The sequence below is a fragment of the Neovison vison genome, chromosome 2, assembly GCF_020171115.1.
Source record: "Neovison vison isolate M4711 chromosome 2, ASM_NN_V1, whole genome shotgun sequence".
NCBI classification, from domain to species: Eukaryota; Metazoa; Chordata; class Mammalia; order Carnivora; family Mustelidae; genus Neogale; species Neogale vison.
In genome coordinates this window covers 184,662,878-184,792,138 of record NC_058092.1, presented here as the reverse complement: position 1 = coordinate 184,792,138, position 129,261 = coordinate 184,662,878, and the positions used below count along the sequence as shown (strand labels likewise).

General features: G+C 52.1%; 2 protein-coding genes across 7 annotated transcripts; one reads left to right on the top strand and one right to left on the bottom strand.

Moving 5' to 3' along the window:
* The first annotated feature begins 18,629 nt into the window (after nucleotides 1-18,629).
* Nucleotides 18,630-23,253, top strand: PRF1 (perforin 1). The gene is made up of 3 exons (XM_044236570.1): nucleotides 18,630-18,664; nucleotides 20,166-20,742; nucleotides 21,849-23,253. Exons 2-3 carry the CDS (start codon nucleotides 20,204-20,206, stop codon nucleotides 22,975-22,977), a joined length of 1,668 nt encoding a protein of 555 aa, XP_044092505.1. The 5' UTR covers nucleotides 18,630-18,664; nucleotides 20,166-20,203; the 3' UTR covers nucleotides 22,978-23,253.
* Nucleotides 23,254-40,670: 17,417 nt separating this feature from the next.
* On the bottom strand, nucleotides 40,671-118,673 carry PALD1 (phosphatase domain containing paladin 1). 6 transcript variants are annotated; one of them, XM_044239693.1, is made up of 20 exons: nucleotides 118,545-118,673; nucleotides 75,161-75,374; nucleotides 72,506-72,608; nucleotides 71,125-71,304; nucleotides 69,865-70,029; nucleotides 68,839-68,999; nucleotides 68,535-68,610; nucleotides 67,654-67,805; nucleotides 67,202-67,301; nucleotides 66,911-67,015; nucleotides 64,504-64,599; nucleotides 63,937-64,065; nucleotides 63,328-63,444; nucleotides 63,076-63,231; nucleotides 62,585-62,767; nucleotides 61,354-61,494; nucleotides 61,040-61,111; nucleotides 58,764-58,904; nucleotides 44,525-44,680; nucleotides 40,671-42,382 (listed from the first exon to the last, which is right to left on the bottom strand). In XM_044239693.1, exons 2-20 carry the CDS (start codon nucleotides 75,343-75,345, stop codon nucleotides 42,230-42,232), a joined length of 2,571 nt encoding a protein of 856 aa, XP_044095628.1. In that variant the 5' UTR covers nucleotides 75,346-75,374; nucleotides 118,545-118,673; the 3' UTR covers nucleotides 40,671-42,229. The 6 variants fall into 6 exon arrangements, with proteins under 6 accessions (XP_044095628.1, XP_044095630.1, XP_044095629.1 ...); XM_044239695.1 differs by lacking the exon at nucleotides 118,545-118,673 and adding an exon at nucleotides 112,506-112,602; XM_044239694.1 differs by lacking the exon at nucleotides 118,545-118,673 and adding an exon at nucleotides 112,100-112,127.
* Nucleotides 118,674-129,261: the final 10,588 nt, after the last annotated feature.

Genomic DNA, 129,261 nt, shown 5'->3' with positions numbered 1-129,261 from the left:
AAGGGTAATATATGTATACTGAAAAGTGCACGAAGAGCACAGGCTCAAGAAATATGAGAAATATATACCCCTGGGGCGCCTGGGTGGCTCAGTGGGTTAAGCCTCTGCCTTTGGCTCAGGTCATGATCTCAGTGTTCTGGGATCAAGTCCTACATAGGGCTCTCTGCTCAGTAGGGAGCATGCTTCTCCCCCTCACCACCTCGCTTGCCTCTCTGCCTACTTGTGATCTCTGTCTGTCAAATAAATAAATAAAATCTTTTTAAAAAGAGAGAGAAATATATACCCTTGCCTCATGTAAGTACTTCCCACACCAAGCAATAAAGCACCGTGAGCTCCCTAGATGACTCTCCCCCGTAGTTTTCCCCTCCTTAACCCTTCACAAAATCACCACCATTCTGACCTCTGCCACGGGAGATTAGTTTTCCCTATTTTAAACTTGATATACATAGTATCGTATAGTTCATATTCTGTTGTGTCTGGTTTCCTTCACTCAACATTTTACACGCACGAGTCCCCCATCAGTGTTTCCTGTATTGGTCGTTGGCTCCATTTTGTTGCTGTGTAGAATTCCACATACTACCGTTCATTCAGCCATCCTATTATTAGCAGACACTGGAGTGGTTTCCATCTGGACTGTTAGAAATAGCATTGCTATGACCATTCTTGTACGCAGCTTTGGTTGGACGAGCAATCGTTTCTGTGGGGTATGTTCCCAGGATCAGGATTACCTCACCATAGGATATATGTATGTTAATCTTTAAAAGATACTTCTAAATAGTCATCTAAATGGTTTGACCATGGGTCATCTGCCTTTCTCTTATGGATTTGTAGAAGCTTATTTATATTCTGAATTTTAATCCTTTGTTGGACCTGTCTATTAAAAATGGTTTCTTCCGGGGCGCCTGGGTGGCTCAGTTGGTTAAGCAACTGCCTTCAGCTCAGGTCATATCCTGGAGTCCTGGGATCGAGTCCCGCATCAGGCTCCCTGCTTGGTGGGGAGTCTGCTTCTCCCTCTGACCCTCCATCTTCTCATGCTCGCGCGTGCTCTCTCTCTCTCTCTCAAATAAATAAAATCTTTTTTTTAAAAAAAAGGTTTCTTCTGTGGCACTTGGGTGGCTCAGTTGGTTGAGTGTCTGACTCTTGATTTCAGCTCAGGTCTTGATCTCAGGGTTGTGAATTCAAGCCCCATGTTGGACTCCATGCTGGGCTTGGAGCCTACTTAAAAAATAAAAAAATAAAATTAAAAAAAAAAAAAAGGATTTCTCCTGCTTTGCTGTCTCTTGCTCTTTACTCTCTTCATATCTCTTCATGAACAGAAATTCTTCATTTTCATAAACTCTAATTTATCCATTTTTCCTTTAGTAAACCTTTTTAAATCCTATTTAATAAATCTTTCCCTCACCAAGGTCTTACAGATAATATCTTATGTTGTCTTTTTGAAGCTTTACTACTTTTTTCATTTAATTCTACCTATATCTAGAATTTATTTTTACATGAGGTACAGTAAGATTCAACATGTATGTCTTTCCTACATGGGTATTCAAATTTCATATATCATTTATTGAGAAAAACGTTCTTTCACTGTATTTCAGTGACACATTTCTCAGAAACTGGTGATCATATATGTGTGTCTGTTTCTGGACCCTATTCTATCCATTGGTCTATTTTTCTGTATGTCTGACAACACCTTATTGACTCCATTACTATAGCTTTACAGTAAGACTTTATATTTGGTGGTAAAAGTTTTCCATTCCAGCTTTGTTCTTCCTCTATATATTGTTGACTATCCTTGGCCTTTTGCATTTCCATATAGATTTTAGAATTGGCCCATAAATTTCCATATTAAAACAGGATTTTGGAGAATTTCATTTTATCTATAGATCAAACTGGGAAGCAATGACTCCTCTACAACCTTGACTCTTCTAATTCATGAACATGGTATATCCCTCCATTACATTATTTACCTCAGTACCATTTCTGAAGATTTTTGTACTTCATTAAACTTTTTCCTAGGAATTTGATGTACTATGATGTTATGTTAAATTGAATCATTTTTTAAAAATTTATTTTAGGGGCGCCTGGGTGGTTCAGTGGGTTAAGCCGCTGCCTTCGGCTCGGGTAGTGATCTCGGGGTCCTGGGATCGAGTCCCGCGTCGGGCTCTCTGCTCAGCAGGGAGCCTGCTTCCTCCTCTCTCTCTCTGCCTGCCTCTCTGCCTACTTGTGATCTCTCTCTGTCAAATAAATAAAATCTTTTAAAAAATTTATTTTATAATCATTGCAGGTATGCTGACTTGGAGTCCAGGGACATTGCTAATTTATTGTTAATCCAATATTTTATGATTAGATTCTTTTCAATATTCAATGTACTCAATACATCATTTTCATAAAGTGATAATTTTTTCTTTCTTTCCAACTATATGCCTTTATTTCCTTTTCTTGCTTACTGTACAACCTCCAATATAATGCTGAACAAAACTGGTGAAAGGAAACACACTTGTCTTGTTCCCATTTTCCAAGGAAAAGCTTTTACTATGTCACCATTAAGTATGATGATAAGTGTATATCTCATCTATTTTTAGATTATTAAGTTTTTATTATGAATGGGTATTAAATTGCAAGAAGTGCTTTTCATATACCTAAAATGGGTCTATTATCCAGAACATATAAACAACTTTTACAACCCAACAATAAGAAAAATAACTTACTTTTTAAAGAGGCAAAGTACTTAAATAGACATTTTTCCAAAGAAAGTATACACAATGACCAATAAGCACATGAAAAGATGTTCAACATCATTAGACCTTAGGAAAATGCAAATCAAAACCACAATGAGAGGCTATTTCACATGCACTAGGATGGTATAACCAAAATGACAAATGACTACAAATGTTGACTAGGTTGTAGAGAAATTGGAACATTCATATAGTGTTGGTGAGAATGTAAAATGGTGCAACTACTTTGGAAAATGGTTGGGCAATTCCTCAAAAAATTAAACCTGGAGTTACCATATGACCCAGCAATTCCACACCCACAAGGAGTGAAAATGTAGATCCACACAAAATTCTTGTATAGGAATGCTGATAGCTCCATTGTTCATAGTAGTCAAAAAGTAGAAACAATTGATCAACTGATAATTAAATGAACAAAACGTGGTATAACTATACAGTGGAATATTATTTAGACATAAAAAGATTATAGTACTAATAAGTGTTACTATATGGACAAACATTGAAAACCTGTGCTAATTAAATGTCCCAGGACACACGAGAATACATATACTTGTCATATGATTCCATTTGCATGAAATTTCCAGAATAGGCAAACCCATAGAGAGGGAAAGTGGATCAGTTGTTGCCAGGGACTGGCACAGGGAAGGGAGGAGAGAATGGGGAGTGACTGTTAATGGATATGAAGTTTCTTTTTAGGGTAATGAAAATGTTCTGACACAAGATAGCGGTGAAGAGACTACTAAATTTTACACTTTAAAAAAGTGACTTTTATGGTTTGTATATCTTAATTTAAAAAAAAAATCAAAAACAGACTTACAGCTGTTACGTAGAGTTAAATTGATTTATAATCCAAATTATTCTTTATATTCTCTCAGGAAGGCATAACATTGGATAGCATAACTTTTTGACCTGTAATAAAACAGTTGATCTCTATATAAAGACAGTATTTTATACAACAACAACAATAAGAGGAAAAACATTTTTTTCTAGGTTTGGGATTATTCAGACATTTTATTTCTTTCCATGTCAATTTTGGTAAGCTATTACTTTAAGGAAATGTATTGATTTTATTTATATTGTCAAATTTATTGGTATACAATTATTCATAATAACTTATGATTGTTTTAATGTATGTAGGCTCTGTACCGATAGCACTTTTTCATTCCTGATGTCATCGACTTGTGCCTTTTCCCTTTCTTTGTCTATATTAGTCTTGCTAAGGGTTCATAAATTTTATTTATCATTTTAAAAACCAAGCTATGAACTATTGGTTTTCTTACTGTGTATTTTCTTTCAGTTTCATTAATTTCTTCTCTTCATTATTTCCTTCCCACACTGTTTGGATTTAATCTGTTGTCCTTTTTAACACCTGGAAATGGTTATTTTGATTATTGATAGTAAATATTTCTCTCCTTTTTTGATGTATGCATTTATGGCTATAAATGTTCCTCTAAGCATGATGTTAACTGCATCCCATTTATTTTGGTATGTCCTATTATTATTATCATCCAGTTGAAAGTATTTTTCAATTTATTCCTTGACTTGGGGTTACTTTAAAAGAATTTAAATCCCAAACATTTGGGAATTTTGTTTTTTCTTCATAGAATTGATTCTAGCTTAATCCACTGAGTCATGGAATACTGATTATAAAATTTCAACCTTTTGAAATTGAATTCATTTTCTAGACTTATTTTATGGCCCATTATATGGCCAATTTAGAGAAATACTTAATGTGCACTGGAAAAGAAGATATATTTCTTTAGCACATGGATGCAATGCTCTATACACCTCAATAGGTCATGCTTAGCAATCGTGTTGTTCAAATCTTCTATATTAATACCGATTTTATTGTCTACTTACTTCATCAGTCACAGAGAAATGGAGGGTAAAGTTTTTCACTATTACTCTGTCCCACTTCTTCAGTTTTCTTCTTTAGGTTTTACATGGAGTTTGGATCTTCTCTGTCTTCCATATCTATCACTTTCTCCCATATCTTTTCTTTTTCACTTCCCAGTTTATTTTTATTGCTTTTTAATTTTCCTCCTTTCCATCTACTTCTCTTATGATATTATTTGTGTTATTTTTTCACTCTTGTATTTACTCTAATTTTTTTTCATTTCTGAAATGGTTTTCTTTTTAGAAAAGAGAGATTGTCTTTCTTAATTATATGTGATCTCTTTTCAAGTCTTCTTTTTGTTCAATCACCTCATTTATGAATTTTTATAATCCTGAGTTAAGCTTTGATTTCATAGCTTCCATCATTTAAAAAATTCTTTTAGCTCATTTTGAAATATTAAATTAAAAATTTCATTTGTTTTGTGAGCAAGTCTTTCTAGGGGCCATCATGATCTGATGGCCTGTTATTATGCTCATTCATCTCTTTTCTTATAAGAACTCTGAATGGAGCTGGGTTCCTTTTCTGCAATCCTGTTATGTTACTCATGTTTAAGTGAGATAAGCTTCCTTGTACTCTTAAGTGGGGAGAATGGGAGAGGATTTCTTGGCCAAGATTCATGACTCTAGGGCTCCATCTTCTGTTGTACTGAAAAATGTTTTTGATAGGGGCTTCAGAGGAGCTTGAGAACTGTTTCCTTCTTTACTTTCCCCTACTGTGTGTGTGTGTTTGTGTGTGTGTGTGTGTGTGTGTGTGTGTGTATGTATGCATTGTACATGCAGATGTTCACAGAAACTGGGGTCTCCTACTCTATCTGGATCTTCTCCCTACTTGGCTCTGCCCTGTCTTGTTTACTTCCAGCCATTTCCCCTCAGTGTAGGGCTTTGTTGTAGAAGAGATATTTGGCTGATGAGTTTCAACATTTCATAGGGGGCATGGCATGTGCTCTTGGGAGGACTAATTTACATCATGATTGTAAAGCACTCCCCAGGGTGCCTGGCAGATGGTATTAAACATAGGATATTTATAATAGTTACAATTATTAATGCCTACCCCCTTGCACCAAACATACTAGTCCTACCCCTAAACACACCTACTCCTAAACACTCTCTCTTTCTTGCTTCCATGCCTCTGCTCTTGCTATTCCTTTCCCTGAAAAACTTCTGCACAATCCCAGTCACCTGTCAATCCTTCCAGAGCATCCTATTCTGGTTATAGGTGTGGGTTATCTGGACCCTGCCCCCACTCTGGACCACAGCAGCTCCTCATTTCTAAGCCACACATCCCAAACCTCGTCTAAGATTTTATGCCAATGCCCTAACATACATTTAGATTTTTCATTCGATGCCACATATAATACCTCTTAATTGCCACAGCAAAACCCTGATTATAGGCCTAATTGGGTAGATAAATTATTGGCCTTTTTTTACATATATGGACACAGGGGTTGAAAGAGATTAGATACTTATCCCAAGGTTGATTGTTTGTTGTGCTAAAGCAAATGTTTTGACCAGACTTTCTGATGCCCAAGATGATAAGATGATCACAGTGTTACAACTTTATGGATTATAGTCTCCATTAAGGATGGAGTCCTGGCTTATATGCCTTTGTAAATAATCAGTTCCCAGACGCACCTGGCACACAGTAGGTGCTCAGCAAAGACTTCATTGTTGACCACAGTAGGTGAATGAGCATTGTATATTGTGCTACGTAAATGCACAGGGCTGTGGGGTTTTAGGAAGAAACTTTTCTAGCTGAAAGGCAGATGGAAAAGTCTCAGACACTGCTCAATTTCTTCCAAAAAGTCATTAGTCAGACTCTTACTCAGAATTTTTTTTTCCTTTTTTCCATTCAGGTTTGAACTCAGTGAGATGTTTATGTTTTCACAAACCCTTGGCCACTAATAACTCATCACAAAACTCCCAGACATGGCCAGGCACAGCCCTGAGAACATTCACGAAAGTCACACCAGCTTTCTGAGCTCTATTATCTGAGGCCACCACTCTCACAGAGAAATCCCAGACCAACTGTTCTTTAATAGAAATATCAGAAAATTGAATGCTCGCTGATGAGTTAGAAACCCAATTTTTCCAGACATTGGAATTTCACTTGGATGTGGATTTACTAGGCTGCTATATGTGAGCTGGGCTCCTTAGAAAGCACTGGCCTTGAGCCAGAAAACCAGGGTTTGGTCCCTGCTCTGCCCCTTGTTAGCTATGTAATGTTGGGCAAGTACCCCTTCTTGTGGGTTCTCTGTTGTTGTTGTTGTTTTTTCATTTAAAAAATAATCAGGGGTGTGTGTCAGGGGTAACAACATTCTGCTCATATCACAACATTGTTGGGCATAGACAAAACAATGCATGTGGAGGTCTTTGTAAGCTAAAAAGTCTGTGCCATACAAAGTCACGAGGGTAAGCCATAGGAGGCCATTGGAAAGGCTGCGCTGGTAATTTTCAGCAGCCATGATGGGACCGTTGAAGCTGATGGGTGAGCCAAGAAGGCAGCCTGGTAAAAGGGAAGAATGGAGCAGAGAAAGAAAAGGAGAGGAAGGCAATGTCATCGGAAAGAGAAATGCAGAATGGACAAGAGGAGGGAGGAGCCTGATGTCTGTCCCAGAATGTGGGCACTGGGAGATTTCCACAGTAGACTCCCCTTATAGCAACCTTGTTATTTTAATTGATTTTTAAAAAGCAAGAGATTTGACTCCTACTACTCATTTCCATGACATGTACGTTAGTAATCTAGAGTCTTGTTCAATTAGTCAATAGAGATTAATGTGGTGAGATACACTGCAAACCAAGAGTATAACCAATGCCCTCTTAGTGCCACTTAAGTAGGGTCAATCTCACATAAAAATACTGTCGGGATGCCTGGGTGGCACAGTCAGTTAAGCGACCAACCTTTGTTTTCGACTCTGGTATTGCTCTCAGAACTGTGAGATGGAGCCCAGCATGGGGCTCCACATTCAGTGGGGAATCTGCTTGAGATTCTCTTCCTATGCCCTTCTCCCCATCTAAATGAAAATAAAATAAAATAAAATTGCTCATGCATTCTCTTTCATTCCCTCTCTCAAATAAAAATAAATTTTTTTTTTTTTAATGTCAGCATGTAACCACCACGTGGATCATAGCCATCATCCACCATGGGTTAAAGACTTCTTTGTTAAAACAGGAAGAAATTTCCCCTTCATCTAATGGTGTGTGAATTTACTGGTAGTTGCTATACTTACCAGTGTTCTGAATCTTTTGGAATGAAATAGAATAGAATAGTTTGTCTAGCACATAGTAGGTGATTAATAAACATTTATTTCATTCAAGATTATTGAATGAAATATTTATTGAATAAACAATATTTTGTGAGATCAAATATTAGAGAATAATTCTTCCTAATATCTACCCTGCTGCAAAAGCACCTAGAAAGGCTGAGTTAAGTATGACACATATCCAAAAGCACAGATGAAATTGGAAATAAGTAAGAACTATCCCAAGGAGTCAAAAACTGAAGAAATAAGAACTAGAGGGAAAAGCAGGCCGACCAGCCGAGGATATCCAGAGGCACACGCCAACCCAGAGAAACCAGATCCCGGGTTATAATGACCACAGAAGGAGAAGGCAATAATGTCTTGGGGAAGGGGGAGGGCATGGGAGCTGAGATCACCCCACATAAAACTTAAATAAATTCTCCATGAGCTAATAATGTCAGTGAAAGCATAGACTAGGAAAAAAAAGATTTATTTACTAGGAAAAGGAATCAAGAAAGACATTTATTTGTGTCCATCGCAAATCTGAGTAGAAGGACAGAGACTCTCTTAAAATCTAATAACCACAGACCTCCCTTCCCTACATTTGTGGCTCAAATTTACACTGCTGGTCTAGGACAAACTATGCTACGCCAACAAATAAACATAAATAGGTGGGTGGGGAAAGCTGGGAGGTGTCTCAAAAAGAAAGTCCAAACCTGCTTTAGAAGAATATTCTTAGCCCAGTCTTTGCAGGATTCCCACAGATAAAGAGCAGCCACACGGGAGCACGAAGCCCAGACTCCAGGCAAAACACCCAGGGATACAAGCCACTAGGAAAGCGGAGTCCTCTGATACAACAAAATTAAAATCAGACACACCAAAGTCTTTGGATATTGACATGCCTAGATGTAAAATTTTCGGTAAGTGTGTTTGAATGTTTTAAAACTTTTTAAAGAGTCTAATCATGACATATAATCACAGAATTGAGAACAGAATGAAAACAGAGTCACCAATGTGGAACTGAGTGAAACAGAGATCTTATGAATAAAAAATACATCACTGTAAGTCAAAATTAACTGAAGAAGAATCTAGAAGACCACACATTCTGTAAGTAAGATGGAGGGAAAACCAACTCACTCGTGAACTGCATAGAGTGAAAACTGAATGCCAGCCCCATGGAGAGTGTTTGTTTTGTGTGTGTGTATGGACAGAGACACTCTTCGATATGCATGTATATTTACACTATATATGTAAATGTATAAAGTATGTATAGATACACATGTGCATATGTGTATATATATGTAAATTGTGTGTGTGAGAGAGAGAGAATATATATTTTTATGTAGGCTCCGCAACCAGCATGCAGCTCAACATGGGGCTGGAACTCATGACCCTGAGATCAAGACCTGAGCTGAGATCAAGAGTCAGATGCTTAACCAACTGAGCCACCCAAGTGCCCCTGTGTGTGTGAACTTTTATATGCCTTATGCACAACAAAATTGAATACCCATAATGTCCTGATCCAGCAAATGCCTTATGTATGAGTTATTCAACTGCAACATTGTTTTTAAGAGCAAAAGACTATAAATAACTCAAAGGGAGGTCAGTGGGAGACTGGTCAAATACATTATGTTTCTTCTGTGAAAGAAACACTAGAAACTGATGAATCACACACCTGTACCCCCTGAAAAAAATAACACAATATTTGTTAATAAAAAAAAAAAAAGAAAGAATTACTACGCAACCACCTAAAAAAATAAGAGAATGAGGAAACTCCCTAATTTTGATAAGGAAAGATCTCCAAGGTATACCATATTAAAACAAAATAAAGCACAAAGCAAGATGTAGAACATACTTCCTTTTATATAAGGAAGGGAGAAAATAAAATATTTTTACTAGTATTTCCTTATATTTTTATGGGGGAAATAACTCTGAGAAGACACCAAAGAAACTAAAAAAGAAAAAGAAAAAAAGTGGCACCTGTGGAGGTTGGTTGGAAGAGGGCAGGAGGGAGGTTATTATTATTATTTTTTTAAGATTCTATTTATTTATTTGACAGAGAGAAAGATCACAAGTAGGCAGAGAGACAGGCGGGGTGGGGGGGCAGGGAAGCAGGCTCCCTCCTGAGCAGAGCGCCCAAGGCAGGGCTTAATCCCAGGACCCTGAGATCATGACCTGAGCCGAAAGCAGAAGCTTAAGCCACCCAGGCACCCCAGGAAGGAAGTTATTTACTAAATATGTTTTTACATTGTTTGGATGTTTGCATCTTATTAGATGCATGAGCTCATCTAAAAACTCCATGGATGGGACGCCTGGGAGGCTCAGTTGGTTGGACGACTGCCTTCGGCTCAGGTCATGATCCTGGAGTCCCGGGATCGAGTCCCGCATCAGGCTCCCAGCTCCACGGGGAGTCTGCTTCTCCCTCTGACCTTCTCCTCGCTCATGCTCTCTCTCACTGTCTCTCTCTCAAATAAATAAATAAAATCTTTTAAAAAGTAATAATAAACAATAAAAAATAAAAACTCCATGGATGGATTAAATCACAGATTCAACACAGAGAAAACAAGCATTAAGGAACTGGAACAAAGAAGTGGAGAAAAACCAAAGAGCACACCACAGAGACACACAAAAAGTAGGAAGCAAGAAAAAGAGTGTAACAGACCAGGAGGAGAGGATGAGGGGGTCTTGTTGCATTCCTGCTGGGCGGACCACAGGGCAAAACTAGAGAGAGCCAGGGCAACGGGATATGCATCTAGAAAGATACTTCCCAGAATGAGGAAAGATGTGAGTCCTCAGATTCAGGAAGAACAAACCCTGAAGAGGATAAATTAAGAAGAAAGTCATACCTAGATCTATACTGTGTAGTAAGCTTTCAAAAAATAAAAAATGAGAAGATCTTAGAAACGGTCCTTCCTCTGCCTCCCCCCCATAGACGAATTCTCTACACAGAATAACAGGTAAACAACAGCCACAATGAAAGCCAGGAACAGCGAAATGACCTCAAAATGCCGAGAGGTGTCAACCATCAGGGACTTCAAAGTGTCAACTTGCTAAAATTATGATTCAAAACCAATAAAGACGTTTCAAGCAAACAGAAACTGAGAGCGGGTGCTGCCAGAGGCACTTCTAGTGCTTAGCACTTTAAAAGGGAAAAAAAAAAAAAAAATCCCAGGAAGCTCGGAGATGAAAGACTAAGGAGCAAAGAAATTGACAAATGTGTGAATAAATATAAGCAAATGTTGACGGCATCCAGGGATGGCACCCGTGACTAAGTCCATACAGGAAAAGGAAGAGCGAACCAAAAGTCCCAGATGACAATACCCCTGAGGATGAGAAAGGGTGATTTTAGTGGAGGGCATTCTAAGGTCACAAAATCCCTAGAAGGGAGAACGACGAGAAAACTTCGACCTTGCTACAAACGCATGGTAGCATTTTCATGGGCAACCACTGAAGAATCAGAAAGGCTCTGAGAGTCAACCGACACAGAGAAAAGAATGTGACTTTTTTTTTTTTTAAAGATTTTATTTATTTATTTGACAGACGGAAATCACAAGTAGGCAGAGAGGCAGGCAGAGAGAGAGGGGGAAGCAGACTCCCCACTGAGCAGAAAGCCCGATGTGGGACTCGATCCCAGGACCCCGAGACCATGACCCAAGCCGAAGGCAGAGGCTTCAACCCACTGAGCCACCCAGGTTTGGTCAATCTAAAAGAAGTCAGGAGAAGGGGCGCCTGGGTGGCTCAGTTGGTTCAATGTCTGCCTTCAGCTCAGGTCATTATCCCAGAGTCCTGGGATCAAGCCCCACATGGGTCCCCCCGTTCAGCAGGGAGCCTGCTTCGCCCTCTCCCTCTGCCACTCCCCCCTGCTTTTGCGTGCTCTCTCTCAATACATAGATAAAATCTTAGAAGAAAAAGGCAGGAAAAGAGGGGAGAAAGCATGGAAAGCAGGAAACTGATCATACACATCCCAGTAGAAATAAACTCTCACAGAACAGTAAATGTAAATGGACCTAATTCGGGGATACACTGTCAGCTACCCAGACTGGGAGACATCACAAAACTCAATGCACTATGTTTAACAGAGACCCACCTGTAACATAAAAACAAAGGGAATTTAAAAGGAAGATCTCCCGTGAGGACTAATCAAAAGAAGGTTGGCAGACTGACAATGGTCTAGATGGTAAACCTCACATTATGTGTATTTTACCACAATCAAAAATAATTATATTAAAAAAGAAAATTGGAATAGCTCTATTAATATCAGACCAAATTGATCTTTGTGGGGTTAATAACAGACTAAATAGATCTTTGTGGGGTTAATATCAGACTAAACTGATCTTTGTGGGGAGAAGCATCCTTTGGGAAGATTTAAAGAATTTAATTCACCAGGAAGACAAAGTGATGCTAAACTTGTTTAATAAAATAGCCTTAAACATACAAAGCCAAAGTTGACAGAATTCTCATTGCAGGAGAAAATCTATAGGTCTTGAACAATCTGTCTTCCCAGTGTGAGACTTTAACATGATTTCCTTAGTAGTTAATACATCTCGAGACTATAGGTTTGAACACAGTACCTTGCATCAAAAAAAAAAAAAAATCAGCCAACAAGTATTCTTCTCCCATACACAGGAACATTTATGAAATCATTTAGTAAACCACAGAGAAAATTTCAACTAGCATCGAAGAATGGCTTTCATCCAGACATGTCCTGCTACAGTGTGACTATATTAGAAATCACTAGTCAAGTGATGGTATTTAAAACCCCATTTTCTTGAAAATGTAGAAAGTATCCTTTTAAATAATTCACAGGTTAAAGAAAAAATCATCAGGACATTTGGAAAGTGTTAAGAAACCAGGGTGTAATAAAGAAAGACTCCCTACCAAAATGATAGAGAGGCAGTTTAAAAGATATTTAGGGCAATGTAGAGCCTTAAGTGTTTACGTTAAAGAGGAAGGGAGGGACACCTGGGTGCCTCGGTTGGTTAATCAGCTGCCTTCAGCTCAGGTCATGATTCCAGCATCCTGGGATCGAGTCCCACATCAGGCTCCTTGCTCGGCAGGGAGCCTGCTTCTCCCTCCTGCCTCTGCCTGTGCTCGCTCGTGCATGCGCTCTCTCTCTCTCTCTCTTTGACAAATAAATAAATAAAATCTTTAAAAAAAAAAAAAAGGAAGGGAAATGAAAACTAACGAGCTAAGCACTTAATTTAACAACTTAGTAAGGGGCACCTGGGTGTTCCTTGGCTTCCGTTCAGGTCATGATCTCATGATCTTGGGATCGAGCCCTGTGTGGGCCTCCATGCTCAACATGGAGTCTGCGTTAGACTTTCTCTCCCCCTGCCCCTTCCCCTGCTCACGCTCTCTCTAAAATAGATAAATAAAATCTTTTATTAAAAAGTTAGTAGAGGGGCGCCTGGGTGGCTCAGTGGGTTAAGCCGCTGCCTTCGGCTCGGGTCGTGATCTCAGGGTCCTGGGATCGAGTCCGGCATCGGGCTCCTTGCTCGGCGGGGAGCCTGCTTCCTTCTCTCTGCCTGCCTCTCCATCTACTTGTGATTTCTCTCTGTCAAATAGATAAATAAAATCTTAAAAAAAAAAAGTTAGTAGAGGGGTGCCTGGGTGGCTCAGTGGGTTAAAGCCTCTGTCTTCGGCTTAGATCATGATCCCAAGGTTATGGGATCAAGCCCCACATAGGGCTCTCTGCTCAGCAGGGAAGTGCTTCCTCCTCTCTCTCTGCCTGCCTCTCTTCCTACTTGTGATCTGTCTGTCAAACAAATAAATAAAATCTTTTTAAAAATTTTAAAAATTAAAATAAATAAAAATAAAAATTTAGTAGAAGTAAAATAGGAGCCCAAAGAATATGGGAAAAGGGAAGGAAATGAAAAGGTAAGAATGAAATTGATCAAATAGGAAATAATGATTCAGTAGAAAGGATTAATAAAGCTAGGAACAGATTCTTTGAAAAAAAATTAAAAATAGAAAAATCTTTAGTGAGACTGATCTTTAAAAAAAAGAGAGAAATAATGATTAAAAACCTGTGATCAAAAAGAGGGCATTGCTAATGGATTCAGAAAGATATTTTTTTAAGAGCAGGAGAGAGATGGGGCGCCTGGGTGGCTCAGTGGGTTAAGCTGCTGCCTTCGGCTCAGGTCATGATCTCAGGGTCCTGGGATCGAGTCCCGCATCGGGCTCTCTGCTCAGCAGGGAGCCTGCTTCCTCCTCTCTCTCTCTCTGCCTGCCTCTCTGCCTACTTGTGATCTCCCTCTGTCAAATAAATAAACAAAATCTTTAAAAAAAAAAAAAGAGCAGGAGAGAGAGAAAGAGAGACTGCTATACATAACTTCATGGCGCAACAGTGAAATTTCAAACAGATTGGAAATTTTCCTAGAAAAATGTAACTTGCCAAAACTGATACCAGAAAAAAAGAAAAGCCAGAAAATCCGAATAGAGCCATCACTGCTGAAGATATAGGCTCAGTGTTAAAAATCTGAGTATAAAAACTGGGTGCCGGTGTCCCATAGAATGGAAAAAGCGGAAAGACTCCCTGGGTCTTCCTGCGAAGAACCCCAGAGGAAGAGGGAACCAAGAAAAATCACAGGATAAAAGGAATGCTACTGTCTTAGGTATTTTCAAAATAGACACAATTGCAATCTACAGGTCTGTTTTGTTTAAGCACCTCTCTGATTATGGTTCAGGTGTGTAGCACGTAGAGTAGGCAGAGTTTATGTAAGTAGATGAAATCAAGACCCAGAGTTTCCTCATGCGTACTGCGTGGAGTATCCTTGGAGCTTTTCTGTCAAGGGTAAATATGTAGTAACCTTAGGAATACAGACATCAAAACCATATCATGCTAAAGAATGAAGTTGGATGCCTTTTTGAACACAAAAATTAACTCTAGGTGGAGCATACCTAAATGTAAGAGATAGAACCAGGAGATAGTACAGGAGTAAATCTTCATGATCTTGGGTTAGGCAAAGACCTCTCAAGTATGACATTAAAATATATATAAGCAACAAAGTGACAAAAAATACTTTGGACTACATTAAAGTTTAAAACGTTTTGGGCTTCCAAGGACAACCTTAAGAAGTGAAAACATGGGCACCTGGGTGGCTCAGCTGGTTAAGCAACTGCCTTTAGCTCAGGTCATGATCCCAAGATTTTGGGATCAAGTCCCTCATCAGGCTCCCATCTCCACAGGGAGTCTGCCTCTCCCTCTGACCTTCCCCCTCTCATGCTCTCTCTCACTGTTTCTCTCTCAAATAAATAAATAAAAATCTTAAAAAAAAAAAAAAGGAAGTGAAACGATAACCCAGAATAGGAGAAAATGTTTGTAAGTCATCTATCTGAAAAGGGTCTCAAATCCAAAATATATAAAGAACTATTACAAATCAACAACAAAAAGACAAATAACCCAATTCAAAAATTGGCAAAGGACTTGAACTGACATTTCTCCAAGGAACATACACAAATGACCTATAAGCAAATGAGAAGAAGTTCATCATCCTTAGCCAGTGGGGAAATCCAAATCAAAACCACCCTGATATAACACTTCACATCCACGAGAATGGCTGTAATTAAAACATACAATATCAACAATGTGGAGAAGTTAGAACCCTCCTACACTGCTGGTGGGAAAGTAAAATGGTGCCACCTCATAGTAAAACAATTCCTGGAAAGTTAAATGTAGAGTTACCCTATGACCCAGCAATTCCACGACTAGATATATATCCAAGAGAAATGAAAACCCAGGTCCACACAAAAACTTGTACACAAATGTTCATAGCAGCATTACTCTTAACAGCCCCAAAGTGGAAACAACTCAATGGCCACAGTGAATGAATGAAAAAAATGTGGTGACTCCATACAAGGGACTTTGCTCCAGCCAGGAAAAGGAACAAAGGACTGGTACAGGGTACAACTTGGATAAACCTTGAAAATATGATGTTACATGAAATAAGCCAGCCACATAGGTCACCTCTTGCGTGACTCCATTGATACGAAATGTCCTCCACTTTCTGTCTTCCATCCATAGAGACGGAAAGTAGATCAGCGTCTAGTAAAAAGAATAGTGACCACTGATGGATATGGGCTTTCTTTTTCAGAGTGATGAACATGTTTGAAAATTGAACATGGTGGTGGGTACGCAACTCTGTGAATTTACTAAAAACCACTGAACTGTACAGTCTAATTTTTTTGAGAGAGAGAGAGTGAGCTAGAGAGATACTACAAGCAGGGGGAGAGGCCAAGGAAATAGCAGACTCCCGCTGAGCAGGGAGCCCAACGAGGGTCTCGATCCCAGGACCCTGGGATCCTGACCTGAGCCGAAGGCAGACGCTTAACTGACCGAGCCACCCAGGCGCCCCTGAATTGTATGCTTCCAATACGTGAATTATAGGTGAGTTCTATTTCAACAAAGTGACTACTCATAAACCATGTAGGGGGCATCTGGCAATTGAACACACTGTAAAAACTTACATCTCAGATGAAAAGGTGTGTTTAACTCTCTTCTGAAGTGCTAAATGTCACCTGGAGAGAACAGCTGTCACAGGCACAAGGGTCAAGAAAGGTCGTCCTGGACCTCGATGTCATCCTCGCTCTTTAATGGGTCACACCCCCACCCCCAGGATCCCTTGGACGGTAGAAACTTCACATGACACTTGGAAAGTGTTAAATGCACATTTCCTCAAGAATCCAAGGACTGGGGTGCCTGGGTGGCTCAGTGGGTTAAAGCCTCTGCCTTCGGCTCAGGTCATGATCCCAGGGTCCTGGGATCGAGCCCCACGTCAGGCTCTCTGCTAAAGCAGGGAGCCTGCTTCCCCCTCTCTCTCTGCCTGCCTCTCTGCCTACTTGTGACCTCTGTCTGTCAAATAAATAATAAATAAATCTTTAAAAAAAAAAAAAAAAGAATCCAAGGACTGTTAGAAGACCCAAAGTCCTCTGTTGGATGTTAGGAATGAGCAAACTAGCCTGGGAGTGGTTCAAACTCAGTAAGTTTCCCACAGGCTGAGTCTACAGCCTGTTCCCCCTCCCTCACCTGTCCCTTCCTCCAGAACTAAACTCACAGCCTCAGCCACCTGACCTCTTTTTTCCTTTTAGTTATTTACAGATGATTTTTATGTTTAACGGTGACAGCAGCAGTAACATGGGCATTCAACAGATACGTTTTGAATCAGACTAGATTCTAAATATGTTTTCTGTTCCTGAAGGGAACACGACGTGCCCTTTCCCTCTCCTTAAACGCAGAGACGTAATTTTATTCATGCGATGGTACCAACACTATTGGACATGTAGGGCCTTTTCCTCCCAGTTTAAACTGAATTTCATTTCAAAAAGCTGGTGTCGAGATGTATCGACCTATTTTAATCGGGTTCCCTTGTAAATCTTGTAAAAATGGAACAAATTTCTCTGAATTCCACTCCAGAAATACGAATGCACACAGAGCACTTACCTGGTTACAGTCTCTGGAAAGTTCCAAAGATCTTAATATACATCCTCATGCTACCATCCAATGACCCAACCCTTGTTTATGCCCATGTGACAAAACTAGGCACAGACATATAGAAGTGGGGGGCGGGGGGGCACCACGGGGAGGAGATTGCATCCAGCTTCCCAGAAGGCAGCCTAAGCCCCTGTTCCCGTAACAGCAAGGCCCTCACAGCGGGGGACACAGACTCAAGGGATGAGCCACCCCATGGTGTCACACGTGGTCTGGGGCCTGTGGCTATTTGTTCCCGTCACGTACACCAGTTGGAGTGTGAACTCTTGAAAACAGCCCCCCACTTACCCAGCTGTCCTCACCTCAAACCAGTGTGATTTTGGCCCCCAGAAGTCACCCCATGAGTCACTCAACCCATGGAAACCTCACCCCACCCTGACCTCAGGTAAGACAAAGGATGAAGACCCTAGGCCTCTGGTCCCACCCACATCTCTCTCCCACTTTGTCCACCCACCCACTCCGTGGCTGCGACCTCAGGCCAGGGTTGGGGAGGGGCTGGGGACCAGTGTGGCTGCTGGTTCTCCTCACAAAAGGGGGAACAGGTAAGTGTGTCCTGGGGTATGTCGTTTGGGGTCTAGAGTCTGGGCCGGGTTGGGAAGCAGGTGTGGATAGGGAGAGGGCCAGGAGGGTGATTTCTCCCCACTGCCTGGGGAGGGGGGAGAATGGTCAAGGGAGTTCACATGTGCTGAGAACTAGACACTGTTCTAAGCACTTCACACATAGTGACTCTCCCGTTCTTCACAACCTGTAGGGTCCAACTATTATTATTCCCCTTTTTAACTGAGGAAACTGAGGCCCAGAGAGGCTAAAGAAACTTGCCAGGTCACACATCCAGAGACCCTGTGGTGAGCTCCTATGCTGTGCCCCCTCTTAGGTCTCAAACACGTAACGCTGTAGATCAGAAGCAGGGGGATTCCCATTGCTGGCCCGCTCCTCAACCTCAGAGTCGAATCCCAAAGTCCCCAAGCCCCTGGGTGTGCTCCACACCAAGCCTCACCTGTCAGCCTGGGCCCCCGTGCCCCAGGCACCTCTGCTGGGGGATGAGACGCTGGCCCTCACAGCTTTGCTTCCTGGAGGGCTGTCAGAAGGCCCGGATGAGGAGGTGAGGACAGGATGGGTGCTGGTGGGAGGGGGAGAGCTGAGGGGACCCATGACCACAGCTGGAGGGGCGGGACAGGAAGCAGAAGTGATGTGAACGGTGGCCGGGGTGATGAGCTGTGTGGTGAGCCTGCTGGGGACTGACAGCATCATTTCAGGAGCGTCTCCTGTGGGGAGAGAATGTCTGTGTAGAGCGTCTGCGCACAGGACTCCAGGTAGGGAGGAAGGCGGGCGTCGGGGAGGCTGTGAGCCCCCAGGTGGGGACAGGAAGGCCTGGGAACAGGGCTGCTCCAGGGAAGCATCAGGGAAGAGCCTGATGGAACAGGAAGTGCTGTGACCTGTGAGAATGCTCTGTCACTGACTCACTGGGTGGCCTCATGCCCGCTCTGCGCCTCAACGTCCTCACAGCGAAAGAGGAAACCTTATAGGGCATCGTCCGTAAGGCCCCTTCAGATGCTGACAGGGAAAGCTTTAAGAAAACTGGAAGTGGGCTCCTTGGGAGCTCAGGGAGCCTAATGAGGCCCAGGATAGAGATGGAGCTCTGTGGTTTAATGTTATCAGCTGTGCTGGCCTCCCGAGTAGGAGGACCCATGGGCTTTTCTCCAGAGAGGCTGTGGCCGCTGGCAGATGCTGGAAGGGACAAGCTTCCAAGAAGTCCACTTTGGATAGGGGGAGAGTGTGGAGACTCCAGATTCTAAACAGGTCCCTGTTTTGAAGCCACCTCAAAATAGGAAAGAAATTTCTAGCCCATGGCTGCCCAACAGTAGGCAACAGGTAGCTCATGGCACTGCTGGAATTCTGCAGAGCATGGCAGAGGATGGCAGAGCAGGTGTGGGCATCGGGAAATCTGGAGAGGGGACCTAAAGCCCTTCCCACGCAGGGTGTAAGGGCAGAGGCAAGTGCGAAGCTTCGAGTTTGGAATGCGGGCTGTTCTCCCATGAGGCTCAGAGAGCGGGCCCAACGGGAAGGTGGACCATAAGGGCAGTATGTTATTTCTTTCCCAATTCTGTTAAGGGCTTCATGGGAGACAGGCAGACAGACACAGAATGAGAGAGGTGGGGTGGGGAAAGCCTGGCTTGTTCTGAGGCCCAAAATGATAATTCCCTAAAATCCAGGCTTCTCTAGAGTCCCAGACTCCTCCCCAAATTTGCTCTATGCTCACTCTGTCTCCTCTTCTGTATGCAGAGCCCCTTCCCCACCAGTAACAGCCATGGTCCTGGGTTCAAAGCCATCAGTCTGGATCCCCATTAGGCCTTAAATAATGAAATCTTAGGGGCACCTGGGTGGCTCAGTCATTAAGCATCTGCCTTCAGCTCAGGTCATGATCCCAAGGTCCTGGGATTGAGCCCTGCACGGGGCTCCTTGCTCAGCAGGAAGCCTGCTTCTCCCTCTCCCACTCCCCTTGCTTGTGTTCCCTCTCTCGCTGTTTTTCTCTCTGTCAAATAAATAAATAAAATCTTTTTTAAAATAAGTAAATAAGTAAAATAAGTAAAAACAAACAAACAAAAAAACAAATAGTGAAATCCTAGCAAGGGGCTCCTCCTGGCTGTGTGACCCTGGGCGAGTCACTTCCCATCCTTGAGCCCATTTGTACAGGTGGGGGGATGGGCCGGATTTGTAAAGGCCACTGCCGCTCTTTCAGAGACTGACGGCACATCTCATTGCCTCTCTATTCCGTATGCCACAATGGTTCATCCTCTGTACCTCTGCCCACAGCTTCCAGAGTCCAAATACCTCTGTACCTCCGCAGCTCCATGGGTGCCCACCTGTTCCTCCCGGGCCTCCTGCTGCTGCTGCTGCCCACGCCCACCCCAGCCCCCTGCCGCACAGGCACCCGCAATGAGTGCCGGCACAACCAAGAGTTCGTGCCTGGCGCAGCACTAGCGGGGGAGGGCGTGGATGTGACCAGCCTCCAGCGCTCGGGCTCCTTCCCTGTGGACGTGGAGAGCTACCTGCGGCCGGACGGCACCTGCACCCTCTGCCAGAACGCCCTGCAGGAGGGCGCCCTCCAGCGTCTGCCCCTGGCACTGACCCACTGGCGGGCCCAGGGCTCAGGCTGCCAGCGCCAAGTGGTCAGGGCCAAGGCCACCTCCACTGAAGGCGTGGCCAGGGAGGCCGCCAGCCACATCCGCAACGACTGGCAGGTGGGACTGGATGTGTCTCCCAAACCCAGCGCAGAGGTACATGTGACCATGGCCGGCTCGCACTCCAAGATGGCCAACTTCGCGGCCCAAAAAACCCACCAGGACCAGTTCAGCTTCAGCACTGACTTGGTGGAGTGTCGCTTCTACAGGTGAGCACCGCGGGTCGGAGTGGAGGAGCTCGGAAAAAGGGCTGGGAAACTTGGCGTGGTCAGGAGCGCTGAGATGGCAGGGCGGGGACTTGGAGGCTAAGTCCACCAGGAGGATACACAACACTGGTTCTCAGTCTGGGTGATACGGTGCCCTCAGGCCCCCTCCCCAGGACCCCTGAAAAGGAAGAGCCCCAGGAGAGAACAGGTGGAGGAGAAATGAGCAAGGCTGTGCTGAACCCCAACATGGTGCCCTGTCAGATCTACTGAGTGCCCAGCCCCCTGTCCTGTGGGCAGGAGACTTCCCATCACTGGGCCTCATTCACACATCCGGCCACGATCATGTCCGTCATGTAGCAGGCTCTGTGCTGGGAATTAGAGCTAAGGGCTAGACAGCAGCAGCCACACCCCTCTCCTCAGGGACCTGGGTCCCACACCCCAGAACACATGGTCTCCACCCAAGTCACCCACCTTGACATCCCCCACAGTGAGACAGGGTGCTTCCTGCCTGTGGCCAGAGCTGTCAGGAGCACAATCTAGGGGGCAGACAGACAAGGCCACGGGACTGGGTTCCAAAGCGAGACGGTCACTATCTATACCATATCATCACTTTTATAATTAGAAAATAAAAAGGAGGGGCCCCTGGGTGGCTCAGTCATTAAGTGTCTGCCTTCAGCTCAGGTCATGATCCCAGGGTCCTGGGATTGAGCCCTGCATCAGGGTCACTGCTAAGTAGAAAGCCTGCTTCTCCCTCTCCTATTCCCCCTGCTTGTGTTCCCTCTCTCACTGTGTCTCTCTCTGTGTCAAATAAATAAATAAAATCTTTAAAAGAAAGAGAGAGAGAGAGAGAGAGGAAGGAAGGAAGGAGGGAGGGAGGAAGAAAAGAAAATACTTTGCAAAGGAAAAGCAGAAATTCATCATGGTTAGTTCACCAAGAAGCAAGAGACAGAATGGGTTTCCCCAACAGGTCAGAGCTTTGGGCTTGGAGCCAGGCCACCTGGGTTCAAGTTCTCGATCACTTACATGTGACATTGGTCAACCCTGAGGGATGGGCTGAATGGGGAAAACCAACCACAGCTGGCCCACCTGATGTTTCTCTCCCCTTTCAGTTTTCACGTGGTCCACTCTCCCCCACTCCACCCCAACTTCCAGAAGGCCCTCAGCGACCTGCCCCCCGACTTCAACACCTCCACAGAGGCCGAGTATGTCAGGCTCATCTCCAACTACGGCACCCACTTCATCCGATCCATGGAGCTGGGCGGCCGGGTCTCCGCCCTCACTGCCCTGCGCACCTGTGAGCTGGCCCTGAACGGGCTCACGGCCAAGGAGGTAGAGGACTGCCTGAACGTCGAGGCCCAGGTCAGCATCAACAGCCAAGCCAGACTTTCCTCAAAATTCAAGGCGTGTGAGGAGAAGAAGAAGCAGCACAAGATGGAGACCTCCTTCCACCAGTCCTACCGGGAACGCTTTTCCCAGATTGTCGGCGGTCACCACACCGCGGTGGGCGACCTGCTGTTTGGGGACGGGGCCAGGCCGGAGCAGTTCTCCGCCTGGATGAACTCCCTGCTGGACAGGCCCGGCCTGGTGGACTACACCTTGGAGCCTCTGCACGTGCTGGTGGAGAGCCGGGACCCGCGGCGGGAGGCGCTGAGGCAGGCCGTGAGCAAGTACGTGATGGACAAGGCCCGGTGGAAGGACTGCGGCAGGCCCTGCCCCCCGGGGCAGCACAAGAGCCCCCACAACCCGTGCCAGTGTGTGTGCCACAGTTCAGCAGTCACCAACCAGGACTGCTGTCCCCGGCAGAGGGGCCTGGCCCACTTGGAGGTGATGAACTTCCAGGCGACGGGCCTGTGGGGAGACCACATCACAGCCACAGACGCCTACCTGAAGGTCTTCTTTGGAGACCAGGAGCTGAGAACCAGCACGGTGTGGAACAGCAACCACCCCAAGTGGGCGGTGCGGCTGGACTTCGGGGACGTGATCCTGTCCACGGGGGGGCCCCTGAGGGTGCAGGTGTGGGACGAAGACCATGGCTGGGATGACGACCTCCTCGGCACCTGTGACCAGAAAGCGCGGTCTGGCTCACACGAGGTGAACTGCAACCTGAACCACGGCCGCCTGAGCTTCTCCTACCACGCCAAGTGCTTGCCTCACCTGGAGGGGGCCACCTGCCTGCAGTACGCCCCGCACGGCCTTCTGGGGGCACCTCCGGGGAACCGGAGTGGGCCAGTGTGGTAAGCACGGTGGGCCTTGCTCAAGAGGACTAGGGAACCCGGAATGAATGCGGTTCTCACAGAGGCACCCAGGGCCTATCCTCATATCCCCATTAGACAGATGGAAAACTGAGGCTTACTTTTTTTTTCCCTTTTTCCAATGAAGTAGCTGAATTTATAGGCCAGCCCTGGGTCTGCTGTCCAAACTGCTGCAGCTCTCTGATACTCTTGAGCCCTGGAAACAAGCGGCTTTCCTTGCAGCCTTTACCAGCACGGGGACTTCTTCACCCTGTTGGGTCCAACCCTGCCTGTCCCAGCTGCTCTGCCGGCTCTCTCTTCTTTGTCCAGCTTTGCCCCTCAGCCAAATCAGGGACCATCTGGATCGGCCTCGTGGGTGCCCAGCCTGACAGAGGACTGATGTGTGAGCATGGTGACCGTCATGGTGGTGGTTGTGGCCAGGGAGAGGGCCGGGACCAAACGCCGCCCTAGAGACCGACATCTATATCAACAACCCTACCCAGTAGGACCTGCGGCTCACCCTGGAACGGGCCAGGAATCAACAAATTGGCTTTCTACTTTCGTTGGAAACGTGGGGACCCAAAATATTTTACTTCCCTTGTAACTCTTGATTCAAAACCCAGCAGCACCAACGCAGGAACCAAAGGCAACAGACTTTCAGCTCCCAGCCGTGTGGCCACAGGGAATGGTGAGGACTATGCGGAGCTGAAGGGCGCATGATTTACCTAGATGGGGGGGAGCGAGGGCTGCAGCTTTGCCTCTGCCAAGCATTCCCAGGCAGGAGGGCTGGCGGGGCTCGGAATTTCTGGAAGTAGCTAGAAACCCCAAATTAACTTCTCTAATTGTTGGCAAGGCAGTTCACTTTGTAAAAATAAACCTATGTACAAGTCAAAGAGAAGGTGTGCACAGGCCATAATTGATCCACAGCCATCTGGGAAGCTGTCATTTCAACAAAACCCGTGTGACGGGCTGAAGGGCTCTCCCCTGTCCCCCACAGTTGGAGGAAGGAAGGCAGTGGCTCCAACAAGGGGGTGTCTGAGGCTTCCTGGCTTTGGGTTCTGTGGTCAAATGAAATGGTCCTTGTTTCATATGTTTGGGACACAGGCCCACAGGGGCAGGCGGCAAGATCCAGGCAGCCTCCTCCAACTGGCAGGATTGGCACCGGGTTGCCAAGTCAGAGGGGCTCAGAATTGCTGGCCTGGATTCCTGACTCCCTTTGAAAGGCCCTGCAAATTAAGGCCTTGGAGGTTTGTGTGGACACATACTCTCAAAGCCCAGGAGTCATATTACTGACCCCAGATCCCCAAGGTGGGGGAGGGGCAGGGGGGACTGGCTGGCTCTAAAAGGCCAGTTGAAGCCAATGTTCTTACCCCTTTCCCTTCACAGCCACGCGCACAAACATGAGCACAAGAAAATTCTTGAAAGGTCACACTGGCTGCTGCACTAATTGAAAATAAACATGGGTGTGGGCCATACCCCTCTGGGAAAGCAGGCCTGGCTCAGGGGGCCACTCTGACCAAAGAGGGGAGCCTTGTTTAAGGGCCCACACGATCAGTGACCTCCAGCAACCGTCCTGTTCCCTGGGCCTTGGCTTTCCCAAAAGGATACTCTTCGTTTTTCTCCCTCCTCGGGACTGTTTGGAAGGGGGCCACAAGGCTTTCTAGAAGGTCAGTGCTCCATAAAAGGTACTGAAAGGTCATCTTGTTACCCCACCTGGTGCTCCACCTAGGGAAGCCGGGACCCAGAGGATGTAACTGTGGTTGCAGAAGTTTCTGGCAGAGTCAGGTCTCTGAGTCCTGAACACGTGCCGCTCTAAGCCCTGGAGCTGGAGAGACCAACAGGATGCTAGAGAAAAGGGCCCTTGGACGAAAAGGCATGGGATGGTCAAGGAGGAGGAGGAATGGGCCGAAGCTGCTGAGGGGCAGCTCGCCCTCAGCCCTAAGTCGTGAACCAGTGTGACATTTTCCCCTTCCACCCCACACAGACATTGGAAGGCTGTCAGCCGGAGGCCCCTTGTTTGCTCGGGGATCTCCCTCCTGGGCAAGATCGCCTCCAGTGGCCCTCCTCGGGTTCCACCCTCACCCTGCTCTGGCCTGGGAGGCTGACCTGTCTGCACCCCTCTGTCAGGGGGCAGGAGATGGGCAGGAGATGGGGGACAGTTTCAGAGATAGAGCATTGGCTCCCCTGTGGTCTCTCAGTGAGGTGGCCATGTCTAGCTGGGTCACCACTCCTCCCCAGGGGGCCTCGGCCTGTCTCTCACCCCTGCAACTGCCCCCTCTCTCACCCCTTCAGACCCGTGGACGGTAGCAGCTTCACTGTACTGATCCCGAGTTACTGCGTCCCCCCTGTGTTTCTCCATAGCCCCCCCACACCTTTGCACACAGGCCCTTTATAAACAACCCTTCCCAAAACTATTACAATTTGTATACGCCATTGGTTTCTGATATGGCCTGGATGTTTGTGTCCCCTCAAAATTCACAGGCTGGAATCGTAAGCCCCAAGGCGATCACCTCAGGAGGGGGTGCTATGGGAGGGCACGTGAGCTGGATTAGCGCCTCATGCTGGATTAGCGCCTCATGCAAGAGGCCCCAGACAGATCCCAGGCCCCTTCCACTGTAGGAGGATCCACGGGAAGGTGCGCTCTACAAACAGAAAACAGGCCCCTGAATCCACCGACAACTTGACCTGGGACTTCCTGCCTCCAAAACTGAGAGGAATGTATTTCTCCGGTGTATAAGCCACCCAGTCTGTGGTATTTTGTTATAACAGCCCCAAAGGAACGATGGGGTCCCATGACAACACCACCTGGGTCCCAGTGGAAAGCAGAACCATACACCCCCGTACCCCCCATCCCAGCAGCTGAAAATGCCCCGACTCTTGCTTCCCCGCCCTTCCCTGAGACTAGGAAAGGACATGTGCCGGGCTCTATCCATGGGAGGCACCTGTCCCCGGTATGGGGTCTGTTCCAGAGCAGAGGTGAATCCAAGTTTCAAGGGCAGGTGATCTATGTGAGAGGCAATCCCAGAAAGCCCATCAGGGGAGAGGACGAGTGAGACAGGGAAAGGACAGTGGCCCGCCATTCAGCAAGTCGCCACGGGGGGGGTCCCCAGAACCAGCAAAGAACACAGTACTGGTACCTCAGAGTGACCCCAGCTCAGCCTGGAGGGAGCTGGGTGCCAGTATGGCCCCTCCTACTGGTCCCTGGTTAGAGCTACGTTCTTTTTCGACTGATTTGATCCAGACTTGCCTTCTCTTTCTGGCAAATAAAAACCCTGGCTTGATGACACCATCCCACCATCTCCCTCCCGACGTCAACACTCTGTCCCCTTTCCCAACCATCCTCCCACCCCCATCTGTCCTTAGAAGCACTGCTCACTTATCCCCAGCAGCCGCCCCCCCTTTCCCAGGTGCACGGAGCACAGAATGACTGGGACCATTCACAGCTTCCATCCTTGAACAGATGGTTATAAGCACCTGCTGTACACCAGATGGTTATAAGCACCTGCTGTACACCAGATGGTTATAAGCACCTGTCCTCTGGCAGCCTCCCCCGGGAATAAGGTGGGGGGGGCGGGCATTCAGGATGGGGGAGTCTCGGCTGCATTGCCTTTCTCTCATCCACTGTCCTAGGTCCAGATACTCTATCCTCAGACCTGGGGCCGGCACTGCGCAGTTCCTTTTCACGCACCTTCATCTGCCTTCAAATACACTGAGCGATCCCTGGGGTGTGGCCCCGCTGTCCCAGAGGCTGCAGAGGGGGACCTGCTGGAGAACAGGCAGTGTGGAAGCAGGGAGAGCCCTCTGGGGAGCACAGAGGTCCTTGTAGCTTTTGGGGGGCTCTGCATGCTCTCCACAGTGCTCCTGATTCCCCTGCATCTGTCATCCAGCCCGGGCATTTCCGTACCCCAAATCTCCCCTTCTGCTCATAACCACAGCCTCCCTGGAACAGCAACATCTCCCAGACATGTCTTCCCATGGGCTCTTCTTGGATCCCTGGGCACCTGTCTGCTTCTCTGTGCTTCTCCAGCCCACCTTCCCTTGGCCCACTCCAAGCCGGCCTCCACATCACTGCCCGGGGGCCTGAGCTAGGCCTGCTCTGCCTGCCCCCACGGGAAGCCAGGAGAGCCAGGCCCTAGTGTCCATGCCCCACCCATCCCGGACCGCCTTCACCCAATGGCCGAAGGGAGGCAGGTGGCGCATAAACCCTCCAGGTCCCTCCCGTCAGGGGAATAACTCGGACAGACATATTCAACCCTGACACTCAGGGTTCCCCAGCAGGGTGAGGTTTGCATGCCCGTAGGTGTGACTTCCTTGACCACACGTGCTCTCTTGGCTGGCCTCCTTTCTGGTCTCATTCCCTCATGCCCCTACTGGTGTTTTCTGGAATCAACCCCCACGAAAACTACCTGCTTGTGAACCCCTGTCTCAAGCTTTACTTCTGGAGAAATCAGCTAAGACACACAACTGACTATGCCATTGCATAAAACTCTTTACTGGTTTCTTGTGGCTTCTGGGATAATGCTCAGACACCCTAATGTGACCCACGTGCTGACCTCGCACTCAGCTCTGCACCTCACCAAACCCTGCCTCACCGAGCTTACTGGCTCCTCTGCTGGTCACAGTCTCTCTTGCTCTTCCCGCACGTCGCCTCCTCTTTCTGCAACTTTTCTCCACCACTCTAAGTCCTCCTCAGCCTTCAGGCCTCAGTTTCTAAGACAGCTTCCTCCAGGAAGCTTTCCCTGGTTTCCCAGTCGAGCTCACAACCCACTGTCAGGCCAAGGGCCACTTCTATCTTAGTCAGAGTGGCAATAGTCCAGTCTCTGGCATAAGTTTGCTTCTTGAAAAATATTGGATGAGGGGCAGCAGGGTGGCTCAGTCAGTTGAGCACCTGCCTTCAGCTCGGGTCATGGTCCCAAGGTCCTGGAATCAAGTCCCATGTCATCCGGCTCCCTGGTCAATGGGGAGTTTGCTTCTCCCTCTGACCCTCCACCTGCTTGTGCTCTATTTCTCTGTCTCTCTCTTTCTCACAAATAAATAAATAAAATCTTGAAAGAAAGAAAGATAGATGCTGGATGAGTGATTAGAGGGGTAACGGATAAATGAATGAATGGAACCCACCAAACATTCTTTCCAGCCTGTTCTCCAACTCTCCCACAGGCAGGGTGCTCCTTACCTTGGGAGGTAGCTGTTCTGTCTGAGATGGACTCTCACCGCAAGCCATCAGGTGACACAGGAACCTGTCTTCTCAGAGCGTACAGCCCTACCAGCAGATCAGGGCCTCTGTATATCTAAATCTCTGATCCTGTCCACCACTGGGTTGGGCAGAAAGACCACCAGGCTGACTCCAGTGCCGGTCACAGCTGTCCCTCATACCTCCCTCTGGGAGAGTGCCACAGAGGGAGCGCACAGGGCTGGGTGGAGGGGCTGGCCCGGCCGCTGCCTCTCTATCACTGACAATAGAAATGGGAGCCTTTCGTGGATGGGGCGGGGACGGATGGTCCCGACCTCTCACTTATCAATGGCCCAGGCACGAATGAGGCAGTTCCAACTGGGGGACAGCTCTTCCTCTGGGCTCAACAGGTATCCACTTGGCCTAAGAAAGTTATGACCCCGGGAGGGCAGGCCCGCCCCCTTAACCTGCTCCGGGGATCCCTCCCCAAGCCACCAACCCTGCTGCCTGATGAGGCCTTTTCCAGCTAAGGCTTCCATAGCCCAAGCGCACACACACACACACACACACACACAGAGGCAGGACCAGACCGAGCAGCTGCCCAGTCTCATGCCGTGCAGGATGGGGTGGGGAATGGGTCTGGCGCCGCTGAGATTCTCACCAGGTGGTTAGGGTTAGTGTCACCCACAAAGAAGCGATCAACCCCTATCACAGACTAGACCCTTGAGAGCCACGGACTGCCAGCCAAGCCAGGCCACAAATGAATTGAGCCCAGCCACACATTTGCCCAGACTAGCCAGAGACATATCGTATGAACCTTGATTTTGAGCCAAGATCAAGTCTCAACCTTGGTGAGCTCTCCGTAGTTCACTGCAATCACACAACCCCCTCCCCTGCAGGATCCCATGGTTCCCAGCTACAAAACGGACTAGAACCCTGATTTCTGCCCCGCTCTCCAGCTGGGAGGGGCCGGGCCCTGGCCCTCGGTGAGCATGGCCAGATGGGCCCAACACCCCCAGTGCCTGGGGAGTGCCCCTTGAGCACCAGCACCTCCCCATGCTCGGAAGGAGCCCCACCAGGCTTGCCTTCCTCTTTCTAAAGGCCCAGACACACAGCCTGGCCGGCCAGACACTCAACGGCAGCTGCTAGTGTTTTGTGGGTTGTATCGGAATCTATGTGCCACGGAGCTCCCACTGCACATCTGGGCTCACAGTGAATCTGCACAACAGCTGGTTCCCAGCTTCCTCTTAAAAGGGCAGTGACGTCAGCTCACTGGCAGGACACCGGCTTTTCCCCCTGGGAAACCCAAACCATCCTGCCATGAGACTGACCTCTCCCCCAAGTCCGGGACACGTCTTTGCCCCCGCTGCCTTTTGTCCATATTTGCAGCAATCAGCCCCTCTAGGACAGAGGACCTTTGCCCAAGGCAGTGAGACAGTGGGGACATCGTGCCATCCACCCCTACCCCTCTCCTGCGGGAATGGGGGACTGGGTGTGATTTCACTCTGTGAAGCATTTTCCCAGCCGGAGGCATTGAGAGACTCGCTGCCTCTCCTTGCCTCCCCTTCCATTCTTTTCCCCCACCAACCACCAACGCCACAAATGAAATGCTAACAGACAACATTTCTGGGCCACTTACTGTAGTGTCCAAAGGACCAGACATGTGTTGGTGCATTTAATCTGCCAGCAACCCAGGTCGGGGATGGACTTAGCCCCATTTTAGAAATGACATCTCCCAGAAAGCTGAGGGCCCTCCCCCACTCCAATCCAGACCTTCTCCGCTCGTGTCCCTGTTTGACTCCTGAGGTGCCCAGAGCACAGTCTGCACTGTGGCCCCCTCCTAGTCTTCAGGACCATCTCCATGCCTCAAGGGGCTGAAGGGGACCCACTTTTGGAGGGGGTCCTCGCAGGGGAAGGAATCTATGCTGCCGCTGGCTCTTTAGAAAGGTCATAAAATACACGTAGCATAGTATTAACACTTTAACCATTTTAAGTGCATAGTTCTGTGGCTTTATTTTTTATAGAGATGTTATTTCTTTAGTTATTTGAGAGATAAACAGGAGAGAGAGAAAGGGCGCACGTACACACACACACACACACACACACACGAGCTGGGGGAGGGAGCAGAGGGAGAGGGAGAAGCATGCTCCCCGCTGAGCAGAGAGCCCAACTCAGGGCTCAATCCCAGGACCCTGGGATCATGACCTGAGCCCGAGGCAGAGACTTAACCCACTGAGCCACCCAGGTGCCCCAGTTCCGTGGCTTTAAATACATTCCCAGTGTCCATAAGCCTCACTTTTATGCTTAGAACTTTTCCAGTATCTCCAACAAAAACTCGGTGCCCAGGGAGCAGTAACTCCCCCTCTGTCCTCCCCCCTCCAGCCTCTGTAACCCCTACTCAATTTTCTGACTGTGAATTTGCCTGTTCTGGGTGCCTCCCGCAAATGGGATCGTACAGAGTTTGTCCTCTGTGCCTGGCTTCTCTCGCTAAGCACGGTGTTTCCCACATCCATCCACATGACGGTGCCTGTCGGGCACCTCCTGTAGCTCCTCTTGCAGCTGAACAATTTTCCATCCTATGTGCATCTCACTTTGTTTATCCGGCCATCTGTCCACAGACACTTGGGTCATTTCCGCTTTTTGACTGCTGTGAACAACGCTGCTATGACATTGGGGTGCAAGTATCTGTTTGAGTCCCTGTTTTCACTTCTTTTGATGTTTACCGAGCAGTGGAATTGCTGGGTCCTATGGTTGTCACACGGTTGCCAAACCGTCTCCACAGCGTGCCACTAGCTTCTCTGCCGTCGTCTTTGACCTTCCTTTGTTCAAACCAGGACTTGAGCAAAGAGCCAGCTCCGCTGTCCAGCCACGGAGAGACCATCCTCACCCTCGTGGCAGGACCATGGCCACACCAAGCTTTTCCAGGCCCAGTTCTGCCCACCACTCTGCCTTCGCCCGACAGAGCATGGGGCCCCACTGGGCAGGGGTAGAGGCAGAAAGCTGGGTGGGTGAGCACCCATTCCTTGGTGGCGAGATTCCCTGGCCTAGTGTGCCAAGTCACTCTGTCTCATCCTAACTGGTTTCATAGCCCCAAATATGCACCTGGCATATAGTAGTTACTCAATAAACACTGGGGAGTGGACACATGTTGACATGCATCTCTGCCCCAAAAGGACTACGAGCTGGGGATGGCTGAGACAGGAGCCCTGGAGTCCAGCTCCAGAGAAAGCAGGTAAGGAAGGCTGCGGCTGGGCTGGTTGGAGAGAAAGCCAAGCCTTCCTCCATCTTCACCTGCTGGGGCTTCCCCTGGTAGAGAAGCAGGCTCCCCACTGCCCCGTGATGGTGTGGGAAACTGATATACTTGGAGAAAGGGACCCCTCCAGAGCCAGCCAAGCTGCCCCTGGCCTTAGGCATAGGGGCACCAGGGGTGCAAACACCTAGTAAATGCCAGGGTGAGTCTGGGACTCTAGGGGTTTCTGTTTGTTTTCACCTTCATCCACCACGACTCAAGCGCCGGCGATGGGGCAGGCCCCTGTAAACATGCATTATTTAGTTTTGCTTTCCCAGGAGCTCCACTTCACAGATAAGGAAGCTGAGGCTAAGGAAGGTGTGGTAACTTGTCCACAATGTTGGGAAGGGTAAGATTTGAACCAAGGGCTGGGCTATCAGTGGTCCAGAGTACACACGTTCTGCACCGGCCCCCAGGCCTCCCCTCCCAGTCTGCCTTCCCTGGGTACAAGCCCCTTGGCTGCCGCAGACCCAGACCTGAGGCAGTACCCATCCCCCTAAATCTCTCCTTTCCTCCCATGGCGGGGATCCTCCCTTTCCCTCTGGCTCCCTCTGCTCTGGTCAGTTCTGCACTGCAAGGTTCTCTGAGACCCTGGACACGCCCTCTGCTCTCCTTGGCATTTGGAAGTGAGTCCCACAGGCTGCACAGCGCTCTCCGGGGGCTGGAACTAGGGGCACTCACTGAACCATACCCTCTGGACTGGAAGAGGTAGGGAAGCCTGGATTGGGAATTCTGGGAAGCTTGAAGGAAAAGCAGAAAACACGCATTTGCTGAGCGTCTGTGTGGGTGGGGCACAGTGCTGGTGCATGCGAACCCTCCTTCTCTCCCTCTCTAACCTCCTCAGCCAGTAGGCCAGGACCCCGCAGGCAGGACAAGAAGAGGGCTAGTTTGAGGCCTCGCAGACTGGCCCAGGAAGTCCACTCCCTTCCTTCCAGAAGGCCGCCCCCTCTCCCAGGGGAGACTGTAAAGGGAGCAGCCAGTCCTTACTGGAGGCAGCTCAGGGGAGGGCCCCGGGGACAGGGCTCCAGTCTGGCCAGAACTCCCCTTCCCACCTCCGACAGAGCAATGCTGGGCAGAGAAGTCGAAAAGCCTGTCTTTAACTGGAGCCAGCAGTCTAAACATAAACATCTGATCGTGATTTCAAAAACAAAACAAAAACAGGGTTTGCAGAACCGATTCACAGGGCAAATGAGATGGCAGAGAATTCTAAGATTTTGTTAAGAACCCAAAGTGCTTTCAAGTCCTTTGGAAACCATTGAAACTGGGCAAATGTGCTTATTAAGCAAACCATGCAAATTAGCTTATAAACTCTGAGCAACGACTTTTGACTTCGATCTGGTACCTGCAGGAGAAGCAGGAGCCGCAGGGACCCCAGCTCGGGCGCACACAGGAGCTCAGTCTTGGTTAGCATCCGTAGCCTATCTGAAAATAACACAAGGCCTTTCCTTGAAAAGGTTCAATGATACAGACAATCTGGTCGTTTCTTTCCTAATTACATCCCTCAACTATTTCTTTTCTTTTTTTATTCAGATTTTATTTATTTATTTGACAGAGAGAGAGAGAACACAAAAGAGGGAGTGGCAGAGGGAGAAGCAGGATTCCCGACAATCAGGGAACCCAATGCGGGACTCCATCCCAGGTCCCCAGGATCATGACCTGAGCCAAAGGCAGGCACTTAATGACTGAGCCACCCAGGCGTGCCCCCCCCCAACAACTATTTCTAAAAAACATTTGTTTGTTTATTGTCTTTGTTGTACCAACAAAACTGGACCAAAGGGCCTTTATCGGTAGTGAAGAACATCCCCAAGCCCTCCCAGACCAGATGTGTGTGGTGGGCTCTGTCTTTACTTGCTAAATAACTCAAGCAGCAGGCTTCTCCAGCAAGCACCCAGCACCTTCTGCATCCCCTGGCCAGACTGACAGCTCACACACACGCGTGCTTCTTCAGGAAAGGACCTCGTGGGGGAGCAGCGACAAACGTGGCAGGTACAGCAGCTTTGGAAAGGGGCCCTGCTCGTGGGTGGAGGCCCGTCCTGCTGCTGATTCCACAGACAGCTGGGGAGTCTAGTCCGAGCTCAAAGAGGGTATCTAGGGCAGGGGAGGGTCGTCTGCTCCATTTTAGAGATGCACAAATGGAGGCCGGGGCCATTGGAGCAATGTATCAGGTACATATTTGTGCCCAATAGTAACCATTGGCTCAGGACTCACTCATGGAGAGTCCCCCCACTTATGGAGACATAAGGACCCAGGTCCACAGCCCATGGCTCTCCTTTCCCCTCCCCACTCCTCCCAGAGACTCGCTCCCAAGGGGGCTTACTTTCCTCCTCAGCAAACCTTCCCTAGAAAAATCTGTGTCTCTCTCTTCTCAGATGACATGATACTTCCTATGGAAAACCCAAAAGACACCACCCCCAAATCACTAGAACTCATACAGCAATTCAGTAATGTGGCAAGATACAAAATCAATGCACAGAAACCAGTTGCTTTCTTATACACTAACAACGTAAATGCAGAAAGAGAAATTAGGGAATCCATTCCGCTTACAATAGCACCAAAATCCATAAGATACTTTGGAATAAATCTAACCAGAGGAACTGGTACTGTATTCAAGGAACCACAGAACATTCATGAAAGAAATTAAAGAAGACACAAAAAGATGGAAAAACATTCCATGCTCATGGATCGGAAGAATAAACGTTGTTAAAATGTCTATGTTGCCCAGAGCAAGCTATACTTTGAACGCCATCCTGATCAAAATACCAGTGGCATCTCTGGAGGGATGGTGCCTACCCAGGGGCTGGAAGAGGCTGTGCTGGTTGTTCACTGCTCCTCTCTCTCCCCACTCCCCATCTCTGGACCCTGGTCCCCCAGACCATGGTGCTGGGAACTTTTATGGTCAGAGGGAGGCACTGACAGATCAGCAGATGAGGAGAGAGAGCTTGGGTCACTCCCCTACCTCCACTAGCCCTGCTAGGACCCTGGTTGTTCCCCAACAACTCAGTTCCTGGCGATGGTCCCCAGTGTTCCCTGAAGACACGTGTAGGGGGCTCCGGAATGCTGTGCTGCCCTTGACCCTTCAGGTCTCTGGGGACCTGATCATTCACCCCTGTACTAGCTCCTGGGGATCTCACCAGTCCCAGCTGGTCACCCTAACTGCCACAGGGCCCCGCACACAGTATAAACTATTTGTATTTGAAAATTAAGATTGGGCGTCTGGGTGGCTCTGTCAATTGAGCGGTTGAGCATCTGCCTTCAGTTCAGGTCATGATCTCAGTGTCCTGGGATCGAGCCCCCAATCAGGCTCCTTGCTCAGTGGGGAGCCTGCTGCTCCCTCTTGAACTCCCGCCTCCAAATAAATTTTTTAAAAATCTTAAAAATTAAGATTAAAGATACGCTCTTATCTCCTTTTCCAACCCAAAGTCCTTAAAATACCATAAGAAGTGTACAGTTTTAAAATTCTATTCCAGTTCTGAAGTAAGAAGAGGTCAGAAACTGAGAGGGGTCCCTGAAAAACAGAAGACCGATAGGATGGGCCAGGCAGGGGGCACGGCAGCCCACACGCCACGCAGGTGAACGCCTCTGGGAGAGGAGGAACCCCCTGTAAGGAAGCTTCCGGCTCAGAGATGCCAAGCCAGGGAGGAGGATGAAGCCTGGGCCCCCATCGTGGCGTGGCTTGGAGCATTCTAATAGAGGCAGCTGGAGAGTCTGACTCTCCCTGGGCCCCCTAAGTGGACTGGGTCGAGTCAAGGTAGCAGTGGAGGGGGCCCTAGGTAGCAGCAGGGAGTGGGGCACTTCCGGCAGCAGCCTGGGCCAGATATACACCTGACACAAGGGGGCACCCCTACCAGCAGGGCAGCCACTGGCCCACGTGGGCATCAGCACAGCCCTTCCCTCCCCTGAGCTGCCGGCCCAGGCTGGGCTCAGTAGGCACAGATCTTACAAACAGGTCAGTCTGAAATCTCAAGACAAAGATGAGTGCACAACCAGGGCACCTAGGCGGCTCAGTGGCTAAGCAGTTGCTTTCTGCTCAGGTCACAATCCCAGGGTCCTGGGGTGGAGTCCTGCGTCGGGCTCCCTGCTCAGAAGGGAGCCTGCTTCTCCCTCTGCCTCTGCCTACTTGTGCTCTTCCTCTACCTCTCTGTCAAATAAATAAATAAATAAATAATCTTTTTTAAAAAAAGATGAGTGCACAACCAAAATTCACCAGCCACAGAGGAAAACCAACAACATGAAAGACAAGTACTCCGCTCACTAAAGAACTAACCAAAAGAGCTAACCAAACCAGCACTTAAATAAGAAGATCTTCTGAGAGATGAGGCTTATTCAACCCAGAAAAGAATAAACTGGAAATCTCATACATTTAAAATGTGCTCTTTCCCTCTCTCTCTCTCTCTCACTCTCAAATAAGTAAATAAAATACTTTTAAAGTAAATAAAATAAAATAAAATGGTTCTAAGACCAGGGAGACTGAGTGAAAGAATTGGCTGTATATCTAGCTACCTATCTAAGAATTAAACAGATTGTATGAAACATTTATGCCTGTTAACGTAAGAAAGGCAACGTGGTAGAAAAACCCATAGGGGAATAAATCCAAAGCGTCAATAAACACATGAAAAATGTTCCATCTCAGTAGTAATTAGAAAAGTCATATTAAGATAAAAATAAGACTACTTAATTTTTCCATATCAGATTGGCAAAAGTTTAAAAGACCGGGGACCTCAAATGTCAGAGTGGGAAGGGGAAAGCGTGTATTGTTATAAACCACTGGGGTTTCATTCAGCCCAGAAGATGGCATCACTTAGTTCAAAGAAAGAATGACAGTTACTTTGGGAGAGCGTAGACGTGCAGTCCCATAGGCTTTGTGCCTGGATGACGTGAGCAGACGGTAAGAAAATAAAGAATTCACTAAGAGGAGGTTTGAAGTCAAAGTTAAAAGGCTCAGGTCTTAGAAATCTGTCACTATGACTCATAGGAAACAAGCATTTCTTGTGGGTGTTGAGGGGAACCTCTTGAAAGCACGTAGGGGTTTGAACAGCATCAAGTCCGAGAACCACAAGACCTTGAGAGAGGGTTTTCAAAGAAATTCTGTCCCCCTCAACCCCTCCACCACCCAAGCATGAAGAGCTAGGGCACTCTTCCAGAAGGATTCCAATCCTTGAAAACGCCAAAGAGGATTCCAGTAGCAAAGAGAATCCCAACATTGTTGGCTCCAACACCTGCCTCTGAATTGAGTGAGGGCCTGGAATCCCATACTCTCCGGGCCTCAGTATCCCTGCCTGCAAAATGGGGGGAGCACTACTATCTTGTAGTATTGCTGGAGTGTTGAATGAGATGAGGATTATAAACAAAGCCAATTATTATGCCTGACAAAGTAAGTACTCTCCTACAGAACGTAACAAATGCAGCATGGGTCATTGATCTGAGAACCACTTGGATACAGTGTGGACTGAGGTCACAGAAGGATGGAAAGGATAGGCTCTAAGGGAACATGTCTGTCTGATGACATTTTCAAGCTAAATAACGCAGCATACATGGGAAAAGAAGCATTGCCATCTTTACAAACCAAGAAGGGAAAGACAAACACCCCAAAGATGTCAACAAAGGACACACAGATAATTCATAAGAGAAAATCCAGGGTCCTGGGATCAAGCCCCGCATTGGGCTCTCTGCTCAGCGGGGAGCCTGCTTCCCCCTCTCTCTCTGCCTGCCTCTCTGCCCGCTTGTGATCTCCGCCTGTCAAATAAATAAATAAAATCTTAAAAAAAAAAAAAAAGTAACAGGCAGTGCTGGCAAGGGGAAGAGTACACTTACTCTTCGGAAGGGCAAAAAGGACATTTCTGAAGCACACACTGGAGATGCGGCTCCGAAACCGCTGAAATGGGCATTCCCTTTATTTAGAAAATAATCAGAGGCTTGCACTGCCATATGCAAATTTGTGGGTACCAACTCCTTCTGTCCTCCTCTCTTCTCCATCCCTCTAGCTACAGGGAAGCCTGAGCAACGGTGTCCTGGTCCCCATGTGCAGGACCAGTGGCCCCTCCCTGAAGACAGGACGGCAGGGCAATGAAGAACAGATGAAGATGGAAACAGGAGGTCATGTTCCCTGAGCAGTGCCAGAGAAGGTTGACCTTCCCCGGGAAGCAGACAAAGCAGCTGCTCAGAGAGGCCAAGACAAGAGGGAGGGGGTGCTGTTCAGGTCCTCAGAGTGACGGACAGCAAGATGGGATTAGATGTATGAGAGGTTTACTTGGGGAACTCCCCCCAAGAAGGACGAAGGGGAGACCGCAGAAGGCTAGGAGGGTCTGACAGCTGGGGAAGGAGAGAGGGAAGGAAGGGTCCCCCCACAGCCAGGAGCTGTAGGGCCGAGCCCTGCGGAAGACCCAAGCTAGGCGGCCAGTTGGGAGAGACATTGCAATGGGCAGAAACTGCCCAGCTCTAGTGGACCCTGGAGCTTCCTGACCCAATGTTGCTCTCTCCTGGGCCACCCAGAGACAGGGAAATATTCTGGAAGCTGGGTTGTCTGCCCTAATCCAACCACAACAAACTTAAGAAACAGTCTCCAGTCGGCTCCACCAGAGCTCCCCCCCTGCTGGCTTCCTGCAGGACATGGCCAACTCTGCCCTTCCCTGGGCCCCACACCTGCTCTAACCAGAGAGAAGTCCGCAGGGCTTTCCTAAGAGAAGAGCTACATGAGGCACCGGGGTGTCCCTTCGTCCCCTCGATGGACTCCTCCAGGAGGGAAGAACACACAGACGGAGCTCTGCCTCCCAGACAGCTGGAGGCAACCCCTAGCCTCTGACTCCCTGCCATCACTCGCCTACTGGCTCAAACTTCCCTGACTTCCAGGTCACCCCCTCCTGCACTGTCCCTGTCACCACCTCTGGCGGACTCCTTTGCTCAGGGTCTTAGAATAACCAACTCATTCGAACAAAGATGATTCCTGCAGGAATTCCTGCGGAGTGTAAGACAAGGCACTAGGGCGCCCTACGTTCACTTTGATCTTTCCGGACAAAGCAAGTATTTTAACCTACTTTACCGTTGAGGAACTGGAGACTCTGGAGAGACAAGGTGAGTCACCCAAGATCTCAAAGGCCAGGATATGCATGCTGAAATCACTCTTGATGCCGGAGCGGAGACAGCTGTGTGTCTCTGCTATGCCACAGCCAGGGACAGCGCCAGTTGCCTTATTTAGCCACGGGCGGGGCAGGGGGGTGTTAAGCTAGGGGGATAAAGATACTGGTTGAATTTTCCTAACGAGCTGCTGCTCATGCCTTACTTATGGGAATGAAAGATAAACAGCCTTTCTCAAGGTAAAACCAAGTTAGAGACCTAACAAAGCTGAGTGCGGGGGAAGCTGGGATCCCCCAGGCTGGACACAGCAGGGGAGATCTATCAGGCAACATCTGGGTGGGTGCCATTTTTCCAGTTCATCATAGACTGGTTCTTGGGACGAGCAAAGAAGCCAAAGGCACTCTGGGGGTCCTCCTTCCACAGACTATGGCCAATTCTTGAGTCTGGTCAAGGCTGGGAGGGTAAGTAGGGTCAGAAATAACTCAGATCATTTGAGCCCTGGGGGTCCTAGGGGGAGGGGGCCTGACTCTGGGCCCAGCGTGTCTCTGGGGTCCATGCACCCAGGGTCCACGCCCTCAGTGTTTCCTTATTCTAGAAGCTCCATCAGAAGGGAGCAATGGAAGCCGGGGCCCCAGGCAGAACTCTGGACGTTGTACCTGACCTCACTGCTCCTGTCTACAGGCAGCCCCCGGCATCCCAGTCCTCGCCATCTCCAGTGCAAATGACTCGTTCACTCTCTTCCACAGGCTCTGGAAGGTGGGGTTGTCCCTGTCACAGCCCTGTGTGTGACTGTTGACTCACTGCCCATATCCCCTATACAGGCATCTTCACTTTCCACACCTACCCTTAGACACAGAAGCCAGCAAGTGCTCATTAGCACCCACGGGTGCATCCCGAAGGCAGGCAGGGTCCCAGCGAAGGCCCATCTGGTCTGTACACAGGGGCAAACTGGAGTGGCAGGACCCCCAGAAGGCCCAGGAGCCTGTGCAACAGAACTCAGGGTAAGGGCGTGGGAGCCAGGCACATGGAGGCAGCTGGCCTAGGTGCCAAGCCCTGGGGGGGGGGGGGTAGCAGGAGGGGAGTGTGGCAGCTCACCCAAGCGACCTCCTCCAGCTCCTCGACTGCAAGTAAACACAGACCCCGGGCCCTGTCCCCAGTGACACCTCCCAGCCTGGGCACTTGAGCGGGTCAGAGCTCCATGATGTCTGAAGTTCTGGAAGGTGCAGGGAAGCCCCCACAGTGATGACCACACATGGGATAAATGAGGGGACTACTCCTGAGCACCCCAAAAGGACTGATTCTGCCAAGTTGGCTAAAACTGACCGCATACTTACGATGCATCAGGGGCTGTTTGAAGGTTTCACGTGTCTTCACTTATTGAATAGTCTTTGGGTGTCTTGCCCGGGCTCCTGACATGGGAGCTGGTACCGTCCACGTAACGGCCCAATGCCCTCCCACAGGTGGGATGGCCCAGGGAGCCGGAGGGGACACACACACCACGACGATGCATGTCTCTGCATTCACATTCAGAAGGCAGAGGGAGCCTCTTGGACTCTGCCGTGCCAGGCAATAACCCCAGGAGACCTTCCCCCAAGGCTGGGCAGATCATCACCCTTAACCCATGGGGCTCTGGGTTCCATTCTGACCACCCCCAGCTGACCTCTGAAATACAACCCAGAAGGTTTCATTCCCCTAATGCTGGGAGAGCTGGGATCCGTGCCCTCTGCCTCACACTCCTTGCTGCCTCTTTACACGAAAATCTCTCAATGCCATTGTATCCAAGTATTTAGGGGCTGGAAGGGGCCAACCAAAGCCTACGGAAGTGAAAGGAGGGAGGAGAGGCTGAGGTACATCCTCCATCATAGCCCCTGAAATTCCATTTTGCTCCATGTCCAAACATAACAGTCCTTCACACTTAAGCATGAATTTGCTTATTTTACCATGTTCTTCAAGGAGGGGCTCAGCATGACAGCCCCAAGCAACCAGAGTGAAAGAGTCACACGTGAAGAAAGTGAAGGAGGGAGAGGGATGTCTGGACAAACCTACCTTCTCCGAGAGTCGGTGCTTTCAACTCATCTTGCCCCCCCCCCACTGTTACTCTGAAGGAGCCAGGACCACAGCTCGCATCCGTTCTAGAACATACTATGGACAGATCAGCAGGCAGGCACAATTCACATTTAGCCATTTTTAATGCTCAAAAGCTATGTACAAAAAAAAAAGTCACAAATGAGTCCTCACAACACCCCTGTGAGGTAGGTAGGCAAGTATAATTCTCCCATTTTACAAATGGGGAAACTGAGGCAGAGAGGCGAAGTGACCAGCCCGTGGTCCCAGCACAGCTGAAAGTCAGGGCCAACCGTGAGAACACAGAGGATCCCTCCCAGTTCAGCCTGATCTGTGACCCCTCATCTAGACCTTGTCTGCAAAGAAATGAAAACTTTTTAATACATGCAAAACTAAAAACAAAAAAAAACCACAAATCTGAAAAGGTAATGAACAGACATACAGTAGTTTTGCAAAAGATTTCAGCCAAGATGGCCAAGTATTTTCCACTACTAGGTGGATGTGAACAACTCTGGCCTCTCCTCCCAGGACCAGAGATGCCTCTGCTGTTTTTCTGCAGAAGTGCATGCGTTCAACCGGGGAGGGCTCCCAGGCTCCCACGAGCCAGGCCTAAGGGGCAGCCTCCACACCACCAGACCCGGGGCATCAGCAGACAGTGGTCCCCAGAGGAAGAGCTGCATGACTCATCTCCACAGGACCAACCGCTCCCCGCAGCCTTCCCACCGTGGGGACAGTGGCTCCCAAGGCCTCCTGCTTCCTAACCCTCGGTCCCTCTGCTCCCTCTAGAGGGAAATCTCGGGGGTCCTCAGCTGGGATGGCCTGGAACACCCTTCAGCCTACTCGCACGCTCCGCTGTTCACTCGGGGTCACCCACCCATCCTCGGGGCTCCTGCCGCAGCTGGAGGGGACTTGGGGCCATCTGGGCGGCCAGGGCAGGGAAGAAGTGAGAGGGACCCCCTGCTGGGAGCTTGGGCTTCCTCAGCACTGCCCACCCTGGTTCCCTGGAAAGCAGGGCTGGCCTCTTTAATAGGGCTGCAGCCACCTTCTAGAAGCTCCTGCCTCCTGAGAGGGTCTCTGCCCTTCCAGCTGGAGGACCTCCTCAGTCCCACCAGCCTCAGGGGATGGGGCGGGGAAGGAAGGAGAGGCAGAGCCTCTGCCAGACCCAGCAGGCCATGGGGTCGCACTCCTGAGGTCTCCAGGCTGGAGATGGGGCACAAGAGGCAAGGACACTGGGTGGGAAGCTGCCTTAAGGTGACAGGTCCACCAGAACCCTGTCCTCTCCCGGGGGACCAGGAGCCAAGCAAGGAGGGCAGCAAGAGAGGGAAACCAGCCCAGCACCCCAGGCTGTCGGGACCACTGTGGCGTGAGAGAGGAGGGCGCGCACGTGGCCGTGGCGAGGAGCTTTGCTCGGCTACTTGGGGACTGAGCTCCTCGGAAGCCGTCTGCAGTCTGCAAGGCGCACGCGCCTGCTGTTCACAAGCATTAACTGTGCACTACTTGTCCTATAAAAAGCTCTTTTTGAAAAAGGGTCCCAACCCTGCCCCAGTGTCTCTGGGAAGCTGGGGCACGGATTCCTCGAGAGCACTCCCCGTGGAGAGCACCTGGAGCACCCCCAGCCGGCATGAAGCCGTGAGGGGGGTGTGGACAGGGATGGGGGGGCACATCTTACAGGAAGTCCCCAGGGGTGGAGGGCTCGGGGCTGCGGCTCTGCTCCTGCCACCGGCAGCGAAGCCTGGAGAAGGGCTGGTCCCACCCGCTCTCGAGCTCGGGGAAGCCCAGCTGGTTGAGGATCTCGTAGACTCCCGCCTTCGATGCCACCTGGGGAAGACAGCAGAGCTGGGGGCAGTAGTCCCAAGAAGTTCGGGTCACCCCGCCCCCTCCCACGTCACCAAGCCCTCCCCACCCCCCCGCCCCTCCTCCTGCTGGGCTCCAGATCACACAGGTGAGGCTGGGGCCCAGCGCTGCCTTCCACCAGCTCAGGCCCTGGCCAAGCTTGCGTTTTGACTACCACGAACTTCGGCTTCCTCATCCTCTACCTCCCAGGATGATGCCGGTGGGGGTCCGGAAGCTCAGAAAGTACCCAGCAGATAGCAAGGCAGAGGTGAGCCGCGCAGGAAGCCAAGTATCCTGTGCCCATGCGGCCCTGATGTGCCCACTGAGACGCTCGGGGTCAAGGGCCCGGCTGCTCTGGGCATTACAGCCGGGCTCCCCACGGAGGGCTGGAGAAAGCAGTGTGGGCGCGGGAGCCAGCCGGAGCCCTGGGACTGTGTGTTCAGATGTGGACAAGTCAGGCCTACCCCAGGCCTCCCCTCAGGTGGGCAGGTGGGGGCCTTCCTGGACATGCTCCATGCAGGCCCACAGCCCAGAGGCCCAGGCAAACCATTAAATGACCAGCCCCCCAACCATCCTAGGAGATGGGGAGGATACAGGCTCCACTCGGACCAGAGTCCCCGAGGCAACCTTCACCCCGCCCTCCATGCATCCCCAGAAGGGAGGGATGAGGCTGGAGCCCCCATTCCCGGACTTTCTCCTTCCTTGACAGCCCCCAACACACAGCACCTAGGTTCAGCTGAGGAGGGGACCAAGCTCTTGCCCAGCCCCTGGTTCCCCCCATGTCCACTCCCCAAGCAGAACCCTAGCAGAATTGTCCGAAGTCCCCCACGACCCAGGGGTCCAAAGAGGAAGCCAAGTCCAGGCCTGCGCAAGAGGACAGCCCCAGTGTGGACTTGGGTCCCCTGACTCAACACTCATCCTCCCAAGGACCATCCTTAAGGCTGTCTTCGGCACAAGGCCCCAGCAGCTGCCAGGCCCGGCCATGGCCCCCCACCTCTATTCTCTGGCAGCTCCAATCCCAGCTGCACACCTGCCTAAGCTTCAGTGCTCTTCCTATGTCCACTCTGGCCGGGGTTGCCACCCATTCTCCTGCCCACCTGCCCCATGGAAGCTAAGTCCAATCTCCAGTCCAGATGAGAGCCATCAGGACAGGCTGGCAAGGCCGGGAGAGGCCAGTATCCCGGTGGAGAGACAATTACAGGCCACTGTGCCGGGCGGAGGATGGAGACCTCTCTCCGGACCTCGAGGTGCCAAGGCAGGAGCTCTACTCTGCTCCTAAAAGCAGCCAAGCCGAGGAAGAACTAGAGGATCCGGGAGGCCAAGCAGAGAGAGGGACGGTGGAGGTGCAATGAGAGGGTGGCGTCTCGGGCCAGACACTGTGGGCTCCGGAGCCAGCCAAGCGGCCCCGCCTGCTGACCATGAATGAGTACTTCCCCCATCTGTGATCAGTCTCCTCCCCTGGGCCACGGGAGAGCACAGCCACCACGAAAGGCAGACCTGACACAGGGCCTGGCACACAGCACCTGATCTAGTTCATGGAATGCCCACCACGGCATTCTCAAGTGGCAGGGACAGCAAGGAGACGATCCCACCTTTGTGCCAAGGACAGCTAGAGGGAAGGGCCCTCTAGAGTGGGCTGCACGTCTGTGGTGGGTCGAAGGAGCACCTCAGGCATGGCGGCAGGGACACCGTACCACGGGGACGCCGACTCTGTGTGCCTTGGGGTGCCCACTGATGCCCACACCGAGGAAGCCTCCAGAGCATCCCACTTAAGTCCCCTTTCCCAGATCAGGGCCGGAAGGGGGCCACCATGCCGTCCTGCCCTTCGCGGGGCACAGGGCAGGCATGAACAAGAGAGCAGGCACGAAGCACCCAGGTCACTTAGCTCTGGGATGCCGAAGCAGGGCAGGGCCAGGCACATTGCCCCGCGCTCTTCCCCGTGTCCCTCATCTCCCCCAACACTGATTCCCACCTCCGATGCCTCCCACGTCGTGGCCTCTGCCACAAGCAGAGACCGGCCTGGACGCCCAATGCTGATGATAGAGAAATGGTCCCGTATCATGGAAGCTTCCCGCGGAGCCGAATGAGAGCAGGGTGGGGGGGGGGCGGCGCAGGGTGGTCCCTCACCTGTCGCATCCAGGAGCCGAAGGGCCTCTGCCAGGAGTCGGGCTTCTCCAGGTGGAGGTAAGCATTGAAGAGCACCAGGTACACGTAACGTTCCAGAAACTGTAGGCTCTGCAGCTGCAGCCGCCCCGCCTCCGGCTCCGACTTGGCTGCTTTCGCCTGGAGGACAAGGGTAATGAGTGGGAGTCGCTGCAGGGCCCATCACCACACCCCATGCATGGACACACACACACACACACACACACACACACATATAGCTCCGGGACTAGACAGGAGGAAGGGACTCGGACAGCAAGGCCCAGGGCATGGCCCCGGCTCAGGTTCCAGGGCGGCCAAAGGAGAGCAAGGCTGAGCCATTAGGGCTCTGACCTTGGACGCAGCACGGCCTCCCCTCAGTCCCCGGGGCCTGAGCTTTATGGCCTCCCGTGGCTCCCAGGCTAATGCGTGTGTCTCTGCCTGGGAGGGAGGCCCCCGCCTTGGCCTCGGCCCCCACGGGTCCTTAATGGACTTCCTTGCCCGTTTCCCAAATGGCTCAGGATCAGGGGCAGAAGCGGGGTGAATCCAGTCCCCTGGCCCTGGCCCTACCCTCCCCAAGGCTGGAATAGATCGTAGAAAGGCCACCAGGGCTGGGGAGTAACGAAAGATAAGACGGCTGAGGGAAGAAAGAGGTGTGTGTGTTAGGTAGGGGGGCATCGGTGTTTTTAACAAGCCATCCCCAGCCCCCTATAAGACAGCATCAGGCGACATGCCAGGAGAGAGGGAACCGCCACATGACCAGGGAGAGAGCATGGGATGTGGCTGGGCGGTGCAGGCCGGCTGGGGTCGGGGTGGAGAGAGGAAGCAGCCCGTGGGGTGGTGCAGACGGTGCGCAGACAATACCCAGCCGGCGGGACCCAGAAGGCGCTGGCCTGGCTGGAATGAGGGTTTGAAGGGACAAGACAGGGAACTGGGCTGGCAGCCAACTGTGGAAGCCCGTGCTCTACTCTAGCCCAGCTCCGCACCCTGGCACGCGGACACCAGGGCCCCAGCTCAGACCCATCAGAGGAGAGCCTGCGAGACACGGGGTACAGGTCAGCGTCCTGAGAAGCTCTCGGGGGAACTCTGCAGATGGGATTGAGCCCCTTGGCTTTAGCTCAGGAGAGTCACTGAAGGTGTAGGGGCAGGAGTGACATCTGACCGGAAGACTCCCGGGAGGCTTGTGCTCAGGGGAAAGGGGACTTAAGTGGGGTGCTCTGGAGGCTTCCTCGGTGTGGGCATCAGTGGGCACCCCAAGGCACACAGAGTCGGCGTCCCCATGGTACGGTGTCCCTGCCGCCATGCCTGAGGCGCTTCCACCCACCACAGATGTGCAGCCCACCCTGGAGGGGGAGCCCAGAAGAGGGAATGCCACACCCCACTCCACACCCTCCAGGCCTCCATCCACCCACTCCAGCTCCCTGTGCTCCAGGAAGACTAGCCCGGGGGCTGTTCCCTCAGGTTCCAGGAGCCTCCTCAAGGAAACAGCAAGGAACTAGAAACCAGAGACCCAGGAGCCAGGAAGGGCCAACTCCCCACAGCAGGCCCGTTGCCAGAAGCCTTCCAGCGCAGACACAACTCAGCCCAGCTGCGGGAAGGCTTTGTGTGCGGGGGACCCTGCCCCAGACATGACGAGACCCACAGCCTCAAGGAGCTGGAGTGGGGCCGTCTGCAGGGCCTGTGGTCCCCCACCTCTCACTTCCGCCTCAGGTAACAGCTTCCCCCAGGGTGGAGCAAGGACATAATAAGAAGGAGCTCTGGGGCACTGGGGACAGGGAAGGGGTGGGAGGTGGGCAGTGGAGGGGGCCCTGGAGGGGAAAGGGGCCCACAGCCACTGCTCTGGCTCCCTGCAAGACACAGCTCTGGGCCCGGTCCTGCCATGTGAACTCTCAGCTCCCAGGTTTCTGGAGGTAGGACTGCTCAGATGTGCAAGGTAGCAGGAAGCATGCTTAAAACATGAGCAGCCACAGCAAGCCATGGAACAGGAGAGAGAGCAGCTACACGAGGAAGATGCGAGCATGGGTCCCGCCTGCAGCGACCCTCGGGGGCCGGCTGGGTGGCTGAGGACAGTCCCAGGGCAACCAGAGAAGCTGGGTCAGGGGACTGAGACAGGGAGGGGAGCCAGACCAGCGAGGGCATCAAGGAGGCGGTGGTATCTGAGGCGGGTTAGGAAAAGGGACAGGCAGAAAGGTGCCCTGAGAAGAGGAGGAAGGGGCCAGAGAATGAGGGGTGTCCAAGGCAGACTGACAGGGGAGGGGGCACAGAGAAAGAAGCAATGGGGGGGGGGAGACGAGAATAGGATGTGGAAGGCCAGCCAGGCCCTGATCCTACAGACAAAGGGGCCACGGAGGGCTTCTGGAGAGGGTGAGGGTGGAAATGGCCCCAGGGCTGCTGCCCGAGATGACCGCAGCAGGGTAGGGCAGGGTGCCTCTTGTTTTAAGGATCAACCCACCGGGTGCTCAAAAAAAAAAAAGGCAATTTTGTTTAGAAATTAGGTAGTGGACCCCCCCAAAAAAATTTACCTAGAGACAAAGTATGGCCAATCCTCCACCACCCCACTCTCCCTAAGGAGGGCCTTGCTGTCCGGCACGGGCCACTCACCGCCCCATCCTTCCTGCTGCCTTCCCCATCTCCATCCCTGCGGCTTATTGAAGGAGGGAAAATTACCCACAGCTCCACAGGACAGGACCCGTTTGAAACTACTTTCAATTAGTGCTAAGGAAACATCCCATGGGCATGAGAAGCCCACGGCTCCAGGGCTGACCCATGGGCACAGGCACCCAGACCTGTCCTCTCCAAGCCCTCAATCCCATGGGGACAGGGGCCAGCTGCTCCCAGATACCCCAGAGAGGGCCGCCTCTGAGCAAAACTCAGGGTGGAGAGGCTGGGTGACTCCTTCTGAGCCCTACCGGCAAGGTAGGGTAGAATTATTTCTAAATTCAGACCACAAGTAAAGGTGACACCTGACACCCCCCAGAAGGTTCCATGGGCACTTCCTGAGTGCAGTCATAGTCTGTGATTTGAGACAATGACCCATCTTCCTATCAAAGCCCGATTTCCTTAAAATTCCTTAAAACCCAATGTGGTACTGTCTGGGGACAAGGATAGGCCAACCTCCTCCTGTTGATAAAAATAGCAGAGCTGTTTTTAAATGGCCTGGCAGGCCAGGCTATCATTAGCTGAGGTGGCGCTGGATAAGGCTTCCGCATCCATTGGGACCGAGCCCTAAAATAGAACGAGCTTAGGAAAGGTGGCCAAGGGTGCTGGGCGTTTCAGCTCTCTCGGGCCTGCGGTCGGCCAGCATCCACATAGGCCCAGCGTCTACAGCCGTGGCTCTCTTGAAGCTCTTGCCCTTTGCTGGGCCACGTGGGCTGATCCCCCTCCCCAGGTGTGTCAAGGGTCTACAGCATGCCACGTGTCGGGCTGAGCCTGTCACACCCAGAACGGAGTGTTAGATCCTAAAACGTCTCCTAGAGGGACACCCATTTTGCAGATGAGGCTGGGCAAGGCTAAGAAAGCGCCCAAAGTCAGAGTTCCCAGCTGGGACACAAATTCCAAATGCCCAGCTCTCTGACCCCTCTGGGCCCTGTGGGCTTCAAGCTCAACCACGCCCCGCCTCACTCTTGCTTCTGTACCTTGACCCCCTGCCTTCCCTCTGCCTGGAAAGCCCTTCCCTTCCACCAGGCCTGGCCCTGCTCCGCTCAGCGCTCCAGGCCCAGGCTGAGACCCGGCTCTCCTGAAGCCTGCTCTGAGTGCTCCAGCGTTCTCGGTCTCCTCTGCTCCCCAAGGAATGATCAGTCTTGAAAACAATCCTGGGGACAGGCATCTGATTATAACGAGGTTTACAACTTGCGTCCTCCCTAACACCCCGAATATCAGTGTCAGGACACAGACCAGCCTCTGGGTGCACGCGGCAGGCACCCAGGCCAGCTTAGCCACTCTCATGTTTCCAGTGCCCCCCTGGAACCTAGAGTTCAGACAGGACACTGGGGACCCCACACGTGCACCTCCACCTCCGGGAATCCAGACTCCGGGCTGAATGGAGACTCCGAGTGCACCACCACGCTGAAGAGCTCTAGGTAGATATCAAACCAACTTCTCACACTCACAAAACATGTCCCAGGTGAACCTCCTGAGCTTTCCCAAAACCTGCTGGACAGTCTGCCCATCTTAACGTCCATTCTTCCCGCTGCTCAGGCCAAAACCTGGTCTTCCGTCCTAACTTCGCCCTTTCTCAGCCCTACAGCCAACCAGTCAGGGCATCTCATCAACTGCTTTGAACACTGCCAGCTGCTGCTCGCCTCTTTATCACCTCAGCCCAAGCCGGGTCACCTCAGTGACAGTCCCTGACTGGCCTTCCTGGTCCCCCTCACCCCACTCCTGCAGACTATTCCCAACACAGCCCCAGAGTAAGTGGGCTAGAACCTTACATTTGCTCCTCTGCTCAACCCGCTCCACAAGCCCCCACTGATGCTCAGAGTAGAAGCCAACATCTGTGTAATCGACTGTGCAATCCCAGACCAGGCCCCATTCTGCCTGCCCCCTGCCCCTGTAACCTCTGACCTCCTCTCCTGCTCCTCAAACATACCAGGAAGCCCCCACCTCAGGGCCTTTGCACCTGCCGTATCCCTCTGTCCAGATGTTGGCATGGATCTCCCTCACCCCCTCAGGTCTGTGTTCAAATGGCACATTTTCATCAAGCCCCTTCCTGAGCCAGACCCCATGTAAAACTGCAATCCCCTTAACCCCACAGACGCATCCCGACCGGACACAATGTGACGTTGACCTGTGTCTTGTTCCTCGTGTGTCTCCCTCCCTGAAGTGAGGGTTCCACACAGGCAGGAACTTCCCTGGGCTGTCCACGAGGCATCTCCAGACCTAGCACAGTGCCTGGCACTCAGGAGGCCTACCAGAAATGTTTGCCAAATACTTCGATCCCCCATTTTTATCAAGCCCGGCATCACAGACAGCCCGGGCTTACCTACATCAACCCTTCTGCTTTTCAGAAGGGGCGACCGAGGTCAAAGAGATGAGCTGACCTGCCAGATCGCATGGAGGGCTGGACGCAGCCCAGGCCATGGGAAAACCAGAGCCCAAGGAGAGAAACAAGAAGGGCAAGCGAGGCCAGGCTCAGGGCCTGAGTCAGTCCCAACCAGAAGACACCTTCGTTCCTGGGGTCCACCTGCTGCCCTTTCCCTGACCTACTCATAGCAATGAGCACAGATGGCCTGGTGGCCTCTGCTGTCCAGCTGAGCAGGCGGCAGGCAGCCCTTGAAGACGGCTAGTCTCTAAGGGGCGAGGTCCCAGAGCGCCGACCCGCCTATCCTTCTCAAAGCCCAGTGCTGCCCTCTCCCTGTCAGACACTGGCTCTCAAGCAATCAGTGCCGCCTCCTTCCAGAGGCTTTCTAGGAGTCCCTGCAAACTCCATCCTCTGGCCTGTCCCAGGGCCTCGAGCACAAGGATGCTTTCTACACCTCGTCCCCAGAAGAGAGAAAATGGCCCTTGGTCCATAGACAAGTAGCCAGTTTTCCAAACAAAACAAAACATTTTTTTTAAAGATTTAATTATTTACTTGAGAGAGAGCACGCGCATGAGCATGAGAGAGAGCACAAGCGGGGGAGAGACAGAGGGAGAAGCAGGCTCCCCACCGAGCAAGGAGTCTGATGTGGGGCTCGATCCCAGGACCCTGGGGTCATGACCTGAGCCAAAGGCAGATGCTTAATCAACTGAGCCAACCAGGTGCCCCCAAAGAACACATTTTATTCAGTACTTTCAAAGCAGGAAGGTACTAAACCTGGCAACACAGACTTCTCTGTGCACCCTTCATTCCCCAAACGTCATTTACTCCTAGGCCAGGCTCTGGGATGCGGTGCCAAGACAGCCCTCGGGAGCCCACTGCCCTGTACGTAAGCTAGTGAACTGGCCAGGTGTCCCAGCTCCCCCGCCCACGGCACCCTACACACCCCACTCTCACTTAACCTTGGAAACAAGCTGTGCTCACTGCCACTCTTATAGGCAGCTGGAGAAGCAACAGTGACCCCAGGTGACAGGTGGCAAAGGAAAGGCCCAGAGAGGCCAAAGCAATCCACCCAGGGCTATGCAAGGAGCTCCTAGCAGAGCCCTGGCCAGAACTCGGGGCTTCCCACACCGACTCGGCATTTTGGGCGGCTAGAGAAGAGCGCCCTCTCCTGGCAGACCAACAACGTGGACAAAGAACAAAATGGTACAAGGAAGGGTAGGAGTCAGTTTTCCTATTTAATCACACGGTGACTTATTCAGGCTTCGGCTCACTGGTCTGCTCACTGACCAGACATCTGTGGAGCCCTACTTGCCCCAGGCGGGGTCTGGGGGTCAAGCGGTCAGAGATGAGCCCTGGCCCAGCAGCAGAAGAGAGACGAGCAGCAGAAAGAGGCACCCCGGGGGGGATAACCAGAAGGCTAACAGGGGCAGCAGTGAGCACAAAGGCGGGTCTCCTTGGGGAGTGTATGGGCTGAGACGGAGACCTCTCCCGAAGCACAGAGAGCTCCAAGCCTCCAGGGGGACACCTAGGGCCAAGCTCAGGGCAGGTGGGCGGGGCATGGCTGCGGCAGGGTTAAAGCAGGAGGTCGCCCTGGAGGGAGAAGATCGTTCCGGCTCAGCCATACCATGGGAAGGAGGGGAAAGCAAGAGAGGAATCAGGTCTGAGAACACGTGCCCTACACACACGCACACGCACACGCACACACACACAAGCACACACCGTCCGAGCAGCCGCTCGTCCACCCGAGCAACTCTTCCTTCCATCATATTTTCTGTGACAGTTTACAGCATTCCAAAGCCGCTCTAATTGCACGACCCAGGCCCTGGAGACACATTACCTACTGGAATGAGGTCTTCAGGGAACGACTTTGGCCAAGCCAGAGTCGCGGAGAGACTGAGAGAAGACCCCACCTGGGATCTGTATTCTTCTGAAGATAACACCTTTTTGGGGGGGGGGCACCGAGCTAAATCTCTGACGTTTTGGCAACTCGGCACCAACCCAGGGCAGCGCATGTGGTAGGCCCTGGTGGCTTCCTCACTGGCCCCTTCCTTTTTCCACCACAAGACTGCCCCCTGGGTCATGGCTGTCATGGAGGAAAGGAACACAGGCTGAGGTGTTGGGAGACGGGTTCTGGTCCTGCTTCGAGCTGATCACGGTGTCGTTAGGCCTCAGTGTCCTCCTCGGGAAAATGGTCTAGTGAAACCTACCGTCACCTCCTCACCAGCCGCCCCAAGGACCAAGGGAGACAAAAGAGTAAGTTCTTAGAAAACTCAAAAAGCACTGTTCAAAGTTAGAGATTTATAGACGAAATCTCATTTCAAGACCAAAGGACATTTTATTCTTCTCTGTGTGGCTACTTTTATCTCAGTTCTTCTTCAAACTCCTTCTGAAGGGACAGAAGGGAGACACATCAGACTGTTCAAAACACAGTACACTAAGAATTAACGTCATCAGCCAAAGCTAAGGAAAAGGCCGCTGGCATTAATGATTCTAGCAGGACTTCCTCCAGGAGCCCTGACCTGAGTTTCTGTCACAAATATTTTTCCCTTTCTAGGCCCAGCAGGAAACAACTAATTCACCAGATGGTGTCCCCACTGTGGGCTGGGGCCCAGCCTTGTCACCTCTATCGCCACCTCACAGAGTGGCTTAGTTCAAAGAGCTTTCTCTTTCTTTTTTCTTTTTGAGGTGGTTTTTAAAATGCCCTGAGCATTCTGGCCCCCTCACACACATAAGGCAGATTAGGTCACTGCACTCTAGAGAGTGGAGGACACATCGCTGGGCTGCCTGGGATGAGCCTAGGCAGAGAGGGGGGCCAAGACTGCCATACAAGGGAAGGCCCGTCTCTGAGGAAAATGGGTGTGCAGCTGCAGTCCCATGCCTCCCTCTGTGTTTATGACCCAAGTCCGCGATGTGCTCTTGTCCTCTGGCTGCCTCGGGCCAAGAGCACGGATTATGGCTTCTAGTTCTGCTTCCCCCAACCCCGGAAGCAGCAGGGCTTGAGGTAGGAAGGAGCCGAAACTGTCCTCCAACTTGGGCGGCAGGGCAGAGAGGGCCCGACCTGGAAGTCCGGGCCTGGGGTCTCGCGCTCCTCCTGCCATCCACCAGCTATGGGTTCCTGGGCAAGCCCAGGGCCTCCCTTCCTCAAATGCACACATGGCCATGAGGTACAGCCTCCCCTTCCTCAGGCACAGATACAAGTGAGGATTGAGCCAGACCGTGGAAGTGAAAATGCTCAGTGAGCCTCGTGGGGGCACCTCCCACACTGTTTCTGAGTCGGGACAAGTGGAGGCTGGGTCCCCTGGCCTCCAGCCCTGGCCTCTGGCAACTCCCAGCCTCCCCTCAGGAGCCCCTCCATCTTCCTTCTCCCAGACCACCCCAGTCACCCAGACCCACATGACAGGCTCCAAATCCGAGTCTGGAAGAACAGAAACTCCCCGAACCCAACATCCTTCCCCTGGGCTTTAGAGAAGCACACCTTGCAAACCTACTTTAACACGAGCAAGTCCAGTGAAAAACCAAGCTCGAGGCCCTGCCTTCCTGCCTCTGCCACACCTCGGCAGGGAGTATCTTTCTGGAATGAATGAGTTAGCTAACGGAGGGGGAATGAGAGCACCAGCGTATCAGCATTTTGCAAACCCTCAGTGAAATAAAGAATCCAGGGGACGACCTCCAGCAGTTGCTCGGTCCCAAGAGACACCACGGGGCCTTCTGTACCGCTGTGGAAGCCCATGGCATCACCCGTGATTAGTTAGAGCTCGGGGTGCGACCAGCCAGGTCCAGACCGCAGCTATCTAGTAAGCAACCTGCTTCCCTCTGGGGTTACACTTCAGGGGAAGGAGAGGGAGAAGAGCAGCCCTGGGCTCCACGGGCCACATCAGCCACATGTGATCTGTGGTTCTGATCTGGATCCTGATCCAACCGCAGAAAGACTCTGGGAGACCACTGAGAAAATCTAAACACGGACCAGGTGCTGGGGCAGTTTGGAGTAACTTTTAGAGGCTTGAGGTCTGGGAGCGAGGCTCTTCGCCTCTCAGCCCCGCTCTGAGAGCGACGCCCATGGGGCCCTAGAAAACCGCTCTCTAGCTCATCTGTCAGCAGAGGGGACAAATGCTCTGTAACTTCTTTAGCGCTGAAACCTGAGGGTCTCTGTGGGGATTCTGAAGCTACAGGACATCACGGGACACTCTGGCCCTACAGGGATCCTCAGAGCCCTCCCATTTCAAACACTTGTTGTGTGTCAGCCCTGTACTGCTGGTCCCTTGTGTCCTTTTCACACACAGCCCTGCCAGGAAGCAGTATCGGTCCTGCCTGTCAGGTGGGGACACAGGCGGTCAGAGAGGATGAAGATGGCTATTGAAACCCAGGCTCCTCCAACTCCCACACCCACATTCCTTCTGCCCATCAGCCCAGAACAAGCCAGCCATTCCAGAGTCCACACATAGGCATGCACAGAGCAGGCCAGAGGCCCCTTCTAATCTTAAGGCAGCTGGGGCAGCTCAGGCCATCCTGATCTTAGCAGGACATACGCTCTGGGTCTAGCCAGGCCAGGTCAAGTGCAGGGTGACCTTGGAGGAAAGACAATCTGCCTTTTCTCTCTAAAGGATATAGGGGCCTGGTCACCAAAAGCTGTGATTCCTAAATCTGGGTCCATAACCAGTTGCAAGGGTCCACAGGAACTTAGAAACATAAATCTGTTCAAGGACTGTACTCTGAGATCATGTCTATTCTACTCCCAGATCATATCCATTCTACCTTTCTGGTATTAAAATACCCTTTTTTTTTTTTTTTTAAAGATTTTATTTATTTATTTGACAGAGAGAAATCACAAGTAGATGGAGAGGCAGGCAGAGAGAGAGGGAAGCAGGCTCCCTGCTGAGCAGAGAGCCCGATGCGGGACTCGATCCCAGGACCCTGAGATCATGACCTGAGCCGAAGGCAGCGGCTTAACCCACTGAGCCACCCAGACACCCCTAAAATACCCTTTTTTTAATGAAATGTCAACCATGTATATGGTAGTTAGGTTTTTAAATTGTTGCTTCTTTCTTTCCTTCCATCTCTCCTTTCCTTAAAACGGACACATTTAGCAAGGTTATATACTGGCAACCCTAGAAAGGTCCTTCCCTGTTTTAAACTGACCTCATGAATCCCAGCTACTGGGATTGAGGCTGCTTTTAGCTCTTTCTTTGTTCTAGGATCTCTAAGGTTAGTGTCCTTATAAGAACAGATATCAGACAGCCCCTTCCCTCTCTCTCTCTCCCATCCCACCATCTGTCCATATCCAGGCAGCCAGGAAAGGCCGTGGGAGGACACAGAGAGAAGGTCGCTGTGTACAAGTACGGTGAGAGTGCTCTCTGGAAACAAATCGGTCAGAACCTTCACCTTGGACTTTCCAGTCTCCGCAATGTGAGAAAATAAATTTCTGTTGTTTAAGCCATGTGGTTGTGGTATTTTATTGTGGCAGCCCGAACTGACTAATGCACGTATGATGACCTCTCCCTTCTTGAGGTTTCGGTCTCATCTGCAAAATTGAGACAGTCACATTCTGTGAGGCCAGCAGGACCCTAATGCCAAACCGAACAAAGACAAAAGAGACCAAGATCTCTTATGAATCTGACACAAAAATCCTCGACAAACCAAATCTAACAACATAAAAAGATACACACCATGACTGAGTAGGATTTATCCCAGAATGCAAGGTTGGTTTAACACCTAAAGTTCAATTAAAATAACACCATATCAATAGAATAAAGGGCAAAAACCATGATAATCATCTCAACAGATATGGAAAAGCATCTAACAATAGTCAACATCTCCTCATTAAAAGAAAAAAACAGATTCAATAAACTAAAAATGGAAGGGAACTCTCTCAAGCTGATAAAGAGGATCTATGAAAAAGTCAGTTAGGGCACCTGGGTGGCTCAGTGGGTTAAAGCCTCTGCCTTCGGCTCAGGTCATGATCCCAAGGTCCTGGGATCAAGCCCCACATAGGGCTCTCCACTCAGCAGGGAGCCTGCTTCCCTCTCTCTCTCTCTCTCTGCTTGTCTCTCTGCCTACTTGTGATCTCTTTCTGCCAAATAAATAAATAAAATCTTAAAAAAAAAAAAAAAGGAGGGACGCCTGGGTGGCTCAGTTGGTTAAGCCGCTGCCTTCGGCTCGGGTCATGATCCTGGGGTCCTAGGATTGAATCCCGCATCGGGCTCCTTGCTTGGCAGGGAGCCTGCTTCTCTCCCCGCCTCTGCCTGCCTCTCTGCCTGCTTGTGTGTACTTTCTCTCTCTGGCAAATAAATAATAAAAAAATCTTTAGGAGCCTGCTTCTCTCCCTGCCTCTGACTGTCTCTCTGCCTGCTTGTGTGTGCTCTCTCTCTCTCTCTCTGGCAAATAAATAATAAAAAAATCTTTAAAAAAAGAAAGAAAGAAAGAAAAAGCCAGTTAAAATCAGATTTAATGTGAAAGGCTGAAAGCTTTCCCCCTAAGATCAGGAAATAGAGGGGGGTGTCTCTGCTAGCTAACTTTGCTTAACATTCCACTGGAGGATCTAGCCAGATCAGTTAAGCCAGAAAATTAAATAAAAGGCACCCAAATTAGAAAGGAAGAAGCAAAACTATCTCTATTTGCATATGACACGATCTTTTAAATAGAAAATCCTAAAAAAATTCACTAAGTATGAAGACTAATGAATTAATTTAGCAAAGATGCAGGATAGAAGATCAATATACAAATGTCAATTGTATCTCTATATAGTAACCATGAACAAACTAAAAAATGAAATTGAGAAATTAACTCCATTTACAATAGCACAAAAGCAGTAAGTTACTTATGAATCAATTTAATATAAGAAGTGTAAAACTCACACTCTGGAACTATAAAATATCTTGTAAAAAAGCAAAGAAGTCCTATGTGAATGTAAAGACATTTCACGTTCATTTATCAAAAGAACTATTGTTAAGATGGCAATACTCCCCAGATTGATCTGCATTGAAATCCCTATCAAAATCTCAATTGGCTTTTTTTTTTTTGTTGCTCAGAAATTAGCAAGCTAATCCTAATTCCTATTCATATGGAAATACAAGGGACCCAGAATAGCCAAAATAGTTCTGAAAAAGAAGTTCTGAAAAAATAGTTCTGAAAAAGGCATACTGGGAGAATTCATTTCCTAATTTCAAAATTCACTACAATACTAGGGTAATCAAGACAGCATAGTACTGGCAGAGAACACACAAACAGATCAATGGAACAGGATTAAAAGTTCTATAAGCCCTCATATTTACAGTCAATGGATTTTTTTTTAGAGGTATCAAAATAATTCAGTGGGGGAAAGAACTGTCTTTTCAACAGATGTGCGAGGACAACTGGATATCTATATACAAAAGAATGAAGTTGGATCTCTACCTCACACCATATATAAAAATTAACTCAAGATGAATCAAAGACTAAATGTAAGAGCTACAACTACAAAACTCTTAGAAGAAAACTACTTACCTCTTAGAGGTGAATTCTCATGAGTTTAGATTAGGCATGACACCAAAAACAGAATGTGATATATACATACAATAGAATATTAGTCACAAAAAAGGAATGAAGTTATGATCCTGGTTAGAACACAGATGAAACTTGAACACATTGGGTTGAGTGAAAGAAACTGGTCATGAGGACCATATGGTGCGTGATTCCATTTTTATGAAACGTCCAGGATAGGCAAATCCATAGAGCAGAAAGCAGATTCACAGCTGCCTAGGGTTGGGAGAGGATGAAATGGGGCGATGAAAATGTTCTGTATCTGGCTGTGATGATGGCTACATAGCTCTTGGAATGTACTAAAAACCGGGGAATTGTACTTTAAATAATTGTTTTGTATGGTATGTGAATTCTATCTCCATAAAGCTGTCATTTAGAAGACAGCAAAAGGGTGAGACTTGGCTGCAGCAAATCCCCCAGAAGGGGCCCCCAACCAGGAGCATAGCCTCATCTAAGAGATTTACAGACCTATGGAATCAGAAACTCAGAACTCGAGCCCAGCCCAGAACGGGCCCCTCAAGTGATCTTGAAACTTACCGCAGCTGGGGACTCCCGCTTAGATGAGATGGTTCTCAACCTTGACTATGCATTACAATCACCGGAAATGTACAAAAAACACCCACATTCTGGCCCCCCAAGGAGACCTAGTAAGTTAGACTTTATGGATGGAACTCAGGCATGGGAATGTTTTAAAGCTCCCATGTGAAACAAGTGTGTTACCGGGGTGAAAAGGACCAGATAAGAGAATGAAGGCCTTCTGCTCTTCAGCCTCTTTGAGAATTTGACCCAGGCTCAGCTCACTAAGGCCACCTAGCGGCCATACTGGGGAATGACTCTACATCTTCCTTCTGTTAGACCCCCACCCCACCCCATCACCCCTGCACCAGGGAGCCCTGCGTGGGGCTCATGGATCCCTATCCTCCCACCGCTGAGGTCAACAGAAGCCTAGCCTCTGGAATGGGAATGGGTGAACATGGTTACCAGAAGGTAATGTCAAATCATCTGACTGAGCCAGGAGAGCTGTGTACGACAGAGCCCCACCGATAGCTAATGGAACAACACACTTTTTTCTAAATAGGCTGAAACTCTGGGCTTTTACAGAAAGTTTGTAAATTTATGGAAACATTTTCATTGCTATCGTTTAATGAGTCACCCAAACATAATTTTTAAAGGAGGAGGTCAATCTGGGAGCCACCCCAGCTCCCGGGTAGTGCAGACATACATAGGTCCTGAGCAGTCACGCAGCATCAGCCGTTAAAACACTAAACGGGTGCCCTGCCAGTCGTTATATGGCCACGTGCCAAGCCCTGGAGTGGCCCCATCTAGCTACCTGACTCCTGCCCGGGACCCTCAGTGCCCCCCATGACCCAGAACCTGAAGGGTTAACACCTGGCACCACAGGGGTCAGGATGGAGTGCTGGTTCTGACTGGCCACATCCCTGACCAGTTCCAGGGCTGCCACAGTTGTCACACGCTCTGATCATCCCTGACACACATACCTCACCAAGCACTCCCTGAATCAAGCCAGGGTGAGCCAGGGTCGGGCTATTTCCATTTCACAGGTCACTTCCAAAAGGTGAAGGAGTAACAGAACTGATGAAGGTCCCACGGGAGCCCTAGCTACCTCATGTCCAGTCAGCCCCAAGCTCGCTGCGCACTGGGGTGGGACACCTGGGTAGGGGCGAGGCTCACCTGGCGGTAGGTGCAGATGATGATTTCCCGCAAGTGATAGTGCATGGGCGTCATGGTCTCACTGACCGTGTCCAGGGCTGCATCTACCTCCTTCTTCACTCGGTGCCCGTCAGGCAGCAGCTGCACCACCTTCATCACCACCTGGGGCCAGGAGAGCACAGAGAAAACTAAGGGAGGGGGGAGGTAGGTGGGGCCTCCAGCCCCAGTAACAGGCTCACCCCACACAAAGGGCTCCCTCAAGGCCCACTCCACAAGTGGTGCTGAGAAAACTGGATATTCACATGCAGATTTTTTTACAGTTTTTTAAATATTTTTTATTTATTTATTTGACAGAGATCACAAGTAGGCAGAGAGGCAGGCAGAGAGAGGAAGGGAAGCAGGCTCCCTGCTGAGCAGAGAGCCCGATGTGGGGCTCAATCCTAGGACCCTGGTATCATGATCTGAGCCAAAGGCAGAGGTTTTAACCCACTGAGCCACCCAGGCGCCTCTCACTCTTAAGTTAAGAGTTAACTTAAGATGGATCAAAGACCTAAACCAGGGCTAAAACCATAGAACTGGCAGAAGAAAATACAGAGGAAAACTCCATGACATCGCATGTGGCAGTGACTTCTTGGACAGGCCATCAGACGTACAGGCAACCAAAGAAAGGACACCATCAACACCATAAAAAGGCAACTGACAGAATGAAAGGAAATATTTGCAAATCGTGTACCTACTGAGGGATTGATATCCAGAATATATTTAAAATTTCTGTAACTCGGCAACAAAACAAACCATATCAGAAATGGGCAAAGAACGTGAACAGACATTTCCTCACAGAAGACATGCAGGCAGTCAACGAGCATCTGGAAAGATGCTCAGCATCACTCGTCATCAGGGAAATACGACTCAAAACCACGAGGTATCACCTCACATCCACCAGGACAGCTACTATCAGAACAGAAGACAACAAGTGTTGGCAAAAACATGGAGAAACTCAACCTCTTGTGCTTTGCCGGTGGGAACGTAAAATGGTGCTACTGCCACAAACGACAATATGGCCGCCATTTAAAAATCAAGCAGGTTACTGTACAATCCAGCAATTCTACCTCTGAAACTGCAAACAGATATCCAGACAGGTATTTGGGCTCCCATGTTCATAGGAGCATGACTCACAGTCGCCAGAGGGTGACATTAATGCAAGTGTCCACCGTCAGATGAGTGGATAAACAAAACATGGTCCATACATACAAGGGAATACTACTCAGCCTTGAAAAGGAATGAAAGCGAAAAGACACTCAACCCGGAGGACATGATGCTAAATGACACAGACTTGACACAAAGGGACAAATACTGGGTGATATTACTTGTATGAGGCATGGGGAACAGTCAAATCCACAGAGACAAAAAGTAGAACAGTAGTCAGTAGCAGCTGCGGACTGTTTCATGGGTATGGTCGGTTTGCGATGAAGAGAAAGTTCTGGAGATGGATGGTGATAATGGTTGCACGACAAAGTGAATGTACTCAATGCCACAGAACTATACGCTTAAAGACACTTAAAATGGTCAACTATATGGTATGTACATTTTACCACAATGAAAAAATAAAAATCTAAGAACCAGCAAATCAGTGAGAAGGAAGAGGGGAGTTTCAGGAGACGGAAGAGCAGATGCAAAGGCCGAGAAGCTGAGGGAGTTTGGTAAGTTTGAGGGAGCACGCAAGGGCCAGGGTGACAGCAGGGACAGTAGGGGAGGGGAATGTTGTGTGGCCAAATGGCCACAGCACCAACAGCAGAGAGCCCCATGCAGGCTCTGAGCAACCCCCAAAAGATAGGGACCCGCTGCCTGCGTGCAGGGTGTCTGTGGTGATGACATGTGGCAGGTGCACAATACGGGGGTGACTAAATCAGAAATGTGAGCAGTTGTCCACCCAGTGCCCTGGACTGAAACAGGGGTGAGGTGGGACAGGCCACAGCCCGGCATCAAGGTTACCAGCCACAGCTGGGGCCCTGGCGCCTATGAGGCAGTCATCAGTGCCATCCGACAAAATGTGGCCAAGGCCTCCCCTAGGGCACACAACAGCCCAGTGGCAGGGCCAAGTGGCGCCCCCTCTTCTTCAAGAGCCCAAGCTGACCTGTGCTCTGGTTTTCTCATCTGTGAAATGGGAGCAGGGGAGCACGGAGATGATGACATGGGAGAAGGTGATGTAAGTAAGAGGAGCTCTGAAGATCCCCCAGAACTGTCAGCCCTCTCCCCTCACCCAGGGGTCCCCAGGGGGCCCTGTGGGGTGTGCTCACCTCAAACTCGCCCTTGGTGAACTTGGCATCAGGCACACTCACGAGCTCCTCCTCGCCCACCTCGGGGAAGCCCTGAGGGAGGACAGCTGCTGGGACAGGGAGCACGTCCATCCAAATGGCCACCTCCCCAACCTGAGGAACCCCTTGCCAGGGGTCTGCCGGTCCCAAAGCCCTCTGCCCAGGACTGATGGGACAGGCTCTGGGACCATGCCATGCACCATCCCTGTTCCCGACACGCTCCTGCCACAACCAGGGTCCCAGGGGCCAAGTAGCACTCTGCCCTGTGCAGGCAGGACAGGACAAGCCACACATACCTGGATGTGCCAGAAGGCGAGCACAGCCACCACCATGGCAGTCGTGGTCCGGCCCTCGCCACTGAGGCAGCTGAACACGAAGCCAGTGCCCGGGTCCTTCACAAGGGCAGCCCGTACAACTTCAAGCAGCCTGTCAAAATCCTGCGTGGGGAGACCAGGGTCCAAGTCAGGCAGCCAGTGCTGCAGGAAGCAGACTCCAGACGTGGCCCGCCCCTCCTAGTGGCAATCCCAAAGCAGCCGTGGTGGGACAGCCAGGTACAAAACGGCATGCTTATAAACAGCCACCCCTACCCCTTATCCCAGGTGTGTCATCCCCTCTTCCCCCAGGCACCCACCCATCCACCCCCCACCCCCGCACAGACACCCTCCACCAGGCAGGACACAAAAGATGTGTATGCCACACCCACGTGCTCATCCCCCAAGGATGCGCAGGGACCCCCAGCCCCGCTGCTTGCCTGAGAGGGACCCCACTCAGGTCCCAGCCTGAGGGCAGGGGTCCGACCTCAGCTGATCCCCGCAGCATGGGTCCACCAGGGGGCGACAAACAACAGGCAACCAGACCCACAGCGGCAGGACCTACCAGCCCCGGAGGCCGCCCCTTCCAGGCTGCGGTCAGCTGTCCCCACATGCACCCCGCACAGACACACCACCTGAACAACAGATGTATCACAGCGACCCGCATGCAGTAAGGGCTGGCCACACGCACCACAGACGTACCCACGGACCTTAAAACACACACTACACAAAGACACAATCCTACAGAGATCACACACACAGCACACAAACAACCTTGGACACACACAAGCACCCCACAACCCCACTACACACACACCACACCACACAGTTCCCCAGAGACACCTGCCACATACCCCCCGGGAAAGACAAGATGTCCGTCGGATTCTAGACCAACCCATCCACCACATACATGTACACGCTCCACAGGACACCCACACACACTCCAAACACGCTTCCCCCACAGACGCACATTCGCTACAGACAACGTGGGTACACTTCCCCCACACACACACCTGAGACACAGAATAAACACAGACATGCATACACACCCCCGGACTTGAACCTTGGAAAGGAGTGAGTGAGCCACTGGAGGCTCGTGGAACAAGCACTCAGTCCCTGGGGGGATCTGTGCCCACAGACACGGCCCAGGCCAGAGCAGGGGTGGGAGAGGGCCTGCTCTGACTCCCCAGGGGCCCAGCCCACATAGCCCCCTCACCTGCTCGCAGGGGGCGCAGAAGTCCGGCAGGGGGATGCGGTGGTAAGTGAGGCCAGGGTAGGCCCCTCGGTGCTGGGCGAAGACCTCCTGCAAGGTGCGGCATGTCTGGAACCTACGGGTCGCTGGACCCCCAGGGCCTGGGAGAGGCATACTCAGGTGGGCCTTCAGCTGGGACTCCAGGTTCTAGAGAAAGGTGGGACAAAGGTGCCACTGAGGCAGCTTCCAGGCCAGCCCCGAAGGCCAGAGCCTGCCATGGCCAGGACAGGTCCTGGCTTTCAGGTGGACTCCTGCCCCTTCCTGAGCCTCAGGGGTCAGAGCCAGGGAGATGACCAAAGTAGGAGTCCCAAATCAGCCACTCCCTGAGTCTGCTCCTCCTGCGGCCTCAGTTTCTCCATTTACAAGAGGAGCCTGGGACCTTCTGAAGATTCTCCAGGACCAATTTCCCAGAAGGCCTCCAAGGTGGGGGTGTGCAGAGGGCAGGAGGGCCTCACCTCAAGCTGGTCGGAGGCCATGGGGGGCCCAGGCCACCGCAGGCTGTGGGTGTGCCCGTCACACTCCAGCACGGCCTCCTCCCTCAGGTTGACCCACATGACATGCCGGAGCTTCCTCTTGGCATCGGTTAGGTAGGCCAGGATGCTCCCCAGGGCCTGGAGGGAGACCATCAGTGGTCCATCAGTGAAAGGGCTCAACCACTACCCCCCCCTTGACCCCATGAGTGGACCTGGGGCCCCTGGGGTGGTTACCTTGGCGCTGGGCTGTGCCGTGCCATAGATGGGCATGCGGGGTACACGGCGGAAGTTGGCCACATCCATCTCTCTGACGGTGCTGAGAGCATCTGGGGAGATGAGGTCGTCCGCCCCCTGTGGGGAGAGCAGCAAGCCTGGGACCCCCAGCAGATGACTGAGCTTCAGAGCCTGGCCCAAGGTGGGGCAGGCGAGGGCAGACACCAGCACTTTACAGTCCACGAAGCACATTAGCACACTGGGCGCTTCACCACCCCAGCAGGGAGAAAGGCGATAGTGCCCACCCTCCAGAGGAGAGTCGTAAGGCTCTACAATGAGAGGCTGGTGGCAAAGACATCCAAACCAGGCCTCCTGCCTCCTCGCCTGCAGCACGTGGGTTCGAGAATGATGAGAGGGAACAACACCAGTGGCCAAAGCTGCAAACGCTTCTTGGGGCCTGAGATCAACCCCACATCAATCACAGGAAGTCTGCCGCCCAAAGGCCATCGCCTCTTTGTCTCCTGGGAAGGAGGGCGATGTTTAATCCAAGCCATCAGGAATCAAGGGCCCACCAGCCCCGAGGACAGCCCGCACTCATTCCCACTGCCCCAGCCAGCCAGCCACACTCACCAGAGAGCCCTTAGTAATGAGGTCCCCAGGGGCCACAGGCCCTGCTGAGCTCAGGGTCACAGGCAGGCGGTACAGCTCGGGGTGGGCACATAGCCAGCGGCTGAAACTGAGGGCAAAGGCCAGCGGGTACTGCAGCCCGAGGCAGAGAGAGATGGGAGTTCAGGGGCACGAGGCCATCCCAAACTCTCCCAGCTGACCCTGCCGGGGGGAGGGAACAGAGCCCCAAGAGACATCCATCGTGGTCCAGGGCAGGGAGGAGGGGGTGCAAGAGGACCAGAAGATCCAAAGCAAGATCCTTCCAGGCCCCGATGCCCCGGCTAGGGGTACAGAGACTGGGGCCCAGGACAGAGAGAGGTGGGCCCTCCCTTTGCCTGACCTGCTCTGGGACCACCACTCTATCGGGGTCTCTCCGGGCCTCCCACACCCACCTTCCTCTGGGACCAATAAAGACGTCCCCATTCTCTTCCCCAGCTCCACAGGGGTCCTCAACAACCCCATGCCAGCTGCTGTGGGGGACGGGGCTGGAGGGACCCCAGGAGGAGGGGTGGTGCCCCTCCCGCTGCCCACCTGCTCATGGAGATAGTAGTTAAACAGGATCAGGTAGAAGTATCGCTCCAGGCTCTGCAGCGCCCTCTGCCGGACACCGTGCTGGCTGCAACTTTCCTAAGAGCAGGTGACCCAGAAGAGGGGCCAGGTGGTAAAAACAGGGCTCCCAGAGCCACCCTGTCCCCATCCTTCGAAGGGCAGGAGTTAAGCCTCAGAAATCCCCAGGATACAATCTACGCCTCCCTTTATAACACATTTCTGCTGGGCTGGAAATTCTTCCAAGCATCTAACCCTCTCCCGTTTGCTGCAATTAGTCTGTGGCCCAGGGGAAGCTCTTGGTGACTACCCCAGCTGTCAACACAGGGACCACCTCGCCCACCAGTTCTGTGCCCAGAGACAGGCTGGGACCGTCCCTTCCCCCAACACCATCTTTGCACCAAGCCATGAACATGCAGGGCCGTGCGCAATCATGTTGAGGAAGCAAGGATAGAAATACCCTTCTCTAAGCCAGAGGCCCTCCCTTAAGAACCCACTTGTGACCCACTCCACAAGAAAACAAAAAGACCCTCATAACAGTGCTCAAAGGGAGCCACAATTTTTTCCCTTATTTTACAGAGGTTCTGAGAAATGAGCTGACTTGCTCAATCATAACACTGATGGCAAGGAGAGTTGGATCCCCAAACAAAGTTCGTAACCACAGCCCAGCCTGGGCCGGTGGCAATGAGCCGTCAGAGAGAATCCCAAAGTCCCTCTCTCCACCTTCGGATCTCAGAGTTCACCGGCTGGGTCAGTACACCTTCTGGAGGGCAAGTGAGATTCAGAGAGGCCTGCAAGAAAGGTCATGGCCTTTGATTACACTGAACCCCATCTTTAGGAATCTAGGCCAGAGGTCGGCAAACAGCTACTTCGATGAAAGGCAGTAAATATTCTAGGGTCTCTGCTTTACCTGCCCATCTTGGCAGCATGAAAGAGCCACAGACAGTGTGGGACTGAATGGGCCAGTCCGTGTTCTAATAAAACTTATTCACGGGGCGCCTGGGTGGCTCAGTGAGTTAAGCCGCTGCCTTCGGCTCAGGTCATGATCTCAGAGTCCTGGGATCGAGTCCCGCATCGGGCTCTCTGCTCAGCAGGGAGCCTGCTTCCCCCTCTCTCTGCCTGCCTCTCTGCCTACTTGTGATTTCTCTCTGTCAAATAAATAAATAAAATCTTTTTAAAAAAAAAAAAAAAAACTTATTCACGAAAACGAGGTAGGTTGGATTTGGCCCCTAGGTCACCATTTGCTAACCTCTAATCTAGACAAAGGGGGAAAAAAATCCTAAATACACAACAGCTTCATTTTCATGAAGTTATCTTGTTGCAGAAGAATTTACACTGGTGAGGAACTGGAAATGACTCAACAGTCCAACCCAAGGGGCGTGGTTAGTAAACCAGGACAGTGACATCCCAGGGATGCGTGCTCTGCAACAGGCTCCCTTCCAAGGGCATCAGGGCTCTTCTCTCAGCCGATCCTGGCAACAACTTTATAGGGTGGTTATCATTCGTGGCTCCCTTTTTACAAGCGGGGAAACTGAGGCACAGGCCTACGTCCACACACCTGTAGATGGCAGAGTCAGGACCGGACCCCACATGGTCAGGCCAGAGGCCACGCTCTTAACCTAGCAGGCCAGGGATGGCTGAAGTCACACAGCCGGCAAGAACCACAATGATGAAAAGAGGGATGGCATGGGGGGCTGAGGAGAAGGTCTCCAAGCAGGCATAAATATGTCCAGGAGGCACCCGAACCAAGAATGTCACAAACAAAGCAATGGGGAGGAAAGTGGCCTGAAATGCTCCCAGCAGCTGTGCTGGCATGATGGGTGACTTTCTGCCTGCTCCAATTTCTCGATTTTCCATACCCAACTACCACTTTCGAAAGATATTTTTTTTAAGTGTCAAAGAAGAAAAAGTCTCCGCAGGCCTTAGATTCCTTCCGCATGCTGTGCACAAACACTGTCAAGACAATGGCCTCTCCCCAGAGGGAGGGACAGAGCTGCGGAGATAGCCCAGAGCCCATCGCTCTTCCAGAAGCAGCAGGCTGGACCGAACCCCAGCCTACCCAAGGAAACAGCAAGGGACTGACTAGCAGGGGGACCCGGGAGCAGTCTGGGAAGTCTCTGGCTCCAGAGGCCCCCGGCACCCCTGCCAGCGGCCCCTTCCTCCGTCCTGTTTATTCTGCAGCGAGGGGACCTGGCCAGGGAAAGTAAACTTCCCCTCTTCCTTGTCCGTCCTTCCTGCCGGCCCAGCAACTCCATCCGCCCTTCCTCGGAGCACCTCTCTTCTCTGGGAGAAGCAGCCACCAGGAAAGGTCCGTCTCAAAGAAGCCGGTTCACAGCTTTCACAAAATGAGGTCACGAGACTCGGGCAAAAGCAGGCCCTCTGCAGGCCTCACCTGGGCTGGGCTCTCAGGCCGGGTGCCTTCCAGCTTCCTCGGGTATCCCAAGACCACCTCCTTCAGGTCGTGCAGCTCGGCACAGGCGGCAATGGCTCTGTCCACCTGGGCCCGCGACCAGGGCAGGGAAGGTAGGTGGGCAGCAGGGCCGGAGAAAGACAGCGGAGATGGAAGGGGAGAGAAAGGGAAAGAATGGTTTTCCAAGAAGGGGGCAGTACAGGGGAGGAAGAGACCCCACCAGTGGAGAAGGGCCCACCCCTCCACGGCCACGGCCCCCAGCCCCCAGCTCACCTCGTCCACCATCTTCCTCCCCTGAGGCACCACATGGAGAAAGCTCTGGATCAGCTGAAGCTGCCCCAGGGGCAGCGGCTTGGCCTGCAGGGGAACAGCCCTGACGAGGAAGGGGTCAGTAGCAGAGGCGGTACCCCCAAAGTCTTCTACCCCCGCTCCCGCTCTTGATGCTTCCATTCACATGGCCGCTGAGGGGCCCTGGACTACAGGTTCCAAGTCTTCCTTCCCATTCAGGCTGGGGGAAGCAAGGGGTATTTTCCCCAGTGGAGAAACTGAGGCCCAGAAAGGTCAAACGACTTTTTCCACATTCCTCAGCAAGCCTGTGGCAACCCAGGAAATGATCCCCACGTGCCCCACCTCCAGCTTTGGCCCTGGGCTCCTGGTGTGGCCCCAGCACTCTGGCAGCCCTGCGCCCGCCTCTCCTCATCCCTGCGGCGCCCTGGGACACTCACTCTGGCCTCGAGGCAGCCCCACTGTGGTGAAACAGGACGAGGGACCCCAGGGTCATTCCCAGGTTGGTCCTGCCCACGCCTGTCTGACAGCTGAAGAGGAGAGCAGGAGGAGGCCCGTGGGCATCACGGAGCGGCAGCAGGCTGGGGGTTTCCTGGGAAAGACCACGACTGTCAGCAACAGCATGACCTGGAAACCCTCTGCCAGGACCAAGTCCGGGGAGATGGGGGTCATGACATCGGCCCATCTGTGCCCCGCAGTTTTTGGCAAGGGGTGCCTAGACAGGGGGGTCAGCCGCTTCTGGCAAACTTCTAAGCCTAATCTGTTCCACCTGCCCCAAGAAGTACAGCCCTGCCTCCTGCCCCGGCCCTTGGGGAGCTCAGCCAGCTGGGCCTGGAAGTAAGACTGCTCAGAGGTGACAGGCCTATATTTGACATCCCCATGAGATGCAAATTAAATAAGGTGGCCTCCTGCAGGGGCTGGGAAAGAAACAACACCAGTACTCAGGAAACACCAGCTCAAGAGGCCACAGACGAGAATCTCTGAGCCCCAATAACTTGATGTCCAGAGAAGTCAGGTGATTTGTCCAAGATCACACAGCCAAGTTAGCAACTGAGTCTGTCCAGCGTCCAGGCCTTCAGACTGTCAGTGCTGGGCTCTGTCATTAGAGAATGCACAAATATACATACTCACACACACACACCCACACACACATTCCACCTCCTACACAACACAGAAGGAAGCCTTCCTCTGAGGAAAGCCAGAGGCCACACTCGCCCTGAGCATCACAATGGAGACAGGGCCTAGACCCAGACCTGCTCTCCAGGCTCTAGTCCCTACTCTGTGCTCCCACCACCCCCTGCCCCCTCCTGCCCTGACTTACCCGGAGAACATTCACAAAGGCATCAAACTGGGCTTCCAGGGGGGCCCCTTGCTCTGGCAAGGGCAGGCGGTAGTACCTGCCAGGTGACGGGGAGAGACCCATCAGGCAGGCCACACAGCCCGGGCATCCCCCCACCCCTGCATTCCTATGGGAGAGATGGCTGTGGGGAGCTTGGCCCAGCCTGCAGACAGTGAAAGTGAGACCACAGCTGGGGAGCAGGGCCAGGGAGCTCCACTGCCCAGCACGCAGGCATCTGTGCGGCCCAAACCCTCTGCTGACATCGGGGAGGCCTGTCACTCGGTACCTGTAGGCAGGCTGCAGGAAGAGGGGCCGCTTGTACACCTCCTCGGTCACGTGCACATCGTCCTCACCCCGGATGGTCACAGCGTGGGGCTCCCCCAGCAGGTCCTCGATGTTGTGGTAAACATGGTAAGTGTTCTCGCTCAGCTGGGCGAAGTCATGGATCTGCGTGGCGGAGTGGGGGCCAGAGGGCCATGACGGACCTGCAGGCCCCTCCTGGCCTTCCTGGCCAAGCTCTAGAGTGAGGAGACCGCACAGAGGCCACGGATAGGCTGCTTTTCCTCCAGGGGGAACCAGGTGCTCTGCGCCCTAGGAGGCCTGATGGGACGGTGGTGGCCAGTGGCCCAAGGGCAGCAGCCTATGCACAAGATGACAGGGCCCACACTGGCGCCAGGGAGCAAGTGCCCTGCCCTGTCCTGTAGGCAGCAGGAATCAGCTAAGCCATCAGAATCAAGGACAGGGGAAGCTCAGTCAGCCTGGTGCCAGAGGAGATGAGGCCCCCAGAGGGAGATGGAAGACCATGGGTTCATGCCCATGGGAGCCTCTGGGGGCACTGTAGCCACTGACCCCAGGCACACACCTCCGCAGTGGGCCAACAACATCAGAACCCTTGACAGGCCTCCAGGTTGTGCAGGAGAACAGGGGCACCTCAGAGACCAGAAAGCCAGAGGCCCATCAAGAGAAGTGACTCACCTGGGCCTCACAGCTCCCAGAGGGCTGACCCTCCATGTTGGGGCTCCTAGTCTAATGCTCCTTCCACGCCACCAGGCCCCTGCTAAATACAGGTGTTGAGCCTGGAGGAGGTGTGCAGGGTAGGAAAGGGGCAGAAGCAAAGGGAGCCGGAAATAGGAAACGTCCCTCCTCAGGCTGCCATAAGCAGGCCCTACAGCCAGCGACTCGCCCAACCAGGGCCGAAGAGTGGATGAGCACGGGCCGGTGAGAGCAAAGTGGGGCTGGGAGGCAGGGTCCCAACACAGAGGCCTGCGGCCTGCCAGGGAGAGGGCCCTCCACCCACACCAGGGACCCTCACCTCTTTCCGGATGGCCAGCTCTAAGCTCTCTGCCTGGATCCCAGGTCCCAGGCCCTGGAGGTTCTCACGAAGATTCTGCTTATCTCGAGGTGTGTAGGGCACGAAGTCGTCATCGGCACGCAGGAACAGCACGGGCTCCTCCCGCACACAGAAGACCACGCACTCCTGCCAGGGGCCAAAGGAGGAAGAGAGTGTCACCGCTACCCAGCACGGGGGCGCCCGGCCTTCTGCCTCACCTCTGTGCCTTTGCACAGACCGGTCCCTCCTCTTTGAGCGCCTGTCACCCCCACCCTGGGCCTGCTCAGTCCCAGTGTCACCTGCTCCTGACTGTCCCTCTTCTCAGGGCCCACAGCCCTTTGCCTGAAGCTCCTGGTATGAATTCCTGCTTCATCCTCACATGATCAGTGAACACGTCTCCCTTCGTGGACTACAGGTTCCTTACAGGGAGAACCGTATCCTGATCATTTTCACTTCCCCACTCTTCGGAGCAGGAAAGGGCAGATAAATCAAGTGCCTGATGAACACTGCGGGGAGAAATGAATGCCCGCCACCACCGTTCAACCATTCCTTCACTGAGCACCTTGCACAGAGGAGAGAGAGGTGGGCAGACCCTTCCCTGGGGAACCGGACAGGATCCGCCCAGAGCTAACAGCCCACCCCACTCTGGTTCACTCGGGGACTCTCCGGCTAAACCCTGGTCACACCAGACACGGGCTGCCCACACGGAGCCTGAAATCACAGAGGACCCTCAGGTGCGCAAAACCCCGTCTCAGCATCAGGCTGGAAAGAGGAGTCATTTAGAATCCAGGTGGCTGGTTTGGGTCTCAGGACACCACTCCTAAGCTGCGGCACTCGTCCTCTCTGGGCCTCGGTGTCCTCCTCTGTGAAATGGGAGTAACTGCCCTACCTTCATAGAAGGACCTGTGTCCACTGTAGTCACCAAGCTGTGCCTCTCCTGTTATGACCTGGACCCTCTTATCACCCCATCACCTTTCTCATTCTCCAAGGTTCTCAACATGCAGTGTAGTGTATAAGGGCATTCCGACCTCAGGGCCCCCAGGTCCACACACGACAAGGCAATAAATACGGACCCAGAATTTCCCAACCATGCTGACCACAGTGATCACCATGGCATTCAAGGCCTGGTAGAGCCTGGTCTGGGTCCCTAGCCACCCTCCCCAACATGGGTCCAGGCCCCTCCCAGGAGCCCCTTTGCCAGATGTTGGGGGCAAGACTCTGTCCAGAAGCAGCCCCATTTACCTTGTGTCCATCCTTCTGGAGTTTCTGGAGGACCCGCCTGAATCCAGAGAGGCTGGGCTGTCCCATGCCAAACACGGTGAGCCCATTCCGTACTTGCCGGAAGTTGGGGGCCCCACAGCTCTGAGCAGTGCCCAGGACATCCATCTTCTCAGCAATATCCCGCACCAGGAAGTAGCGTCCCTGGCAGGGGAAGAGCCACAGGGGGTTACTCTGATGGCTCAGGGACATCTTCTATTGGTGGAGCTCTGTCCCAGGCCCCAGAGGACAGGGAGCAGAGAGAAGGGGCAGGGGACAGGGTCTTCTAGTTGTTTGCAGGTTTTTAGAAAAAACAAACAAATTATGTGACCATCTGTGATCCCAAGGAGGATGTCTTTTGGCATGGGAAAGGGAAAAACAACTCCTCCTGATGAGGAATCATAGAAAGTTTCATGGAGGCATTGGAGCCAGGCCTTAAGGAAAGAGAACACAGAGAGACACTCCAGGGGCAGGATTTGGCTTTAGGGTGGGGTCCGAAGCTCTCCAGGAAAAAGCAAATATCTCCCTTGGCCTGAGGAAGGACTTGGAGCAGGGGCTCAGGCAGGGAGTCACAGCCGGGGCCCCAGGAGTCAGCTAGAGGAAAAGTGCACTAGGCCCTTCCTGAGGTCCTGAAGCTCTGAGGACAGACGGGGCTCTCTCCCCCGCAGCTGGGAATGAATGGACGCAATGAGGACAAAGAAGATGAGAGCAAGAGGCACCGGGCGAGTTCATTCCTGGGCACAACGGAGCTTGGACATCATCTGGCCGTGCCCCTCCAACAGGATCCACACATTGACTGACAGATTAGAAACGGAACCAGCTCTTCCAGACACCGGGAAATCCCAGCTACTCTTTCAACAAATGCAGTTTAATCAGCATGATTACCCATTTGCTATTTACGGAGCACCTACACAGTGCCTGAGCACTGTTCCAGGGCCGGGAGCTATAGCAGGGAACAAGGGAAATGAAAGTCACTTGGGCATGTGGGGCTTTCCTGAGGATATGGGAAGGGAAAGACAGCTAAGCCAGAGAAGTTCTGGAATGTGGAGAATGGAATGGAGATCCCCCAGCTCGGGATCCCCACTGACTCTGTTCTCCCTCCTGCTCCGAAGGTAGGGTGTGTGCAGGCTGGGGCCAGGAAGGGAGCTGCCAGGAGAGACAAGCAGGGGTCTCCACAGGGTAAGGGGTGCGGCCCCAGGAAAGCAGGGGGTGAGAGGAAGTGGATGAGGACCCCAGAGGATAGGGTGAGGACATGAAGCAGAAAAGGGGTCAGTGGGGAAAGTAAGAGGAGGGACCCCATGAGGAAGGAGGACCAGAGGGGGTTGAGGGAGGCTCAAGGGGGAGGGAGGGACCAGGCTGCCCTCACCTGCACCAGGTAGTGCTCAGGGGTGGCGTCTGAGAGCCGGCCCAGCGTGTAATGGGACTTGAGTAGTTCGTCATGGATCTGGAACTCCTCCTTACAGTTGTACCTGTCAGGGCAGAATGGAGCCCAAGTCAGGAAACCTTTGGGATCAAGGTAGCCTCCACCCTCACCAGACCCCACAACAGGGCCAGCCTACCCACGCAGCTACCCACCTGTGCCAGAGACAGCCTGCTGTCCCCAGTATCCACCCTCCCCTTCTTCCTCAGCAACAGAACCCTGGAATTCTGACTGGGCCATTATTTGGCAGAGAACTACATTTCCCAGCCTCCTTTGGAGCTATAGGATGGTCATGTGATTAAGTTTTGACCAGTGGGGTATCGGGAGAAGTGGTAATGCAAACAACTTCTGGCCATTCCCTTAAAGGGAAGGTGGGTGCCTTCTACTTTCTCTTCAGAGGTGATGGTGAGAAGTGCTGATGATGGTGGGGAAACAAGAGAGAAGGGGCCTGGCTGATCCCAGAGTGGCCATTTCCAGCCTGGCATGCGTCCTGGACTCTCATGCAGAGAGAAGCTTCGGTCTTATTTAAGGCCTCCCATTCAAGGGTTGCTTGGGTCCCCCGGGACCCTTCCATCAGATTGTCTCTGAGAACAACCCCATGGCACAGTAAGGGGGCTCAGGACACAGGCTTTGGGGTTGCATGACCCGGGCATGAACCCCTCACTCAGCAACGTTGTGGTTTTGGAGTTACTCACTCTCTCTTTGGCTCCCTTTCCAGTAAGTCTCACCTTCTGGGGCCGCTGTGAGAACTCAAGTCACTGCTGAATGGAAGTGCTCAGCCAAGAGCCTTGGGCACAATAAGGGTTTATTAAAATAATCATTTTTACCAGTCACAGAGCTACCGCTACATGGGACCATTTCAAGCAAAACCCATGGGTATAAAACCAGATTTCTGCAGATACTAAACTGGCATGGATCTGTCTGCTCAAGACACAAGAAGCTTCCGTGCTGGTTGTAACAGTGAATAAGACACTGCTCCTCTTTACTAAAGAACTGCGTCCAGGAAAGGCAGGGCAGGGGACCGAGTGGGGCAGGGGAGCACTAAGCAAGGAGTCGAGAGACTTAGGGTCCCTCTCCCAGCTCAGCCTCCATCTCACCATGTGGTGGACAAATCCCTCTACCCCCAGAAGCTTGGTTTATGTATTTAGATCCAGTTTTCACACCTGATCTAAAACATATTAGATCAGGAGTCAGCAAACCTTTTATATCAAGAATTGGACAGTAAATAATTTCAACTTTAAGCCATAGTTTCTGTTGCAACTACAACTCTGCTATTCGAGTGTTAAGCGTCCACAGACAGTATGTAAATGATGGTGTTCCAATAAAACTGTATTTACAAAAACAGACACTAGGTGCCATTTGGCCCACAGGATACAGTTTGCCAGGCCCTGTGTTGGGTGATCTTTAAGGTCCCTTCGTCCTAAACATGCTATAATCCCGGGGTGCTGGGCTCATGCTGGATCCAGGAGGCACACACAGTCTCACTCTGGCAGGCCCAAGACTGTTCTGAGCCACACCACTTTGTTAAGTATTTTGCTCATCATCCCCATGTGATCGGATAAGGAAAAACAAGACCCCGAGAGGGAAAAGGATTTTTCCGAGGTCACAGAGCAAGGCCCAGGACATGTGTCTCCAACACGACCCTCAAGGGCCAAACCTCCATGTGTCATCTCTGGCAGAGAGACTACGTATCAAGTCTCTTGTCTGTACGTCTCTTCTCTTCCCCTTACTGCAAGCACAGTAGTGGATTGGGATCCTAATTTTCCTGTCAGGCCCCAAAGCCAGCAGGCCAATGTACTATTCCCACCCCTTAGGTCTCCTTACACAGAAAGTCCCACCTGCTAGGTCTCTGCCAAACTTCTATGTGTGGAACATAGTTCGTTCTTAGCTCACTATGTCCTATATCTTGCATGCTGGAGGGGCCCAGAGGCAGATGCGACTTCCCAATTCACCAGGAGACAGAGCCCATGCCTCTCTTGTCCTCCTGGCCCCTGGCTCCCAGCACCCACTCCTTCACTGACGCCACAGGGCAGAGAGGGTTGCAGAGCGTCCTTCTGGATCCTGTTCCTCTGGACGCATGTGGTGTATCCACATGTCTCAAAATATGGTACCAGAACCCCCTCTCGGCCTCCTCCAGGAAAACCCCTCAAGGACCTAATTAAGAGAAGTGACCAAGAGCTGCCAGCTTTTTGAGCCCACAGCTCTTTCACAACCTGGTATTAACCCCAGTTTCGAACCATAATTACTAGGTGTGAAAAATAAAAATCTTTACATTTTATTCATCTCCGTCTGTAAGCTCCCTTTGAAAATATTCGGCCAAAAATGATTTTCAAATACGTGTCCCCCCACCAGCCACTCCTCCTTCTCCATGCCTCCTGGCCCTGTGGCCATGGGCTAAGAGACCCACAACAGAGACCCATTCAGCCACTTGATTGCTGTGTTACTCCAGGCAAACTGCTTAACCTCTCTGGGCCTCAATATCTTCATCGGTGAAAGTGGTTTGTAGACTAAGTGCTCTATGCCACCACTCCTCTGGGCAGCTGTCCCCACCATGTCTTCCAGGGATACAGTCACAGAAACCCCCATCCCGCCGCCACTCACGTGATCACGACGGGGGCCACTTTGTTGGGGATGATGGACTTGGCCTTACTGTTGTGCATGCCCGTGGTCTGAAAGGAGTGGACACTGAGCGAGTGCTGACTGTCCATTGTGCCGCCGCCCTGGAGACCCTCAAAGGGGGTGCCCGCCGAAACCGTCTGCTGGGCTGTGCTGGCCGTGGTGCCCATAGTCCGCTGGCAGCCTCAGGAGCCCAGACCTGCAGGATGAGAAGGCATGTGGTGGCAGAAGCGGTGAGAAAATTCACGGCAGGCCGGGACCTAGCCCACCTCTACCCCCACTGCTCAGATGCCAAGTCTGAGGCCCAGAAAGAGCCAGCTCAGCCTGTAGCTGGAAACAGAAGGTAGGTGTGCTGTCTCCCACCTGTTCACTGAGTGCCTACTGTGTACCTGTCCCTTGACTACTGGTCTGGGAGGGTAATGGACATAAAGGGACGGAAAGACACAGCCCCTGACCCCTTACGGTTACACTCCTCTGGCGAAAAGATGAGTGTCAGGAAGGGGTTAATTAACCCTCCACACCAGGTCAGCAGGACCTAGGGCTCTAAGTGACTGGGTCAGGCCACACGGAGGCCAGGCTCCCAGAGTGGGGAGAAGTGGGAAGACCTGGGGCAGGTGCAGAGGGAAGTCAGGCTTGGCTCTGAAGAAGGGGAATGGGCGGGGGGCGCTCAGTCCACTAAGAGTCCACCTCGGTTTCGGCTCAGGTCATGATCTCAGGGTCATGAGATCGAACCCAGTATCTGGCTCTGTGCTCAACGGGGAGTCTGCTTGAGAGTCTCTCTCCTCTCCCTCTGCCTCTGCCCCTGCTCGTGTTCTCGCTCGCTCGCTCGCTCGCTCGTGGGCACTCTCTAAAATAAATAAATCTTTAAAAAAAGAGGGAGAGAGAACGTGGATGCAAATAGGATGCAGGAGGACAGTTTGGTCATGAATATCACAAAATGAGGCTGGGGACACCCAAGGGTTCAGTGAAAGTGCCAGGCCCCTGAACTGGATGCCATCATCAGTATTGCCATCACAGCCAAAGCTTCCGCCCTGCACGCGCAGGAGGCAGGCTGGGCGCCCTGCTGGATGCAGTGCTTCCCTGAGGGGAGGGGTTCTCTCCCAGAGAAATACTTAAGGACGTCCGCAAAAACCAGGCTTCCGGGATGTGTTGCTCCTGGAAGTGTCACTTACAATGGCCAAACCCTGGGAACCCCCTCCAGCCAACAACAGCAGCTCTACTGAAAAAAGTAGGGGCATCTCGAAGATGAAAGGTTCAACAGCCATTGAAAATATCACACTGATGGACGGGAAAGGCATTGAGGATGCAGGAACAGAAGGAGCGGGTTGTAAGGCCAGGATAGGCTGCTATCCCGTTTCACTTCATGAAAATGTATCAGCGGAAAACTCTGGCAGGTACACATCAAGGTGCTCATGTAAGTTATCACCAAGTGGGATGAGAGTTCATTTGTATCATCTCCTTTTGCTTTTTCTCCTCTGAACACTAGGTAATAAAGTTAAAGCATACTGAGAATAAATCAGAGAACGTCTGGGGAAACAGCCAGAGATAGGCAAGGAGCTGCTGGAGGGCGCAGGGAGCGGTCCCTAGACGCCAGACTCCCTCACCCACAGTCAGCCCCTCAGCCCAAGGTGAGCTGCTCCACACGGTGCAAACAATCTGCTGGAGCCAGCCATGTTTCCCTCTACCCTGGCCTCTGGAAACCAGCAGCAGCACCTCGGGGAAGTGGGTGGTGGAGGCAGGGGCTCAGCAGGTCAGTGGGAAGGCTGAGCGTCCCCAGGCCCTGAACACTCAGGCTCCCCCTCCCCAGAGCCGCCTAGAGAGTGACTAGACTCATTCACCCCTCCTCAAACCTTCCCAGACCACCACCTGTCCTGTCCCTCTCTGGTCTGGAAAGGGCTCCCTCTCTCCTTCTGGCCCTGCCTTGTCATCCTTGAAAACTCCCAGCAGCCATGTGACATGGCTGTCAACACGCACACCTTGTGTTTGTAAGAGCCCCACCACACCCCATCCAATTTCTCCCTACCACTTTCTCTCTCTCTCTCTCTCTCTCTCTCCCTGTCTCTGCCAAAGGTAGACAGAATGAGCCTCTCTGTTCCTAAACAGAAGCACAGGCTGCTCAGAGTGCAAGAGGGGCTCCGCAGTGGGCCCCAGCCCGCCGAAAGGAGAGCCAGAAAATTCTTTCCACTTCACTTGCTTTGGCAACGCCCCTCACCGAAGTTCTCCAGACCTTCTCTGCAGCCTGGGCCAAGAAGGCATGGCTGGGAAGAGTCTCCCCCAGGAACAGGAGCACTGGTAGCTGGCGCAGACAAGGGCATGAGGGACAGGACATGGGAAGGGCCTATAGGAGGCAGCAGGTGCCCACAGCTGCCCGCTCTGGGCTGAGCTGTGGATGACATCCCCAGAGCTCCAGCTCCAGCCACGCCCCCCTTCTCATGGGCTCCACAGGCGACAACAGGCCCCAGCTGGTGCCCCATCAGGGTTGCCGGGGGACAATATCCATGTGCACAGCTGTAGGCTTCAGGGCTGGGGGATGAACAATACCCTTTGAAAGTTGACTGGCTTACAAACCGTCCAGAGGAGGGTGAAGCCCCGGATCTCCAGGCCTCCCACTCTGCAAAACTCCTCCTGAAACCTCTCTCCACCCTGCCTGGAGTGAGCCTCACTGGCCCAGGGGCCTCCTCCTGCTGGTCTTGGGCTGCAGGGCCCCAAGCAACTTCCCCATGTCCCCAGCCCTAAAACGACAACAGGGATGGCATGGTCAAAAAGCCTTTTCCAGATCCAAACAGATTTAGCTCCTACGACTGGTGGCCCTAGAGGTCACGCCACGACTGCCCACTACCAGGGAAAGTGGTCAGCAAGGTAGGGGGTGTGTTAGCGAGGTCCCTAGTGCTCAAACTTCTGCCTGGGGGGAGAATGGAGGGCGGGACAGGGTGTGGGCGGACTGAAAGACCCACTCCATGGACCCTGGATGGTTTATAAACAATTATGCTAGTCTGGAACTTCATCCGATCACGAGTGAAGGCTGCTGTCCCCACTGTGTGACAGAGCCTGGGACCTGGTTGCCATGAAACTCACGGGCAGTTTATACCCCACCGCGCTGTGCAGGTGTCTGGAAACTCAGCTCTCGATCATCCGTCCTTTAAAGCCACAGGGACCCGGGGCCCCGCCCACAGGCGCTGGAGTGCCTTGACTCGCCAACTCTGGGCAAATGTGTGCCTGGTAGTCTTAAGCCCCCAGGTTCTCACAAGGGACCTTATGAGCAGGTGATTCCTGAGGACCCCAGAATGAAACCTATCCTCACTGTGCCCAGCAAGCCCAAAAGATGCTGCCGTGCCATCTGCAAACAGGTTCTCAAGGCCTGAGACCGAAAGGACAATCACACTGACGTGGGTGTCTGCCGCCAGACATGTGCCCATCAAAGGCACACTAGCTTCACATCCGCACCCGAGCTGAGCGACAACAGCCTGGTCACGATGTGTCTTCACAAAACAAAAGTTAACCTTCATTTACTTCATCGGTGATCTTGTTCACAAAATAATAACTGACGGCATGTATTACTACATCACCAACTTGTTTTTCCGTGTTTCCATAGCTCTCTGACTACAACTTACTTCCTCTGTAAGCCCGTACAGTCTGTGCACTTGAAAACATTCTGGAAAGGGGGTCCATGAGTTTCTGCCAGCTAGCTAGAGGGGCTCTTGGCCAAAAAAAAAAGAAAGAAAGAAAGAAAACCCTAATTTGAAGGAAGAATATTCTCTGCCAGGGGTGCCTGGGTGGCTCAGTGGGTTAAGCGTCTGCCTTCGGCTCAGGTCATGGTCTCAGGGTCCCGAGACTGAGTCCTGCGTCGGGCTCCCTGCTCGGCGGCGAGCCTGCTTCTCCCTCTCCCTCTGCCCCTCCTCCGGCTCATGCTCTCTCTCTCTCTCGCTCTCAAATAAATAAAATAAATCTTTTTCTTTAAAGGTTTTTTATTTATTTATTTGACAGAGAGAGATCACAAGTAGGCAGGCAGAGAGAGAGAGGGGGAAGCAGGCTCCCTGCTTAGCAGAGAGCCCGATGCGGGGCTCGATCCCAGGACCCTGAGATCATGACCTGAGCCGAAGGCAAATGCTTAACCCACTGAGCCACCCAGGCGCCCCAAATAAAATAAATCTTTTAAAAAAAAGGATATTCTCCATCAAATATAGGTCCCCTTTCACTTTCTCCTTTGCATCTGCTTGTTAACACTTCAAAGCACCGACAGAGCAGGTGGCATCCAACAAGCCCAAAGGTCCTGGCCTTACTGTGTCCATTTTCGGAGGAGGATGGCAGACAGCAGCGGCCAGTTTGCCTTCCTGCCTCCTCACAGCTGACCCTGAGAGCCGGAGCATGCCCCACACCCTCCTCCCTCCCTCTTGGACCCCCACCCACCCACTCCATTCTCTGCCAGACACAGCCTCCCAGAGAGGGAGAGAGGTACAGGATTCCCCACAGTGGGATTGAGGACTCCAGGTCCCATTTCACCCACAGAAGCCCTCAGCGACTAAGAAGCCACAGAATCATCTGGACCACAGCCCTTACGGTGTCTGAGGAATTCCCCCACGAGGACATGCATCCGCCTGCCTCCACACGCAGTTTTTCCTGAGAGAAAAGAAACCGCCCTCTGGAACCCGTGGCAGAGAGGTGACCTTGTTTCCCCAGGAACAACTCAGCGTTAGGAGTTGGAACATGAGCTCCAGCTCATCAACTGACTGCCTGATGTTATAGCACAAATACCCAGGCTGCAGAGTGATAAGCTTCTGGTCAATGGCAGCATTCAAGCCAAGGAAGTGCTGAAGCAGGGAGGCCAGGCAGGAGGTTCAAGAGCAGACTTTTCAGGCCTCGGCCCAAAACACCAACATGAGTTTAAGTCTGTTTCTTTTCATATGGTTCTTGGTAGAACTGAAACGTCCCCACTCTGGTCTCAGTTTCCCCATCTGTAACCCAAAGCTCGCAAGTCCTCATCTTCTTTGTCCCTGTCCTGATGCAACAGCCATGACCTCCAGGTTTGGCAAACCCTGCAGGCTTTTCCAAAGCAGAGTTTGGCTCTCAGGACTGAAGTGGAAAGCTGCATGTCAGCTACTGCCCCCAGCCTGTTCCTTTGTCCTCCCTCCCTGCCTGCTAGGATGGACCCAGACCCTCTTACAAAATCCCTAGTCCCACCTCAAGGAAAGACGTGACTCCCAGAACCACACAACCAGCTGTCACCAAAGGCTCCCAAAAGCAGCTTCAGAGCAGGCTACGCCCCGGAGGTCAGCTAGTCCAACCCTCTCTCTCCACAGAGGAGGAAACAGAGACCCAGTGAGGGGACTCGGGGTGCTCCAAGTCACAAGGACAGAACTGAGAGCCAGAGCTCCTGCCTCCCATGCCCAGGCTCCCTGGCCGAGCCATGGCTCCCTCTAGCCTGAGCAAAGGGAAAGACTGTGTCAGGAGCACAGGGAGATGGTGTTGAGCAGATAATGCATGAGTGTGTAATTAGCCAAATCAGGGTGTGTGGTCTCCATGCGTTTGGGGGGGCAGGGGGAGTCTACAGTCCCCTTCCCCTCCCAGGGGCCCCAACCTCATGCACTTCTCTCCCCACCACCCCTTCCCCTACCCCCTCCTGGCCACTGCTGGATCTGAACCTCCCTCATGGGGCCAGGGGCCTCACACAGACAAGACCTATGAAAGGAACAGTTGGGAGGAATTGGTGGGCTCAGCGGTCCGCTGGCTCCCATCCCAAGCCAGTGACAGGGCAGAGTGGGTATAACACACAGATCTAACTTGCCCTTCCGTTGGATGGGGCAGCTCTCTTAGGGAGGTTCCCATTTGCTCCTGACCATCACCACAAACCCAGACAGCCCTGCTCTGCATAACCTTGGGCAAGTCCTCTGCCCACTCTGGCACTCTCCCCACAGAAGAACAGGTTTGCCCCCTCCTATTCCCCCCACCTCTGCCACCGCCCGGTCCAGACCACCAGCTCCTGTCCTCCGCTCCTGTCCCCCCACAATCCATCCTCCGTGCAGCAGCCAGAGGATCCTGTAAAACCCTGAATCAGGTCACACAGGGACATCCAGCCCCGTCCCCTGCTGAGGAGGCCCCGCCCCTCTGACCTCACTCACCGCCTGTCCTGGCCACTGGCCCCTCCTTCTTCCAGCACCCCCAGCCCACTCCTCCTCATGAGGGCTGCACCCCAGCACCCTCTGCCTGGAACGTTCTTCAGCTTGTTCACATGGCCGCCCGTTCCTGTGCTCGTGGCTCAAATGTCCCTCCTCAGGGAGGCCTCTCTGAGCCTCTGGGGACGCTGTCTGCCCACAGCACCCCACACCAGTCTCTGTCCATCCACAAGCCCTTTTATTTCCCAGTTGCCTCACTGATAGGGTTATGGGAACCCCTCAGCCTCTTCCTGTCCCTCTCCAAGCCGGGACAGTGCCTGACTGGTCCACATGGCTGCCCCAGCACCAGGACAGCGCCTAGCAGATGCTCAGGAAATATTTATGAGATGAGCATTTGACCAGCCTCAGGCACCTGAAGCTTCTAGGCTTCGGAGGAGCAGGCAGCGGGCACCAAGGAGCAGGTCTCAGTCCTTCTCAAGAGCGTGAGGAAGAAGCGGCTCCCACACCATCCTGCCCTTACCTGGACTGCCCTCCTCCCCCCACCCTCCCACAGTCCACCCACCCCTTGAGGTTAAAGCCCAGTGCCTCCAGGAAGCCCACCCTGATGACACACCCACCACCCACCCCTCCACCCCACCTCTCAACACCCGCAGCCCATTGTGATCACTGCAAGATGGAACACTCCATTCCCTTCCACAGCACGCTCTTCCTGGCAGGGGCCATCCTGCGTCCTTCCTGGCTCCGACCGACCGCTGCCTGACTCAGGGGAGGGGCTGCACACATAATGACGGAACAAATCGGCTCCATCTCGTTATCTCCCCACCCTGCCTGGCTCGTGCTGATGGGAACAAGGGCCGCACCCCACAACAAGGAGGCACAAAAGATACTAAGGATGTTTACTTACTCCTGAGTGGGGGCACCAAGTGACGTTATCTACTTTCCTTTGGCTTATCCATCCCTTCTCAGTTTCTGAGGACCAACAGGATTACTTTGGGAACGTGGAATTAAAGTATAGTTATTTGTAATGGTTTCAGAGTGGGACAAAGGTCACGACTCCTCACGTGGGTGCCCCTGCACCCCCTACTGTGCTCCCCCAGCTCTGTGTCTTTGTTCCCCCCACCACCTCCAGTGGCCGCTGCCCCTTGCCATCCACGTTCCCATAATAATCACGGCACTCATATAGCCTGATAGGATTTCTCATATCTTTGTGAGTTTTTTGGCTTTGCTAATGTCAACCACCTCAAAACCAGGTGATACAGAGACTTTGTGACTCCCCCACTTTACAGAAGAGGCCGCAGGGAAGCAGGCCAACAAAAGGAATTTCCCCAGGCTCTGCAGCTCAGAGGAGACAGAGTCACGTGGCTTCGGCTTTGTAGCACATGGCCTCCCATCTCTGAGTGTCACCCAGACCTAACCCTCCACCACCTCTAGCCCTCAGCCTCCTTCTTTTGAAAACCAGTAGATCAGCATATAAAGCAAAGCTACCAGGGGTCTGGGATGGCCGGAGACCTCCCTCATCTGCTACACTGTATGTTTCTGAAATGTTTCCACTTTTTTCTAAACTGGAAAAAAAAAAAAAAAAAAAGATCTACAAGTTAAAACCAGAGTTGGAAGAATGTTTGGAAACATTCCCCAGTATGCAGCAGGTGGACAGCCACCGTGGGATGGGCCTGGAGTTTTGGGCTAGCCTTCGAGGGTCCCAGTTCTGGCAGGGAGGAGTCACAAGACATCCTTGTCACCCCCTGAGATGACAGTATGGGGTGGGCTTAGAGCCAGCAGTGGGCAGACTGGGCAGAGTGACTGGGTAGCTGAGGAGCTGTGGCCAATGGGAGACCGCAAGTGACAGCAGGTCCCACTGCCGAGGGAGCGTGCAAGCTGGGAAACACTGCAGGGGCAGGGCTAGCCTCCCTCCTGGTTCCCCTAACAGCCGGCGGACGGGCGGACGGAGAATGGTCTCCCGTCAGCTCTGCGGAATCTGGGACCCTCGGGAAGGAAAAGGGTCCTTTCTGGCACCCCTAGCCTCCTGCCTCTTAACCTGGGGAGCCCTCCCACCTCTGTACCTCCCCTGTAGGTCAGCTCTGCCTGACATAAAGCTCTGTCTCTACAGGAACCTGGATTAGAGAAGGAGGAAAGATTATAAGGAACATTCTGCGGACAAATGGGAAATTTTGAATATGGATGACGTGTTGGAATAAATAAGTTAATTCCTTGGGTGTGATGCTATTGTGGATATTGTGCTCCTGGGAGACCCAGGCGGAAGGGTCCAGAGATGACGCGCCTTGGTGTCTGTCACTTTTAGGTGGTTGAGAGACAGAGATAGAGAGACAAAGAACACAAGCAAACAGAGCAAACATCAGCCACCGGCGAGGACAGACACTAACTCACTAACAGTACTCTCCTCCCTTTTCGTAGGCTTAAAAGTTTTCCAAAACAAAACTGGGGATGAAAACATTTTTTAAATGAAATTTTTAAAAAGTCAAGCTGTCTCACAAGAAGTGAGTCTTCCACACATCCCCCTAAGTCCTCCCCCTTGAAGACTCAGGAAGCATCTGGTCTAGAGGGTAGAGGTCGTCATCCGCAGGCAGAAAGCTGTCCTGTGTGCCACTGGCAAATCCCTGCGGGTTTGCGATTTTCCACTCTAATTAGCTGCCAGTACTTGGAAATCAAGGGGTTTTGAACAGAAGTGTAGATCTCTGGTTTCTCTTGAGGTGGGGTGCAGGTACAGGGTCCTGGAGCCCTCCCTGACCTCCCAGCCTGCTCCCTGGAGCAGCCCTGCATTCGTGGCATCCCATCCACCTCGGTCACAGCTCCTGCAGCCCCTCCATGAGTCCCCAAGTCTGTGAGTCCCCTGGCCTCCTGGCTACCATCCAGTGAGGGAGCTTGTCCTCTCCCTCGGGCCCCAGCAGCCCAGACACAGGCCACACTTCCCGGGCAGACTCTGACCCCCTCAGGAGAGGCTGGCCCACATCCTTTGTTCTGACCGTTGCCACTGGGCTGCCTCTGACCCCCACAGAGCTTCTCTGCTCCCTCTTGCTGGCCCTGGAGCATGGGGCTTTCTGGTCCCAAGACTGACCTCCCTGGGGGGAATGCCCCGGAAATCCTGATCCCACTTCTCAGCCTGGGGGGCATCCTCAGGTTTGACCAAAATGCCCACAATGCTTCCACCCATTAAACAAGCCAGATGATGAGCAGGAGACCACTCCCCATATCCCCTGCAGGTACCCATGACCAGTCCCAACTAATGGAACACTAGGGGTCGTGTCATGTGGCAAGTTCCAGAATCTTCCCTAGGGCCCCTTTTCCTCTCTTCCTCCATCCTGCTGTCAGGAACACAGATGCGATGCTTGACATTTCCCAGCCATCTTGAACCACAAGCACGTGAAGCCACACCCTCGGAATGGGAGTGGTCAAGTTTCCCAAGGAATCCACGGCCTGGAACCGCCACCCCAGGCGTGGGCTGCAAAGCTCTGGGTTTGGACAGCACATAGAAATAAACTTCCATCTTGTGTAAACCACTGGTATTTGGCTTGTCCTGTTACTCGCAGCCAAACCTAATCCTGACTAATGCGCTCCAGTATTTTTAGGTTTGACCCTCAGTGACCACACGCCACACGCAACAAGACAGAACGTACTTCTTTCCCCTCTCACAGGAGAATGTCAAGTTTCCTGGCTTGTAACAGTCAGGTAGAGCAATACCAAGAGCCTGTGAACCCAGCCAGTGCTGGGGCATGGGGGTTCACAGGATACAGAAGACATTGTCTCTGGCCACCAGGGCCCACAGGGTTGCTGAGGAGACACACAAAAGACCATCAGAGCACCAACGACTGCTAGATGGTGTGGGGCAGCAGCTCTCCCCAAGTCAGCCACAGAGATCTGGAAAGTTCCAAGCAGCTAAATATTTGTTCCATGCTATTAGATAGAGGCTTGGCCACCATTACTTCAAAAAGGCAGAGAGAGACTACAGGTGTCTCTCCATCTGCAGTCTCTCTGTGGCCCTCCTGGACTGTTCTGGAAAACAGGAAGGTGTTATCTGGATGGGAGGGCCCCTGCCTGTTGGATTTTTCAGGAAGGAGTGAGAGGAGGGGTATGTCATACTCCCCATGGGGGGACCCAGTAGGCTCTGGGAGGGCAGTCATCCTGCTCCTGGAAGAGACTGAGGCACCGTCCGTGTCCAGGTTCCATGCACCAGGGATTGGGGAAAAGGAGAGGCAAACCCCAGTGGGGAAGACCCTGGAGAGAACAGGGTTAAGGAGGACATGCTCACCGGCTGAGCTCCAAGCAGCTGGCCATCTGGCCATCTCCAGGTCAGTAGAAATCTAGAGTTTCCTGAGACCCCACCCAGGTCTCTGGGCCTGCTGATACTTGCCTGGCCACTTCCAGGGACTGGGCCCCAAGGGGCCAGTGAGACCTCAGGATGGACCCCCACTTCTGACCTCCAGTAACATCATGAGGGCCTGAGGCCTGCTTTTAGGGAACTGTGAAAATCCATGACCCAATTCTGGGGTCTGTCCCCATCCTTCTACTTCTGTGGCTTTCAGTCTAGACTCTCTTGCCCAGCATTCAAGACCCCTCCCTTCCTACCCTCAGCACCCCCTATTACCCTCCACATCCCCAACCTTCCTGGCAAACCCCGGTCTCTATGGTATAGGGCAGCAAAAGCCCCAGGAGACGTTCTTCTCCAGCCTGGACTTTCCAAGAGGTCTCAAGTTAAGCACAGCCCTCTCTGGGCCACATTTCATTGCCATCTGCAAAGTGAGGGGGCTGGGCGGGATGGAAGGCTTTCCAGCTTTTAGCAGCTGAGACCTTTCAGTCCTTGATGAAAGTCCAGTGTGCAACACAGCTCACTGTGCAATACACCCGCTAAGCTAGTGGCCAGCTCAGGAAGGGCGATGCAGAACCTCCCGTCCCCAGCCCCACCACACAGCTTCTCTAGGGAGGAAGAGCTCCAGACCTACGGGCCAGAGATGCTCCAAGCCCCCTCCCGCTTAGGCCTCTCAGGACACATCCAGCCCTTCCCTGCCCCCACGTGTCTGTCCTCAGACATCTGCACCCACATCCCCTCACGCCTTCCACCAACGCCTGGTGGCAATGCCCCCTCTTCCTTCCAGAGTGCAGCCTGGGTCCCATGCCACCCAGGCTGAGCTCCCGGCCCTGGTTTCTAGTAAACACATGCCCCATCTCCCCGCTCTGGATCCAGTGCTCCTCCAGGGCCCCTACAAAGCCGAACCCACCACAGCTGTTGGTTCCAAAGATCATTTTCCTAAATAAATTTCACATTCACAACCTCATTTCCACTTCAGAACAATCCTCTGAGAAAGGCAGATGCTCCAGCCACCGTGCCATTCGGCAGATGGGAATACGGAGGCCTCAGATTCACTACACAACAGAACAACAGAACCAGGCCTCTGGTTCCACAGCTGGGGCTCTTTTCACTGCATCATCCTCCCACCCTCTCCCATTTCCCCTGATGCCACCCTCACTTTGCCAGGAGACAATGGGAAACTTAAACCAGAGACCCCTTGGAAGGCAGGGAACAAGCTGGACCCAGAGAAAAGGACCCCTTCCAGGGCCACAGCCTGTCATGTGCACCCCAGGCAGCCAGATGCCTGGGGTGGGTAACAATGGAGCTAAAAATAGGGCAGGAGGCTGAGTGGCCAGCTGCCGGAAACATCTGCCTGGGCGGCAGAACAAACATGACGGAAGTCACCATGCTGCAGGGTCCCCTAGCGTGGGGCTGGGGACAGCTGGGGGCGGGGGAGGGGAGGGCAAAACCCTCAGGTCTGCACTGAGGGCAGGGGCCTCGTCGCTCCTAACACACACACAAACACACACAGTGCAAATCCACCTTGTACACCAACACGGATCTCAGAGTCAGAGTCAGATGCACCTTCAAGTCCCCCGTCTGTTCCTCTCATTTTATCGAAGAGGACACTGAGGTCCAGAGTAGGCCAGACAACCGGCCACAGTCACAGAGACAATGGACAGCAGGGTGAGGCCCCGGGGGGGTCTCTGACCCCTCGCCTGTCCACCTGCCTCCCCAAGCACGTCCATCCAGGGCTGCTAAAGACCTTGACCAGGAGGAGCTCTCCTGCCCCACAGTAGGAAGCATGCCTACTGTGAGCCGCAGCTGTGGAACCAGAGGCCTGGTTCTGTTGTTCTGTTGTGTAGTGAATCTGAGGCCTCCGTATTCCCATCTGCCGAATGGTACGGTGGCTGGAGCATCTGCCTTTCTCAGAGGATTGTTCTGAAGTGGAAATGAGGTTGTGAATGTGAAATTTACTTAGGAAAATGATCTTTGGAACCAACAGCTGTGGTGGGTTTGGCTTTGTAGGGGCCCTGGAGGAGCGCTGGATCCAGAGCGGGGAGATGGGGCATGTGTTTACTAGAAACCAGGGCGGGGAGGAGACATATCAGGCTACAAGACTTCAGTTCAGACTCGAGGAGGAACTACACAGCAATCCACAGCTTCCACCAGGCAGACCCAGCCTCCCCGTCCAGCCTCGTGCTCCCAGCTCCCAGCCTTGTTCTCCAAACTCTAGCCAAAGTGACATTCTTACAGTCCCTGGCACAGACATCTCAACGGGGCTTTGCAAATAATTAACAATATCAAAACTAATAAGAAAGCCGAGGTGCATCTTACTGGAGTGGGGGTGGGGCCAGGGTGTTCTAGAACCTACATAAGGTAGAAACTATGCCCTTGGAAATTCATACTATAACCCATGGCGAGGCCAGCTCTCCAAGACGCCAATGCCGCCAGCTTATCCTCTGGGCGATGGCACACACCCCAGCGGGTTGGGCTGAGGGGCAAACGAGGTTGAAAGCGCTACACACCGGCCTCATGCTCATTCACGCCGTAGCTTCCTGCCCTACCTGCTCCCCCTGCCTAGCTGACCCCCAGCCCCTGATCCAGGGAGCCTCCTTCATGTTCCCCAAGCCATGTCCCACATGGCCGTGGCCTCCAGGAGCCCACCAGGCCGGGGACGGGGCTGGCTTTCAATAGTATCCCAGTGCCTGGCACAAAGTAGCCACTTAAGTGAACAAAACTGGACAGATTTCTAAAGAACAAAGAAAGATCAGCTCCGTAGGAGGCATGTTGTGAGCACATATGGGACAGCACAGGTGGGTTTTAGCCCAGGGCCCAGCAAACAGCAGGCGCTCTGTAAATGCATGCCTGTTTGAACCAGCATAAGAAAATGGAGCCTGGGGAAGGAAGAGGACTCCTGCGTCCCATATGGCAGAGAAGATTAATGAGGAAGGGACATGAAGGCCAGAGGCTGTGGAGGCCCCTTCAGGCCAGGAAGGGGGGAGGGTGACTCTGAGAGCCCGTCTGAGAAACAGACCCCACGCCTGCAGGAGAACCGCCCGGCTGAGACCCCTGGGTCTCTCCTGTTGACTCACGCTCTCCTTGCCTCCCAGAGGAACAAGAAGAAGGGGGCACCTAAGCGTCCCCTGGACTCCTCACCCACTCCCAAGGACTGAACACATCAGCAGCTTCAGCAGGATGTGAAATCACAAGTGATGAACTACCCAGTGGCTTACATCCCCACCCCCACCCCAAGGTGCGCTCTGCGGATTGTTAGTGGCGGCGGGGCGGGGGGTGGGGGGATAACTGTGGCAACGGGCAAGATGGCCCGAAGCCCGAGAGAAGCCCAGGCCCTGCGCGGAGGCCATTCCCCTTCTACCTTACCCACCGTTCCCACCGCATGCTCTGGAGAGCCCGAGTCCCCAATGCCTTCCCGGTGCCAGCAAGGTCAAGACTAGTCTCAGGACAGTACCAAGTACCATCGCCTTCTCACCATGAGCGAGGACACTGATGGTGCAGAAGCCTCAGGTGAGGCTCAGCAGGAGAGATAGTGCTGGCCCCCAACCAGGTCACCCGTCACTCACAGTGACAAAATATGCCCGTGTCACCTAAGAAGGTCATTGATGAGGGGCACCTGGCTGGCTCAATGAATGAATGGAGCATGCAACTCTTGATGTTGGAGTTATGTGTTCGAGCCCCACGCTGGGTGTAGAGATTACTTAAAAATAAAATATTTTTTTAAAAAAGTCTTTAATGAAACAGTAAAACTAATTTCACTGAAGCCCAGGGCTTAAGTACATATACAAGTGTTTACTATTCTGTGTGATGACAGAGCGTGTACCTGGGCCGCTGGGGGGACACGACAGGTGTCTGGGGGAGAGGCACCTGTGAGGCTGTCCGAGCAGTCAGCCTAACCAGCCTCTGCATTCACAGAAAGAACAGCCAACAGACAAACGCTGGCTACTCACAATTGGGTATCTAGCAAAGATCGTCTCAAAACTGAACAAAGTGAGCCTGCCCTTTCAAGGATCATTGTTGCCAAGGATCAAGTTGGAGCTTTAAGGGAAACATCGAATTTTGGAAAACTTGCATCAGCCATCATGAGTCTGACAGCATCCCAAAACACAAAGACTTCGCAATGCTACAGGTGGTGATACTAACATAAGTAATTTGTGGACGTCGCTGAAATGAAATGTATCCACATTTAGAAGATCTGTGTAACTCCGTGAGCCAGTATTTTCCCAATGATCAATATGTGATGTGACACAATCATACCTGTGTCAAAAATCCATTCATAAGACAATCCAATGCATCTTAGCATAACAAAATATGAAAAATCCATTAACAGGGTTGCAGATTCTACATTTCAAATTACCTTTAAGAAGCTATCACATGTTGAATTTTAATGGGGTCTCAGAAGAAAATATCCAGAGGCTAATAAAATATCTTTCCCTTTTCCAATCACTTATCTGTGTGAGGCTGGATTTTCTTCATACATTTCAATCAAAACAACATATCACAAGAGCTGAATACAGGAGCAGATATGAGAACCCATGTCTGTTACTAAACCAGACAAGAAAGTGACCTGCAGAGGGGGTCTGGCTGGCTCAGTCAGTAGAGCATGTGACCCTTGATCTCAGGGTCATGAGTGTGAGCCCCACATTGAGTGTACAGATTACTTAAAAAAAATTTTTTTAGGAGGGTGTGTGCTATGATGAGTGCTGTGAAATGTGTAAACCTGGTGATTCACAGACCTGTTCCCTGGGGATAAAAATACATTATATGTTTATTTTTAAAAATTAATTAATTAATTAAAAAAATTTTAATCTTTAAAGTGATTTACAAACTGCAATACAATGTCACTCTTCGCATTGTATTTTGTTTTGGAAAACACAGCTCAGGTTTCAGGGAAAAGAAAATAAAAACACCTTATCGATGTTAACATATAATGGGTTTGTTATTATTTTTTAAATAAACTTATACATGTATGTTTTTAAATATATTCAGTTTTAATTTCTCATATAGTAAATATCAATTTATGTATACAACCCACATAAACAGAAGTTCTTTGGAGTCTTTAATTTTTAAGAGTGTAAAAGAAGGAGGTCCGAAGCTAAAAAGTTTGCAAATAGCTGTGATTTAACACCCACAAACCCTTGGTTAACATGTACTAACGTCTGTCCCACCTTGCAGGTACAGATCGTGAAGCACAGAGAGTCTGGATAACCGCCCAAGGGCACGCAAGGCGGCAGAGAGCTTCCAAGGGCATATCATCGTCCTCTAACATCACGGTCTTGAAGGGAGTGCCAAAGGATGAACAATGACATACTAGAAAGGACACCACATTAGTGACAGAAGAGAATTCGGGGCAGAAAAGAACTTTCTATATAAAATGCTAGGAAGACATACAGTTCAACATCAGTAGATCAGACTACATTAAAAAAATGGTCAGCTTTTAACCAACACACACACACACACACACACACAGCTAAAAGGCAAATGGTAAACCAGATAAAGATATTTTTGATATTTTTGTTATTATTAATCATATTCAATACAGCTCTTCTCAAGCAGGAAAAACAAGTATACCTTGAGAGTATAACAGACCCAAAAAAAACCCCAAAAAACCCAACCAAGAAATATAAACGGACAATAAATGTGAGAAAAAGACACTCAACCTAACTTGTATTTTAAAAACTGGAAAGCGGGGTACCTGGGTGGTTCAGTCATTCGGTGTCTACCTTTGGCTCATGTCATGATCCCAGGACCCTGGGATCAAGCCCTGCATCGGGCTCTCTGCTCTCCCACACCCCCTGCTTGTGTTTCCTCTCTCGCTGTGTCTCTCTCTGTCCAATGAATTTTTTTAAAAATCTAAAAAAAATAAAATAAAAACTGGAAAGTATGAAATGCCCCACCTTGCCTCTCATGGCATCACAGATTCAAGAGCATGAAAACACCCAGTGTCCACATGGGTGCCAGGGACCGCCCCCCCCAAAACACCTGGCAGGATGCACCTGGCACAACTCCCTAGAGGCCAATCTAGCAATAATTCTTAAATACCTTAACAACACGCAACCCTTCGATCCCACAGTTTTCCTATCAGTTGATTCAAAGGAAATCATCAGAGATACGGCCGCAAAAATGTTCGACATAGCTTAGCTTAGTTTAGCCAAAGCCTGAAAACATCTTTCACATCAAATGTGGTCAAAGTCCGCTGTCTGGCGGACGTCATCGTGCGGTCATTAAAAAGGTCAGAGTGTCCAACGACTGTCACTGAACAGAACATGGAGGGAAAGAAGCCAACAGAAACACAGTCTGTCTGATTCCGTTCCTCTAAAACTCAAACACAGGCCAAACTAACGCGTGGTGGTGGAAGTCCGACGAGACGTCCCATTTGGAGCAGGAAGGGGGGGACAGCGACAAGTGCAGGGATCTGGGGTGCTGGAACCCTTCCGTTCCTTGGCCTGGGGGAGGCCGTGAAGGCTGTGCTCATTTTGTATAATCAACCATCGGGGTGTATACCTGTGATGTGCCTGCTTTTCTGCCCCCACACCCCGTGAAACTCCAACTTAAAAGTTTCAAAAGCAAGAAGTAACTGTTTATTGACTCACATAGGAAAATACCTATTGTGTGTTTAGTTACCAAAAAAAGACACAGTATATATACACGTGGGCCCACACATACATACACATAGAAAAAGCTTCTGGAAGGATAAATCCAAAACATGCATGGTGAAGTGTGGTTATCACTGGAAAGTGGGGTCACAGATGACTCTTCTAACCTTCCTGCGTATCTTTGTGTTCTCTGATGTTTCTTTTTTGTTAAGATTTATTTATTTGAGAGAGAGAGAGAGGACGGGCACACCCTGATGGGGAGGGACAGAGAGAGAGAGAGAGAGAGAGAGAGAGTCAAGCAGACTCCCTGTTGAGCAGGGAGCCCAACACAGGGCCCGATCCCAAGACCCTGAGATCATGACTTGAGCCGAGACCAAGAGTCGGACGCTTAACCCAATGCGCCACTCCCAGAGCCCCTCTCTGACATTTCTGTGATGAACATAAACTACTGATAGAAAACAGAGGGTAAAACCACAGAACCACACAGTATGGCCGTTCCCAACAACAACCCTGGTTCTTTAACAACCTTATGGCCCAAAGGGCGCCTGACCCCACAGGAAAACCTCGGAGGACAGGGTGTTCCTGAGTTGCCAGTGATGGAAAGCTAAACACCTTCCCGTGGAAATCATTAGGATCTCAGAATTAGCAAGACTTGGGTAGACCCCAGGCCTGCCCCCCACAACCAGAGGCCTGGGTTAGCTCCTGGGATTCAGTTTCCCTGTGGCGGAGAAAGGGTTAAATGAGGTCATGGATGCCCTGGTCTGACCCAGTCAGTGCCCAGGGCGTATGAAATATACAGGCTCCCCGAGGTTCCACAGAGGAAGAAATGGGGGCCCAGGAGGCCGAGTGACAGCCCTGGGGACACACACAGGGCCCTTCTGGCTATCCGTGCTCCCAGGGTACAGTGCAGGCAGGACACTGGACTTGACCTCAGGTAGCCTCCCTTGGAACCCACAACCATCATCCCCATGAAACCTCCACGTGGAAGGCCAAGGCAGGAAAGGTGGGTGGCTGATCCAGACAGGAAGTGACCTCACCGGATGAAGGACAGGCCAACATTCCACAGGGAGCCCCACCTGCTGGGGACCTTCGGGGTCATGGGAGCCAGGAGTGGGTGGGCACACGGAGGCCAAAGGAGGAAACAGGATTTATTGCAGAAGGCCAGGCACATGGCAGACCCCCCAGCAGGGAAGTGACTTCATTTCACACTCTGTCGCCCTTGCTTCCGTCCCTAGCATGGCTGGGAGTTAACCCTGAGAGGGCCGTTCTCCCCTGGGCTCTAGCCAACTCCACAAAAGCCAGGGCAAGAGAATCAGGCTTTCTCCTCTCCCCACTCCTATTATCCCCAATCCACAGATAAGTAAACTGAGGCTCAGAGGGCTGACCACAAGACAAGGACTCCAGGACCTTTTCCTCTACACTGAGTTGCACAAATGGTAATTCAGGGTCAGGAACTCAGGGAAGGCTTCCTGGAAGAGGAAACCACTGAACTGGGCCTTAAAAGAGGAGGAACATTTGACAGACAAGAAAGGCATCCCGCATGAAAGATACAGCATGGAGAAAGAAATGCGTGGCACTGTACAGAGGCTTCTAGAAGTAGTAAGGTACTTGTGAGGCCAGAATACTGATAGAAGAGACAGGGTGGGGTTGGGCTGAACCCCAACTGCCTCGGGAACTGTGCCAAAGAGTCAGGATGTTGCTTTATGGGGTGACTATTGCATAGACTGCAGCAATAGCAGAGCTGTATGATGATGCCCTGTGTTAACCAAAGAGGGCTGCATGGAAGAGGCAACACATGGAGGGGCCACTTCCCTCTAAGACTATTACTCAGGTGCCCAAAGCTCAGGAGACCTCACCCCCACCACCACCGCCACCCAGCATCTCCAACTGCTCTGGGTTTCTCTGTAACAGAGAAGGAAAGAAATCCGTAGTACCAAGAGTGCCAAGGGACACATTGGACGCCCAGGCTGATCCCAGCCCATCAGGCAAAACTAAACTTGAAAACCTAAAACCTAAAACATGCTTGCTGTGACTCTCCAGGCCTCTGGGCAGCTTCTGGCCAGGGAAGAGATCCACTACCTCAAACCTCGGGTGACCAAGGGAAGGGCAGGGAGAAAACACCAGGGCACAGCAGGGGAAGAAAAATATTTTGAAGTTTCTCTCTCTTCCTGTTTATCTATCCTCTTGATCCAGAAGCTCCTGGTAGCTGTTTGTTCAGGGAAAGTTCTGCCAAGAGTGACATCCTGCCGTTAGCCACCCTGGACCCAGCGGCCTCTGCCAGCCATGGGCCAGGGGCACTGAGGACCCCATCCCTGAAGATCACTGCTGAGCCCTAGGAAGCTGCTTCATAGAGGGGCTTTCGACAGAAGCTGGGGCACAGGAACGGGGACCCAGCCAGGGAGAAGGGACCGCCTGCCACTGTCTCCTCGGCACCAGCCGGCACCGATCAGCTCCACACTCAGCAACGGAGAGGTGACAGACAAGGTTTCAAGGAAAAATTCTGAGCCTGGCCTGGACACTGCAAATGGGGGTGGGCCTGAGGAGCACGGACTGTGCAGCACGGACTGGCGGCCAATCCTGGCAGGCCGATGACTTGCTGTGTGACCTTGGCCTAGTCACTGGACTTCTCTGAGCTGAATCCCTTTATCTGTAAAATGAAAATAATATTGGAACCTACTTCATAAGGATGTGGTGAGGATTACATGAGACAACACGGGGAAAGGACTGTTCTCCTAGTAAATGTGAATAAACATTCTCTATTCCCACTCCCACCATCAAGTTAATACCCTCACTCAATCCTGAAGATCTGAGGTATTTTTAAAATAATCTCAGGGGCACCTGGGTGGCTCAGTATGTTAACTGTCTGCCTTCAGCTCAGGTCATGATCCCAGGGTTCTGGGATCGAGTCCCACATCAGGCTCTCTGCTCAGCAGGGAGTCTGCTTCTCCCTCTCTCTCTCTGCCCCTCCCTGCAGCTCATGATCTCTCTCACTCAAATAAATTACTTTTTAACAAATAAAATAAAATAAATTAAAAATAAAATAAGCTCAAAAGAACAATTACAACTTCAAAAAAGGAACGAAATTCTGACACAAGCTACAACATAGATGAATCTTGAAGGTATTAGGCTAAATGTTTAAATGAGCCAGACACGAAAGGACAAACACTGTATGATTCCACTTACATGAAGGACCTAGAGTAGTCACAGAGACAGGAAGGAGAAAGATGGCTGCCAGGGGCCAGGGGAGGGAGGGTGATGTGGGGTTAGTGTCAATGGGCATAATCTTCAGTTTTAGAAGAGGAGAAAGTTCTGGACATGTTGGCGATGGTAACACAACAGTGTGAATGTACATCACGCTAGTGACCTGTACAACTAAAAATGGTTAAACACGTAAATTTTATGGTATGTATAATTTATCTCAATTTTTTTTTTTAAAAAGTGGTCTGGAATGCCCATATTAATTTTTGTCCCTGCCTTTGGATAGTTCCAGGCCAAAAGGCAGGACGGACATGGAAATTGCTGAAGGCATGGCCTCCCCCATCGGAAACCTGGGTGGTGGGTGCCAAGGAAAACGGCAGACACATTGCTGCCTGGGCCCGGCTGGGCTGGGAGGAGGCAGCCCCAGAGCCAGGATGGGGAGTAGGGGGGCACCAACTCAGAACAAGCCACTCTGCCAGCTCCTTCCAGCACAACAAGGGGTCTGAGCCAGGCAGCCCCACCCTCCTGCACCCACCGGGAGCACAGCGAATGTGAGAGACACAGGACACTCACACTTCGTGCCCACGCACGCATGCACGCACACATACACACTCTCCCAGGCTAAAGGCCCCAGGGCGGCCCTCACACGCCAGTCCTAGCCTGTGCCTGGCCTGCCCAGGCCCCAACAGCTAATAAATAACAACGGCTCCCCATCAGTCCCAGCACCTACCACCAAGGAAGGCAAACTGCGGCCTGCCCACCATGCCCAGGGCCAGGGACGGAGAAGGAGGTATGCAAGCAAGAACCGCTCAGTGGCACTGCCCAGTGTAAGGAGACCTGGAAATACGGCCCTCCTGATGCCCCCTGACCTCTGCCTGACCACCCTACCCACAGGGCTAGGGTGAGAAGCAGGCCACACTGTGGGAGGGGGAGATGGGAAGGAAGTGGGGGAGAGGGCCAGAGGTGGGGTAGATTAGCTGAGCTCCCCCATGAGTCAATGTGTGACCTTGAGCAAGTCATTTTCCCTTCTGGGTCTTCTGAAGACTCCTTAGCTTCTTTCTTGGTAAAATGAGCTTTCTATCCCACCACCCGGCGGGTGGGCATCCTACAGTAGTAAGTGCGTGTGTCCACCAAAAGACAAGCAGGAGTGTTCAGCAGCTTTTCTCACCATCACCAAAAGCTGGAAACAAGCCCCAAGTCCATCCATAGGGAGAAACCGAGGCCTGGTAGCACACTGCTATAATGGAATACTACAGAGCAATGAAAAGGAAGAGCCCGCTGAGGCCTGTGGCCTCACAGATGAACCGAACCGTTGATGCTGAAAGAAGCCAGAAGGATCCAGAGAAAAACAGCTCCTGTGCTATAATTCCATTCACACCGAATTTACAAAAAGTTCAAGAGCAGGCACTAACCCCTGGGGAAGGCACTCCAAAGCATGGGCGCCTGAGAGCGGGGGCCAGGTAACGGCCCGGAAGAGGCCCCAGGGAACCTTCCAGGGCCCTGAAAGTGTTCTCTGTGTGGTCTGGGTGAGACGCGTGCAGCAATCCCTCAGACTGTCCCCTGCTTTACTGTCTGTAAATGAGACCTCAGTTCACAGAATTAAAGACAAAGAGCCAAGACCTCCTGCTCTGTCTTCGTCTGAGGACTGCTGTGAGGCTCTGCTGGGAGTCTGCAGTGGAAAGGGCTGGGTGTGGTGAGAACGTAGGCTGCAAGCCAGAAGGACCAGGGTTCAAATCCTGATGCTCCCTCTGACTGGGTCCATTTTTTCCCCTTTGTTGATTTCTTGTCGTTGTTGGTCAGATTTTTTTATTACATAAGTATTTGTACCTACAGTCCATGTCAGATGAAGGTGTATAAAGAAAAGATTTATGTCCTTCCCATCATACTTGGAGCCCACCTCTTAGAAACTTCCCTCTTGAGGCGCCTGGGTGGCTCAGTCGTTAAGCGTCTGCCTTCAGCTCAGGTCATGATCCCTGGATCCTGGGACCAAGCCCTGCATCAGGCTCCCTGCTCAGCAGGGAGTCTGCTTCTCACTCTCCCTCTACCCCTGCTTGTGTTCCCTCTCTCTCTGCATCTCTCACTGTCAAGTAAATAAAATCTTTAAAAAAAAAAAAAAAAAAGAAAGAAAGAAAGAAATTCCTTCTCTAGCAAGAAGTTTTTTCCCTTAACTAGACAACACAAACACCCCTCCTGTTCAGACACAGACACCCCCCCACCCCGTCTGTTTACTGATGGCAGGCCATTTCATTGAGGTACTACTCATCCAACTAACAGCTATTAAGGACTGACCATGTCAACCAGAGGGGAACAGTCTTGCCCCTCCGTGAAACAGACATTCCAACAAGAGAGAGAAAAGAGTAAGAGAGAGAGACAGAGGGACAAGGGAGTCAACAAAGAAATATAATAATGACACATTATACACATTGGAATGTGGACTCCAAGGGACTGAGAAGCTCAGAGAGAAAATGAGGGAGGTAGGGAAAGGACCATGGTCAAAAAAGGTCTATGCCGGTATCTGAAGACAGGTTTCAGCCATGTGAGAAAGCATGCAGGCAGAGGGAACAGCACGTGCATATGCCCTGGGGTTGGAAGAACACAGAACTGAAAGGAGACGGTGTGGTCTCCAGCACCCTGCCACAAAATCCCTGTGCACACAGCCTTCCATCCTGATATTTTCCATCTTCAGAGCGGGCTACCAAAACTCACACTGCTGAAATACAAAGGCATGTGCATTTAAAACTATGGTAGGCTCTGCCATCTTACTTTGCCAAAAGGCAGTAGCATTGTGCCCAGCAACCAGAGTTGCTTAAGAGGGCCAGTTTTCTCACATCTTCACTGGTTCAAGAAATTACTGATCTTTGTCCTCTCTGCCCCATACGGAATCTCTCCACTTCCTTGTCTGTAGAGCGGGGTCGGTGACAGTTCCTCCCCTCAGGATGCTGTGAGATTTAACTGAGAAATAAATTCATCTAATCTGCTACCCCACCCAGCACCTTATACAGAGTGGGCACTCAACAAACGGGGACAGCCTGTTACCATCATTTCTGCACAAATGTGAGGAGATACACCTGTCTTTTGTTATTACCGTACTGACCAGGCGAACTTCCTAAGGGGAGGTCTGAAGATTCAAACCCTCAGAGTAGAGCATGGCATTCCCTGGAAGCACGGACAGAGAGAGAAGGAGATAGAAATCATGGCTCAGCACAAGAGCAGTGAACTGGATGGGAGTCAAGAGACTAGGTTCAGGTCAACCTGTGACTCAGCTTCCTCGTCTATAAAATGGGCCAATTCATTCCCTCTTCATGCATGCATTCTATGAATGTTCCCGGGGCACCTAGTAGGTGGGAGAACTTGTTCTAGGAGCTGACAACAGAGGACAAAAATCCCACCTTATACTTGCTAGCTGGAGCCACAGAAATACGCTCCATAAATTAGTAAAATGTATGGGGAGGTGATAGTGACACGGACCTGAGGCACGAAATTTTAGACAGGGTATCTAAGAGAGGCTTCACATTTGAGTAAATACCTGAAGGAAATAACAGGGCAAGCTTTGTGGCCCTCTGGAGGAAAAGCATCCCAGATCTAGGTGACAGCCAGTGCAAAGGCCCTGAGGTGAGGTATTCCCAGTGTGCTGAAGGAGCCCTGAGGCAGTGTGGATAGCTCAGTGTGAGCAAGGGGGTGGGTGTTAGATGGGGGTATCCTAGAGGCTACAGTAAGGATACTGGCCCTCACTGTGAGTCAGTGGGGCACAACTGGGGCCCTGGGGCACAGAAATGCCTTGATCTGACATTCACATTCTAACACGGTCACCCTGGCTGCTGCGTTGGGGAATGAGGGAGAAACGAAGCCCACAGACCTGTGTGGAGTCTCCCATGGGAGTCCCAGTGCCACTGGGGGCCAGGCCAGTAGTGTGGGAAAGGTGAGGGGAAAAGGGTTCACCCTGGATCTGCTGTGAGGGTGAGGCCCACAGGGTCTGCTCATATGTGGTTCCAGAAGCGGGAGAGAACGAGAGGAACCATGGATGACTCTGGTCGAACCAACTGACATGAGACAGACTGGGGAGGCAAGTGTGCAGTGAGGCCTGGACAGCCAGGAGAGCCCCGGTGTGGTCATCCCTCACCCCGCTGCAACTCAGAAGCAAGCAGCAGGCCTTGGAGACCTGCAAAGAAGGACAAACGTGTCACAAGCTCCCTGCGATGAGCCATATGAAAGGTAGAGAGGGACAAAGCGGATCCAGAAAAGTCAGTGGGGCACGTCTACAGGCATCTCTGACCACGGAGTCCAGGCCACAGCCAAGGCTGGCTGCTCGCAGGTGGGGAAATGGAGAAAACTGGGTTCTACAATGAACACCTGCCATTTAGAAGCCAGAAAGCCACTGAACGAGCCAAGGAGGTGGGTGGGTAGGAAGCTGGCCCATCTGGTTCCTATAGCTCCTACCTACCACACCAAACAAAGACCACAGGGCAGAGGCCCAGCGTCCCCACCACTCAGGAAGTCCACAGGACTCCACGAGGCAATGCGGGAGAGTGGCTTTTCCAGTGCTGACAATACGGCTCAATCCAGACTCCACGGATGTCTGCTCTGGGGTCCAAGAGCCCTCTCTTTTTTTTTTTTTTTAAAGATTATTTATTTATTTATTTGACAGAGAGAGAGAGAGAGAGAGATCACAAGGCAGAGAGGCAGGCAGAGAGAGAGGAGGAAGCAGGCTCCCCACTGAGCAGAGAGCCTGATGCGGGGATCCATCCCAGGACCCTGAGATCATGACCTGAGCCAAAGGCAGAGGTTTAACCCACTGAGCCACCCAGGCGCCCCTCTTTTTTTTTTTTTAATTGGGATTTAATCCACATACCATAATATTCACCCTTTTAAAGTATAATTCAGCAGCATTTCAGAGATTCCTAATGCTCTACAACCATCACCACTAACTGCAAAATATCAAACCCAAAAAGTTAAATGCAAGGTTACCATATGACCCAGAAATGCCATTCCTAGATAGATATCCAAGAGAAGTAGGTATTCGAACAAATGCTTGGACACCCGTGTTCACAGCAGCACCGTTCACAAGAGCCTAAGGGTGGGAACACTCCAAGTGTCCCTGAGCTGACATACAGATAAACAAAATGTGGTCTCTCTGCGCAATGGTTTTCTTATTCAGCTATTAAAAAAAAAAAAATGTGTTAGCAAGGCTGTCGAGAAAAGGGAATCCTTGCACGCCACTGGCAGGAACGTAAAATGGTGCAAACGCTCTGGGAAATAGTACCAAAGTTCCTCAAAAAGTTTAAAATAGTATTACCATAGGATCCCGCAATCGCACTTCTAGGGATATTACCCCAAAGACTTAAAATCAGGATCCCAAAGAGATGTTAATATTAGCACACTCGTGTTCGCTGTGGCCAAGAGGAGAAAGCAGCCCGAATGCCCATTGCTGGATGAATGGATAAAGAAGATGCGGTGAGGCGCCTGGGTGGCTCAGCGGGTTAAAGCCTCTGCCTTCGGCTCAGGTCATGGTCTCAGGGTCGTGGGATCGAGCCCCACATCAGACTCTCTGCTTGGTGGGGAGCCTGCTTCCTCCCTCTCTCTGCCTATTTGTGATCTCTCTCTCTGTCAAATAAATAAATAACATCTTAAAAAAAAAAAAAAAGAAGAGGAAGAAGATGCGGTCTATATGTACAACAGAATAGTGTTCAGTTATAAGAAAGAAGGGAATTCTGCAATATTGCCACAGCGTAGATGAGCCTTGAGGATGTTATGCTAAGTAAAATAAGCCAGTCGCAGGAAGACAAATACTGTAGATTCCATTTACATGAGGTAACAAAAATGGTCTAATTCATACACTCACAGAGTGGAATGGTGGCTGCCAGGGGCCAGAGGGAGGGGAAATGGGAGCTAGTAATCCTGCGGCATGAAGTTTCAGTGCAGCGATATGAAAGCATTCTAGAGATCTGCTGAACATATCTGTAGACATCCTGTATTGTACGCTTAAAATTTTATTAAGAAGGTGGATCACATATTAAGTATTCTCACCAAATTAAAATAAAATTTTAAGAAATGTTTTAGAATGACATGGAGGTGATGGTTAGTTGCACAAGGCTGTGAATGTACTTAATACTGCTAAATTGCTAAATTAACCGGGCACTTTGAAACAGTTAATTTTATGTCATGTGAATTTCACCTCAATTTGTTAGGAAAAAAAAAAAAGTAATGAGCGCACCCCTTGGGTCATCTCAATGACCTCATTAGCAAGCAGCGCTGTGCAATTTGGTGCTGAAGTCGGCCCATGTTTATAATCGATTTTCCTTTTTTTTAAAGGCCAAATCTCATCATTGCACATGGTACAAACAAAGGGGGTGGTTCAGGCAGGGGGGTGGTCCAGGCAGGGGGCTGGGGTAGAGAACTGAGCCACCCCATACATAGCCCACGGCAGCCTATTCAAAGGCCTGACTCTTGGGAGCGGGGACCATGTTCACGTCGACGGCATCTGTGTGAACTGAGCAAAGTCCACCTCTGTTTATGCCAAATGCCCGATTCCCACAGGAAGTGGGGTTACGAGCCAATATATGCAGATTTCAAAAACACCACTATTCCGCCTTTATCTTCAATCAAACAAGCCAGCTTCCCAGATCTCAAGTGGTGCACTACTGAGACAAACATTTGGGGATTACTCACTGGCAGTCTTCGCTTTCTAACGGGAGTGATCAGGATTGCCCTCAAACCAGCCAAATAGCCAACATCATTAATGCCACTCTGTACAGCAAGTTCAGGTGACAGGGGCAGGGGAAACAGAGGAGACTCAGCCTTCTATTATGAACCCAACACTGGCAATTTAGGCACAGCTTACATCCTTCCAGTAGATTAACATTGTTCCTTTGCAATGGGTTGGCTTTCTAGTTTTATTGGTATTTCATGTTTATTTCACGGTTATGGAGAAACTATGTAAATGTGAAGCATTTACGTCTAGTTTTATATTTGTACACATTTAAGTTATTATTCTAATAAGGAAACAAATCAACAAGTAAGGTTTTTCTTCTCTTACATTTTTAAAGGTTTTATTTATTTGAGAGCGAGCAAGAGATCGAGACAGAGAGAGAGAGCAAACAGAGAGGGAGAAGCAGACTCCCCACTGAGCAGAAAGCCAAGGAGAGACTCGATCCCAGGACCCTGGGATCATGACCTGAGCTGAAGGCACATGCTTAACCAACTGAGCCACCCAAGCACCCCCCATTTTTTCTTTTAAAAGAGAGTGTCCACCTTGTGTGCCCAACATCGGGCTCTCTGCTCAGCAGTCTACTTCTCCCTCTCTCTGCCCGTTCCCCCCACTCCTGCTTGCTATCACGCTCTCTCAGACAGATAGATAAGATCTACAAATAAATAAATAAATAAAAACTTCAAAAGGGAGTCCCCCCCCCAAAAAAAAAAAACCACACCCTGTATGATTCCATGCAAAACATCCTGAATAAGAAACTCCAGAGATACAGAAAGTAGATCAGTGTGCTGGAGGTAGGGAGTGACAAGTAATAGATACAGAGTATCTTCTGGCGGTTGAGACAGTGGAAACAGAGACAGGACTTTAAATATACTAAAAGCTATTGAATTATGTGCTTTTTTAAAAAAAATTTTATTTATTGGACAGAAAGAGAGACCGCAAGAGAGGGAATACTCCACAGGGGGAGAGGGAGAGGGAGAAGCAGGCTTCTTGCTGAGCAGGGAGCCCCAGGCAGGGCTTGCTCCCAGGACCCCGGGATCATGATCTGAGCAGAAGGCAGATGCTTAAAGACTGAGCCACCCAGGCGCCCCAAGAAGGATCTTTAAAAGAAAGGGAAATAAGAACTAAAGACATAAAGATAGAGCACAGACCAAATCTTTTGCAATGTTTGGCTAAAGGAGGAGCAAAAGCTTAAAGGAGGTATGAGGTTTTAGGGCAATTTTATTTGGCTGGATTTTTATTTTTTATTTTTTTAAAGATTTTATTTGAAAGAGCGTGAGAGAAAGCACAAGCAGGCAGGAGGGTTAGAGGGAGGAGCAGACTCCTTGCTGTGCAGGGATCCCAATGTGGGACTCGATCCCAGGACCCTGGGATCATGACCTGAGCCGGAGGCAGATGCTTAACGACTGAGCCACCGAGGCAACCTGAATTGTGTGCTTTAAATTGGTGAACTATATGGCATATGAATTCCATCTCAAAACACTATTTTTATTTTGTATTCTTTTTAAGATTTTATTTATTCATTTGAGAGAGAGAGCAAGACAGCACAAACTGGGGGTAGAGGGAGAGGGAGAAACAAACTCCCCACTGAGTGGGGAGCCTGACGCAAGACTCAGTCCCAGGACCCTGAGATCATGACCTCAGCTGAAGGCAGACACTTGTGCTATTTTTAAAAGGAGAAGGGTCCACATGTTACCCAGGTTTGAGCAGTACTAAGCTGGAGAAATCACAGGGAAATCAGCAAACCCACCTGTTGCTAGCTTTCTTCCTAGGCTCACTCCCCTCTCCCTCCCCTTAAACCGTCCCCAAGGGCTCAAAGAAAGAGGCTCACAGGAAACCCAAAGCCACAGACAAGCTCATCCTGAAACACAACTCAGGATTCCCATCTCATAGAACTCACATCATCCAACAGTAAGACACTATTCTGATTACTAAACTAGGAAACACATGAAAACAACCGATGTTAGTAAGTATGCCCAGAATGTGAATCCTTTACACGTGCATGGCCATGGTCAGGGAAAGAAGCATGACAATACAGATGCAGAGCCTCTGTAACCCCATCGGCTGGGGTCAGGTAGAGCCAGGCATGTGCAAACCTGAGCCAGGAGGGCCCTCTTCCTCAGGAGGGCCACGGACATCCCCACCCCCCTCCTGCACACCCAAGACAGGGGTCCTGTCACCTCGACAAGGTGCAATTTCACTGCAACGAGAAGGGAGGCCTTCAGGGTTGTCCAACAGATCCCCGCTCCTGGGCCTATTCCTTCCAGGGACATGTTATGGAGCCCGGAAGAGGAAGCCCCTGCAGCTGGCTGCAAGTGGGAGGCAGTAGTGATGGAAGCAGGAATGCACATCCACCCAGATGCCCAGCTACCCCCTCACCCACTCCAAGGATGGTCTGATCTCTTGTGTTCCAGTGCCTCCCTCCTCCAGAAACCTGATCCGAATGGCCCACCTCCAGGAAGCCTTCATTCTATCTCCCCAAAGACTGGCAGAGCCTCAGCTCAGAGCCAGGGGGAGATGGATACCTGCCTGTCTGACCCAGAACCATCTCTGGCCGGGCGGCTCCAAGGATATGGCTCCAGCGGCAGTGCTGGGACCCTCCCTAAGACAAATGGCTAATAAGGGAAAAAGCAGCCCCAGGGCCATGGCGCCGGTGTAATTGACAGCCCCAAATCAAAACTACACAAATTCACCAGAGGCACAGAAGAAACACTGAGGAATACTCAGCAAATTGTGGGCGGCGTTCTCTCCAGTGAAGACAGGACGGGGGCGAGGGGTGGGGGAGATTCCCATCATACTCTCTGTGCGAAGCTACTACTTGAATCTTTCATGAACATAACTACTTTATATTCTTTTCTCATTTACATTTTCAAAAGCAGGGTGGGCAGGCATCTCCTGGGAACCTGATAAGCGATAAGCAGTCCCCCCCCACCCCACCCACACACAGCCTGAATTACTACTCAGCAGTCAAAAAGGAAGGCATGGCCAAAGTGTCCAGCAACGTGAGCACATCTCAAGGGCACAAGGACCAGGGAAGCCGGACAGGAGACGAGCCATGCTCTGAGTTTATTTATGTGACAACCTAAGAAAAGCAAAACCAGAGGGACAGAAAGGACCTAAGTGGGCCCAGGCCTGGGGGTGGGAGTGGTGACTGGCTGCATCAGGGCTCGAGGAACCTTCCAGTGGGGAAGGGCACTCAGACTTGACTGAGGTGTTGGCTGCATGTTCCTGGCAGTTACCAGCACTCATGCAGCTGTGCACTTAGAATCCATGAATTTTGTGGCACATACACCTCCGTAAGTCTTTTTGCGGGATGCCTGGGTGGCTCAATCATCTGAGTGTCGGACTTTGGCTCAGGTTATGATCTCAGGGTCCTGGGATCGAGCCCCACATTGGGCTCCTTGCTCTGTGGGGAGCCTGGTTCTTCCTCTCCCTCTGCCTTACCCCCCCCCCACACACACACACACTCTCTCTTTCTCAAATAAATAAATAAAATCTTTTTTTTTTTTTATTTTTTTAAACTAAGACAGAGGTGAGAATGGGAGAATGGGAATTAGCTGCTCCGTAGGTCCAGGTTTTCCTTTGGGGTAAGGAATACATTTTGGAACTCAACAGAGCCGTGATCAAACGACACTGTGAATGGACAGTTCACTGAAATGTACACTTGAAAATAATTAACTTTATGTCAAGTGAAGATCACCTCAATTAAAAAAAAAATTTTTTTTTAGGTAGGGAGGGAGGGAAAAAATTATTATGCCCATTTTGCAGATGGGAAATTGGACTCCAAGGCAGCTGTGAAATCTAGTCCGGGGCTTATCCACCCCAGGCCCAGCTCAGGGCCCAGTAGAGAGTTGCACCACAGCTCCCTCAAGGGCTCTGCACCTCAGAGGCCCCGATCTCCAGGGAAGGCCCTTCTCTCTGAGGCATCTGGAAACCAGAGCTTCCCAGCAGGCCTTGGAGTGAGCCAGTGGCACAGCCCCTGCCAGAGACCTCTACAGCCCATGAGGCTCCATCTAAAGGCAAGTCAGCAGGCACACGCCCATGGAGAAGGGGGTCAAACTGAGGCTGAAGAACTGCTGGGCCAGGATATGGGCAGGGAAGGCAGCATCAGACCCAGCCTGGATGAGGTCTTCTAGGCCCTGCCAACCAGGGCCCTGGGGCTCTAATGGAAGGCTTCCCTGGAGACTTGAACAGGTCAGCACCCACTTCAGGGACCCCAGGAGGAAGGACTCAGTAACTACAGGGTAGCAGTCAAAGGGGACACATCCAGCCGTCACTCTGTGACCAACAGGAGAGGGTTAACGTTGTGGGGTCTACAGTTCCTGGAAAAGGAAAAAGAAAGGAAAAGAGGAGGGAAACTCCCTTCTGTGCTTTCTAAACATCAACAATCTTCAAAACATCCAAGCATCCCTCTCCTCCACTCTGAGGAAGGCCTGGACAGAGGTCACATAGCCTGCAGGCAGACAGGCCCTGAGGCTCAGCAGGCAGCAGAGGCTGGCAAGGCCAAGGTCATCTGAGGGCACCTACCTCTCTCCTCCTGCATGGGGCCAACCCAGACTCTTGGAATGGGGCTGTTCCTCATGGGCAAGGGCGGGAGGCTGAGCGGTGGACCCACAGTGCTCCCAGCACCACACCCTCCCTTCCGGAATTTCTAAAAGCCCTACCTCCCTGGGAACCCACCGGGTCAGCATGACACACCAGTTCCCAGATGCTCCCTGCTGCCTGCCTTGAGCATGAAGGTAACCCCAGATGCCCTGTGTCTCACTCGTCGGAGGACCACAGCCAAGAAGGGGCACCCCCCTCAGAGATAAAGCCAGTCCATATGTCAGTTAGAGGAAACATACAGAACACGTCCCAAGGTCCCAGAATTCCACCATTAGACATTCACTCCTTAGGAAAAGCTAAGGAGTTTTCAACAGCTTCAGTTCATTCCCAAGATGGGGGACCTATTAACCCCCGGGTATCTTAACCAAGAGCAAAAATAGGCATGTTCCTGGGGCAGGAGCAGTCTGGAGCCCCAGCTCAAAAACAAGTGCCCCCAGGGAGGGCTGGCAGGCATTTCTAAGCAGCAGGAGGGTCTCTGGAGAATGAGGGGACAGCAAATGTGACTCCTAAAAGGGAAGTGAGAAGCGCAGAATTCTGGTGGGCCTCCAGCTTGTGTCCTAACAGGGAAACCAGGGCTGCCTCTGAGCCCAGAGTGGGAGGGACAGAAGGTCCCAGCACACAAGGGCTTTTGTGACGGGGCGAGAGGCTAAGTGTGGGTCTCCTCCCCAGGCGCATGGATCTGCTCACATTCCTAAACACACCAAGCTGTCACCCCTCTGCATGGGCTGCTTTTTCTGCTTGGGAAGCCTTCTCTCACCTTTGCAAACTCTAATCCATCCTTCGAAGCCCACCTGATGCATCACCCCACCCCAAGGCAGATCATTGCCTCCCTCCAGCTCCCATCACAGCTAGTACAGGCCCTGGGAAGGTGCCCGTCAGGTATGGTATAATGTATGCTTGTGCCTCCATCACCCAGCAGGGACTCGGTCTCTCTGACCTGTGGTCCCCCGTACCTCATACTGAACCCAGGGCCAGGAATCCCCATCGAAAAGCTTGCATACTGGTGCCTTCTGACCAGGAGGCACCATGCAAGCCAACCTGGCCTCACCCATCTCCCCCTCTGCGGAGAAAGCAGTAATCACAGTAATCACAGTAGCCCCCAATGTTCATAGAGCACTTACTAGGAGCTGCACGTGACCCCACGGGCTCTCCAGGCACCACCTCCTTTCATCCTTGCAACATCCCTCTAAGCGAGTTACTAGCTTTAACCCTGCTATACAAGGAAATCAGGCACAGAGAAGGTAAGTGAGGTGCCCAGGGGCGCACAGCTAATGTGTGTGGGACCCGAAATTCACACCCTGGTGGTATGGTTCCAGAACCTGTGTTCTTAGCCACTGCAGATCCACTGGCAGGTAGGAAGACGATCCGGGAGCTGGTGACAATCTCTGAGTGGAAGAGGAACTTGGAGATTTGAATGGTCAGTGCTTCTCAGGCCTTCTCTTTCCCCAGGTCCCAGCCAAAAACCCAAGAGGCTGCTGCTCCCAGGCCCGCTCCTGTGGGGAGAGCGAGCTGCAAGAAACATAAAAGGGCCGGCAAGCACCTTGGCTCATACCAGGGAGGCACACGGCTCCCCGCTGGGAGGCAGACCCGTGATCTGGGCCTATTCTTAGCAAACCACTGGCTGCCCTCCCAGAGGCCTGGCAGGCAGCAGGCCCAAGCCTCCATACACCCTGCCTGCCATTTCCTGACCCTGCGTGTGGACGGTCCATAGGACTGAGGAGTGGCTAATGGGCAAGAGTTGAGGACAAAGCTCCCAGCTTTCCAGTGAAGGGTGCCTGCCTGCCCAGCTTCCCAAGGCCAGCCACCTGGCTTCCGATGCAGCTCGGGGGGGGGGGGGGGGGGTCCTGGCCCCAGGGGAAGGCTCGTAATCAAAGCTCCACTGACAGTACTGCCTCTGTGCCATATCCTGGGCCACAGGCCCTCTACTGACTTTCTCCCATTTAACCCTCAAAGCACTCTCAAGGGCTAGGGGTCACTGGCCCCGTTTTAAAGATGAGGAGTTTGGGGCTAAAGGTAAATTAATTCAGACAAATTAAGTAACTTGCCCAGGGCTGTGCAGTGAGTTAGTTTCAAACTGGGTCTAGAGGTCGTGCTGGCTCCCAGTCTCCCGGTTGGGCAGAACAGAAGTGATGACAGCCAGAAAGGGGGGGGGGTCCCCTTCCCTGGCCAAACCCAGGGTTTAGGGGAGGGAACACCTGAGGGCAAAAGTCCCATCAAAGACAACCCCCCACAGCGTCTACCTTTTCTTTTCCATAAGAATGGTCCCCTCCTGGGCACCTTGCTGGTTCAGTCAGTACAGCCCATGACTTTCAATCTCAGTGTCATGAGTTCGAGTCCCATTTTGGGTGTAGAGATTAGTTAAAAAAATAAACTTAAAAAAAAAAAAAAAAAAAGAATGGTCCTTTCCCTGCCAGAGACCCTCACTCAGGCATGGGCTCAAAAGAAGAGCCCCCAGCCAGGTTCCTTCCCTACCCAAACCACATAGCCGCACTTCAGGAAACTTCTGGAAACCCAAGGAAGATGAGATTTAAAGGTTCAAGGAGCCCTTACTGGTGCTTAGGGCATGCACCTAGCCCTGTAACCTAGGGAGAGGGGAGGTCAAATGACTCTCAGAATACAGGAGAGAACACCAAGCCCTTTGAGGGCTTCAAACCCCAGTGGGGACCTAGAAACAAAGCCACACCGCAGATCGCCTACATCACCACCACCTGAATGGGACAACTTCCTGCTGCCACACAGAATCACAGGGATAACTGAGCAGTGCACTCCTCAGGCTACATCCTGGAACCCACCTCTGTCCTTGTCCGGAACTTCCTGTCGGGTAACTCAACAGGTATATGTGTCCGTTTCCCCAGGAGCCCTCAGCCAACTCCCAGTCTGCCAGCTACTCAAGCCACATCCATGGGACTCCATGTCTAGTGTCTCAATGTCAGCTCACGTCCGTGCCCATTATCCATATGCCCACCCATCACACATCTGCCTCTCGTGTGGGAAGGTTCCCCCTGCCCCGGGAGACCTTATCTGCTTACACAGTGTCTGTGGCCCATGTGCGGTCCACGTTTATGTGTCCCCTGCCCACATCTGTACCCCTGGGTTGCTTGCCCACCTCTGTCACCTTCCTGTGTCTGTCTTCATTCACAACTGCATCCGCTTCCTCTCAGTCTCTGCCCACATCGCTGCAGACCCAAGCACACTCACATCTCTGGGCACACCAGTGTTCCCCACCCGGGCCTGGGTGATCCATGTGTGCCGACGGCTTGGAGGTGGGTGGGTGTATTCACAGCAGTGCTCACAATCCCAGCCACGGGCCGTGGGGTGAACAACACCCTCTCCCGGAACAGTACTCAAGGCCACAAGCACAATGCCACCTCCGCAAAGCGTTCCAGAGAAGCAGAAATCTGCCAGGGATGATGGGGGAGGGGGCAGAGCCCCCAGACAGAGCAGAACCTCAGAGTGAGGTCAGCACTGCCCCGGGACCACCCACATCAAGCCAGCCCTGTCCTACCCACCCCCCCCCACGCCTCTATCTCCCCAACTTCAATACCTGATGGCCAGCAAAGACAGACAGCCTGTCTGTGCTCACAGGAAACCCTGGCTCAGGGCCTCCAGACTTCCAACCTCATCCGCAGCCCCCCGCAATAGAGGCTCTTCAGAAATGAAGTGTGGACTTCCTCCCTGCTGGCCTCTGAGCCTCCTTCCCATAAGGCTAGACCTAGACCTCAAACCTCAGAGGCCCGAGGGAAGCTGGGGGAGTCCCGTGCTTGGCCTAACTCCAAAAACCAAAAGGGTTTCTTCAGAAATCTACCAGCGGGAAAAAACCTGAGCGTGGGGCTGGGGACACATACAGGCAAGGAAATCTCTGGAACCCCTTTCTGCTCTCTTTGCATAGGGGTGGAGACGTCTGATAACAGGGAGGAGAGGGCTATGGTGCTAGAACATTTTAAGCAGATTTAAACATATGCATATGATTGCCTGAGAATGGGATCCCAGCATCCACCCCACCCCCCACCCCAGCAATGGCAGCCTACATCACTTATTTGGCAATTAATCATGCGGAGCCTCTTGGCATTTCCACTATTATTAGTCCGGGACTGGTATGGAAAGCCTGTATCAGCAAACTTTCTGTCTGTTTGTCTTGCATTCTCCATAGGGCTCAGCCACCTGAGGACAGCACCCTGAGTCCTCCCAGACTCCCATTCTCCCCAGCAGAGCCAGGGGCCAGGCATGTAAGAGGTGCTCAGTCATTGGGTCCAGTCGCTCGACGCAGAAGCCAAGGACTTGGTGCCTAGACCTTTGGTTGGGAGAGTAGAGTGCCAGAAGCTTCCTGAGGCCAGGACACTTTCTTCCATCTCCAAATTGCCCAAGAGGTAAGAACAGGTTCTTACCATCCTGACCACTTTTGAGTCAGGTGCCAACAGCTCTCCCACACCCCACTCTGCTTTCTGACAAGTCACTGACTCTTCAGGAAAAAACTCTGAAGATGAAAAGGGATTCTCCCGGGAGTCCCAGTCCTGCAGAGGGACAGGGCAGGAGGGACTCAGAATCAAAGCTTGAGCCCACTGGGACCTCATAACTTGAACCAGCTCCATGGGCCTCAAGCCCCTTAAAGATGTGTCCAGTGACCCTATGCATAGATCAAAAGTCGGCTTCCCTGCTTCCCTCCTCCCAACTGCGCAGTGAGGCTGCTCAGGGACCATGCTCCAGGCCTTGTCCCCAAGAGTGGCGGAAACCTTGGCGGAGTTGAGAGATAGCCCAGCGGCTGGCAAACAACCTAATAACCGCCCACTCTTTATTGAGGTCCCACTTCTCTCCCAGGCACCAATACCGTGCGGGTTTGGATGGGAGCCCAGAGCCTCTCCTCTCCGGGAGCCCAGGAGGCGTGTACAGCCGGGGGATGGCGAGTGGGTGGTCTGAGCCGCCCCAGGAAAGGGGGTGCCCGGAGGACTCCGGATCTGCCCTCCCATCGCCAGCCCCGGGTCCGGACGCGTGTATACCTGCCAGCCCGCGGCTCCGGGGGGCATCCGCGCTGCTGTGGCTGGTGCGCAGCGCCCAGACTGCGGGCGCCAAGACAGGCAGCGGCTGGGCGCGACCCGCGCGGGCTCCGGCTCGCTCCTCCCAACTTCCCCAGCCCATCCGTGGGCAGAGGCGGCTCCGGAGGCGGTTAGGCCGGGCGCAACGAGGCGAGGCCAGGAGAACCTCAGCCCGCGCTCTCTGGTGCTGGAAGATGCGCGTCCCAACCCCAGCTCGCAGCTCAGCTTCCCGCGCCCCGCGCCCTCCGGCCGAGAGGCGGACCCGGCCCGACCGCCAATCACCGCTCCCGCCCCCGGCCAGCCCGAGCCCCCGCCCCAGCCGCGGCGGGGGCGGGGGGCTCGGATTTAAAGACACACTCACCCAAGCCGCGTCGGGATTGGCATCCCAGAGCCGCGGCTCGGGGGTGGAGAGGGAACGGCTGGCCCCACCTTCTCCGGCCCCGCTTCCTCTCTCGGCCCGCCCACCCCGCGCTGGGAGGAAAAGTTTGGGGCGGGGGAGACTGCCTGAGAAGCCAGTTCCTCTTCCCTTGTCATTAGTTCGGCTCCTGCTGGAAGATGCCCAAACCCTCCATGCAGCCTCCCTGGCTGGAGAGAGAAGCGAATGCCCTCGGCGCCACACCCCCTCCCAGACTCCCTCTCTCCCCGGCGATCGGCAGGCCGGAGCTTCCCTCGCCCCTCTCTGCTGTTTAAAGCCCGGCCGGCCGTGCCTCGGCGGTACTCCGATGAGCATCGGCGAGCCTGAATAAATGCCTCACTGTGCTGAGAACCTGAGCGAGACGATCGCCGTGTCCGGGTCTCAGCCACTCCAGTGTCAGCGGCCGTAGAGCAGACTGTCCGCTCGGTCGTGGGCTTCTCCCAAGCCCTGGACGCCCTTCAGACCCGAGGCTTAAAGGGATGAGGGGAGCAGAAACTTCGGAAGGGGAGGGGCCCTCCGCCCCCATCCCCATGAGTGGGGGGAGGTGACTCCCACTATCCCCGCCCCTTAAGTGCGGCGTTCCCACTCCCTACGCTCCCGCCGCCCACGCAGGCCCGTGGATGGCACGCCTCCGCCGGCACCCGCGTGCGTTCACTCTCTCCCCGCGGCTTCCCTCTGAGAGATCGGCTTTGTTGTGGTTAGTGAGTCACTTCTTCCCTCTCCGCATTCGGGAAATCCTTCTTCCTCACCTGTCACTACCTGTCTGGCCCCCACTCAGAGCAGGAGCAGGAGGTGGGGGAGCCGGATCTCCCCAGGACAAACGCAGCGCTGCCCTCACCTCTTTCCAGAGTCAGGCCAGAGGGCGCTGGGCTGGAAGAGAGGCACGCAGCCCCCCAGGTCAGCCCTGGGAATGAATGAGAACAAAAGCAATGGTTGTGGTTTGTGGTTCTCTTATCCGGCCTCCAGCACCCAGGTTTCAAATGCTACATTCACCAGATGATTTTATGAAATAAGTACTGTGACTTAATATCACCCCTAGTGTAGTGGATGGGGAAACTGAGGCCCAGGGAAGAATTGCCTTCCACTGCAGGCCTGCCTCTGCTGCACCCAAGATATGACAAAAGAAGGGAAGAGGAAGTCCAGGAGGGGCTAGTGAAGCCTCTTAACCACCTTGAGAGTCCAGCCAAGTTAGGCTCAGATGGGCTCACAGTGTACTGGCTATGTGGTGTGGGAAACGTGACATAAGCTCTTTTTCCCCAAGTTCCTCCCCACTAAGCAGGCCTGTCTGCCTTCAAGGAGGTGTCTAGGGCTACCAAGTTGCACAGGGTACGCTCCATTCTTGGGCGCCATTCCTTTCCTTCCTCCTCTTGCCACAACCCCATAATACCCCACCCACTGCCGGGTCCCCCACTGATGCCTGATGCCCCTGGGATGCCTGCCATCCCGAGGGTGCCGCGTTCTGGGTACTTGTCCCTGGAGGCTGGGGCTAAAGTAAGGGTGCTTACCCCCGCATTAGCATGAGCACTCCCAGAAACACACACACGCATGAGCGGGCATGCACCCGCACATAAATACACAAGCGTGCATACATGCTGCTCGCCCTCCCTCACTGTCCAGCAGAGGCCGGGGGCTCTGTCTGTGTTTATTTCTCTAGACTGAGCTCCCAGAAGACAAAATTCTGACTGGTCCCCAGCGCAGTGCCGAACTCCTCCATGTGTATCCACCACGCACACAGTAGGTGTTCTTGTTGAATCAAGCAGAAAACCCCAGGGCAGAGGTGTCCCCAGGAGAGCCAGCCATCGCAACCTTCTAGCTCCAACAGACAGCCCTGAGGCTCGGCTGGTAGATCCCAGAAGGAAAGGGCTAGAGGCCTGAAGGTGTTTCAGGGAGTCCACCAGGCCACAGTGCCCAGTCTCACTTGCCCACACCCAACCCCTGAGGTTCCACCAAGTACCTGCTGGTCATGAGGTTGGGGGTCCCCCCCAACCACAAGAAAGGCTCAGAACCAGACAGGCCCCACCGTGGGCCTGGGAGGAAGAGAGGGCTGAATACTGAAGGAGAGAAGAAGGAAGGGACATAGAGCAGCCCTAAGTATGAACTAGAGAAGACACTCTATTCTCTCCCAGCCCAAAGCAGGAGGGAAGAATCCTTTGTGCCAACTCTTTCAGCCCAAAAGGCCCCAGAAGCTTCCTGAGGGATCCAGACGCTCAGAGCAGAAGCCCAAAAGTCCCTGGGAAAGAATCGATGGTCCTAGAAGAGGACCTCAAAAACTAGAGGGCTCAGGACCTACACCCACTCTGCCGGCACACCCGCCCCCAGCGCTATGACTACACCACATTCCCCACACACCAGCACCCAAGACATCACTTCATGACTTAAAGAATGCCAGGGCCCCACCGACGGCCCTATGCAAGTGTGTGTACTTGTGTGTGCATACATATGTGCTTGTGTTGTTCATGTGTAAGCTCACGTCTGCAGAGATGTGAATAAGGGTATATGTGTGCACAAGTGTCCAATGGGCATGAGTGTGGACATGCAAGTGAGCATGTGTGTGTAGGTAAGTATGTGTCGCACACACACAAACCAACCTACTGCAGCCCAAAGCTACAAAGAATAGCCAGTAATCCCACTACTCACACTCCCAGAACTGTCTGTAGCCTCTAAAGTCCCTCTGCCCAAGCCAGCCGGTGCTGGTGCTGTCAGAGGAGAGTTCCCATGTCCAGTCCCTGCACAGAAACATAGGCTGTGGGAACCCCAGTTCCCTCATGGGAACTCTCAAGCCAAGAGTTATTACCTGACAAGCTCAAATGACTCGCTGGGAGGCAGAGGAGCTGAGTTCAAACCAGCCAAGTTGAGACTAGACGAACGATGAGAAACGGGCCTTTCTCTGCTCTGCTCCTCGCTCCCTGCCAAGCCCACCACAGGCCGCAGGAGGCTGGGGCCGAGGCAAGGACAGAGTCAGGGCAGGGAGCCAACCTAACCTTGCTCCCCAGGGCACTGCTTTGGTCTCAACCTGGGACCTACATGGGCCCACGAGGCTGGGGGGTGTCATAGAGCCTGCAGTCTTCCCCCTGAGCCAGGAGGCCTCTGAGGCTCAGGTAATCAGACATCTACTGTCTGAGTCCCAGCATAGACCAGTTTCCACCTGCCCTGGTTGCCTGGGGTCCTGCTGCACCTGTCTGGCCTTCTAGGCCCACCATGCCATCTCCAAAATGTGGCAGCCTTCTTCTGTTCAATCCCGTTCCATGTACGGCCCAGGCCTTACAGACCTGGTCATCGAGCAGGGCAGTCGTGCCCTGGATCCAGTCTCCGTAATGTTCTCTACCCTAAAAGTCCCCACATTTTTCAAGTCTCATTGTCTTCATTTGCAAAATGATGTGAGTGGTTCCTGCCTCCCAGGAGTGTCTGGAGGAATGAGGGAGTGCCTGGTACTCAGCCAGAGCTCACCAAAGGCACCTCTTGCTAGCGTTATGATTAGTGCCACCCGAGGTTTGCGCTCTGACCCAGCCCTGAACCTGCCAGGGTAGAGGGGTTCTTCAAGGCTGAGTGTGCATTCCACCTCCTCCAGGCAGTCTTCCCTGCTGACAGGATCACTTTCTGCTCTGGACTTTTTCCCCCTCGCCTCTGTGCAGGGCCCTGGACCTAAGCACCCCCACCTGATACGGAACACGTGTTCAGTAATTGGCATCATAGTTATCAGCCGGATCATTAATTTCATTGCTTGTACTCTTTCAGGTTCGAGGATGACATCTCCCATGACTGAAACTCACACACTGGGCTCCAACTTTTGTGACTGACACTCGAAGTAAGAAATACATTTTACATATGTTAACTAACTTGAATTTAAATAAAATCTTGGAAGAAAAAAAAAAGAAATGCACTTTATGTGGGGACCACCACCTACACAAGAGCCATGAAAACGTGTGTGGGTCACAACAAAATGCTTAACCTTCTGTGTGTGATGTCTAGTCTATCCTGGTTTTTCCCACTGTAGTACACAAAACTGATTTCACCTGTGGCCTGTGTGTGAAAGTGCTGTCCCCAAGGGCAGGGAGACCTCACTTCCCTCCTTGACTTCAGTGCCTGACTGAAGACTGCCCAGGACATATGAGAGGAGGCTCATTCTGTCTCCAGAACATTCCTCAAGAATGACAGAAAGAGTGCTCCATCAGAAGAAGAAAGAAAAGGGAGAAGAAATCCTGGCTCGTTCATTCAGCAAATATTTCATTCATTTATTCATTCAGTTGGTTGGTCGGTCAGTCAGTCAACAAACATTTACTATATACCTTCTCTGTGCCAACCCTGTGGTCGGCCCTGAGCAGGGGAAGAGGCAGACAAGGTCCTGCCTTCATGGGGTTGACATTTCTATAAGATGAGGGTGAGGGATACCGTGAACAAGTAAACGAAAAAAGAAGAAAGATCATTGTGGAGGGACTCACACTATAAAGAAAATAGCACAAGAGATCGGTCTAGAGGTGAGTACTGTGGGGCTGCATTAGAAATGACAGAGGCCTCCGAGCCTCTGGTGGCCATCTATAAAAGGACAATAGTGACAATTACCTGAGCTGGTGGCTGTGGGCCTCAGGTGGGGCGATGAATTCGCTGCCCTGCACAGAGCGGCCTGTGTGACCCCCATTATCAGAGGAAATACCAAGGCCTGGTTTGAAGGCAGGTCATGATCAGCTGCATGCAGCATAGCCATGGGGTCCAGAGGAGGATGAGGGGACAATGCCAACTACAGCACAAACCCAGGACCCACACTCATGTATGGACCTGCCTTTCCCCATTCTGCCCCCGCCTCCCCACTCCCACCCTTCCTACCAGAACTCGGCCTGGCTCAGTCTGAGCTATCCTCTCTCTAAAAACTAACACTGAAGAGCTAAACACTGAAGAGTCTCCTGGTGAGGCGTCCCAGACCACACAGGGCCTGGTACCCAGTGCCCCTACACCTAGCGGCTTTCACCACCCGACCCTGTGCTTTGAAGTGCTCCCAGCTGATCAGACCTTGCCTGTCCACGAACCCCGGTGCTGGATCCCACAAGACAGCAAGAGGGTGCAGATGGGAAACCAGCCCCCACGGAATGCTGCAGGGCCCAGGTCTGTCCAGCTGGGGCAGAGACGGCTCTGGGGAAGGACACTGTCCTTCGGGATCTGCAGGTGACAGGGAGGACCCTGTCTCACGCATCCGAGCTCTGTGTGACAATGCACTCTAAGTACCTACAAGAATGCCTTACCCTGGGCTCGGGGCACAGAGATAAGCAGGATCCCACCCGCCCTAGGTGCTCACCAACCTGTGGCAGAGACAGACAAGGAAATTGATCACCAGTGCCGTATTTCCTGTGGAAGGCCGTGGGATCCGGGTGCTGGGGGAGCAGGGACAGGGGCACTCAGCATGAGTTTCCAGGTCAGCTCGGGGTACAGTGGGTACCCTGCCAGGGCCCTGCCAACTCCAGCCACGTACAGCAATTTGTTCCTGTGTATAATTCGGCATCAGACAGACCTGACTTTTAATTCAGTTTCTGCCCCTTGTTAGCTGTGTAACCTCAGGGAAGTCTCTAAACCCCTCTGAGCCTCTGTTTCCACATCTATAAAATGGGAATAGTCACATCTACCTTGACAGGGTTTTTAAAGCTCTTAAAAATGAGTAGTTGGAGAAGAAGCTCAGTACCTACCAGCAGTTGTGGCTACTGTCACCATCAGAAGATTCCTCCGAGGCCTTGTTCCGAGGCCTTCCCTAGCCAACGCTTGCTTGGTGCCTCCCTAGAACATTCAGGGAAACCCCTGCCCCCACTGTTATCAGGAGGGAGCTCCCAGTGGTCTTGTGCTGGGTCTCGCAGCAGAATCCCAGGCCCCAGACACTGGGAATAATGAGGCAAGAGGTGGGGGGAGCGTGAGAGGGGGTCTGCCAAACCCTGCGGCAAGGAGATCATCTACTCCTGAATAAACAGGCTGTCACCCCTTCCCTCCCTCCCTCTCTTTCCTTTAAATAACCCAGATCTGTTGCCCAGTTGTCTCCAAGCAACGTCACTTGGGCTCCCAAGGATGCCTCACTCTGACAGAGTCCTTTAAGAAGATGCGTAGGGGAGGTGGGGGGCAGGGCGGGGGTGAAGGGAGCTACAGAGGCCCGACACAGCGTCTTCCCAGGATCTCCGAGCGGCAAGCTCCTGGGCTGCCCCTTCAGCATGCCAGTGGGCAGGGCTGGCTTACCAGACCCTTTCCAGGAGAGACCGAGGCCCCCAGACTTACAGGGAAGGTCTCAGGCTCCAAGCAGCTCGGGACACACAGGAGCCAGCCAAACGCATTGGCAAGTTCGCTAGCCCAGGTTCAGCCTCCTGGGCTCTAGTCTCAGCGTCAGTACTCACCAGCTATGTCGTCCAGCCCGGTCACTTACCCTCTCAGAGCCTCAAAGAACCTTAATGCTAGAAGACAGCTTCTGGCAGCGGGGGTGGGGTAGGGAAAGGGCACTGTCACACCCTCCAATGACATCTATCCAAATGACAACCATACAGACTGCTCCGGTGGCTGCACCTCCGGGAGTTCCACCTATACTTGCACACACACACAAACGGACACATGGACAGGGGTGCGCATGCTTCGCCATGGTGAAAGAACGGGAACAAACGAAACATCCACAGACAGAGAGCTGACGGCTAGCTAGACTGCAGCTTCCAGAAACAGGAACTACCATGCCGATGTCTTAAAATATGAGGTGGGTGTATGTGGGCTGATGGGAAAGAATGCCTAGAGGCCGGAGTAAGGTCCACACGTGGACGTGGACACAACGGTCAAGGCAGGGCTCTCCATGATGGTGCAGGGCTGGAGTCAGCCTCAGAGGAATGGGTAAGTCACATGGATTTCAACCACGGAATCCTGTGCAAGCTACACCCCACAATCCAGGGGTACACAAGGAAGTGCAGAGCGAGTGTGAAAATGCAATATTCTAGGATAAACTAAGAAACAGAGCTCAGGGGCACCTGAGTGGCTCAGTGGGTTAAAGCCTCTGCCTTTGGCTCATGATCTCAGGGTCTTAGGATTGAGCCTCACATCGGGCTCTCTGCTCAGCAGAGAGCCTGCTTCCTCCTCTCTCTCTCTCTCTCTGCCTGCCTCTCTGCCTATTTGTGATCTCTGTCAAATAAATAATTTTTTAAAAAATCTTTAGAAAGGGAAAAGAAAGAAACAGAGCACAACGGGCCACATAATACCATGGATGGAAAGTAACAAGACTTATACCCAGAAAAACATGAGAGTGAGGATGTGTACGTTATGTGAAAACATTTGTCAAACACACTACCCTGGGTGCTTACGAGAAAAACGAATGAGGTGAAGGGAAAAGAAAACAAAGAGAACAACACCAGAGAAAAGCTTCACGTGTCTCAATGATGAGAAGGTGCTGTGGGTTCAGGGAAATCACCCATTCAACTCTGAAGCTGAGTGAAGACAGTACGAGGGGAGGCAATGGGAGGGAACCAGGGGAAGAAAGTACAGGACTTTCCAATGTTTAACGCTTGAGGAGCTGCAAAAAGGGTATAAACATACATAAAGACAATATATAGATAATATATATAATATATAATAATATATATCTATTTTTTCTATATATAGATAATAGATAACATACAACATATATCTATATATACCTATATATATCTACAGATATCGATATAGATATCAATATATACATAGATATTCTATATATGTTCTCTCTATATATGGGATATATATGAACATATATATCTGAATATATATATGAATATATATAAATATATATATTTCTCTCTCTCACACACACACGCCCGCGTGCACACACACACACACACACACACACACATTGAATGTCTCTGAAGGACACCTGAGAAACCAGTAACTTTCGTTGCCTCCAGGAAATTGGGTGGCTAGAGCCTCCAGCGGAAGGGAAGGTTTTGCTGCATACCTTCTTGTGCATTTGAATTTTGTTCCACATGGATATGCTATCTATTTTTAAATATTTTTTTTAAAGTGAGCTCATAGATTTGTGTACCCATGCACAGTGTCTGTTGGCTGCAGAAGATGCTGGAAAGGGGACTCAGCCCTCGCAGGGAAAATGGGACCCAAGGAAGGTCAACCGACGTGCCTTCTACTCACTGTCCTTTTTTACCCCGTGCATCTAGGACACATTCAGATAACTAAGTCATTTTTAGTTTATATTTTGAACATTTTGTGTACGTACCAAAACAGACGAGTATGCTTGATTCTATGTTCCCATCCTTCGATTAGAACAACCATCACAATTTGGCCGTCCCTGCTTCATCTCCTATTGTCTTTTTTTCTCTTTCGGTTTTCTTGCTGGAGGATTTTAAGGCCACCCCTCGACACCCCCCGCATCAGGATCGCATGGACGTCATAAAGACAGCTAAAAGGAACAAAGCCTGAGGAAGGAGTCAGTGCAGTTTGCCGGACATGGAAGGATTCCCTGTATGAAATCCTCAAATGTAGTGGTCCCTGCCTCCACTTGACTGTTCCCAGAGACCAGGAACTCACTACCTGACCCAGTCTCCTTCTTTGTCCTTAATGGCCTAGAACTAAGCCTCTCAGAAAGGACAGACACCACCCCACTCACTCCTTACTGTCTTGGAGGCGCCCAGCAGTGGACCCGGTCAGCTCAAAGCCACAGGGAAACAGGCCCACCCGTCAAGGGCTGTTCCTCTCCAAAGCCAACTTGGGAGCATAATGGCATACCACGCATGTTCACAGAAACCAGAGGCCCCTGCATTGTGGCAAGATCTGAGACAGGCATTCACTGTCCTGGCAGTCAGGGGGAGACCTCGGGCCAGGACTGGATAGCTGTTCCCCGGCCTGCCTGTGTGCGTATTTGAATCTCCAGCAAGAAAGTTTCAGCCTCAGACCCCCAGGCTCCACTCCAGGCCTCGTAAGCTCAGATCTCCAGGGCGGGAGACTGGGAAAGCCCCCTGGCTGGTTTGAAGGCTGTACTTGTGCTGGTATTTGGGGAACCACTGGGCCAATAACCCTGAGGCGCTCTTCCAGCTGCAATCAGCCATTCCAGCTCCTGGCTGCCTGCCCTGATGCTAAGACTCTGGCCTCCCCCACCCATCAGCATAGATGAAACACCCCCACCTGCAGCTTATAGGGCGCAGGAGGGGAGGGGGCTGCCAACTCCTCTTAAGAGTGCGCTGGCCCAGGGGCGCCTGGGGGGCTCAGTTGGTGAAGCGTCTGCCTTCAGCTCAGGTCATGATCTCAGGGTCCTGGGATCGAGCCCTACATCAGGCTCCCTGCTCGGCTGGGAGTTTGCTTCTCCCTCTGCCTCTACTCATGCGTTCTCTCTCTCTCTCCCTCTCTCATGCTCTTTCTCAAATAAATAAATAAAATCTTAAAAGAAAAAACAAAGCGTGCAGGCCAAGGCTCAGAGGGGCATGTGCAGCTCCCACCCCACAACCAAATCCAGGGCGCTTCCTGGAGCCAGACACAGACAGATTCGGAGACGGCATCTTGCTCCTTCCTCTCACCATCTTCCCTCCTCCAGGGAAGGACAGACTGAGCGTTCCCTCTGTGTCACAGTTCATGTGCCTTCACTCACTGAAGGCTTGCTTCTATCCCACAAGGCGGGAGTCATCTCCTTTAGCAAAAGAGGAAACTGAGGCTCAGGGAGGTGAACTAACCGTCCCAGGGGACACAGCTGGTAAGCGGCAGATCGGGGATCCTCACCAGGCAGGCTGATTTCAGAGCTCACCTTTCCCTACCCACAACACTTGGCAGCCCCCACGTTCCAGCGATCCGAGTAAGACATCTGAGGTCCCCTCTGGCCTGCCACCCAAAGTGAAGGTACCACTTTTTACCGGATATTAGTAATGACCCACTGGAAAGCGGACGGCGAGGCGAAGTTAGCCTTGCCAGAGGCTTACTGGGAGAATGCACAGGAAAGACTGTGAGAGGCAAGAGTAGGAGGGAGAGCATTCAGAGCGCCCTCCAAGCCTGACACAGTGAAAGCGGTGGGGAAGGGGAGGTTGCGAGAAAGAGCCCGAGACCTGGCACAGGCCTGGCACAGGCCTGAATGCGTGGTGGCCAGGCCGAGAGGGCAACCAGAGCCAAAGCCTGCCCAGTAAATCTGTCCTGCTTCTGGCAAGAGTGGCCCAGCTAGTGTCTCACCTGGGCTCAGCCACTGTCTGGGAGCAGCCCTGGCAGATGGTGGCCTGCATGTGAATGCAGCAGCAGACCCCGAAGGTGTGGCCACTGGGAGCAGCCAGTTCTCTGGAAGGGAGCTCAGAGCAGCAAGCTTGGGCCCAAGGTCTAGAAAATGCTTTTCGGGGGGCACCTGGGTGGCTCAGTGGATTAAGCCTCTGCCTTTGGCTCAGGTCATGATCTCGGGGTCCTGGGATCGAGCCCCGCCTCGGGCTCTCTGCTCAGCAGGGAGCCTGCTTCCTCCTCTCTCTCTGCCTGCCTCTCTGCCTACTCTGTGTGTGTGTGTCAAATAAATGAATAAAACCCTTTAAAAGAAAGAAAGAAAGAGAAAGAAGGAAGGAAGGAAGGAAGAAAGAAAATGCTTTTCGAGTCACATACAAAGCACTTTCTCAAATGTACCATGCTGGGACGTACCAAACTGGGTACATACCAAACTGGTACATACCAAACTGGGACGTAGCTGCCACTCCCACATCCCAGAGCAAGGAGGCTCAGATGGTGATGTCACTCATCTGAGAAGGGCTCTCCTGAGTCCAAACCCTGCCATGCTCTGTCCATGATGGCAGGTCTGCAAGAGGCCCTGGGCAGGGGCTCCTTCTGGGACAAAGACAAGAACTTCCTGAAAGAAGCTTTCTTCATAACCTTGCCCGGTGCCCCTCACCCAGCCTTGTTCCCAGCGAGACAGTCAGGCAACCCCTCTAGCTCAATAGTAAATCAAGGGGCCCTGCCCAGACAGGTCGGGTGTTCAAGGCCCTGCCCAGGCTTCTGGAGACCCAAGCCCCTAACCCAGCGCCTGCCTCACCATGTCCACATTGGGCAACTCAAGGGACCTCTGTGGCCTCATCTGTTAAATGGAGTCAACAATTCTTTTCTTACACAGAAACACGAGGTACCCTCCTCACACCCCATCTGTGGCGGGTAGTAGACAGGCTGCCCATCTGGCAGTGGACGACAAACTCAGACTTCTCTGAACTCTGTCAGAATGAGCCCCGCGGTTCTCCTTCCATGGAACATCAGAGTTGAAGGATCCTTGACGAGGACTTAATGGAACCCCCCCCCGCCACCTCACTCAAGAACGCTCCCACAAGCGCCCTCTCCTTTGCGGGGTACTTAGATCCGCACCGTGTGAGGCTTCACACCCACAGCCTCATTCCTCACTTTAGAACGTCTATCCCATTATTATCCCTATTTTATGAAGAAACAGAGACACAGAGAGGTTGAGGAACTCACCCAGTGGCCCCCAGCCCTCTCTGACTCCAGTGCCCTGCGTCCAGCCAGAAAACGGCCGCCCAGCTGTAATCCTCCCAGGGACAGTCAACTCACTCCCTAGGGAGCCTTCCCTGCTGAGCTGTGACTGGCATGAGGAGGTCTTTCTTCTTTTTCCTAACACAGATCTGACACCCACTTCCCAGACACTCCCCTCAGTCCTCAGCAAGTCCTTTTTTCCCCCATCCTGTGGCAGGACCAGATCACATTGCACTGAGCACATCTTTCTTTCAATATTTGAGAAACACGTGTCTCATCCCCCAACCCCAGATGTCTCCAGCTGTTAACACCCCCAGGGCCTTCAAAGCTGGTGGGAACCTCCAGAACCAGAAGAAACCTTAACAATTATTGCACCTTCGGACTCCCCCAAGAGGTTCCTTCCCAAGGGGGTCGAGAGGAGAATGAAACCTCTCTTTCTCTCACCACTCAGCATGCCTCCAACCCCCCAGGAAGCTGGTCTCCCAGCTCTGACCTCACACCTAGCTGACATTCGACATTTAGAAACCTCTAGACAAATCTCCTGGTGGGGCCATCGGCCACCTCCCAGCCTGTGGGGAGTGCAGTGCTGAGCTGCCGCTGGCCCAAGGCAGTAAAGGGGTTAAAACGCCCTCCATGCCAGTGGAGGGAGAGTGGGAGCAGCCAGGATGGGGGCAGGAAGGAAATAAAGAGCTCAGTGCTGGGAGTCTGGAAAACCCCAGCAGGTCTTGGAGGTGAGCACGGGGAATGTTCCACTCATGAGCCCTGGTTGCCCACAGCTCCCTTTGTCCCACCTTCCCCCACTTCCCCTTGGCTTCCCCCAGATTCCTCAGGGAGGGCCACCTCCTTCCTCCTCCCCAAAAACCACTATTCCAAAAGCCTCTGAGAGTCAAGGTGTAATGGGTAGAGAGTTCCATTGGGGGATAATGAGAAAGTTCTGGAGATGGATGGCGGTGACGGTTGCACAATGTGGGTGTCCTTGCTGCTGCTGTTGATCCATGCTATATTATGATCCATGTTATATCATGTGTACTTTACCACAGCTTTTTAGGAAGGACAACCCACAGAACGGAGAAAACAGTCACCACACCCACACCCACACCAAATGCCTCCCCAAGATCTCAAGGTCCAGCTCTGAGGAAGGAAGACTAGGGTGTGGGAAGCGAAGAACCTGCACGGCCCCCGGGCGGCGGCGGGGGGGGGACATAAAAGGAGGGGGGACTTTTTCCCCCTCCCTTCTCCCTGGTAGCAGCCCTGGAGCACAGAACGCCTGTTGGGCCAATGAAGGCCAGCAGCCCTCCGGCCCCAACCCCAACTGAGCAAGTTGGGGAACAACTCAAATATCCACCAAGGGGAGAGTAGACAAATCATGGTGTCGTCTCATAATGGAATACCCCCAGCAACTAAAATGAACAAACTCCCCGTACAGTATCCTGGGTGAGTCCCACAGACTCCATGAGCGAGAGAAGCCAGGTAGAGATGAGAAGGTGGCAGAAGATGTCCTCCACTGAACCGAGGTCCTAGGACAGGCCACACTAGGCTGTGACCACTGAGGTCAGAGAGTGGTGACCCCCAGGGAAAGGGTGACACTGACTGGGGAAGGGCGTTCTGAGGGAACCTTCTGGGGCACTGGGCATGTTCCACATGTGGCTCCAGGTAGGGGCTACAGGGAGACACACACCCGTGAAAGCCCATCAGCTTGAAACAAATAACACATTATATGTTAAAAAGGAAAAAAAAGAAAGGCCCATCAGCTTAGGACTGTGTCCTCTCCCTCAGCCCCTTCACCCACAGAGTCCCAGCCCAACTTGTTTGACTTCCCTCAATGGGCCAACCACAGGACCTCCTCAGGGCCTTTGTACTGGCTGGTCCCTCTTCCTAGAATGCTCTTCCTCCAGGCCTTCCTCCTTCCTTCTGCTTAGACCTTTGCTCAAACGCAGCCTCCTTGGAGCGGCCTTCCCTGCTGCTCTACCTGAAGCCCCGGCTCATTCCCTCACTGTTGCCAAGCCCTGCATAACCCCCGGCATGGCCCCCATCACCATCAGATGTTTATGTCTCCCCTGCATCCCCATCCCCCAAGGATGTCAGCTCCATGAGAGCAGAGACACATCCCTCTGGGCTCGCATCTGGACTCCACGCAGAGCAAAGCCTGGCTGTACAGTAGCAGCTGCTTAATAAGTCTTCATGGGACAAACAGGCCATCTCTAGCGCAGGTCAGATTATGCCTCACAATGTCACTCTCTTCAAGGTGGGGAGAAAGAATTCATTTTTTGTGTGTGTTCAGCCACCATACACACATGCCAGACCAGCCCCTGGTGCTGGGTGCTACCCAAACTCCAGAGAGGTTCACCATGGGGCAAAGGAAAAAGGCCTATACCAGACACGGGCCAAAGGAGCATGTGCCTGGGGCTGGCTCAGCCTCCCCGTCCCCAGAGCAGGGAAGCTGGAGGGGGCTCTGAGTATGGCCATGGCTGCCCGAGCCAGCTGAATGTCTGGGCGACAGGAAGGCCTGTGCTTTGGCAGGAAGCCTGCTCCTTCTAAAAAGCCAGAGAGCTCGGCCAAGGCCAGCCACTGTCCCCCTGCAGGCCTCACCCGCCCCCCGCTACCATGGCAACCTGTCAAGTGGTCCGGAGCTCAGGGGGCACATTGCCAGGAGGGTGACAGGGCATCGGCTGGGCTCCCCCATCCTGGCACGGAGGGCACCTCAGCCTGCCAGAACTGTGGCTGGGAGCGCTGCATGCTGTTCCCGTACTTTCCCTGGTGTGCATGTGTGTGCCGTGCACACGCGTGTGGGAGGTTGCCCAGTGGCACTGTGGGTAGTCTCTCTCACACCTGCAACTGGGGGTTCTGGTGGGGGATCAAGAATGGTTCCATTGAGCGGTCCTTCACTGAGCCTTCCTTCCACACCAGGCCCCGTTCTGAATACTTTCCACAGATTTCCTCAGTCTGGTGTCATAGTGACCCGAGGAGGCAAGCGTTAGTCTCACTTTCACAGAGAAGCAGCCACGATTGGTTAAGTGACTGGCCCCAGATCTCACAAGGAGTCACCAACAGGGCCAGGATGAGAACCCAGGCAACTGGGCTCCAAAGCCTTCGCACTGACCACCAGGAGGACGGCCTCGCCACATGACCAAGTCACCTTGTTTCCGCTAGTCATTAGTTCTGGAGCTCCTCACTGTCACCAAGGGAGAAAATGGGTTACAGCCAATCTAGACCTCTGCAGGAGATGTGGGCCAAAATAACCACGATGCGATACTTAAAAAACAGGGGGAGGGCGTGCCCGGATGACTCAGTCAGTTGGGTGCCCCTGTCTTGATCTCTGCTCGGGTCATGATCTCAGGGTCATGAGATGGGCTGATGTGGGGCTCCTGGCTCAGCGCAGAGTCTGTTTGACATTCCCTCTCTCCCTCTGCCCCTCTCTCCCCCCACTCTCTCTCTCTCTCTCTCTCTCTCTCAAATAAATAATCTTTTAAAAATATATATATAGCCACGACACGGAGATGCAAGTTTCAGACAAGTGTAGGGGGAAGACTGCCTCCCACACCTGCCTTTTAGATCTCCAGCTGCGGGGCACCCTGGGACACCAGGAGCAGGCCAGGAATAGGAGGCCTGATGAAGTTCTGTCCTGGGAGGCCACCTGCTGGCCAGACAGCAACAGGACAGCCTGGGCAGCCAGCCTCCCCTCGCCTCCCTCAGGCCAGGGAGCTCTTGGGGGCCCACGGTGAGCTTAGCACCGTACTAAGTGTGGAAATGCAGAACAACACAGAGGGTAACATCAACAGCTCTGGGGGGCCGCTTACAGTCAGGTAATAGAGGCTGGCATAAACCAAGAGCCCCACGAGCAAAGCCGAAACTAGAGCTGACAAGTGCTCGGGAGGGAAAATACAGGGTATTTGGAGGGAGTGTGGGGCTCGGGGTCCTCTTTGGACAGGAAGGCAGGGGGAAGCCTTGCTAAGGAGGTCATATTTAAGCAAAGACTTGAAGGTCGAAGAGGTGTCTGTGAGGCTGCATGTGGAAAAGGGCATTCTGGGCAGAGGGACAGCAGGGTCAAAGGCCCTGAGATGGGAAGAGTCTCGTCGAAGCCCAGGAACTGAGAGAAGGATGGCGTAGCCAGAGAGCAGTGGGGCCCACAGGAGATGGGGGGCAGCGGCAGGGTGGGTTTCAGGAGCTTGTATTTGATCCTAAAGGCGGTGGAAGGCTCTGAAGGGTCTCCCTGAGGGAAGGGCTGCCATCCTATCTGACAGCAGCTCCCCAGAGAACTGGATTATGGGGGAAGGAGGGAAAGACCAGCAAGAAGTCACTGCAACTGTCCAGGCAAGAGATGGCAGTGGCTGGGACCAGGGTGGTGACAGGGAAGATGGAGAGGAGCAGACAGGTTCTAGAGAATGATTTTGAAAGCAAAATCAACAGGGCTGGTTTTGGATTGGATTTGGGGTGTTGAGGGAACCAGGGTCGAGTAACTGGGTCGACAGAGGGGCTCGAGTGAAGTGGGAACAGCAGGCAAGGAACATAGAGGGAGCCCAATCTTGGATGGGGTGGGGGGGTCAAGGGAGCCCAGGGGAGCCGCGCAGATGGACAGTGGATCAGAGTCCTGAGCTCCAAGGAGTGGTCTGGGCTAGAGAAAGGCAGGGCACCTCGAGTATCAGGTGGAGTTTAAAGTCTCCAGGAGAAGCAAGTCGTGGGAGGACAGGAGAGCCGTCAGAGCTGAGTAGGTGGGGTGAGGGGAAGCGAAGAGGAAAGAGGCTGAGGACAGGGACCGAGCAGGGACAGCCAGGGAGGTGGAAGGGAAGCTGAGTGGGATGAAATCCAAGGGGTAGGGAAGGGTTTCAATTGTATCAAAGGCTGGTGTGAGGTCAAGTAGGCCTAGAACCAACTTGGCAGCAGGATCCCACAACCCAGGTGGTTGGGGACAGCGGGAGGCACTCTTAGGGGTGAAGAGTGACCCTGGGTGGCGGGGGGTGGGGGCAAGGATTGCGGGGAGCAGAACTCATCAACAACTTGGTTGGGAGGAGAAGATGCCGCAGCTGGAAGGGAACTGGGGTGGGCAGCTGTAAAGATGGGGTGTCGGGGTGTGCTGATGGGATTAGGGGCATGGAGGCAAATAGAGGACACTGGCCAGGCTGCAGCACCCAACAGCTTTCCAGAGCCCCTTCTGCTCCATCCCCTTCTCCCTGGTTTCTGCAGTCCCTCCTGTAATGACCACCCCTTCCTCTGATGAGGGAAATTGAGCCCATAGAGAGGCTCCAGGTCACTCAAGGGCTCTGCCCAAGCTGGCTCCTTCCATAGCAGACAAAGGGAGTGGGTGATGGGGGAAGGTGGGGAGGTTTGCCAGGCTGTTGGGAGTCCTGGGAAGACAAGAATGTGGTCTTGGGAGCCCACTGACCAGGTCTGGGTGCCCTTCTCTCCCTGCCAGGCCTACACACACACACACACATACACACACTCACCTGGGCAGTGTGGCAGAGGACAGCAGACAGAGAAAGTACCCCAGAGAAATGACTTGTTGTGGGACTTGAGCCTCATATTGTTGAGGAAAGGAAGGAGTCGTTAAGAGAAAATACGAACATACTAAGACACAATAGGGTGGGGGGCCTTGGAAGGGTCTGAAGCTTACACGTCATTAGCTTCAGGGTAACTCCACCTGTGGTTGCCCTGACCTCAAGCAAGTGATGGGACCTCTCAGCGCCCACTCT

What these genes read in the sequence shown, in the direction of transcription:
- PRF1 (XM_044236570.1), top strand. Translation starts at nt 20,204, where the DNA reads ATGGGTGCCCACCTGTTCCTCCCGGGCCTCCTGCTGCTGCTGCTGCCC. An exon ending in GTGGAGTGTCGCTTCTACAG is followed by an intron (nt 20,743 to 21,848) that starts GTGAGCACCGCG and finishes CTCCCCTTTCAG; the next exon opens with TTTTCACGTGGTCCACTCTC.
- PALD1 (XM_044239693.1), bottom strand. Translation starts at nt 75,345, where the DNA reads ATGGGCACCACGGCCAGCACAGCCCAGCAGACGGTTTCGGCGGGCACC. An exon ending in CGGCACAGCCCAGCGCCAAG is followed by an intron (nt 63,232 to 63,327) that starts GTAACCACCCCA and finishes GTCTCCCTCCAG; the next exon opens with GCCCTGGGGAGCATCCTGGC. An exon ending in TGGCCTCCGACCAGCTTGAG is followed by an intron (nt 62,768 to 63,075) that starts GTGAGGCCCTCC and finishes ACCTTTCTCTAG; the next exon opens with AACCTGGAGTCCCAGCTGAA.